The 144,179-nt window shown below is 35.9% G+C and overlaps 3 protein-coding genes and 1 long non-coding RNA gene across 10 annotated transcripts in view; 3 read left to right on the top strand and 1 right to left on the bottom strand.

Moving 5' to 3' along the window:
• TMEM242 (transmembrane protein 242) overlaps positions 1 to 9,623 on the bottom strand; it is a 22,583-nt gene extending 12,960 nt beyond the window's left edge. Inside the window, exons 1-2 of one of the 2 annotated variants that reach the window (XM_026675283.2) lie at positions 9,383 to 9,623; positions 2,821 to 2,921 (exon numbers count right to left, since the gene is read on the bottom strand). In XM_026675283.2, coding sequence (XP_026531068.1) covers positions 2,821 to 2,921; positions 9,383 to 9,566 — 285 coding nt within the window. In that variant the 5' untranslated portion in view covers positions 9,567 to 9,623. Of the gene's footprint in view, positions 1 to 2,820; positions 2,922 to 9,177; positions 9,349 to 9,382 lie in introns of those variants that run through there. The other variant, XM_087969651.1, reaches the window with a different exon arrangement.
• A 13,994-nt stretch (positions 9,624 to 23,617) lies between these two features.
• ZDHHC14 (zDHHC palmitoyltransferase 14) lies at positions 23,618 to 87,378 on the top strand. Of its 5 annotated transcripts, none has more exons than XM_087969622.1 (9): positions 23,618 to 25,784; positions 44,113 to 44,273; positions 61,235 to 61,393; positions 64,590 to 64,727; positions 66,081 to 66,129; positions 71,505 to 71,607; positions 74,905 to 75,014; positions 75,920 to 76,022; positions 83,938 to 87,378. In XM_087969622.1, the coding sequence occupies exons 1-9, from the start codon at positions 25,534 to 25,536 to the stop codon at positions 84,331 to 84,333; spliced, it is 1,470 nt and encodes a 489-aa protein (XP_087825748.1). In that variant the 5' UTR covers positions 23,618 to 25,533; the 3' UTR covers positions 84,334 to 87,378. The 5 variants fall into 5 exon arrangements, with proteins under 5 accessions (XP_087825748.1, XP_087825740.1, XP_087825731.1 ...); XM_087969614.1 differs by having other exon boundaries at positions 23,657 to 25,784; positions 83,983 to 87,378; XM_087969605.1 differs by having other exon boundaries at positions 23,657 to 25,784; positions 44,113 to 44,285; positions 83,983 to 87,378.
• Positions 87,379 to 98,540: 11,162 nt separating this feature from the next.
• Positions 98,541 to 105,168, top strand: LOC148132887 (uncharacterized). Its single transcript, XR_015750297.1, has 3 exons — positions 98,541 to 100,304; positions 102,259 to 102,410; positions 104,745 to 105,168. It is a non-coding gene; the product is annotated as an uncharacterized LOC148132887 (long non-coding RNA).
• A 1,453-nt stretch (positions 105,169 to 106,621) lies between these two features.
• SNX9 (sorting nexin 9) lies at positions 106,622 to 142,862 on the top strand. 2 transcript variants are annotated; one of them, XM_087969540.1, is made up of 18 exons: positions 106,622 to 107,374; positions 118,099 to 118,185; positions 119,050 to 119,124; positions 120,925 to 121,035; positions 128,926 to 129,079; positions 130,344 to 130,497; positions 131,725 to 131,809; positions 132,407 to 132,532; positions 132,688 to 132,805; positions 133,891 to 134,021; positions 134,743 to 134,846; positions 136,071 to 136,174; positions 136,694 to 136,771; positions 137,842 to 137,918; positions 138,660 to 138,749; positions 139,585 to 139,699; positions 139,908 to 139,999; positions 141,049 to 142,862. In XM_087969540.1, the coding sequence occupies exons 1-18, from the start codon at positions 107,363 to 107,365 to the stop codon at positions 141,094 to 141,096; spliced, it is 1,761 nt and encodes a 586-aa protein (XP_087825666.1). In that variant the 5' UTR covers positions 106,622 to 107,362; the 3' UTR covers positions 141,097 to 142,862. The 2 variants fall into 2 exon arrangements, with proteins under 2 accessions (XP_087825666.1, XP_087825671.1); XM_087969545.1 differs by having other exon boundaries at positions 107,070 to 107,374; positions 130,347 to 130,497.
• Positions 142,863 to 144,179: the final 1,317 nt, after the last annotated feature.

The raw sequence follows: 144,179 nt of genomic DNA, 5'->3' as shown, positions 1-144,179 counted from the left end.
TTACTCAGCATTTTTTTCAACAACTACATAACACACAATTGATTTTGTTTTGTGTAGGATAAGAATTTGGAGATAATACATCAAAGGAATTTTTCAATTTTTTATCATGAAAAGAGAGAAATATGAAATATGGTATGGGAATTTCTACAAAAATGAATGCCCCAGAAGAACGATAATGGAAAACTGCTGACTTGGGCTTATTACCTCAGGAATGTCTGCTCATGAGAGAACTCCTTGAGGGGATAAAATACTCAGATAACTGTGTCATTCATAGTAAAATGCTGTCATATGATGTATACAAAAGCTACTTAGAACCTCAAGACAAGTGTTGAAAAAAATGACTGGAACAAGACATTTTGGACTTTTCCCTAGTGGTATAGAAAAGATCTCATTGATAAAAGAAGGAAGGAGCCACTATTTTAAGAGAATTTTGATCACATGCTTGTTATTTTTTGCCTGTGGGGATTTAAAAAAAAATCAACTCAGGGAACTTCTGTTCTTCATATAAGAACATCACCATTAGTCCTAGCAGACTACTTGACCTTCCCCCGCTCCCAAATATGTATATTTAGTAACATTACTTTGAAAGCTTGTTTTGCTCAATGATGGCAAGTCATGGGCAGAAATATTATGGGAACAAAATCTAACTTTACTTTCTTATGTAGCTATTCTAGGCTACCAGTTTCATATCTCTAAGAGAACTATTTTGAAGATTAGAAAGTACATTTTATTACAGCTTAAGGTTCTGTAATTATGGTTCTTTATTCACCTAAATAATATAAAGTCCACTGTTGTTCACAGAGAAATTTAATCAATTAACAGAAATAAAAATTAGTTGAATAAGCAACATAGCACATCATGTTTTCATGCCTTATACCAGTTTTATTAAACAAATTATTGTTATGAATACCTACATAACAAAGACTTTATACTAACTAGTTCAGTACATTGGATCTACTTAAGTCTGGTCTGAGTATTAAGTTGAATTACTTTTGACACATTTGTGAAATATTTAAAACCACCCTAAAATTAGTAGTTGTTTCAAGATATAATTCTGTAGTGTTGTAGGTAATTTGCTTCCCCATTTTTAAGAATTCATGCCTCACCTACTTACACCTGCCTAACAGGTCTATGCAGCTTTTTATCCCCATCCTATAGCACAACATGGACTCCTTTGTCATACAATTAAGACAAAAGTCCACAAAATGAAATAGGAGTATGGAAGGCCATACTCTATGGAAGAGTATGGAAGTATGGTAAGCTGTTCGTTTTATTTCTCTTTTGCATGGAAATAGGGGAGAGGAGGAATCTTTCTTTCTCCAAGATTATAAAATTCGAGGAAGGATAATTATTCCTTGCTCATCTTTCTGTTCTGCAAGATGGATCAGCAGTATCAATAATATTCAGGCATTTTGAGGAATTGAGGAGTGGAAATAGCAGAAGTGCTCAACATCAAGAAGCAGCTAGGCAATTTGTTAATTAATGAAATGGACAAGCCATCTTTCAGTTAAAACTAGCTTAGATCATTTAATATAGGAGAACACTTTCAACAGGTCTACTGGGGAAAGGTATACCACCCTGGACAAAGGGTTGCCTGATCTTTTCTTCAAGACCTTCAGGGATGCAGCACTTGCAATGCTGATAGCAAGCTGTTTCACTGATTAACAACCATTCTTACTGTCAGGAAATTCATCCTTAGTTCCAGGTTGGATCTTCCTCTGACAAACTTCCACTCATTGCTTCTTTTCCTGCCCACAAGTGCTATGGAGAATAAATCAACACCCTCTTCCCAATGATAGCCCTTCAAGTATTGGATGAATGCTATCACATTTCTTCTGAGCCTTCTTTCTTAAGTTAAGCATATGTAGTTCCCTTAGTTATTCATCATATGATTTAGCCTCTAGTCTCCTTATCATCTTTGTTACTCTTCTCTGCACTCGTTCTAGCATCTTTTTTGAATCGCGGTGGCCAAAACTGGACACAGTTACAGTTAAGGAAAAATGTAACCATGTAAAAACAATTCTTTGCTTAAAGTTTTTATTTCTTTATTGATATTAATTAAAAAGCATCATTCCTACAGGACCATTGGTGGTAATAATCATGAAAGGCTTGTAGTAGGGTGGGAAGAAAAGGCAGAATTTCTGTTTTGGTTTGGAATTCAGAATTTAGTATAATTTCACTGTATCTTCGCCATCTGAATCTGAAATCATCTTTTTCAATGGCAAACCTGATTGGTTTTAAGCAGAGCTTGGTGAATTGGAAGTTATAGGGCATGTGGCACTGATATTCTTATAAAAAAATAGGTTCCTATGAACCAGTTCAGTGTCTGGGCAGGAAACTTTCTCAGAACTTTTTATACATGGTCTCATGGTGGAAAAAATAGGATATAAATTTAGTAAATTTTAAAAAATAATCTATGTTACAATGACATCAATGATATTAGGGTTGCATTTCTGGAATGATATTTGAATTCCAGCTGATAATAAAACAATCACTGTTTTATTTATCATGTTTAATCTCACAAAGACCTGTATTCCACTCATAAAACAGAGTTCAACAAAATGCCTCCTAGTTCAATGTTTAAGAGACTGTAACTTTAGACTTAACCGTGTTCCATTTATTTTAGTTTTCATTTTTACCCACGTTTTCTTTGTGAATTTTAAATTGTTCTCATAGCAGACACCTACCTACAGTAACTCAAATAGTATTGCATCTTATTATATAACATATTGCATAATATATGTATATTGCATCACTATTATTCCATTATGACACACTTTTGAAATACCAGAACTGCACAAGAAGTTTAAATAAACAAACCTTATTGAACCAATTGGGACTTTTCTTTTTTGTAACAGCAAGTGTCATACCAAAACCTGCTAGCATTCCTGCAGTAGCGATGGAAGCAAGAAAAACCCCACCTGCCAAAGATAGAAAGCAAGGAAAGATTAAATTATCAGTTCTATTTTATAGTATCATGAAAGAAGGATATCCATAAATCTCTATTTGAAACTCAAAACCCTTTGAGTGCTGACTAGAGGGGAAATGGGCTTTGGTAGAAGTTACCCTGAACGCTCTTTCTATCTATGCTGCGAGAGAGCCCAGGATAGGATGGGTTGACTCCTTCCTATGACGTCATAGCTGAGTCTGTACTAAGATATAAAAGCCAGCCCCCGGGAGAGACCCCAGCTTTGGCGAAGACACTTGACAGACTGAAAGGTGTCTCTGAAAGCCCAAAATAAATACAGAAATATGTCTTACCCTCTCCGGACGAATCAAGGGAGGGGCTGGTCTCTCTCGCAGCATAGATAGAAAGGGTGTTTACAGTAACTTCTACCAACGGCCATTCTCCTCCATGCTGCATCGAGAGCCCAGGATGGGACATACCAAAACTTGCATGTCCACGGGCGGGTCCTCGTCCGGCTCATCACACTGACTGTGGAACCACTCGTTGAACCACCCATCTGCCGAAGGCTGCAGTCGCCGAGGCAAAAGCATCCAGATGGTAGTGTCTGATGAAAGAAGGCGGGGATGTCCATGTGGCCACACGACAAATCTCCTTCAAGGATGCTTGGGATGCCCAGGCAGCAGAAGTGGCCGCGCTTCTGGTAGAGTGTGCTGCCAGAACCTTCGTGAAGACCCTTGAAGCCGATGAGAGGCCGAAGGGAAGTGCTCGATACTGGTAATGGGTATTCTGATAACAGAAACGGAGAAACTGGCGATGATGAGGCCAAATTGGGATGTGGAGGTAAGCCTCAGTGAGATCAATGGAAGAGAGGAGGTCGCCCTCCCGAATGCTCTCTAAAATATAATGCAGAGTCTGCATTTTAAATCGCCTGTATTTTACAAATTGGTTGAGAAATTTTAGATCAAGGATGGCTCGCCACCCCCCTGAGGCTTTGGAAACGATGAAAAGGCGAGAGTAAAGTCCACGTCCCCGTTGAGACGGCGGAACAGGTTGAATAGCCCTGATTTCAAGAAGGTGCTGAATGGCCTGATTCATGAGGGCTTGCCTGGAAATGTCCCGAGACACAGGACAGATCAAAAAAAATTTTTGGGGGTGGGGTTAGGAAGTCCAATTGTAACCCTGACCTAATAGTGTTGAGCACCCAGGCGTCCGTCGTTGACTTCTCCCATTTGGAGGCAAAGAAGGCTAGGCAACCTCCGATGGGTGGGGAGAACAAGGGATTACTTAAGAGCGACAGAAGGAACCCCCTCCCCCCGAAAGGGCCGTTTACCAGTAGAAGGTTGTTGCCTGCCAGATGTTTCCGCCCGTTGGTCTTGGCGTTGGGAGCATGGCCTGTGAGAGCGGGAGAAGAGAGATGAGGTCTCCGCTCGGAAGGCAGGAGGGCGATAAGGAGCAGGGTGATAGTCGGCTTTCTTCCCAGAGGAAGAGAGAATTTTACATTTATCTCTGGTTTTGATGAGATGAGGTTCCAGAGCATCGCCAAAAAGCTTATCGCCTGTGAAAGGAACTGAAGCCAGCTTCCATTTTCGGCATGACTCTGCCTGCCAATTTCGGAGCCATAAAAGTCTTCTTGCTGCTACAGAAGATGCCATGGCCTTGGATGCAAATTGGGTGGAATTGAGAGTGGCATCCGCAGTGAATTCCGCCGCTGTGATCATCTTATTAAGGTCTTGGTGAGACCGAAGGTCAGAAGCAGGCAATCTATTCTGGAGTTGGCGCAGCCACCGTATGGATGCCCTGGTGAAAAAGGATGCTGCTGTTGAAGCCCGAACAGCCCAAGCAGCGGCCTGGTGATTGCGCTTGAGGGTCTGTTCAGAACGTTTATCATCCGATTTCAGGATATCTTCTGGCTCCGTGGGAGTGCCAGAACATGAGAACGAGGCCAGAACCAGAATGTCAACAGAAGGCACTGCCAGGGCATTGTCCAGAGCTGCGCTGACATTGTAGAAACGCTTATCCAAAGAAGATGGGCGAGGACCTGCTGAAGGAGAAGCGCACTGTTCCTTGACCATGTCCAGGAACAAAATGGGAGAAGGCAAAACCTCTGCATGCACTACAGGCTTGGAGAAGAGCGAATCCCCTTGGCTAGAGGGATTTCCTTGTAGCTCGGGAGCCACTTCCTCTGGCGACAGCTTGGCAGTGACCAAGGCCTTGCTGAGTAATGGTCTGAAGAGAGTAGGTTTGAAGACCAATGCAGAGGATGTCTGCTCTGGGCGAGAATCCTCTTCCTCTGAAAAATTTTGGTCAAAAATCTCACCCTCTTCACACTCTGAATGAGAAGAGTAACTGTGTTCAGATGGTGAAGCCCTTCCTTCCTCCCTCATCAACCTCCTCCCATTCTGGTAGAAAAGAATGGATCCTGGGGTCCTGAGGCCTGTGTAAATCAGGATGATGAGGCAAAGAACTTATACATTGAGAAGGGAGAAGGGCCTGAACCCTTTCCAGAGGTTGAAGAATTTGCTTGAAGCCTTCAGCCAATCTCTGCCTAATGGCTAATGAGACAACATCTTGGATATCCCTTGGTCTATGTTCAAAGGTAGAGGCAGAAGGCCCACTGCTGTGGGAGTGAAGGTGGCTTCAGGCCTAGATTGAGGAGAGGTTCGAGGCCTGGAGGGAGGGGGAGGAGCATAGGGCACAGAAGCCTGTTGGAAATAAGGCCCAGATCTGCTTAAATCCTGAGGATCTGACTGTACAGCAAGAGCCTCAGGAGACCAGGATGGAGGATGGAAAGGCTCATAGATAACTTCTCCTCCCCTGGGAGGGCTTGGTTGGGGCCCACGAGTATCACCTGAAACATGCTGTAGTTGCACTCCCTTCTGTTGAATAGTTCTGTTGAACTGCCTCTCTAGAGCTGCATGTCTGCGCTTCTCTGCCCTCAATTCAGCCTGAGTTGCCTTCTTAGGGGCTAGAGCCTTAGCTTTGATTATAGCAGCCACCTCCCTCTGGACTGATTGGGTGCGTTGCCTACGTCTTTTTCTCCTATTGGGCTTAAGAGACTGTTCCACTGGGGGGGAAGCTCTGCCTGAGCCTTATCTTGCTCCATTTGTAAAATAAAGGCTCTTGCGTTGGAAAGAAGCTGTTTAGAAATTTTTCTATTAAGCCCCTTAGGGTATAAATGGCCCCCAGGCTTACAAAATGGCTGCTCACCTCGTAGTGGAAGGTTTGAATTCAAGATGGCCGCTGACTACAGGAAAACAGGCTCCAAGATTGAAGAATTGCTCCTTAGGCTATACAGAGCCCCGAGCGAAGTCAGCAAGGGAAAAATACAGCAACCAGCCACACAATCAGCTGGCTTGAGCTCTTATCAGTTTGCCGATCGTTTTTACGATCGCTCCAAACTTCAGGCGTGGGGGAGGTCTGCACACGCTGCCCAGCTTGCCTGCACAGAGCTCTGTAACGCTGCTCCCAACGTTGCAGAGGAGAGAGAGAGAGCCCTGCTCTCCTGGAAGAGCAGCTGCCCTGGGAGCTGCTTGAAGTGAGGAAAAAAGGTACTGAAGATCGCTGGTGATTGCTATCTAACAGAATGCTTTCAGAGACACAGCTACTGACTGAAAGGAGCTGAGTCAAAAGCTGGGGTCTCTCCCGGGGGCTGGCTTTTATATCTTAGTACAGACTCAGCTATGACATCATAGGAAGGAGTCAACCCATCCTATCCTGGGCTCTCGATGCAGCATGCAGGAGAACTATCAAACTGTCACAATTGCCAAATATGCACAATAGCTTATTTATTATCAATACACAGGATAAAACCAACAGAACTAAAGTATATAAAACAATTGGAATTGTTATTCCAAGTGTTAGGAATAGGCAACACTCCAGAAGGTAGGCTATAGATATAGAAGAATCTTGACAGACTTGAACATTGGGCCCTATCTAACACAATGTAATGAAACGATGAAAAAAGTAAGGGTCTACATTTGGGCAAGAAAAATCAAATGTATAGGTATAATATAGGTGGAACCTGGCTCAATAGTAATTGTGAGAGGGATCTTGGGAGTCCTAGTGGACAATTACTTAAATATGAGCCAGCAGTGTGCTGCAGATGCCAAAAAAGCAGACTTTTGCTGCATTAACAGAGGATAGATCAGAGGGATAGAATCAAGATCATGTGAAGTGGGTAATGGTAAGATCACACTTGGAATATTGCATCCAATGTTGGTTGCCACGATGTAAAAAAGATGTTGAGACTCTAGAGAGAGAGCAGAGATGAGCAACAAAGATAATTAGGGTCTGAAGGCTAAAACACATGAAGAATGATTGCTGGAATTGGGTATGGCTAATAGAAAGAAGGATTAGGGGTGACATGATAGCAGTGTTCCAATATCTAAGGCAGTGATCCCCAACCTTTTTTATGCCGCGGCCCGGTACCGGCATCAGCTGGGCGCCGCGGCCCGATACCGGCATCAACTGGGCGCCGCCATCTTTTTTTGATGAAAAAGTGCTTCCGGTGAGCTTTCTACCCGGAAAAGCTCACCGGAAGCACTTTTTAATCAAAAAAAGATGGCGGCGCCCAGCAACCAGCGGCCCGGTAAGACTTGTTCCGCGGACCGGTACCGGTCCGCGGACCGGTGGTTGGGGACCCCTGATCTAAGGGATAAAGAAGAGGGAGTCAAGCTATTCTCCAAAGCACTGGAAGGCAGGACAGAAAAAAATGGATGGAAACTAATCAAGGAGAGAAGTAACCTAGAATTAAGGAGAAATTTCCTGACAGTGGAACAATATGCCTCCAGAAGTTGTGGATGTGCCAACACTGGAAGTTTTCAAGAAGAGATTGGACTAGCACAACATGGCATTTTAAATCTCCAGATTGTTTGGGAGATTATGTAAAGTGACTGTCCCAAGTATGCTCCTGGTACAAATTCTAAGTGCAGAAGTGTGAATTTGGAATGAATTTGACTTTTTACATTTATAATAAATAACTTTTCTCTGGGAAGATTAGTAAGAAATAGTTAAATAATAACCTACTAAACTTTCTTACACATTACGACCACTAGTTTCTTTCTCTGAAGGAAATACCACCAGCTTATAAGACTGTGCCATTGAACAGCCGAGACTGCAATTTGGGTGTCTTTATATCAGAATAATTATTTTGGGATCTTTCTTATTTTATGAAAGCAGCCTGTCTTTAGAAAAGAAGTATACACTGATTTCACTAAGTTCACCCATGAAAATGTACTACTGCAGAATCAACAGTCTGCTTGTGATTAAAGAGTCATCCAAAGGAAAAATCTGCCCGACTTTTTACTGGGCCTACATCCAGACTAAAAGATCCTACCAGTATTTGCATATCCATAATATGGTTACACGCACAAAACAAAATTGCTACACAAAAAGCATCTATGTTTCAAAGAAAGTGTTCCATCATATCTTCCAAAATGAAGATTAGGTTTTTATTTTAATTTTACTTGTGTCTCTATTTTTCACACTGTGAACCTAATTATTGTTTGTTTATTTTGGTCAATTAAGCTAATACAGATTTATCTAGTTTTGAACTTCTCAAAGCATAAAGTTTGTCCTTCGTAATTCAATTAAGTGCCACATGTTCAAAATAATATTCATGCGTAGGAATAAATCAATACCCAATTAAATCAGATGCACTCTTTTTCATGGATAAAAATGGTCTCATTAATATTGCAAACATTATGACACAACCCTAATTTAATGATTTAATGATATTAAATAAGCTTCCAAACTATTCACGTATTTTCTTCTCCAGCTAGTTTTTAAGGTAAACTGAAGCTTGATAACTTTTCCTCAACTTTCAAAATCTCTGAAGTCAAAGAAGGAAGTTTCCAAAATCAAAATATAATACTTGGAGGGTTCTAGGTTCAGGGAGCTTCGTAAAATATCTGAACTATTAAATCCACCTATAATATCAATTATGAAAAGGTTTCAGTTCCAGCATCACATTTTAAATTTTCTTTTTCATCACATTAAGATGAACTTTACACTAATAAAACCAGCAGTCCTATGTGTACCAAAAGTGCTTTTCCAAGAGGCAACTGGACTTTCTGGTTAACCTCTTGAAAAAAAAACACCCTTGGGACAATCATGACCTGAATCTCCTAGATATTTAAACATCCTATGGTCTTCCGGGAACCGGAGCAGGACGTCTGAGCTATCTCAATATCTGGGTCTTACTGAAACTGATTTTAATGGCAAGAAATCAGGTTCCGTGTGAGATAAGGTTGAATCCTTCAAGCACGTGCAGCAATGAAGAAGCGGGACGCTTGCGGGGCAAAAACTGCTCCTTGACGATACTTCAACACGACTTCGCCTAATTCCCGCCCGCTCCAGAGGTTTAGAGGTGGCTTTCAAAAACTCAGGAAGACCCCCTTCCATTCAGCAACCTCGCGTCCCCAGAATTGTCCCCCTTTTCACGTGTTTGCAACTTAGCCGCTGGCAGCAAACGACCTTTGATTACGAAACGTAGCTGTCGCCGCTCGTCTTCTGTCGGGGTCGTGTCGAGATCAGGGCTCCCCGAAGCCTGAAGCGTTCGCGTTTCGGAGACCCCCAAAAGGGGATCCCGCGTATCTGCTTCTTGGGCAAGAGGCCCCATGCTCGGAGGAACTCCAGGGCCTGACTGGGAGGGAAGCATCCGAGCCTCCCCTCCACAGCTACCCGGATGGAGATGCGGCAGGAGGCGGACTCGCGTCTTTTGTGCTGCCGGGATCAGCGGCGGAAACAATCGGAGCGATTGCAGCACGTCGGCGATGTTGTGGCTGCTTTTTGCCGTGCAGATGGTGGAAGCATCCTCGAAGCTTTGGCTGTAATTTGTTAGGTTTTGCGTTGCTGGAAGGGTAGAGGATAAATTCCAGTGGCATTAGAGGGCCTTACTCCAAGTGTTTTAAGTGATATAGAATAAGACATTCCTGAAACCAGTAAGCTTTGGAAGGAGATCCTCCGAAATCCATGGGTGGGCTGGAAAAAAAGCGCTTTAAAAAAAATGTATTAAATATCTCGGGATAAGTAGTACCACTTTTTAAAGCACTGATCCTCCTGCAGTAATTATACCAACAGTAACAACAATATTTTTTTTAAAATAAGTGAATTACCTTGGATGAACCAAATGATCAATACAAAAGTGCTTGAGATCAATTTCTGAGTCTGAATGGGTATACAAGGTTTTTAAGACAGGCAAGGCCAGTCCACCATGCTCTATGTGTTAATTTCTAGGAAAGTATGCATTATGAATGCAGTACAAAAGGACAAGGGATAGTCAGTATAAGGAGCTTCCCCATCACCACCCCTTGGTTGAAGGGGAAGAAGATACTCAAGGCTCAGGCATTTTTACAAGTTCTTCTTTGTGAACGTAAGCCAGATTGTGATTGCACTTCCATAATCTATTAAGATGAACAGGTTATCCCTAAATCCTGAGGCACCTTGTAGTTGGAGGTAAAGGCACAAAGAAGTCACATACACATCCCTTTAGTGTCTAGGGGTGAAGGAGTTCTGATCTGAAAAAACACAGCTTACAAACACTTTCTGGTGAAACAGTTGAGGTTTTTTTTTTTCATTTTATTTGTAATATATCCAGGACAGAAAACTTAGTTTCTCTGATAGATTGTTTACTTCTGTCAGTCTTGCTAGGTTGGCCAGGAAGTCAACTCCACAGGAAAATTAAAACTACTTTTATTGAGATTTGCTATAATATACGATCTTAGAAGTCTGACTGTGCTACACTTTCTCTCCCTTCTTATTCTGTAATGAAACTAGTCAGGTGCCTGCTTGAGCTAAATGTTATCTTGTACAGTATTCTGGACTTAAAAAAATAACAGTCCCTTTTGCCTAGATAAGAATTATTGAATGATTACTATCATGAGCAAGATGAGTCTACAGACAATTTCACAAAAATCAAAGCAAGTCGTTTTCTTTTTAACTGCTGATGAGGCAAAGGAGACTCAAATTCACTAGCCATGTCAGATTGCATCATCTTAGCTATTAAATCAAGACTTCTAGTAATGTTATTGCTTCTGAATATAATCAGTAATTAATTAATCAAATCCTGCAATTAATGTGCAGACATGTGATATTCTAAATCAGATAGACTTTGATTTTGTCTAAATCTCTTTAGTAAAGTGCTTCTGAAACATAAAGTAAGATCAGATTATGTATCACAGTCAGATTGTGATGTGGCTCATGCTTGCTTCTTTGCTTCCTTTGATAAACTGCAAGGTCACAGGGATCATAAGAAAAATTTCTATTTAAAATTATAACTATAAAGATTATTGCAGAAGAAGAATACAGTGAAAAGACAACCTTAAAAAAGAGAATCTACTATGTCTCCCACACCCCAATTTCAAAGCTATTCCTGAAGTCAACAAAGGAAACAGTATGGTCCCAAAATTGACTTTTAAAGTTAACAATGTTTCTTCTTGTTTGTGATCACACAATCTCTGCATACAAACAACAATTTACAGATAACTTTCATGATTTAAATGAAGTCAACACATTCCATCCAAAGTGCTACTACTACCTTAATTTCAAGAAATCCTAAGTATTTGGAACACATTACATTTGTTATATGGATGTATTTGAAGTAGATTGATTTCCTGAAATTCTAATGTGAGCATGACTGATGAATTATCAGTTGATCTTGACTCTTAGTGACCATATAGATTTCTCCATGACAATTGGTCCATAACCTGAGAATTGAATGACTCAGTATTTTTGTACTGAGAGGTATTTTAGACTAAATTCTGGGATTAGTATTTTCAACTAGCTGCAACAGTACAATAATACTTTATCTGATGTCACTCATCTGATAACTTTCCAAATGTCCACACTAAATAATTTTTGTTTGGGGGTGAATAGAATAGCAAATGTAATGTCTATTTTCTTTTATAAGTGCTTTACGATTATCACATTACTGGATTAGAATTGAGCCCCTTTGCCTCTGTGTAGTTTCTCTCTAATTTTTTATGTTATTAAGCAGTTGTTGTGACTGCATATTTGCTACGCAGTCCTACACCTGAATCATTCTCAAGAGTGTTTACCTTATTGCTGTATTCCATGTGAGTCTAGCCCGGGGCATTCTGGGTTATTTTCTTCATTCGTTTCATCTTCATCCTTTGGCTCATTAATACAGGTAGTTCTTGGGATAAAATCCTGTGTTTTTCTCTGTCATATATGTGTTTGTATGTGGGTATATGCATAATCAAGAGTTTTGAGAGATGAATGCAATGAAATTTCACTTTAATGTATGCTGATTACTTTTAAATAAAAGATTCTGTTCTGTTCTATTCCATTCCATTCATTTTTAATAGTGTTTTCTCTCTGCCCTCAACATTATTTTTGCTGGGTATATGAGCTGTTTTAATCCCCCTTTTGGTTATTGATGCAGTCAGGGTTGTGATCTGCCCAGCTGCTATTTTCCCCTTTAGAATCATGGACATGTCCTTCCCCACAGTTACCAAGTGCTGTCCTCTGTGACCATTTTGTCTTGAACTCCAGGAGAGACAAGAAACATGATTTCTGTATAGGATTATGCCCACAAAATGCCTGAATGGCACTTGACCTATTTTTTTAGTTCAGTGCTCTTTTGAACAAGTGCTAGTCTGTACTGTTGCAAAAATTGAGATGACTTCAGGGAAGGAATGCTATTCAAGGATTTTCTCTGTGGCGTACGATGGAAGCAAAAATTGGATTGTGAAGAAACAGGCTAGAAAGAGTATTGATGCTTTTGAACTTTGGAGTTGGAGAAACCTGAGAGTAGTATGGACAGCCAAGAAAACGAACAAATGGATATTTGAATAAATCAACTCAGAATTCTCACATGAGGAATAAATTATCAGGCTCAAATTATCCAATTAGGTCACATTTTACACAAAGACCAATTGCTCAGTGGGTAAAAAAAACTCTGAACTTATCAACTAGAAAGCTGACAGCCCGGGTTCGAGACCCCAGCACCATACAATGGGGTGAGCTATTACCTGCAACAGCTCCTTCCCACTTAGCAGTTCAAAAGCATGTGAGTAGAAAAATAGGTACCATTTTGGTGGGAAGGTAGCAACGTTTCATGTGCCTAAGTGTATAGTCATGCTGGCCACGTAACATCTTCGGACAACACTGGCTCCCTTGGCTAAGAAACGGAGATGAGCACTGCCCCTTAGAGTTGGACACGAGTAGACAGGGCTAAGGTTATCTTTACCTTTACACAATTTTTGGAAAAGACTCTAATGCTAGAAAAGAATGAAAGAAAGAAAAGAATAGGATGACTAGCAACGGGGTGGATAGCCTCGGTTTCAATAATAATAAGTGCAATGTTGCAAAACCTAAAAGAACAGGTTGGAAACAGATTATTCTAGAGAAAATTTCTATGATTGCTAAGAATTGAACTGATCTGATGTGCATAATCAAATAATCATAACTCTACCCTGAAAGATTCCTACATGAGCCTGTACAGCTTTCAAAATCGCTCCAAGAGTCCTGGTCTCTCATTGCTGTTAAACTTCCAAAGGGTGATTTAAATAAGAATCGCATAAAGTTCATTATGCAATTTAGAGCTGAAAGGAGGAATGTAGTCTGATGAGTCTGATTTTAAATGGACATTTGCTGTACAGATCTCCAATTTATTGCTAATCAGCCTGAGATTTTTGCACATGCTAGAAATCATTGCCTAAAATGTATAAGTAAATAAATTATGCAGTAATTCTTTCCATCAGACTTATCTGTTCTTATGTAGAAACCATTATGTACATTTTCCTTCTTTAGCAAGCCTATCTTTAGTTTCCCAGAACCATTTCTGCTGCCCTGGCTGAAGGTTTCTAGTAAACATTTCATGCTGGCATTGATCAGTGGTTTTATAGCATCATAAATACACATAATGCTTTATCTAATTAAGAGATAAACTGCCTGCAGTAATGTACTTGCTTAGATGGAGTCATCCTATAGTGTTTACATATGTTAGGGTCTATTCTCACTTGGCATCTAAAGCAATACAGTTCAGAAAAAAAGATGTATAATTCAGTGACAATTTTGTATACAATACTGCCTAAGTTCATTTATGTTATATTTCAGGGGTTCTCAACCTTTTCTTCACCACTGACCCCCTTTAAATACCTTTTGTGGTCACCAACCATGGCCACGGACCCACATAACTTAATTCAAAATTTAAATCATAACATTTATTCAAATCTTTGCAGACCCTCTGTGATGACACCCTTACTAGGGTCCGTGGAACGTAGGTTGAGAATTAACTGTTATATTTGATATAACATATTTCTTCCAGACAGCTCAGAGCAGAGGTGATATTCAGCAGGTTCTGACCAGTTCTGGAGAACCGGTAGCAGAAATTTTGAGTAGTTCGGAGAACCAGCAAATACCACCTCTGACTGGATATTTTACAGTATCTTTCCCTTGCCTCGCCCACCAAGCCACGCCCACAGAACCGGTCGTAAAAAAATTGGAATCCCACCACTGGCTCAGAGCACCCTCGGACCTGGCTCCTTCCGTATTCATTTTGTCCACCCAACAACCTTATGAGATCGATTAGCTGAGTAAAGGTTATTTTTAGTTGATTTATACCCCACTTTTAAACTAAGAGCTAAAGTTTTAATCTCTCTGCCTCCTTTTCTCCCCCCACAGCAATAATCCAATGAGGGAGGTTGGACTGGCCAAGAGCGACTGACACAATGTTGCCCAGTCAGCTTTCATGCTTATGAACTTATCTGTGGGGCAGAATAGTAGGGATTGAGCTCAATTCTTTCTTTTATTCTGACATTGGAAGGAGCTGGTGATTCTGACATTTACGTTCCCCCTTTAATCATGAAATATAATTGCTAACTTTGGGGAGAGAATTTTGAGCCTCCCATATTTGTTGGGAAAGTGCCTTCTAGGTTTTCAGCCTCAAGTAAGATGTATTATCTAGGAATGAAATCCTTTTCTTTATTAAAGTATCCTTTTTTCCCCTTTTCCCTCAAGTCTTTCTGCTGAGCAGACATTCCGCAATGACTCTCTGCATACCACAGCAGAATTACAGGCAGTCCCTTGTGATCCCCAAAACATTACATACTTGGAACTGCATCTGAGCTTTAAGAGCATCTACTGAAAAGGAACTGGCTTGATATCAGAACAGAACAGAATAACAGAGTTGGAAGGGACCTTGGAGGTCTTCTAGTTAAACCTCCTGCCAAGCAGAAAACCCTATATCATTTCAGACAAGTGGTCTGAACAAATATCAAAACACACCAAAGGGAAATCAAAACATTGCAAAAGATGCAAAGGGCAAATTCATTTACATACAGTATGTTCAGAGATAATGGAAAATAGTAACAGTAACAGTACTTTATTGTCATTGTACCTCGTACAACAAAATTAAATACCATCTTCAGTGTACAGTTTACATAAGAAAACTATAAAAAAAACCCACATCCTTCACATTCTATGCAATTGAATCGAAAACCCCTGATATTGCATTAATATTGCACTATACAGTAGAATTCAATATAGTTATTGCTCTGGGATAGAAGCTGTTTTTCAGCCTACTTGTCCTTGTCTTTATTGTCCTGTACTGTCTGCCAGATGGTAATAGTTCAAATAGCAAAGCAGGGAGGGTTATGATTATCTGCACTTTCTGCATTCCATGTATCTCTTGTTTCTTTGTTGATATACCTCCAGGGCTGGCCAAGTTTGTATGTATAGCTGTAACTCAGCATTCCATCCGTCAGATGAAATATATCACAGCCTACCAAAGCTATTCCTTAATAAATGTGTTCTAGGTAGTACTCTGTTTATGATTGTTCATTTAACAATGGTTCAAAGTTATGGTCTTCAACTTACAACGATTTGTCTAGTGACTGTTCAAAATTACAACAGCACTGAAAAAAGTGAATTAAAACTGGTACTCGCACTTACACAATCTCCATGGTCACATGATCAAAATTTAGGCACCTGACAAGTGGAATGTATTTATAAAGGTTACAACATCCCAGAGCCATTGATCACTATTTGCGACTTGCCTAGTTGTCTTCCAGCAAGCAAAGTCAATGAAGAAAGCAAGATTCACTAACGTTGATAAGTGAATTCACTTAACAACTAATGTGAATCACTTAACAATTGGAGCAAAATAGGTTTAAAATTGGGCATGACTCACTTAACAACTGCCTTGCTTAACAACAGAAATTCTAGTGTCAATTGCCCTTGTAAGTCGAGGGACATTAGTAACAACCTCAGAAAAAGTGCTTTATTTGCACTTATCACCAGCATGCTACTCCCATTGTCACATGAGCTTTAGGTTCTTGGCAACTGGCTCATATTTACATCCAGTTGCGGTGTCTTGCAATCACATGATCACGATGGTTGTAAATTGAGGACTATCTTGATGTTAGGTTATTAATTGCCACATTTCTCAAGTAATGATGTTAGCTGCATGGAAATGTTAGGCTCAACTGTCATTCATTAATGCATGAAAAAGCATCCCCTTCTCTCAGGAAGACCAAGTTAACCAACTGAGATCAAATTCTTGTTTGCTATTATCTGCCAATTTAGACAATGGCTGGATTTGTGCATTGTGCTGAGGCACATGATGAGTTAACATGCTGTGTAAATCTAGCCATAAAATGCTTTTTGCCTAAAACCAGGGTCTTTATACAGGAAAAGGGAAAGAAAAGGAAAGTATCTGCTTAAGATTTCATCAGATTCATTGATGAATTATGATGTGCATTATTTTAGATATGACTGCCCTTTCTTCAGCTGGAAAGACTTCTGTAATGTTTTCCAAATCAATAAATAATTTATTCAAGTTTTATTTATCCATGGGGGAGAGATCAAAAAGTCAAGTCCACTATTTCTGTTTTAAAAAGACACAGCAAAGTAAAAAGGATACAGAGGGAAAAGGAATCAAGAATGCTCATGTTCTACAGTAATTTGTAATGTTATTTTAGGTGTTGTTTTTTTTAAATGAAGTTATTCAATTTGTTTAAATTAAATCTGCCATAGCTCACCCTTTTAATTCCAGTAAAAAATAAAGATAATAAAAGTACCACTTGTCCAATATCCTGATGATACTCCTTAATCTGTCCAGGGAGGAAATTCTTGGCCTTCCACTCAGGACATCTCCCTTCAATCCAGCACCATAGAAAAGTAGAAAGGAAGGTTCAAGTAGTCCTCAACTTTGAGCACAATTGAGCCAAAAAGTTCTGTTATTAAATGAGACATTTGTTGAGTTTTGTCCCATTTTACGACTTTTCTGGCCACAATTGTTAAGTGAATCACTGCAGTTGATAAGTTAGTAACCCAGTTGTTAAATGAATCTGATTTCCCCATTGACTTTGCTCGTCAGAAGGTCACAAAAGATTATCATATAACCTTGCGACACAGAAATGGTCATAAATATGCCAACCATCTGAATTTTGATCACATGATCATGGGGATGCTACAAAGGTCGTAAGTGTGAAAAACGGACATGTCACTTTTTTAGCGCTGTTGTAACTTTGAATGGTCACTAAATGAACTGTTGTAAGTCAAGGACTACCTGTATTTGAGATCTTCCCACCCAGACACAAGAAATGCAGACATTAACAAGTCTTGTACCATTCCTGAAACATAAGAAGTTGCAGGGCAGTTCTGCATATAGGGAAAACTTCAGTAGGAATTTCTCTTACTAAGCCAATTAGTAAATTTTAAATATAAAAAAATATATTGAAAAAAGGGCAATATGCTGGGAAAAAGGTAGAATTTTAATTTTTATATCTATATAACAGAACTGGTGTACAGTATTTGCTTCTAGTAACTGGACAAGGACATCATATTCTCAGATACATTAACATGATTCGCACATTGCACTATACAATAATGCTTGTCTCTGGACTTGAACAGCATATAAACTGATGCTATTAATTAATTAAGATTGTGATTCATTTGCTTTAGCATAATATGTTAATGAACCCATCCAATTGTGCCATATTCATGGATGCTCAGTTCATCAATTCAGAACAGAACTGTACTGGGATATGCTGAATTAGTTCTGATTTGGAGAATTTGTTTTTGAGCAGTCAAACCACTCCTGGAACACTATGGCTTGGGGAAAAATCTGGCATAGTCCAAAGTTTCCTGGAATGTTCTATTCCCAAATCCATGAGTTTTGCTCAATTAAACTAATTAATTCAATTAACTAATTGAAAGAAATCCAGAAAAATCTGAGATTCAAGAATTATATTTATATGGAGAACAAATCATTGCCTTGTGTATGTGGATGATACTGTGTCTGATTTAACTTATTTCCTGCACAAATGAATATTGAGTTATGAATAAAGTATTTAGGTCTTCCTAGGTATTTTGTTTTAGTAGTACTTTTCTTACTAGACTTTTAATTAATATGATACAGCTTATATCAACTTTTTATATTACATACATTCTTAATGAGTTTAGTAAGTTTCTTCTATCTTGAATATTAATACAGCCACTGTCCAGGAAAGTGTTAACAAACTCAAGACTGTTTTTTTCTTTTCCAAATCAATATAATAAATTTGTCTAAAAGGTGCACAAACACGTTGTTTGTGTGTGTTGGTGTTGACAAATTAACACACCTGCCAGTCTTGAAACAGATTATTGACAATAATTTTCTCCTGTACAAAACTCTAGCTCTAGCAGGTAAGATGGCATGAGACGTAGAAAGACAGAATTGTGGTATTTCTCATAATAAAAATCTTATCTAATTTCAGACGTTGTAAAGGTCAGAGTTAGCGGCTCTCTCTTCAGAATGTGTTTGTTCTTCTCTAGCACTACTCCTGATTGGCTCTGGCAAATCTTATAGATTGCTGTATTCTAAGAAATAATGGTATGTAAATATTGGAAAATAAGTTATGATAAATTCTCTCCTGTGTGATATTCACCTAAGCTTAAACTTTCTTACTCTCACGAGGCTGAATAATATGAAAATCTTTCTATTGCATCAAAGAGTTTTGTATCCTGGTTCCCTAAATGTGTCAGATCTAGACTTTAAACCTCCAAGAAACTGGTTTGGTTAGTTAATTTGCTTAGTTTTCACTTGGCATCTTGTATAAATTTCAACAAATCATACTTTGACACAGAGTACAGTTACTATAAGGACACTACCATATCAAACATGATCATTAATTGGCAGCAAAAGCTAGTGCTCTCTTAATGTCTTTGTATCTCTCTTTGATGCTTGCCTATATTTTTGCAGATATGTAGATCTAGCAAAGAGTATCCTAAAGAGTAGTTTATACATTCACATCCCCAGCCTAAATTAAAAGTTATGTTATATATATCATAAAAGTGCTAAAATAAGTACTTTGTTGCACCAATAATGGTATTGACAGAGAACTTGAAGATCTCTGTGTACCTGCTCTAGTGTACATAAATGTTATGTATTGTGGAATAGCAATATTATAAAAATATTTTTATAATATACTTCCTCTTTCTTTTAAGCATAATTTGCAGGTCAAACCACAGCTTGAAGGTTATACTAACAATAGGGTTGCAAAAATCTGCATGACAACTAGCTGACATTTTTAGACTTTTCTGTATCCCATTGTATCTCATAGATACTCTGATTTTTGTAGCCCAGATCCAGAAGTTGTATGTTTTAGTTTAATAGAACTCAATTCATTCCACTCGTCATAATTTTCAAGCTGGCACTATGTTTCACTCTTACTCTTATCAACCCTCAAAAATGTGAGTTACAATTGGAAGGATGATGGAATCAACCATAAGGGCAATCTAGGTTTTGCTATTCCTATTTGGATCCAGAATAGAACAGAATAGAGTTGGAAGGGACCTTGGAGGTCTTCTAGTCCAACCCCCTGCTCAGGCAGGAAAACCTATACCATTTCAGACAGATGGTTGTCCAATCTCTTCTTAAAAACTTCCAGTGTTGGAACATTTACAACTTCTGAAGGCAAGTTGTTGCACTGATTAATTGTTCTGTCAGGAAATTTCTTAGTTCTAAGTTGCTTCTCCCTTTGATTAGTTTCCATCCATTGCTTCTTATCCTGCCCTCAGGTGCTTTGGAGAATAGCTTGACTCCCTCTTCTTTGTGGCAGCCCCTGAGATATTGGAATACTGCTATCATGTCACCCCTAGTCCTTCTTTTCATCAGACTAGACATACCCATACCTTAAGTTTTTGGCTTAGCAAGATGTCTTAATACTGTTAAGTCTTCTTATACTCTCCTACTTTAACAAACAGGCAAATACTGAATTAGCTTATTAGTATCTGCTGAAGTAAAACTACATAGCTTTTTATGCTTGTAGGAAGTTACCTTAGTAGTACACGCAGTGACTAAGCTTTTTTCAGTATTGACCTAGGATCCTAAGATCCATTGCAGATTATTCAAACAAGAAAAAGGTCAGCTCAGCAAGTTTTGTTTGCAGGTTGAAAATACATAGACTTAGTTACATGCAAGTGAGGAAAAAATGTCTGGGCACGGCAGCTAGAATAAACTAGTGATTTTTTCAAACTTGACAAGTTTAAGATGTATGGATTTCAATTCCCAGAATTCTCCAGCCAGAATGCTGGCTGAGAATTCTAGCTGTTGAAGTCCATACATTTTAAGAGTTGTCAAGTTTGAAAAATTCTAAAATAAACAGCATGAAGTCTGCCATTTTTTTTTTCTAGGCAATTACTTTGTACAATTACCATCAGAAAGTGTAGGCTAGTAATAGTATTTATGCTATGGAGTTATTTACTAGATGGTTCTGTTGCTAGTAGGATGGCAGAAAGAAGAAAGGGTATGAAGGCCTTTGCCTTCCCTGAATTTGATGTCAGCTAAACCTTTGGGACTAGAGTTCATATTGTTATTAGCAAGCCTGCTCCAGCAGTAACACAACCACTAATTAGTTCAGCTGATATTAATTCTGAATTGGCACTTGTCTATGTCCTCACAAGTGCACTAACATTTCAACTGGACTGAATAAGAAACTGAAGACATTTAAAATTTCTTAATTCCCATGCCCCGTCAACTCATGTCCATGAAATATACTACAAACATCAGATTTAATATAGTGTTATATCTAGAACAGATTCATTCTAATCAATAGTACTTAAATTGCTTTGAAGCGGTTGTTTCTAGTGGGTCTACTGCACAAATTATTGTATCTTCAGATTCATGAACCTTTCACACACACACACACACACACACACACACACACACACACACACACAGTCATTCATTCACTCACTCACCCCACAGAGTTGTTGTTATGAAGCAGGAGTGTCAATCTCGGGGCGTCACGTGACATCACGTGATGTATTGTGATTTTTTCCCCCTATGCTAAAATGGGGGTGGGCGTGGCCAACATATGACACATCCAGCCTGCTGGATGCAGGTTTGACACCCTTGTTATGGAGAACATAAGAAGGTATGTTGGATATGTTTGTCCTCTTGAGTTCTTTGTAAAATTAATAAAGGCTGGATACCAATAAATAAATAAAATACAAAGACATCAGTTAGATAATTTTTATTTCAAATTGCTTGTTTATTTTGCGTTATATGGTAAAAATGGGAAACTTCTCCTAAATTGGTGAAGATTACTAGGCAACATTACTATGATCTATCAGGAGAAACTGAAATACTTTTTGCTGATATTATTGGAAAAAATTGCTGATGATGTTGAGCTTTTTAATTATTTTAGTAGTTCACCTCCCGGGGGCATTCTATTCCCACACCTAATCTCAAGTAGTTCAAAATACAAAAAAGGGAAGAGATCACACTTTACTTTCAGCCATGGGAAGGGCAGTGGTGCCTAACCTTTTTGGGCTCCTGTGCCAAAAATTGTGCGTGCTTGCGCACCAGCAGCCAAAGGGCAATGCGCGTGCATCCCCCCACTCCCTGCGCATGTGTGCACAATCCCCGCCACCCCCTAACCTGCACTGTGCCTTACAGCTGATTTTTGGCTGGCTTAAGGCCTTTTTTGGCCTCCCAGAGGCTTGAAAAAAGCCTCTGCAGGCTTTGCAGGATCAATAATAGGACAGTGACAAAACGGGCCTATTATTCTTCCATTCCCATTCAAGAAAACAGGAAGAAAATGCTGCTAAAATTTAGCAATTTTTACTTCTTAATTTTCAGTTGTACAATGTGGTGCCACATGCCAGGAATTGATATTAAATTCTTATTTCACAGGCCAAACCCGAGATCAGCAGGATTTGCCCATTTGCGTGCATTGAACTATAGTTCTAATGTTTTTTAATACTAAATGTTTCAGCAACTGAAACATTTTAAGAAGAAAAATATATTATAATTAATTTTATTATCCCCATGGCTGACATTGAGAAATACCAAAATACCTTCCAGTTTCAATTAATGTAGATTCTTGTACTTTGCTCTATGAAATAAACAGATCATTAAATTTTCTCTGTGTGGTGTGTGTTTAAACTTGACACTTTTAAGATGTGATATTTTAAATATTTCCATATTGGGAGAAACATATTTTATTACATCACTATTTCTTTGTAGGAAGCTAATATTCCATACAGCATGTTTCCAAATTATATTAAAAGGCAAATTAGAATGATTGCCTTGCATTTCTTTATATTTCCATTTCTATTTGAAGCTTTTTTTTACAATAAAATCAATACAATGAAAATCCATTATGTTAGGTTATTGAAATGATCTGTGACTAAAGAGATGAGCATGATCTCTAATTCGTGGAACAACCACTGAACTCTCAAAAGTCACAAAACAAGATTTTCTGAATCATTTGGGGAAATTGTAGGGTCTGAACTTTTGTGTTTAATACAAATCTGAACCTGCATAATGTAACTACTTCCCTCAAATATATTCAAAATATTTTTTTTTCTGGAAGACATTTTGGTAATCTGTGTGGGTGTTAGCATGGCTCAAAATGCAATGTAAAAATTAAAAAGTGTGGGCAAGTTTGTAATGTAAAAGAAAATGGCAAAATTAACATAGTTATAATAGGAAATACCATGGGAATAACAGAAGAACCGCAGCGGGGGAGAAAACTCGAAAGCAGACGACAATAAACTCAAAGTATACCGTATAAATAGCATTAAAAAAAACTTTGTGGGTTCTCAACAGACTTAACACAATTCAATTTATTCAATTAAGCCGGTGATCTGACCCAGGTTCCGGAACCCTCCAGGCACGACGAATAACAACTTCCACGTTCAGACAAGTTGGGTAAGTTTCCGTCTAACTGAAACTTACAAATAAATAAAAACTGTGTGTTTCACCGGGCAAACCGGCAATATTTAGAAATAGCTATCTATTAGTACTGTGCTAATACTAATTATCAATTATTAATTTCCCCAAACCCCAAAAACTTTAACCTTAGATTGTCTACTATTGACCTCACCCCTTTCCTAAGAGGTCTCCTAGGGGGCGTGCATAAGCGCACCAACCGTCCCTGTCCTATTGTTTCTTTTATTTTTTATTTTTCTTATATGTATCCATGTATTCATAACTATGTTTTTATTTATACCTATTATCTTGTCAGCAATTGACAAATAAGATAAATAAATAAATAATCTCCCTCCTCCCTTTCGTTTTCCCTTTAATCTCTCGCCTCTTTCCCGTCCCCTCCCTGCCTTTCCTAGCACAAATTACACTGCTAGGCGATTTAAGAGGGAGGAACGAGGCAAATGAATTTGGGATTCTGGGATATGTAGTCTCGACCTTTTTCCTCTCCCACCTCATTCCTATGCGTTTCTTACGTATCTCGCCGTCCCACGCGGAAGGGGGGGGGGGCAAAAAAAGGGTCCGGCATACATTTCCCAGAATGCTGCAAAAGAGAGGGAGAGGTTTTGTGTTAGGGTTAGAGAGACAGGGAGCCGGCCACAAACGGCGCGTGGCGCTTTGAGTTTTCGGGCGGGTAGTTGACGGGGGTGGAGAGGCGGGGTTTCTCCTTTGGCGTCCCGTGACCCGCAGGTGGGCGAGCGCGCGGGGGTTCCAGAAGTGGGAGGCGGTTCCTCCGGCGGCCGCGTGGAGCGCTGGGGAGTCGCTGTCGCCGGCTTCTGCGTGCGCGCCGGGCCGAGTGACACGGCCCTCTGCTGTTGCGGCGAAGGGAAGGAGAGAGACCGCGGAAGGCGACCGGTCGATGAAATAAACCGATCGGAGGCTGCCCCTGCCTCGTGGAAGTAGGCGGTGGGAGACGCACGCAAGCAGCTGCCCTGCCTTCCCCGGCCAAGACTGAGCCCGTGAGGCGGACGGTCACGGGCAGAACCGCCGCCACCGCCTTCCAAGCGGCTGACAATGAAAGTGAAAGGCAGGAGCCGCGGAAGGGGAGGTGGAGGCGGCGGCTGCCCCCGGGGTTGCGCCTGCCGCCTCCCCCACCGTGCTGAGTGATCCCGACCTTTCCCGGTGCGCTTCTCTCAGGGAGCGTTCCCGAAGAAAGAAAGCTGCCGCCTCTGTTTCTGCTTCCTCGGAACATTGGCCGTGTTTTCCTCGCGGGGACCCACGAAGAGGGTGCAACGTGTGAACGCTGGCTCGTCTCCTTTCGCTCGCCTGCAGCTGCTTTTCGAGTGGGGCCGCGTGGATCCTAGACGGCGACGGGAGAGGCGGCGGCGGCGGCTGGTGGTCCCGCGACAGCCGCCGCGATTCAGGTGGCTTCTCCGCACCCCTCCGCTCCGCTTGGCGTTGAGAGCGGGGAGAGAAGGTGGCTGCGCGGAATAAGCCCAGTTTAAAGTAGAAGCAGAAAGCCAACTCTCCTTGCCGTTTTCCTCGACGTTTCCTATTGCGGCTGGTGTTTTCCCCTGGAAGACGGATTGCGGTGGTGTAGCGGAGTTTCGGGGTCTCCCCTGGCTTGAAGGAGAAAAGTGGAGAGAGATCAGTCAGTACCTCTAAAACTGGAAGTTATTTTTGCCTGACAAGCCTGAATCAATAATAAAGTGGCCTGAGGACAGCTTTACTTTGCTTTTGTTTTTTTGCATTTTCTCCCCCACCCCCGTCCTTTGAAATTGGCATTATTTTATAATGGTATATATAAAAAAATGAACACTGGCTTGAAACTTGCCTTGTCTTACACCTTTTTCCAGGGAAGGCACTGAACACATTTTTATTTTGCGTTTGGAAAGGCCTTTTATAATGACAAAAAATAGGAACTAATCTCTTGCCATTGGAAGGAGAAAAAGACCATAGTGGGGGGAAAATTGGTTATTATAGTTTGTTTTTCAGTTGCTGCGCTTAGAGTTGGTTTTTGTTCAGAACAATTCGTACAGATTCTACTTTTAAGAATTTTTTAGAAATCTTTGTGAGGAGGATTTTGATTAGAGACTGCTTGCCTCAAAACCTGACCCAAGTACTTTAAAAGTGGAATGTGAAGTAAAACTGAGCAGTTTCTTAAACAGAAGGCAAAATGTTTTAAAATCATAAAGTTCTATGTTTAATTGACAACTGTTTTATATCTAAGCCTTTTTCATTCCTATTTTATTCTATGATTATGCACTTTGGTTTTTATTTAATTGTGAAGAAGGGAAAAATTACTGTACTTATATATTCATAAATTACAGCTTTGAAATCTTTACCAGAGAATTGGGAATTTTAAAATGCCATGATAAACTTGTTTTAATAAAACACCCAATAGTGTCTTCTTCAGAAGTTTTAGACAAGTGTTGCTGGAGGGGTTCCTCCTTATTCTCCATTAATGAGTCCTGGTGGTGGTGCTGGAGGACCCATGAAAGACTGTGAATACAGTCAGATCAGCACTCATAGCTCCTCTTCTCCCATGGAGTCCCCCCATATGAAGAAAAGCATTTCCAAGAGAAAATGGGAGGTTTTCCCTGGAAGAAACAAATTTTTTTGCAATGGAAGGATCATGATGGCTCGGCAGTCTGGAGTCTTCTACTTGACACTTGTTCTTATTTTGGTTACCAGTGGACTCTTTTTTGCATTTGAGTAAGTGCCGTTAAAGTTTTTTTTCACCCGTTTCTTACTAATAGAACTATGCAAGAATTCAGGTATCTCATTGATGCTAGGCTGTATCAGTAATTTATACTGCATTCATGATTTATATGTTTAATTTAATTCTTGAAAACTTTGAAGTTGAATAATTGTCAATTTGGTATGATCTAGACAGATGAGATTTCAACTCCAGTTTAAAAGTAATGCTGGTCTTTTGCAGTGGAAAGAAGTTTTTAAATGATACAGAATTTTAAAGTACTAATGTTCATTGAAAAGTTTACTGATTTGTCATTTCATAAAGTTCCATTAAGGCAACTAGCTATTTATGCTTGAGAATACTTCCACAATCAGTGCAGAAGCTGTATATTTCTCCCGCTCTAGTCAAAAATTTCTATATTAAGTTGTTATATATCAGGTTAATGGTTTATCAATAGGCATAATCCATGACGTTATATAGTAGGCTTGGATATTATTTGTATGATCTGCCTAATACGCAATCGTTTTGGGTTTTCCATCAAACTTGCTAACTCATTGAAGACATAAAACTATCCAGGCTAAAGATATTTCATAATATCCCCTTTTCTTGACTGTTATTCTATTTTCCCCCTCTCTGCTGTTAATTAGTACAGGTTCCCTTTTTAAAAGGGGAAATAATATTTTCTCTAAATGCACTTGCACATGTCAGTATGTTATATCCTTGATATCTCAAAGTTATATTCATGATAATAGAGCAAAGAAAAGTTAATATGTTGTAAATTTTCTTTGCAGATATTTGAGAATGCATTGCATATGATGCAATAAAAATAGATAGTTTTCTAATAGGGGTAGTCCTCAACCATTTGTTTAGTGGTTGAAATTACAACAGCACTGAAAAAAATGACTTATGACAGTTTTTTACACTTAAGACCATTGAAGCACCCCATGATCAAATGTTTGGCAACTGACTTATATTAATGACAATTGCAGTGTCCCAGGGTCATGTGATAATCTTTTGTGCCCTTTTGACAAGCAAAGTCAATGGGAAATCTAGATTTACTTAACAACCATGTTACTAACTTAACAATAGCGGTGATTTACCCACCAACTGTGGGTAAATGGTCATAAAATGAACAAAACTCACTTAACTGTCTTGCTTAGTAACAGAAATTTGGAGCTCGCTTGCGATCATAAGTCAAGGACTACCTATATATATAGACTATCCAGTGTATTTAATAAATACATTTCCTAAGCATGAATTCTAGATAAATAAAGAAATTATATTGATTGTAAATCTTGATAATTAAGTGAAAAAATGTTTGGATAATCCATTATCCAAATTAAAGACCCAAATTGTTGGGGGCAATATGCTGACTCTGTAAACGCTTAGAGAGGGCTGTAAAGCACTATAAAGCAGTATAGAAGTCTATTGCTATTTAACTAATCATTTATTATGAGCTATAGTTTAGAATTTATTTTCTGTTCATGGAAAATCAGCTATCAGCTTATTGATTTAATTATGATAAAGTGCCAAATTTCAATTCCTGATATGCATTTTGATTTTTCCTCACCTCATTAAAAACATACATTATTTACACTTGGCATAAAAGAGTAGCAGCTGAAGTTATGAATATAATCCTGACAAGCGTTCTAACTGGTACAAACTGGCACTATTATTGGATTGTTCTGAAAAAAAAAACTTGCCTGCAGATGAGGTTTTCTACAGGAGCAAGTTTTTTATAGAATGAAAACACAAATGAGTGGGCGTCTTACATAATCCTGTAATGTTAAATAAAAATAGAATGTCTTCAATTTTATATTAATTTATAAAATGATGTAATTAAAAAGAAGACAAAGCTATTGAGAGAACTTTTTGGTAAATCAACCTGCTTTTTGTTTCTAAGTAAGTTACAGCATGAATGGTAGGCAAATTTTCTGTCTGGTGCTTTATGCAGGGACTGAAAGAGTTCTTAGAAGTCATGATCTCCACCTGAATAGTGGTTGGTGAAAGTTACCCCAGATTATATTATGATCAGTATATGTTGATGTTATTCTTTTTGGCAGTAGCATGCATTTATATACAGTAGTAATGATTACAAATTTGTTCACCCAGGTATTTTTTTCCCCTGTCAGTATGTTAAAGCATGATGGTTTAAGCAATCTAATGACAAATCCTTATCCACAGAAAGCCATATTGATCCAACAGAAAGAAGCAAGACAAGCAGTATTCAGCTGCTGGAAGCTGTATTTGTTTCATTAATTTTGGTTTATTATTTTGAACATAGATTCATCATTTTAATTTATTTTCTTCAAAGAGAAATATTCAATATTTTTTAGAACGGTTACTTCTTTTTCAGATAATAACCTACTGTGCAGGAAAAAATATTTTTTCTTTAAAAGAAGCAATTATTTCTTCAGGATTGCACTATAGAATTTTATGAATTACTTTAGAATTCACTTGAAAAGTTATACAATAGAAGAGAAAAATAAAATGCAGGCAGTCCTTAACTTTCGACCACAACTGATCCAAAAATTTCTGTTGCTATGGTAAATGAAACAGTTATTCAGTGAATTTTGCTGAATTGTATGACCTTTCTTGCCACAGTTGTTAAATTAGTCACAGAGTTAAGTGAATGTGACTTCCCCATTAACTTCACTTGTAAAAAGGTCACAAAAGGGGGGGTCACATAACCCTGGGATGCTGCCACATCATTAATATGAGTCGGTTGTCATGTCTAAATTTTGATCACATGACCTTGGGGATGCTGCAACGGTCATGAGTGTGAATAAAGTTACAAATTGCTTTTTCAGTGCCATTGTAACTTTGAACGGTCACTAAATGAATTGTAAGTTGAGGACTACCTGTACTGTATTTTGTCCTACTCTGTTAGTAGCTGTAACTAAATACTGAGAGACTAATAATCCAATAAAAATGATAAACCTGCTTTTTATGTTTCAGCTAAAGGCCCAAGCATCTATATATAATGAAGGACATTATTTTATCTCTTACCTTTATTTGGGAAACTTTTTTTCTGGAAGTGTTATATTGTCCTGTCTTGCCTCATATTAGGCAATGAATACAGGTATACACTACTGTTTTTTTCATTGCAAGTGCTGACGTAAACTTTTACCAGTTGAAGTGCCCTAATATTAATCTGTAAATTATTTTCCTCTAATTCATTAAATTCTTAGTATAATGTCTAGACAACTATAATTATAGTTTCTATGAATATTGTGGAAATTCCATATAAAATTTATGGATATGTGAAAAAACAATATTGCACGAAGAACAGGGTGCAAAAATAGGTATGGAAATATAGAGAGCATTTTTTGATGTATTTTTGTTACATAACCATAGGGAAACCTTTCTAGTTTCCTTTGGGTTGATAAATACAGTACTTTGAAACTGTGTGCATAAGAAATGTGTTAACAGTTATTATCATCTACGTATCTTAAAGTCTAAGGCTATCTAACAAGATAGAAGTATTCTAGGTAGTGTATATTTTTACTTTTTAAAATGGGAAGTAAGAATTCAAATACTTTGAAGTGAGTTTTTTTCTTTACATACTTCAGAGCCATTCATATGCCCCGGAAGCATTAGTCCAAAGCCAGAATATTATAGTATCTCTTGTATGGTAAGAAAAGAGACCTGCCCAAATAAATAATTTTATATCTACATCACAATGTTTATTATTAAATATTGATATATCATTTAAAAGTTACCTTGCCGTATGTAAACATACAGGACTGGAATCACAAAGTATGACCCATTATTAAAAGGCTGCTATGCAACCTTTTAGAAGTCCCAGTTCCTTCTACGGTTTAAAAGTTATTAAAGAGTAGTATGTACAACACAACTTGCAATTATAAAAGATTACTTTATTAGTACATGGTAGTATATTTCATCACACTTTAAGAATTGAAAGCTACTATTCACATTTTCAAACTTTGTTTTTGGACATTTTGAAATAATCTCGTGTTATGTGATGAATCAATTTTAATTTTAAAAATACTGAACATTTGTTAGTATAAGACTTAAATAATTGAATGGAAGATGATTGAATGGAAGAATGAATGAATGTGTTTATGAGTAAAGGTGAAGGTTTCCCCTGTCCAGTTGTGTCAGACTCTAAGGGGCAGTGCTCATCTTTGTTTCTTAGCCAAGGGAGCACATGTTGTCTGAAAACATTTCTATGGTCATGTGGCCAGCATGACTACACACCAAGGTACACGGAACTGCTGTTGTCTTCCCATCAAAGTGGTACCTATTTATCTACTTATATTTGCATGTTTTTGAACTGCTAGATGAGCAGGAGCTGGGGCAAGTAACAGGAGCTCATCCCTTCACACTGCACTCAGGTCTCAAACCTCAGTGTCTTAACTGATGAGCCATCATTGTCCCATTTATGTATAGATATGCTCAGAAAGAACTGTAGATCATTGGGGAATGGGATTTTCTCTCATCCCTTGAATACTTCTGAGAGGGTGAAGACTCTTCTGAACAAAGTGAGATTAGATGAAATGGAGAATGAGATTGTTATAAAGAAAATGGAAAGCCTGCCCAATCTGCACTCGAGTGATATATACCCTATAGAATATGTTTCAGGGTATGCACAGTATGCTGCGGGAATGTGGAAATGGATAAGTTGTAATTATACATTGTTGGATGTAGTAAAATTTAAAACATCAGGAAATGAAGAGGGTAATCTAATATAATACAAAAACACAATTAGAAACATTAATTTGTTTGTATTGAATAAGATGCAGCCTATAATTAAATAGGCCAGAATTTTTTAAAACTGCTTTCCTTTCCCTAAATTTCTGCTTCCTGGCTAATACTAATTACAAAAGTACTTGGTAAAAAACAACTCTGGATCTTAACATGTTTTGTTGATTAAAAAAATAATTTTCTATATATATATAAAAACGTCTATCCATACACCATAACTCCAGCTGGTTTACAAACAACAATCAAGACAGTAAAAAAAACATGTAATTTGGAAATAGTTGGTAGATGTAAATACCTATTTTAACATCAACATTTTAAAAAGCACTCCTTTATATCCAAATAAGTCTATTTTTGTTATACAATTAATTTGCTCTTTGCCATAATTGAGTTGAGTATACAATGGGTTCTTTTTAGTTGTTCTAGCTAGTACAATGGCTGCAATCCAGGTCACTGTGCAAATATGGTAGTTTTGTGATATCCAGGACAACTCCATATTTCTACAATTGTTAGGAGATGTTTCTTAAAATAGAGAAAAGTTCCTGTTAAAAGTATTGATATAATTTCTGTATTACAGATCTCAAATTCTCATTGGGCATATACAAATGCAGAAGGTGTCAATATTGCTATTTGGATTGTTGCTTCCTCTTTTACATATCATATGCGTTTTATATGGTTGCTGAGCTCCACTGTAACAAAGTAAATAATTAAACTAGTTATTCAACTGCATAGTCAGATTGAATACCTACACAGTTTTTGCCTCAATTCCTCCCTTCCAGGTAAATCTCTACTTCTGATGACAAATTGCTATACTGTGTATAGTTTTCTCTTTTCAGAGGCTTCATAAAGTGCAGATTTTTACGCCATTAAGCTATTTATTGCCAGCAAACCTATTTAACCCTGTTAGGGGGAATATGGAGCCACCACCGTTGGGTATATTATTTTGGAATTAATAATTGTTTTGATTTGTGTACAAAGACCTTTTGAACTTCATAAAAGTTTTTTTGAGGTAATTTGAAGGAATCAGATTTAATTGGCAGTGAGACTGCTGTTCAGGTGGATGGTCTAATGTTCTTTGAAATCTATCAGACCTAAAATGATTACAAACTACATTGTTACCTAATTCTGTCTTTTTTAATGATTGTCCTCAGTATAAACCTAAAATATCAAATGACAGAAAGATTCAGCAAAGCATTTCATTTATTTTTAATAAAGGCTTTAAATGTATATCAAGCTTAATGCCATGAATTATGGTATAATTTTTTTCTTATTTTATGTGAGGGAGAGTAGACTTTACATTGAAATAAGTTGCATTGGAAACTATATTACAATTTTAACACAATCATATTTTAAATTGAATTTGTTAAGTCTTGTGATAAAAACTAAGTCAGCCTTGACTCCTTGTAGCTTTACAGTTTGTTTGGAGGTTTTTTTTAAAACAATATGAAGTGGTTTTCCGTGCCTTCTTCAGAGGTGTTTTTCAGCTTCACAGTCTAGCTGTCAGCACTGGGGTTTCCTGTTAGGTCCCTAATCTGCTTTGACTCTGCTAAACTTTATGACACCGATCATGTTTGACAGCACGTTACTAACTAACTGGGCTCTTATATGTTTGGTATATTTCATTTCTGATAAATTTTACATAATCATTGTAAAACCACAACCTCCCACTCTCAATCCCTTAAAGCCAGTCCATATATATACTCCAATCGTGGCATGAAAAACAGCTGAAAAATCTCACAAGATCTCAAAACATTTTGATGTTCTTATCTGAAATCTTAATTGGGAATGCCAACATATTGTGAGACTTGCTAATCTCTTGACCGTTTCATTCAATGGCCCCTTCGCAGGAATAGGATCATCTCAGATGGCTTCTTCCCTCTAGGTTTTTATAGTCTCTGGATACTTGATCAAACCGTGGAAGTCTCTGGATACTTGATCAAACCGTGGGAGTTGGACTGTTTTGACTAACACTCTGGATGACAAATTTAGCTTGTGTCTTTATTTATAGATTTGGAGAGCTGTGCTCTAATCAGAGTTGATTGATTGGAGGGAGTAATAAGCCCTGCAAATAAAATTTAAGCCAACGGAGGAAGTGAAATGGATAGGCAGATAGATAGTTTGATTGAATTGGAGGTCACATGTACCATGCTGGTTACTAATTTCTGGCTTATATTGGGGTCCTTAAAAGCCTTTTTTTCCTGCTAATATCATGATCAACTTAAAGAAAAAGGCTCTTCTAAAATTGATTTTGAAAGATTTAGTTTGTCTCAGAATGTCATGATTGTAACACAATATAGTGAGAACAGAAATGGGAGAAAAGGTTTTAAATATTTACTTAATCATGGGTTTGAGTTTGCTGAGGTAATGTGACATGATTTCATGCCTATTGCATTTTGTTAGTGACAATAAAGAGACACTGTACTGAAAGATAGAAGTAGAGGAAGCAGTGAACAGATACTGAATTTTCATATAGAAAACAGATGAGTTGCTATATTATAATTGGCTGATGAAATCAGCTTATCACAAATAAATAGGACTGATAAAAATGTTCACTTAAAGTAAAACTTTATAGTGGAAATTTGGGTGGGGGAAATTAGATGTGAGTGATGGTTAAAACGTTATACACCTTTCACTTATTTGTTTCAAGTATGCACATGACTAAATATTTACATTGAATGTTTATTTTAGGTGAGGTACATTTACTTAATTTTTCTTGTGTTCCTAACAGGTATAATTAAGAAATAATTCTTCCATAGCTAAATTTTCTGTATGATCAGAATGGGAATAAAGTCTCTATTAAAAAAAAAAGCTGGGGACATCATCTATTCTGAGATACAGAATGCTCAGCTCTATTATAGAGGTAGAATCTGGTCACACAATTCTAAAATTGCAAGGTTCTATTTTAATGCAATGGATAAATATAATAAATTTGGTATTTCAGGAAAAAAGAATCTACACCCCAAATAAACAATCATTTTACAACTGTTGATGTAACAACTGGATTCCAGTCAGTTTCTTTTGAAAAAAATGAAGTTTATTTGTTAACACTCCACCAAAATCAAACATTTCCTTCAGTTTGTCAGTAAAGGTTTTATCATTTATATCATTATATATTTTTTTAAAAAATATTTGTTAATTGTTTATGTGATTACATCATAGTGCAGCAATAGGTTGACTCTGTTTTGTGGGTCGAAGACATTCATTTATGGATAGATTCTGCCAGCAATGAAAACAGAAGGAAAGAATTAGATTTATCTTCGATTTAGCTTTTAAATCACTACCTTTTATACAATATTCTATATAGTTTCCCTCTCAACCAATGACCAAGCAACTTCCCTGATCATTTTAAATATACTTGTGTTTCTATTTTGTTGTCCATTTGAATATTTTCCCCCATTTTTATTGTTTGCATTTCTTTTATGAAAATAATAAATGCGCTCAACACAATGTTAATTGACTTCTGACATGGCATTGTATCAGAAGAATGTTGTTTAGTAACAACTTTCAGTAACAAATAAAACAATTTCCTTAAATATTATTAAAAACACTATGCAGTGGTGCTTAAAATGTTTGTGAACCCTATTACATTTTTAATATTTCTGCAAAAAATGTAACTTAAAACTTGATTAGTTCTCTACACAAATCCTAAAACTAGATAAAGCGAATCCAACTAGACAAGTGAGTGAAAACCATTATACATGTTCAATTATTCATTGAGGAAAATGATCCAAAGCTGCATATTTGTATGAGGCCTTTGGAATTGCTTCAGCATATTTTGAATTTTGAAATATTAGTATAATGCAATTTCAGCATGGCTGCTATAGGTATGACCAATGGCAAAATATTAATCAGATGTCCGATTGTTGGGGATTTTTCTGTTTATCATTTCTAGCATTACTTTTGTATCCCTTCCTTCTACATTTGTCTTTTTTCGCAGTGGAAAAAAAGGTTTTTTTTCCCACGTTAATTTTTAATATTATTTTGTCCATAATGGGTCCCATAAAGGATCTGGAAAATAAAAATGATGTCTTAGGTTGGTGCTTTGCATTTTCCTTTTTTTTTCTTAACTGAAAAAATGGTTGGGACTGAGAATCTGGAGGTCATCAAGAAAAGGAATCCTCAGGCATTATATTGTATGTCCCAGCAATCATATAAATTGATAGTCAAGTGGTAAAATTACATGCTACATTTCATGGTTCTCCAATTATGTGGTAGATGTAAACAAAAATTTACAGTCTGTTAGTGGCTCTGTAGTAGTTAATTATATTGCAATACTGAACTTACCCATTTGATTCTATAAACTAACTTGTCTTAAAACATTCTTACTCTGAAATATTGTTGTAGCCAATCCAAATCCTGACTGGGGATTAACGACTAATAATGCAAGCAGCATATATTCAAATTGTTATATTTTTTTAAAAAATTGTCTGAATGCCTTCAGTGTGAATTTACATTTCCTAATAAAATGTTTTACAGGTTTATTCAGATCTATAATACATTTTGTTCTCTGGTGGTTATGTTCAGGTTGATAGAAATGCCAGCATAATTGGCTGAGGACAATTTTTATAATCTGATTGTATTTATGAGAAAGAAAGAGTACTATCTTCTTAATAAAAAAAGAGTGTTCACAGTGATTATAATGTCAGTGGAGATCATGAGAATAAATTTGTGAAATTTTGTTTTAGAAATAACTGAACTGTTCAAAGAAAATGCAAATGCTTTTTTAGAAGCTAAACATTAATATAGTTTTAATGTTATACAACTATAATGTATAGTTCTATTTATCATCCGTCTGAGTATTCAGAATATGTTTTAGAATGTATTCTGAACATAAGATTACTGTGCTAAGATGCAGAATGGAGGCCAAACTGTATTTTCCTGTTTTTTCTCTTACCGTAGTGCATAGTGAGCTGGTGTACCAAACATGATGAAGAATTCATTCAACTGAATAATAACATTATTTATACTACAGATGCTGGCCTTTTGTTTATCCTTTTCTTGGGGAAAGAGATAAGGGTTTTTAGGAAGAAATGATGGGTATCCCTTTGCTCAGGGAAATTGACTCAATCTTTTGCTGTTGATTTTGATAATATGCAAGCAGGAAGGAGGACAATTATTTTTCTTGAATGAGATAATTTTAATAGCAAGTTACAGTTTATTAGATGAGGTTGCTTTAGGCAAATGATTACAAAACAGCACCTGAAATTATATGCTAAAGCCATTATATTTTTATATAAAAATGTTTTAGGGACACTATGCCTGTGTAGCCTCTAATATTCTATATTACTTTTTATACTTTTATTTCTTCTCTATAAGAAAGTCTTTTAAATACCCGTATGAAATATTATGTCAGTGGAATTTTTCAGAATCATTCCCAGATATAAATCACGTTACATGATCACATTGCTTAACAACAGCAATCCCTGTACTTGTTATTGTTAAGCAAGGAATATGGTTGTTAAGTGAGTATCTCCCAGCTTGCTGCTGCTTCCAAACTTAAGTCAATGGGGAAGCCTGCAGGAAATTGCAAGTCCCAGGTGCCCTGCTGTTGCCGAGCAAGAGTGAGTGAGAGCGAGTGAGAGCGAGGGGTGTGTGGGTAACCAGAGAGCATAGAAGGGCTTGGAGTGGCTGCTGCAGGGTAGAAATGGGGGATGAGTGATCAGGGAACCATGGCATGAACATAGCAAAGCTCAGGAAGTTTGTGTGGGTAGGGGAGACTTACCCAAGTAAGTTGTAATCTTCCCAATTGGCTTCCTCATTGACTTTGCTTATAAGAAACCACCAGGAAAGATTGAAAATCATAATCATGTGACTGTAATACGCAGCAATCGTCATAAGAGCAAGCCAGTTGCCTAGTACCCAGATTGTGATAACCAGAACTCCAAGTTGTAGAAGGTTGTAGATACCACTTTTCGTATACTGTTATAACTTCAAATGCTTGCCAAATGAATGATCATTAACCAAGGACTACCATCTATAAGGCATTGAACTGCTTCCACCAAATAAATCCTCTGTGGCATGTAGAAGTTGTACCATTTATACAGAATACTGCTCAGATAAGGAATTGATGCCACTAGAGACAAGCTTACAAAATGAACTAAAGAGATTTATGAAGGGAACCACTTAACATAAGGAAATAAATCATAGCTTTATTAAATATGCTTAGGTACTGTCCAATTAATCATTCTTTCTAAAAGAATGCCCGATTTCAAAATTTATTATTTGTGTGTATAAAATTTTGATTAAGATAAGAATTTTGATTGTAATAGTAAAACCGAACATAAATTAAACTTAAAGGAAAAAATAAAATAGCAGTAGAAAGTTCAAGAAAAAAAAAGTAAGAATATACCAGTAATAAAAAGATAACAAAGAAATGACTTCCAACCTTCATCACAAATATAAATTTAGTAACTCTTCACTCTCTCTAATATTATAAATATTTATCTCTTCCACCTGTATCCCATCTCTTATCTATAAATAAATCAATAAAATGTTTCAGTCCTGATGTCAGCAGAAAATCCAAAAAGGACAGCCAAAAGTAACCACGTATTTCATTTAACATTGCTCAAATAAGCGGCATTATATTCCTCCTTTTACATCTACTAGTCTTAATCTTTAATTTGTTCAAATATTCTCACAGGATTCAATTTTTCTTCATTTATTTTTGTTCTATCCTTCAAGGCTTTAGCATGACACCTTTATGTAAATCTATTAGGAAAGAATTGCCTTAGTTACTCTTTTGGTTTGTCATTTGTATTTCGTTTTTACATTTTAAGACCTTAGCCACTTTCTTTAGTAGATCAGTAAAGCATCTTTTCTAAATCATTCTTTTGGCTTGTCAGATGTAAATCTACTTTCAATACTATATCTGTCTTATCTGATAAAACTTGTTCTACATATGACATTTCTTCAATGACATCTTTTGTACAGAGTCTATACATAGAAGCAGACGTCATTACTGATGTTGATATTGTGATTACTATTTTCTGATTTCATTCTTCAAAGGTCTCCTTCAGTTTATTGTATTGTCATAACTATTTTGAAGGCCTGTATATCATTTCTCTACCTAAAAACTAAAATTCTCTCTAGTGTTCAGTTTTTTAAAAATGTGAAATAATTTACCTGTGTTGTGTCTTGTAAAAAGCAAAACAGGTTCTACTTCCCACAAGGTGTTTATATTTTATAATTAATTTCAAAATCTTACTGTAACAATTCCAATATTACAATTTTATCTGAACCTTTAGTCCATTTTAACTTTCTAACTTCAAAATGTTATTTAGCTTTTTGTTGTTCATTTCAAATTTTTAAGTTTTTAGGTAAAGTTTTGTTTCAATCAGGATTAAAGGCAGACTTATCTGACATTTTTAGACTTGTCATTCCAAAGGTCTCTAATAGCTTACAAGTAGTTAAGGTGCAGTTTCGGAAAGTAATTAGAAAGTGAGATTTGTGAAGTTAGTGCCCTTTAAAAGTCTTTGTTGTGGTTGTGAGTAGAATAGCTGATCCTATCTTCTCCTTGTACTCAAACCAGTGGAAAACCACTATTCCACAGTCTTCTCATGAACAGTTGTATGGAGCACTTGTGGGTAATCTCCATACTTTTCTTGTCCAGAGAGGTAACAAGGAACTAGTCTACTCACCAGTTCTTTGGTGTTTGCTGTGGTTGTTGGCTGTTTTTGCAGAGCAGTCTTCAGTTCATCATATCTTCTTCCCCGGAAGCATGCTTTCAAAGTTTGTTTCATAAAATTGGGGATTTACTTAGAATGTATTGAGGCCAAAAGACACAGAACAAAGTCTTGTGCAAGACCAGAAATGCTCTCACATAATGTGGATTTCACTGTTATTTGCAGTTGGTAAATGTTAAGAATACCTTGAAGAATATTCTCTCAGGTCATATTTTCCAAACTTTCTACCAGTCATTCACTCCGATTTAAGAACTGCAATTGTCCCCCTGTATCTCAAACTGTGTATAGTTATTGCCTTAGCAGCTAGTTATTAAGCAGTTAATCCTTTTTATTAGATCTCCCTTCCTGGATACTCTTACCTCTTTCAAGGTATCCTCACCACCAGATTTCATTAAAATATTTTGTTAGATAAATGGTGTTTTGCCCTCTACGTTTATGAAAAATGCAAAAATACTTATTTTTCTTTAAATAACATTATGCAAGGAAGATAGTATCATATATTGGAATGATAGTTTACAACTTTCCTTTAAGTATCACTGTTGCATCTTAAAATATTCTGTATCATTTCCTGTGTGGCTTGTAGAAAAGTTTAACCAACAAAACTATATCCGTTTGCTAATTATCTGAAAACTGAATCAGTTGGATATATTAATTGTGAACCTGGTTGAATCAACTGCTTGCTTTAAAATAATACATAAGTACAGATGGCATTTTCATGCTGATTTAAACTTGAAGCATGGTATTTTTAAATTCATTATCATTTATTAAAGTTATATGATTTGCCTAAATTTTATTTTTTTAAAAAGCAGCAATCAAAGCATTATCCAGCCTTCCTGGAAAATAGTCTTTTTTTGTTGATAAGAATATAGATTGCGAAAAGTTAGATTTGCCAGCATCTCAACATTCAGCTTCAACCATAACAACACAAGAGCACACAATAGATACAAACTCAATGTTAACCGCACCAAACTTGATTGCAGGAAATATGACTTCAGCAATAGAATGGTCAATGTCTGGAATACTCTACCCGACTCTGTAGTTTCTTCCCCAAACCCCAAAAACTTTAACCTTAGACTGCCTACTATTGACTTCACCCCTTTCCTAAGAGGCCTGTAGGGGGCGTGCATAAGCGCACCAACGTGCCTACCGTCCCTGTCCTATTGTTTCTCTTATTCTTCTTTTATTTTTTCTTATATGTACCCATTTCATGTATTCACAACTATGTATACACTTATACTTATCTTGTAAACAATTGGCAAATCAAATAAATAAATAAATAAATAAATTAATGTTGGCATTCAGATCTTAATATATATCCCAGAAATTATTTCAGAGATGGCAAAATTAATTAGGGAAATAAGAAAAAAATTGAAGGAAAAGACTTTTGAAACAATCTTAGTGCAAAATTGTAACAACTGTGTCAATACTAAAAGATTGGAGATACTTTAGCTTTCTAACCCAGCAGGTTTCATGACAGACCAGACAACCGATGCCTCCTTGAGTCATAATGTCAGAGATATCTCCTTACCTCAACAGAGAAATTGAATGATCAAGGGTGGGGGAAAAAGCAGAGGGAGCAGGAGTGATTTCCCAGTTGATTTTCCTTGAGAAAATCTGGCAAACAGAATCAGAAACCCATTCCCAGCAGGCAGGCTAATGCTGCTGATTGAGGGAGGGAGGGACTGCAAGACTGTTTGGGAAAAGATCACAGAACTTTGAAATTAAAGATCACGTGACTAGCAGCAGCCAGGACTTTCACAAATTTCATTCCTTTGAAAATTGTGGGTCCAGATTTTGGAGACATTCTGTAAGTTAGCCTATTTGAGATGGCTTGGTTCAAAACTCCACCTAGAATTAATGTGTGGCAAGATGACCACCTAATACATTTTACAAATAACTAAAATAAACATTAGTGCCTATGATTGATGCCCAGGTTATGACAACAAGACTTTTTATGGTATATAGTTAATAGCTGTAAACAAGATGTACTCAATAGTCTTGCATAATAAAAGTTTATAAGCCATGGTGGGCACTGGTTTGAATGCAGTATTGCAGGCTAATTCTGCTGAATGCTGAGGTTTGATCCTCACCTGAGTCAAGATTGACTCAGCCTTCCATCCTTCCGAGGTGGGTAAAATGAGGATCCAGATTGTTGGGGGCAATATGCTGACTCTGTAAACCGCTTAGAGAGGGTTGTAAAACACTGTGAAGTGGTACATAAGTCTAAGTGCTGTTGGTATTTACTCAATTAATGGAATACTTGGGTGAGTTAGGGAGTATCAGCATATCTGAAGGTCTTAACATCTGTTTGTTTCCAAATAAGAGAATGTATGAGAAGGAATTGCAGCAAAGGACAAAATGGAGTAAGGAAAAATGATTCAATATTAAACGCGTTTGCAGCACATTATGTATGTTTGTTCAAAATACTTGCTGTATAATATTACTTTAACACAGAGAGAGAGAGAGAGAGAGAGAGAAAGAGACACAGAGAGGAGTATACAAGAAAGATAAATAAGGAAAGAAAATGAAGGAAGGAATTCCCCTTTGATACTTCTTATTTCACCTCCTTTCCCTATCATGGATTCAACAGATGCAGTTTGTTTGCCTTTTCCTGAATTAGGCATAACTAACATGTGGATACTGTAGCCAAAATGAATGTTTAGAAACATCTGGCATGTATTGCTGTTGTGATTAATTCATTAATTTTGGACTCAACCTTGTTTATCTAAACAGAAATATTTATAAATCTTCTGCACATGTTATCCATTTCCTGTTACACAAAATCACTGACTTGTACACTAAGCAATGTGCTGAGAGTTCAAATGCTTAATATCCAGGAAAAAAATTGCATTTTGCCCTAAACCCTTTAGAGGATGACCAGATTTAGCAAAAAGAATTTGACAAGAATAATCTCCTGATCTGGTTTCCAGGTATTAGACAATTGTCTAATTATTGTTAGACAAAATGTCTGATACAGGCAATATCAGAATTTTGATTTTTTTAAATTGAAAGGGATGATTGGCTGCAAGATAAAAAAGCATTTGTAAAAATATTTTTAAAATCAAATTTAAAATGTCAGTATAAACATAGCAAACGGTTTTTCTTACTGTACTTCTATAGTTTTCAGTGCCAATGAATTTTATATCAGCCATGGAAATGGATAACTACTTAAATACCTCAATTTAATACATTAAAGACATTCACTTCATATTTTGGATTTTATTGTAAATATTAGTCACAACTATACTGGTAACTTATGAACAAAATTAAAGTTCTTATTGAATGAAAACTACAAATGACAGTTTTCAAATACTTGGTTCAAATCTCTCTTGAGTTTTAAAGTTAAATCTGATAATATTTGGTAAATTGATTACTGTATTATTAAGACTATTTGGCATTGTCATCCACCTATCGAGTCCTTCCCAAGAACATGGTATAGGCATATGTTTGATGGTGTTTAATTATTTATCTGTTCACAATAACGTGAAATTATAACTGCCAGTTCTTTAGCTGGTGTTGGCCTTCATACATATTGAGTTCTTCCCAAGAACCTAGGATGTTGTAATGTATCAGAATAGTATATGTGAAGATTCAAGTAGTATGGCAATTTGTAATTGACAGGTAGAAATTTTGTAAATGTATAACAGAATAACAGAGTTGAAAGCGACCTTGGTGGTCTTCTAGTTCAATTCCCTGCTCAAGCAGAAATCCCTATATTATTTCAGACAAATGATTGTCCAAGCTCTTCTTAAAAACCTCCAGTATTTGAGCACCCACAACTTCTGAGGCAAGTCGTTCCAATGATTAATTGTTCTGTCAGGAAATCTCTCTTTAGTTCTATGTTGGCTGTCTCCTTAATCACTTTCCATCTGTTTCTTCCTGACCTGCCTTCCGGTGCTTTGGAGAATAGGTTGATCTCCTCTTCTTTGGGACAGCCCCTTAAATATTGGAATACTGCTATCATGTGACCTCTAGTCCTTCATTAAATTAGACATACCCAGTTCTTGCAACTGTTCTTCATATGTTTTTCATATGCTTTAGTATGTTCCTAGCCATAATCCTAAGTGGGTTTATCATCCAATGGGATTTTCCGATGTATTTAATATGGAAAGGTAGAAAGTCTGGGCTGAAAATCTCAGCCCCTTCCTAAGCATACTGATGCGCTGTGAATTCATTGGTGACATCCATTTTGCTCTCCAACTTCATGGGAACCTAACTCTAACCTTTAGTGAGTTTATCATCCAATCAGATTTCCCCATGTATTTAATATGGACAGTTAGAAAAGCTTGGCTGAAAATCTCAGCCCGCTCCTAAGCATACCAATGCGCTAGTTAAATATAAAAATCCCATTGAGCAATAAATCCACTTAGGGTTAGTATTAGCACCCCATGAAGTCAGAGAGCAAAATGGATGTAGTCAAGAAATTCAAACTGCATTGGTATGCTTAGGGGGGAACTGAGCTTTTCAGCCCACCTGTCTACCTGTCCAAGGTTATATATACAAGAAAATCCCTTTGGTGGGAGAACCCACTTAGAGTTAGGGTTAAGTCCCAATGAACTTGGAGAATAAAATGGATGTTGCCAATGAAATCGAGGCACATTAGTATGCTTAGGAGGGGTCTGAGATTTTCAGCCCAGCCTTTTTGTGTGTACAAGTTAAATACATGGGAAAATCCCATTGGAGGGAAAACCCACTTTGGGTTAGGTCCCCATGAACTTGGAGAGCAAAATGAATTCATAGTGCATCAGATGCTTAGGAGGAGGCTCAATTTTTCAGCCCACCTTTGTTTGCCTGTCCAAATTAAATACATCAGAATATAACATTGCACTATAAACATACTTAGGGTTAGGTCCCTATGAAGTCAGAGAGCAAGCTGAGCTGAAAATCTCAGCCCTATCCTAAGCATACTGATGTGCTACGAATTCATTGGTGATGTATGAATTGCTCTCCAACTTCATGGGACCTAACCCTAATAAATGGGTTTAGTCTCAATTGGATTTTCTCATGAATTTAACTTGGACAGGCAGAAAAGCTGGGCTGAAAATTTCAACCCCCTACTAAGCATACCAATTCGCTGAGAATTCATTGGCAACATAAGTGTGTTTAATCTTCCAATGGGATTTTCATGCCTACGATGGGAATAGAACTCATTATATCCTGGGTTCTAGCCTGATGCCTTAACCATAGCTGAACCAAAGTGGTGCTCTGTCTAATAATGTAGAAATAGGTAGTGTAAATATAATAATTAATTGCACACTTTACTGCAGTTCTTTTCATGCTGTGTAAAATACTGGCTATGTTGTTAATTTTAAAATATTTTTAAAAATATAAATTAAAATATGAATCAAATTATTTGGAATATTCTAATATTTTCAGAACTTGTAATAGATTAATTTTTAAATGAAAGAATGTTACTTATGCTCTGAACACCTTTTGTGCCCGATGTAATCTTTAAAGCCAAAGGACTGGAGGGAGAGATTGAAAATAAGCATGTTATATTTTAGTTATACTTTCATAAACTACTTACAGTATTAAAAGTTATTAATTTTGGCCAATAAAAATCACGTAAGTGCAGAGTGGTACAACCTGTATTCCTTATTCTTTGGTAATCGTCAACTGATCTTTACTGCAGTTCTCTTATTGTTTTATTAATGCAAATAGCTGAATCAGAACATTGCATATTAACTTGAATACAGTTCTTAGTCCCAGATATGAGCTTGGTATAAGAATCTAAAATATTCTGGTTCTTTTTTTTAGGTACAGTACAAGTGAAGGCAAAGTGAGATCAGAACAGATTTTCTGAGTTTTTGCTGAAATGAATATTAATATAGATGGTTTTGAAGTAGTTCTTCACCCCATCCCCTGCAAAATCAGTTGTGGGTACTTACTATTTTTAAGATGGCCTTATTCCTAATGTTTTATTTTTCTTATTTTACAGTTGCCCGTATTTATCTGAGAAGATCACACCTGCAATTCCTGCTGTTGGAGCAGTTCTGTTCTTTTTTGTTATGGGGACCTTGCTACGTACTAGTTTCAGTGATCCTGGAGTCTTGCCTCGTGCAACACCAGAAGAAGCAGCAGATCTAGAAAGGCAAATAGGTAACACAGAAGGTCTGTTGCAGTCTCTCTGTTTCTCATTTTATTTTTCTCTCTTAAATGCCAGTTAAGCCCACATTTTAGTAGATTTTCTAATCATTCTGATCAATTTAACCTACTGTTTTTACTTTCAGATATTCATGACTATGTTACTATAAATATGTCTAAATTTTCTGCTACAGATAGTCCTTGACTTATGATCACAATTGAACCTTAAATTTCTGTTGCTAAGTGAGATACTTGTTAAGTGAATTTTGCCCCATTTTACTACCTTTCATATCTTCGCTGTTAAGTAAATCACTGCGGTGTTAAGTTAGTGACCCAGTTAAGTGAATCTGGCTTCCTCGTTGATTTTTCTGGGCAGAAGGTTGCAAAAGTGATCACATGACCATAGGACATTGCAACTGTCATAAATATGAGTCAGTTGCTAAGCATCTGAATTTTGATCTTGTGACTGGGGATGCTACTGAAGTCGTAAATGTGAAAAATGATCATAAGTGGCTTTTTTTAGTGCAGTTGTAACTTTGAATGGATATTAAATGAACTGTTGTAAGTCAAGGAGCTTCCTGTACTTTATGCAGAATGTTCATCTAACTGAATGATCAAGTAAGTTAATTTTAAAATTTGTGAATTTTTATAGCGCTAAAACCTTTTATACTATTGCTTTATTATATAGTAGACACTTCACAGATAATACGTTTGATTTAAATGACAAGATAAATTGGTAAAAAAATGAATTCAGTGGTTCTTTTACAGCAATTAAAAAGCTTAATTTATAGCTCAGTTTAAAAAATGTAGTAAAGACAATTCTGAAAAAGAAGCTTTATATATGAATGAATATATATATTCAGTCCTGCCTTGCCAGAAAGCTAATTGAATGACCTTGGGGGAATGTGTGGATGACCTTGGGGGACACAGGGAAAAGATGCTGCCTAAGAAACAATCAGACAAGTAGGGAGGAGCCCCCAGTGGATTAACAGTCAGAGAAAGAAACTTAGAAAGGATTCACCTTAATTGTTCAGATGGTTTGGAGCTATATACTAAGGTCAATATCAAAAGTGATGTAGGATAATAGAAAAGCATTCATGAGAAAAATTACAATACTTATCAAATGGTCCAACAATGAACAGGGAGTAAAATAAGGTTGTATGATGTTTCTTGCTGTTTATGTACTTATGGATGAATGTGTAAAGTATGAATTTGCAATATTAGAAGTGTGTTGGTTGGGCATGTATATGCTTTCATATATAGATGATGCCATATTGTTGAATGACAACATAAATGATTTGTAGCAAGTGTTAGATCATACAATGCAACAAGTAGTAAGAATCTGAAAATTAAAGATCAAGGTAATGAAAGTTAAACAAATTAATTTGAAATTAATATTGCATTTTATTGGAAAGTTTACAAAATGGGGAAATGGATGGAGAAATTTTAAGATGTATAAATGTTAGGAGAAACATAGTGGATAACATGCAATCTATTTAAAGAATGAATATTGGTTGAAAGAACTAAAGATGGCTGTATGTAAGAAAGTCCTTCTATCAACTTTACTGTATAGAAATAAAAATTGAGTAGGTAAGCAGAAACAGAGAGTGCAAGTGTATGTAGAAGAACAACAATAGATAGATCAAATTGAATGAAATATGATGGAAGAGTAAAGGGGTTGAAATAAGGGGAAGTCTGAGCAAGGTATAGTTAATAAGAAGCAAAAGATTCTCTAAAAAATTGAAGTTTTTTTTAAGGAACAAAATGGTAATATATTAATTTTTTTTGATCTACTGAAAGCAAAGATAAAACCAAAAAGGCATGAAAAGTATGGTGACTGAGGTTGTAAACCAGTGGTTCCCAAAGTGGGCAGTACCGCCCCCTGAGGGGCAGTGGGATGTCTTAGGAGGGCGCTAAGAAGCAAGGGGGGGCAGAGGAGTGCTGGAGGTGGGTCCCTCGCAGGGTGCAATTCAGATTCCCCCCCATCCCACTTACCTGGCTTGTTGGTGGCCGAGAGGAAGGCAAGCCAGGTCGTTGCCGCTTGGGTCCCATCTGGATTCTCCACAGCTGCTGGGCCATGGCTGCTAGGGGCAGGATTGGGGGGGAGACCAGGGAGCATGATGCTATACCTCCCGCATCATCCCTTGCCTGCCCCTTTCCTCTGCCGCCTGCCAGCCTGCTGTGAGAATGCTGCGAGTCAAGCCTTGCGAGAACAGATCTTCCACCCATGGAGCTTGCAAAGTGGTGGCTTGCACTTAGCTAAAATGCTCGGAGGGGCAGCTGGCAAAGGGGCGATGCAGGCAGCGTAAGCCTCATGCTTCCTGGTTGCCTCCCACACTCCCCCTCAGCAGCCGTGACCGAGCCCCAACAGCTGACAACATGCTGGCTGGCGGGGAGCCAAGGAGTGGCAGGTCTGCCCCGACTGGCTCACCTTTCCCAACTTTACCTTCCTCCTGCGGCTGGTGGCAGACAGAAAGGTGAGCCAGTGAGGGTGGGCTGGTTCACCTTTCCTGTAGTTCACTTCTCCCACAGCTCCTGCGGTGGGTGAGGCTGCAGCCTCGCTTGAGGTTCATAGCCCTTTCCCAAAAAGAGGGAGGGGTGGAAGTTTGCCTACTGGCTTTTCCAGGCAACGTGGGACCGAGTGTGAACAGACAATCGCGCCCCGTCCCTGGGACTGGGAGACTCGTCACGAGCGATGCTGCCGGGTGACTACCTTGTTAGAGAGAGAGAGAGAGAGAGAGAGAGTGTTTCAGGTAGGTTTCCTAGCTTACGAGGAGAGAGTGAAGGGGGAAGGGAAGGGATAGAGAGGGGGGGAAGAGAGAGAGAAAGAGAGAGGGAGAGAGAGAAAGAGAGAGAGAAGGAAGAGAAAAGAAAGAAAAGAAAGAGAAAAGGGAAAAAAAGGAGAGAAAGGAAGAAAAGGGATAGATAAAGAAGGGGGAAGGAAGGGATAGAAAGAAAGAAAGAAAGAAGAAAGAAAGAGAAAGAAAGAAAGAAAGAAAGAAAGAAAGAAAGAAAGAAAGAAAGAAAGAAAGAAAGAAAGAAAGAAAGAAAGAAAGAAAGAAAGAAAGAAAGGGAGGAGAAAGTGAATGAGATATCTAGTCCAACCACCTGCTCCAGCAGGGTTAGAAAGGAGTGTATGTGTGTGTGTGCATGGCCGTCAAAACTCCAAAACAGGTCAAGTAGTTCTGGGGAGGTCAGTCATAAATTAGAACACTTGCTAAACAACTGGCCATTAAGCGAGGACCACTTGTATTTGGTTTGCCAGTCTCATGGCTACCTGGCCACGCTCACCGGTCACATGACCATCAAACCATGCTCACAAATTAGGCCACACCCACAGAACTGGTTGTTAAGAAATTTGAATTCCACCCCTGGGTGGGGGGCACTGAGGAGGAGTTTGTAGCACCAAGGGGGCGATGGACTGAAAAAGGTTGGGAACCTCTGGTGTAAACTTAGTTTAATTAGATTTTTTTTCCCTTTTACTTCCTGCCTTTAACCTCTTTTCTAGTACATTTTAATCGTGCTTTACATTTGGCATAACACTGTTTACCCTGAAATAAAATAGCAAGATGGGTATGTATCATCCTGCTACTTATTAGATCACAGTGGAGTATATACTTAGCAAAATCCTTTTAAGCTTCACTGCCATTTCATTCTTTATACAATTTCATGCCCTAAATAGTGTCTCATGCAATTATCTGAAATCTGGGAAGAATAACAGTTTGGTCAGCAAGGCAATGATACTAGCTAAAACTCTCAAACAGCTATTTATGTGGAAAGTAAGCGAGCATTGAGAAAATAACGCACTGCTAGGTACAGGTTTATATCCGAGTCATAGTTCCAACAACTGTGGAAAAAGTTTGTTTATTTTATCATACGCTTATTTGTTATATTGGAGAACTTTGCTGGATTTGTTTTCCTAGTTTAAGATGTAAAGAAATAGTTATAGATAAAGTCAACTAAATGATGTTAAAAGCTATAATATTCCTGAGCTATGATTCTGAGTTTCCTTTCCATGAAGTGCATGACATCTGGAGGTTTTAGCTGCTGAAAGAGGGAAAGGGAATTTTATTTAATTTTTAAGTATCTCAGTCTCCTCTCATTCTATTTCAGAAGTTCCCTTATTACATTTTTATTCCTTCATGGTATATTCATTGCAGATTGCAGATTGCAGTGAATAGGGTTGTAAAGATTGAAAAAATGTTTTGCAATAATGCAATAAAAATAATTTTATATACAGCAAAGGAATATACCATTTCATTTCTACAAGCATATGAAAATAAATAGCAAAGATTCAGAATTAATTAAAAATTATATAAAATCCAAGAGTTTGAAGATGTCAACAATCTCCATCTTATACTCTTGTTTATTTCTTAAACTGCTGGTCTCTAAACAGCTTTCTGGAGAGCACAAGTAGATAAGAGAGTTGATGAGCCTTGGTGGTACAGTGGTTAAAATACAGTATTACAGGCTAACTCTACCACTACCAAGAGTTCGATCCTGATAGATTCAAGGTTGACTCAGCCTTCCATTCTGTAAACTGCTTAGAGAGTAACGTGAAGCATTATGAAGCAGTATATTAATCTAAGTCCTGTTGCTATTGCTATAAAAATCACCTTTTCCTGTTTTTTCTCCTCTGAAGTATATGGGAAGTGGATACTTTAATTCAGCAAATATATACATTTGATTTAAAGCAAACTACTTCAGATAATCAAATATATACATTTGATTTAAAGCAAAATACTTCAATCAAAATGATTGAATAGCTTTCATTTCTTTTTATGTTTCCTGAATGACAAACATTTCATTCTACATTTGAACTAGTATCTACCATTTTTTACAGAAGCAGAATAAGCAAACATCACTCCATAATTTTTGGGAATATCAAAATAACATTACATTTCTGCTTTAATTTGCTTCTTCAGTCTTGATCAGGGGTGTCAAACTTTATTTCATCAGGGTTGTGTTTGACATCAGGGGGGCTGAGGGGGCATGGCTTGTGGTGGCTGTGGTAAGATCGACATCCTGCAGCCCCACGCATGACCCTCCTGGGCTCCGTTTTCGACTGCAACGGCCTCCTGTAGCCCTCTGCCAATGAAGATGGAGCCCGGGAGAGCCACAAGCTCCATTTTCACTGAAGAGGGCTGCAGGAGGCCATTACAGCTGAAAAGAGAGCTTGGGAGGGCTGCTGCAGCCCTCCCAAGTTCCATTTTCTCTGGCAGAGGCACTGTGGGCCAGTCCTTTGCTGTTTCCAGGGCAGCCCTGTGGGCCAGATCTAAGTATCCCATGGGCTGGATCTGGCCCTTGGGCCTTGAATTTGACACCTCTGGTCTTGATTCTCAGAACTCTATAGATATGTTTAATTAAAACTAATACAGCAAATATCATGACCTTGATACAGCAAGTATCATTTTTGCCTTCCCACACTTACTGGAAACAATTTCGTGTTCCTTAGGTGATCAAACAAAGTGAGTGCTGTGCTTTATTTGAATGATCTGAACATGTACATAATATAGTACATGTAACTCCATCAAATGTTCTCAGTGTAACAAATACGCTCATCATGACTGCTTGGGATTACCCGAGCAAATGATTCAATACCTAGAATCATCCAATGAGTTTCCATATCTCTGCAAATCATGCAGACCCAAACTGGATCTGTTGGAAAGAGTTGATATCATTGAAACACAAATAACATCCCTTGACACCATAGTAGCATCCCTGGATGCCTTAAAAGAAAGATTGTCCAACCTTGAAAAAAAAGACACAACGCAAAAACCTGAACATCCAATAGCTACAAACCACATCTCTACCCAACAACCACAACCCAATCCACAAAAAAACATAAGCCAGACAAATAATGATATCCCAATCCTCATCAGAGAAGCTATTGAGCGTGAACGGAAACGTCCAAACACCATCTTATTTGGTCTAGAGGACATCAATGATAATGATGACATCGCAACTGTCCGAAATATCATCAGTGATTATCAAGCATCAACCATCTCCCCTGATGAAATACTTGACATTTCCTGCATTGGCTGAGAGCTCAAAAACAGAGATGGCTCTGTGGCCCCACGCTTCTGCAGGGTCATTTGCAAAAATGAATCAAGCAAATGTAAATTCATTTACACTATAAATTCACTCGCCAAAACCAACACCAACCATAAGAACCTCCGTTGTCGCCCTGACCTAACCATACAGCAACGTGCCCGCTCCCGTGTACTCCGCACTGAACTCAAAAAACGTCTAGACAATGGAGAGAAGGACCTGTACATTGACTACCATGCTGACTGTATCAAAAGTAAGCCACACAACCCGCAACTCAGCTTTAACCTTCAACCACAACCCTACCTCAACCAATCCACCATCACCCAAGACTAGGCACGCATGCCCCTAATTACCTCAATTCCAACTACTGCTGGCCTTAAATGCAAGCTACTCAATGCAAGAAGCCTTGCAAATAAAATACCTGAATTTCTCCTCTTACTAAATATAGCTAAATTCGACATCATATTTGTCTGTGAAACATGGCTGAACGCATCTCTCCCTGACTCCATTACCACAGTAAGAGACTATCATGTTTACCGATCAGATCGTGAAATTCGTAGAGGAGGTAGTGTTGCTATCTTCTATAAAAAGTCCTTACATCTAAAAAACATCCAAGTTACCCAGGAGCTTGCTCTTCCTGAGACCATCATCTGTGAACTATCCTTAAATATCACATTTCGATTCTTACTATGTTACAGAGCACCTGATTATGACATCGAACATGTAAACAAGCTAAATACACTACTAACATGGGCAGCATCCTGCCCACACGCTTTTATCTTTCTTGGTGACTTCAATCTACCTCATATTGACTGGACCCTAAATGAATGTAAAACTGAACCCATACACGCAACCTTCTACAATGCTGTTACAAATCTGGGACTGGAACAATTAGTAACCAACAACACTAGACTAAACAACTGCCTCGATCTCATCTTCTGCAATAGTTTGAATTTAATTTACGGAATACAAACTAAAGAACCCTTTTCCAGCAGTGACCACAATATGATTGACTTTTGTCTCAACATACGCCCACACAAAAATCATCACAATGATGTAATCCCCAATTATAACTTCAAAAAAGGCAACTATGATCTTATAGACAATGATCTCTCATCCCTTGATTGGCAATCTCTATTCACTGGATGCAATACTGTTGAAGACCATTACAACATATTTTTACTTGAAGTCAAAAGAGTCATCAAACTATATGTGCCAACAACAACTCCCAAAACAAAAAAAACAGATTACGCATTACAATAAGGAAACTTCAATCCAAAAAGAGATCACTCTGGCGGAAAAACAAATCTGGTCACGTTGCCAATTTCAAAAGCCAATACAAAAATTTATGCCACCAGATAAAGACTGAATGCACCAATTATCACATTAAACAAGAGGAAAACCTTCTATGCACCAATTCCACCCGCGCTTTTTACAATTTTGTAAACAACAAACTAAAAGACTCAAGGTCCATCCCACCCCTGATAGGTCCTAACTACATAGCCAAAAAGGCATTAAGAGTTGTTAACCTAATCCTACGTAGCTTTTTCTCTGGTAATATCATACTACTAACTAGAGCATACAAAACATTTGCTAGACCAATACTCGAATACAGCTCATCAGTCTGGAACCCACATTACGTATCTGATATTAGTACAGTTGAGAAAGTCCAGAAATATTTCACAAGAAGAGTTCTCCACTCTACTCGTTGTAGAATACCTTATGCCACCAGACTTGAAATTCTAGACCTAGAAAACCTTGAATTACGCCGTCTTCGGTCTGATCTAAGTATGGTATATAAAATCATACATTGCAATGTCCTACCTGTCAATGAATACTTCAGCTTCAACCATAACAACACAAGAGCAAACAATAGATACAAACTCAAGGTTAACTGCACCAAACTTGATTGCAGGAAATACGACTTCAGCAACAGAGTGGTCAATGTCTGGAATACTCTACCTCAGGGATCCCCAACCTTTTCGACGCCGCGGCCCGGTTCCGGCGTCAGCTGGGCGCCGCGGCCCGGTTCCGGCGTCAGCTGGGCGCCGCCATCTTTTTTGACGAAAAATCACTTCCGGTGGCGTCACGGAAGTGATTTTTCGTCAAATGGCGGCGCCAGCGCTTCCGGTGAGCTTTTTCGGGTAGAAATGGCTTTCTACCGGAAAAGCTCACGAAGCGCTGGCGCCGCCATCTTTTTTGACGAAAAATTGCTTTTTTTACCAAAAAAAGATGGCGGCGCCCAGCAACCAGCGGCCCGGTAAGGCTTGTTCCGCGGCCCGGTACCGGTCCGCGGACCGGCGGTTGGGGACCCCTGCTCTACCTGACTCTGTGGTTTCTTCCCCAAACCCCAAAAACTTTAACCTTAGACTGTCTACTATTGACCTCACCCCTTTCCTAAGAGATCTGTAGGGGACATGCATAAGCGCACCAATGTGCCTACCGTCCCTGTCCTATTGTTTCTTTTATTTTTCTTATATGTACCCATTTCATGTATTCATAACTATGTATATACTTATACCTATTATCTTGTAAGCAATTGACAAATCAAATCAAATACATAAATAAATAGTATGCATTCCCTCATTCAGGCTGTAAATAATAAAAGTACAGATTGAAACTTGAAAATTGAGGTTATTAGAAAGAAATGCTTTATGGTCAAAGTGTCTATCTTGCATCTATTCTTTTAAATTTTAAAGTGAATTGGCATTAGACTGCATTAGAGGAAAATGGAAAAAAATATATTGTTTTCTTGGCTAACAGCAGCGGTTAAAGCTAAAGTGTATTTAGTTTTTGTCCATTATAAAATCTTGAGGGTAGGAAGAGGCACAGAGAGGTCTAAACAGTACTTCCAGATACATACTAGTAGGATTTATCAAAGGGCAGTATTAAGAGTGAAGTTTGGAGAATTTAGTCAATACCTTGCTATAAATGTGTGATATAATTGAGCTCATATTGGTTCCTGATAAGCTTTTGGATGCAATTTAATGTGTTTGTTTTTATGCATAAAGCCATTTGTGGCTTGGTGCTAATTGACACCAGGACTGCATATATCATCTGAAATTGACCTTACTGATAAAGTGATCTCAGGAAAAACAAGTACTTGTTCCCCACTACTGTGAAGTTAATTGGGGGGGGGGGGAGAGGAGGTAGAGCTAGAAGGCAGTTGTAGTTTTCACAGGTTTTCACAGTGCCTGTTCTTCAGAATAGTCTTCTGGCAGAAATCAGAAATTTTTGACCATATAGGAAATGTTATTGATTGTTGTGCTAGGTTGAGGGATCTTTTTATTTGTTTATATTTTAAGTATATGTATTGGGAATATTTGCACTAAAATATAAATCAATTTCATTGATTATCAAATGCTTAATATCATTAAGGATATTCAGGAATATGTAGGAATATGTCAAGCTTATTCTAATGGTAAATAGCTGAAGCTGCATCTTGTTCACTAGTTGCTTGTTGACTTATCTACTGATTGTATTGGGTTTTTTTCTTTTTTTAAAAAAATATCTCATTATATACAGAATCAAAATAAGGTAGCTGTTTTACTGTGCAAATAATAATCTGATATTTTACCAATTATTCGTAATGAAATGAGAGAATGATTTTGGAAGATGGTGGCAGAGCCCACAACTGACTAATGGTCAGAGAAAGAAACTTAAAAAGGATCTGCCTTAACTAATCTATTTTATTAATCTGTAAAAAGAAACAGCAGGAAATTAATACTTTCACATTTGCAAGATTATGTTAATGTAGCCTTGTAATAAAGTAGAATTAGCTCTTTGTATAGTGTTTCCCCATCTGGACTACCTGGGAGACCAACATCATCTGAATAAATTCATGCTAATCTCCTTTGATGTTATGTGTTGCAATTTGGATTTGACCATTTCAGTGTATTTAAGGATTTCAAGTTTAATCAACTGATAGGTTTTGACACATAATGATTTAATCATTGATCAAACCTTCATTATGGTCAAAATTCTGTGACTTAATAAATAATTTTAAAAATTAGACAAGTTTATTTTATAAATAAAATCAAGACGACAACAAATTATAGCTGCCTCACTGAGGCAGTTGTGTGTGCCTAGTTTTATAGACTTTATAATATAATTTAGCCATATTGAAGGAAACAGATTTTCACTGGTCTGATAAAAAAGTAACTAAGCATAAATCAGAATTGAATTATTCACCAGATAAGGTGTTAGACAATTGACCCCTTACATTCTAATATAAAGTACAATATACAATATAATGGTAATAAGAATAAGATTGTTTTGATTCTTCTCCACAAGAATGTTTTTTTTTATCTCTGAAATAATTTTTATTTTTGTATCTGCTTTCAAGAATAACTGCTGAGAAGAAGCTGAAATGTCATAATGTTAGTGTTTTTCAGACTACTCAAGATCTGTTCCTGGGTAGTACTTCAAAATCTGTAGCATGTTGCTTGAATGCCGAAGTGTTTGATCATAGCCTTTATTAGATGGATGAGAATCCATTATTGCAATTTTTATAGGTATGTTTTCCCCATATTTATTTAGAATTGTCTGCAATGAACACCCTGGATGTTCTAAAAAAACCCACCCATAATTAATCAGTGGATAAAAAAACAATAACTAGCAAGGAATAATAAAAATGTCAACTCATAAAATATTTCTATGGTCTTTTTAGAGTTGCCAACAGAAAGGGAGGGGGGAGCGGTGCGGCAGCTTGCAAACCGAAAGTGCATTCCATAAATTTTTTCAAAGATAACTAGGTGACTGAAGTTTCTGCCACGCAAAATTCTAACTGGAAAGCCTGATTGATGACTCTTTGTTATGGATGTGTCCATTAGAGAATATGAATTACGATACACCCAGGGGGTGGGGGGAAACCAGGGTCAAGGGTGACAATGAATTATGTGTGTCAGAGTCGGCTACACCCAGGCAGTGCCGGACATTTTAACTCCCAATAAATCCTTTTTGAGTTTTGGAAGTTTGGCTCGAGACTCATGATTTAAATGGGGGTAACTGCAAGAATCCTGTTTTTATTATAATTAAAGTTCCCCTTCCTCCTAAAGACTTAATACCACGTTCCATATAGGAAAAAAAAGCTATATGGTCCCATCTAACTACCAAACAAAAGTTGCATGTGTTCTCAGTGAATTAAAGTTTTAATGCTGTGGGGACATGTTATGCATCTTTGATGAAATAGAAAGATTATACAGATATCATTGCTTTTTTGCATTTTGGATTACATAGTTTTGCTATGCATTGCATTTGGTACAGCTATGAAAAACCAATTCCAAATATTTAAATATTTTGGCTTGCTTTGGCGATTTAGCCTTGTTTGCTTTGCAAAAATTAAGCTGCTTATTTTTAGGATAGTTAATTTCAAGCGCAGATCACTAGGGCACTTAGAGCACATTTTTACCCAAATGACGTCTGCAAATATAAGCACTACATCATAAAATACAATTGCCTACAATAAGATTGCAATATATTTGTTGGCTAGTTTTGGAGGATGATGCTTTAAATTATTTTGGCTACAACAGGGTTGATGTTTAAATTGAAAGGAAAGCAGCCAAAATACATCCTTGTCTACAGTGTTAAATTTTAATAACACAGTCTTTGCATTATGCATTATGATTTACAACAAACATTAGTTGAAATCTGTAAACTTAGATCCTCCACCCCACCCTCCAGTTTGTTCTGTCCTGTTCCAGTGAAAAAGACTAGTCTCTATCTAAGAGCAACTCACCTGTTTTCCTGGAATAAAAGTCTCTCAGCCCTGGTAATGTATTTCATAAAAGCAGTCGTTTTTGGCCTGATATTCTTTCCTGAGATATTCCACAAGAGGACTGCCATAGTTTTAGGAAAAACAAAGCCAAAAATTATTCAGAATTTCCAGTGGATAGCATTGACAGAGGAAATACTTCCTGGATGACCAGTAGCATGAGAATATTCATTCCTTGTCATCTGTGGGACGGACAATAAGTCAAGATGGGGCCCTTTGGAGAAGGGCATTGAATTCCATGGGTAGGGTTCTGCTTATGTATCTTTGCTAAATGATGAAATAATTATTCCACCCCTATATTATCTTGGTCTTTAGTCTTCATTTAATTCTTGCGTTGGTTTATGGATGGGATGGAGTAACTTAATTGTGCAAGGTAGTGATGTGACTGTCTTATAGTTGATTTTAAGTGAATTATTACACAATTGATGAAGATTGCCTTCTCATTGCAGTGTAGCATAAGTATTTTAAAAAGTCTGACGCAGAATGCAACTTTTGTTTTAAAAATCCTTATTAGAAAGGTTACTATTTTTTTCTTTAATAATTGTTTGGCATTACAAAATAAACCATATTAGCAAAGCACATTACTTATGTGGATTGACATATTTATATTATCACATAATGAATCTAATAGGAATTGCATCTTTTCTATATGGACATTTCATTTTAACATTATAAAAAAAAAGTACTTCAAATCTTGTAGGAATACAATATGCTTGTTAAGTAGCTGCTCTTTGTTTGCCAGCCTGAAAGAAGGTATACAGGTAGTACTTGACTTGCAACTATTTGTTTAGTGACTGTTTAAAGTTACAGTGGTACTGAAAAGGTGTCATTTTACATTTACAACCATTACAGCATCCCTATGGGTCATGTGATCAGAATTTGGATACTTGCCAGCTGGCCTGTAGTAATCATGGTTGCAATGTCCCAGGGTCATGTGATCACCTTTTGCGAACTTCTGACATGCAAAGTCAATCTGGATGTCAGATGCACTTAACAACCAACCGTGTTACTAACTTGACTGAAGTGATTCATTGAACCTCTGTGGCAAGAAAGGTCGTAAAATGGGGCAAAATTCATTTATCAACTATTTTGCTTAGCAATGGAAATTTTGGGCTCAATTTGTAGTTGTAAGTTGAGGACTACCTGTTAACCTTGTAAGAAGTCACAGCAACTAGTGAATAAACTTCTTAAAGCAGGTGCAACTTTGTTGAAGTTAGTGCACAATTCACTCTGCTACAGCCATCTTGATAGGTTCTTGCTTTTTAAGAGACCCTTGCCTTTATCCATTTAGAGAATATCAAATAAGATATAACTCTTGCTTAATCTCCTGAACGTCATAGTTAAATAGCAGTTCATTGACATCTTATACCAGAGTTCCTAAAAATCAAGCAATGTTTCTTCATTGCCTGTGGTGGTGCAGTGGTTAGAAAGCAATATTGTAGGCTAACTCACTGCTCACTCCAGGGGTTCGATTCTCATTGGCTCAAGGTTAACTCAGCCTTCCATCCTTCTGAGGTCAGTAAAATGAGGACCCAGATTGTTGGGGACAATATGCTGACTCTGTAAAATGCTTAGAGAGTGCTGTGAAGCGGTATATAAGTCTAAGTGCTTTTGTTATTGCTATCTGCTAGTAAACTTACAAATCTGGAAACAACACTGAAAACTGGAATAATTTTAAGTTTTTAGAAAAATAGTGGAAAAACTCAGTTGCTTGAAATAATAGCTTATGCAAATACTTGAAATATTTAAAAAACAGAGTAAAGTTTGGTAATTTGAAACAGACTGTTGATCTGCTTGCAAATCCTCAGATTACATGAAATTGAATGTTGCAAGCAATTCTCTCCAATCCATGTTAAAACAAATTCATGATTTTAATTCACAGATCTGGGGCCATTTAATTGAACATTTAGTCCCATTTTAGTGATTGTAGTCAGCAGAAATTTTTTTTGTTACAAAATATTTAAGGATTATAGCCTTACAGCTTCATTACATTTAAGTAGTTGAATGGAAACGTATACACCCTGAAGTGAAGAAGTTACATGGAGTAAAATTGATGAAGAACCTATTGCATTCCTGAAAAAAAGGATTGCTGCCTTGGAAGCTTTATTGGATAAAGAACAGAATTATTTAAAAATAATACTTCTTAACTACATAAATAAACAACTTTTGCATAATAGGCAAGGATATTAATAAATCATGTTAATATTAGAAACATGAATATCTCTACACTAGAGATAGTAGTTAATAGAAGACAGTTTATATGAGGTAGACAGTCTTGTGTGAGATAATCACCTTTTCAGAATGGTAGATATCTTAGGAAATTAGACAACATATTGTTGGTTACTCTCAGTATTTCTCAATATCATGCACTTTCATCTAACTTATTTCTCGAGAAACTGGGAGAAGGATTATTAGTTCATACCTATCCATTGCATTTGTCACATTACTGTATAACTATTTTTGTAAATTAGACCCTAAGGGTTCTGCCTGGATTTGAACTCTAGCTCCTTTTCTTCTTCAGGGGTGAGAATTTGCAACCTATATATTAATACATTGGGACAGTGAGCAAAGAGATGAGACCTTAGAATAAAAGATAAGAAATTATACTTCAAGTATATTTAAACAAGGAAAAGGAAGACAAGTCAATGATAGTAGCAAAGTTTGAATACCTAGAGAAGCAGTTGGATAGAAGCAAAATGTAGGTACAAAAATAGAGCTGGATATTATCAGTATATGGTTAATACCAAAATCCATGGGGAGTGATGGAATTTCCTACAGATAATATACATACATACATACATACATACATACATACATATATGGTATTCAGCTTTGTTCTGGTATTTTCCCACGTCATTGTAGTTGTACAGTGACGTGGGAAAATACCCAAACAAAGCTGAATACCATACATGTAAGTACCCGCGAAAACTTAAGAAAACAAATATATATATATATATGGTATTCAGTTTTGTTCAGGTATTTTCCCACATCATTATAGTTGTGCTTTTAAAGTTGTAGCAACGTTTCGGCAGAATCTCATCTGCCATCATCAGGCTTCTGTATTGTGTTCGATGAAGGGCCGAGCTGCAGCTGTCCCTCTCTCGCCAGCGCCGTCTCCAATAACAGTGGCAGCAGCAGCGGGAACCGTGGAAGCGTTTTAGCCGCTTCTCGGGTGGGGGAGCTGCCTCCGTAACTTCCACGGTTCCCACCGCTGCTGCCGCTGTTATTAGAGACGGTGCTGGTGAGAGAGGGACAGCTGCAGCTCGGCCTGGGCGCTTGGAATGCAAGAACGAGCTGCACACTGGGACTTTTGCAAACTTGCAGAGCCCAAGGCTGGAGCACCAAGGGTAGCAGCAGCAGAGACGCTCGCTTGGCTCTTCTCACACCCACCCAGTCGCTCGGGATTAAACCAAAACGCAGTGCACGGTGCTCCCAGGTACCTCAAAATCTTTTTTTCCCTGTTGTTACGGGGACGGGGGAAAAGCAGGAGCGACTCAGACGCTGTTGTTGGAGACGGCGCTGGTGCATGGGGGGGGGGAATTAATTCACCCCCGAAAAGACGTCCTAGCCGGTTTTTGGGGGCTCAAAAAAAAATAAGGCCTGGTAACACGGTATATAGATATATATAGAAAGAGAGATTGAAAAAAGACCTGAAAGCATGAATAGAAGAGATGATTGCACCAGACTGTGAATTATTTGGAAGCTTGCACTCACAAACAAAAAAATCTCCACACCACAAGCCAGGCAAACACCTGGGCACAAACAGATCCCCCCTGATACCTCCAGCTCAAACACAACCCAACCAGGCACCCAGATGAAACCTAGCTTAAATGATAAATGATAGCCGTCCGTTTACTCGGAGCCAAGCCGCACTAAAAGCCTCCAATACAGGAAACACAATGTTGCCAGCCAATCAAGACAAAAAAGCTACAAAACAGACAGAAGATATTAGAAACACCAATCAAGCAGAACACAGCAAACTCCAAGACCAATAAACACAGACCAAGACTCCCAACCAATTAGGATGAAGAAAAAACCATTCTGGCACAGCAGTAGGCTAGCCCCAAATTTAAAACTGAAACGGCTGTGAAAGTCTGACTCACAGACGAACACAATACAGAAGCCTGATGATGGCAGATGAGATTCTGCCGAAACGTTGCTACAACTTTAAAAGCACAACTATAATGACGTGGGAAAATACCCGAACAAAGCTGAATACCATATATATATATACACACACACACAGAGAGAGAGAGAGAGAGAGAGAAATGATTGAATATAGGAGAGCAAAGAGGCATAGTGATTTTTAAAAACTTGGAAAAGAGTTAAGCCAGATTCATATGCAAAATCAAAGAAATAAAGTAGGAAAAATATTAGCCATAAAAGGGAGTAGAATAATGAATTAATCATAAAGCTACTTTGTTCATCTGTGGAAACATCAAGCAAGCAAAATAAAAAGGGTGGGAAATAGGCAAAAATGGGAACTGGCAGAATTTGGAAAGAAGTCAGACACCACTATTAACAGACTGTTGAATGGGAGAATAAGGGACACTAAAGAGAGTGGTGCAGTTAGAGGGACGAAGCTATTAATCAGTGAAGGCAAACAACAAAGAAAAACCAACAAATCTGAAAGGAAGTAGTATGCATGGAACAAAATAGATATAGTTAAAATTCAATCGCATTTGCAGATTCTCCAGAATCATTGACAATTAATAGACATTTTCATATGGAAAAAGCCATATGGAAAATCACATCCAAGCAGTGTTGTTATACCAAAGTACATTATTAAGAGTAGTTATATAAATTAATGCTTGGACTAAAAGCCTTGTGGGTTAGTTTTTCACTTTCTCTTCTTATTTTTTTTAAACCATTTTATATTTGTCATCTGCCTTGTTACTATGCAGATGGAAGAGATATTTGTAGCTTTGAATATATGGGGATATAATTGGGAGAGAAAGTTGCATATTCAATGTGATGTGTTTTATTAAGAGTTAAATCTAGTAGCATTTGGTTTGTTACATATTGATTTCTTAATAATGAATGATTTACAACACACAACTAATTTTAATTTAGGTGTTTCTAATTTATATTACAATAATATTTACACAAAATAAAAAGCACTCAGGGTTTTTATGTTTATTTCCTTATTTAGATATTGCAAATGGCTCTAGTACAGGAGGATACCGACCCCCTCCCAGAACAAAAGAAGTAATCATTAATGGTCAGGCAATTAAATTAAAATACTGTTTCACCTGCAAGATTTTCCGTCCACCCCGTGCCTCACATTGCAGCCTTTGTGATAACTGTGTAGGTGAGTAAAACACAAAAAGCATAGTAATCTAGATAGCTATGGCAGAGAATTGATATATTATTGATATATATTATATTCATTTGGTATTTCTCATTATTAAAGTATAGCTTTGCTATTTTGTCAAACTGGTACAACTGAAGGTAAACTGTCAGTGTTTACACTTCTCTGTTTATATATCCCAGATTCGAATACGTAATTTCAGGTTTGCTATTAGATCACCTCAAGCTTCCTTTCAGCTTGAAATGCAACTGCTGCTCTTTGGGTTGATTTTAGATGTCCAAAACGTTTAAGAAATGTGTTAATAAGCCGAGACATACATTTTGCTAAAGATAATACACATTCCAATAAAACAACATTTGCTTCATATACAAGGTAACAGAAAAGGCATAATACTTAATTTTATAATCCAAAATATGTGATTTTTTTGTTTACATTATAATAGTTTTGGGCTTCTATGATTAAAAAGGGTATACACACTTTTGGCTAAAAAACAATGCAAAAAAAGATCCCTTGGCTGAATCCAGATTATTTCATGAATATACCCATGTCATTTTCCTTGGTAACTATACTGAAATAGTTTATCAGTGCCTTCTTCTGGGACTGTTTGTTTAAGCTCCCCATTCTATTTGACAACCCTGAGTACTTGTCCATTCAGGTGTTAAGCAGACCTGATTCTGTTTAGCTTCCAGACCTGAGCAGATTTGGCCAGGTGATGCTTCCTCCTGTTGGTATGGCTTCATACCACTGAGTGAACTTTTAATTTGTATGTAGAAGTTTTATTTGGGTGACAAAAATCTAAATCCAGAGTAATCAAGGTGAGAATTAATTGCTATTGTGTTTAATGCAAGGCAGGCATCCACATGCTTTCCCTTAGTGCTAGCCAGAAAGGCTAGTGATGAGGGATTATTGCAACTTGGAAGACACCAAATTGTCTGTTTCTGATCAAGTTACTGAAGTGGGAGTTTAATTTATACTTCTAGATTTTCTGTGTTTTAGTAATAAAGTAAAAAAAATTGTAAACACAACTGATATTATACTAATTAGCTATGTAGAGAAACATGCAAATGTAGAATGACCAATGGATGCAGTCATACATTAAATCATAGGGCTTCAGAGAAAAACCACAAGAAGGCATACTGCCAATGGGCACAAATGTGAATGATCCTCGTTGAATTAGCCAGGTTTTTGGTATTCCACAGAAAAGTCCTTGGGTTTTCTGTGGCAGAATATATTCTAACAATGGTTTAAAATATTTGCTAGACCAATACTCAAATACAGCTCATCAGTCTGGAACCCACATAACATATCTGATATTAGCCCAGTTGAGAAAGTCCAGAAATATTTCACAAAAAGAGTTCTCTACTCCTCTACTCGTTGTAGAATACCTGATGCCACCAGACTTGAAATTCTAGACCTAGAAAACCTTGAATTACGCCGTCTTCGGTCTGATCTAAGTACGGTATATAAAATCATACATTGCAATGACTTACCTGTCAATGAATACTTCAGGTTCAACCATAACAACACAAGAGCACACAATAGATACAAACTCAAGGTTAACTGCACCAAACTTGATTGCAGGAAATACGACTTCAGCAATAGAGTGGTCAATGTCTGGAATACTCTACCTGACTCTGTGGTTTCTTCCCCAAACCCCAGAAACTTTAACCTTAGACTATCTACTATTGACCTCACTCCTTTCCTAAGAAGTCTGTGGGGGGGGGCGTGCATAAGCGCACCAACGTGCCTACCGTCCCTGTCCTATTGTTTCTTTTATTTTTCTTATATGTACCCATTTCATGTATTCATAACTATGTATATACTATACTTATACCTATTATCTTATAAGCGATTGACAAATCAAAATAAATAAATAAATAAATTTTTTTTAAAAATGCTTTTAGAATATTTGTAAACAAAAGCCAGTTCTGTTCATCTAATCAGTCAGAGAAAAGGGCTGTTTATTTATTTATTAAATTTATATAGCCACCCATGAGATTCCCAGCCCTAATAAAGGGCCTTTCCATCTTGGGTTGGGGGCCAATCTCACTTTGGGAGGGTGGGATAGTAATGATGTTCCAAAGGGCAAATACAAAAACTGTGCTTCTGGACCTGCCAAAAGAACACCTTCACCCTTTCTAATCTTTAACTACCTGTCTTAAGAGTATGATAGCTGCAGAATCAGCTCAAGATGTTTCATTATTAAAAATATCTGCAAGAGTTAATAAACATATTCCCAAGTTCCTTAGCAATACTATAGGACAGGGATGTCAAATCTGGCCCACAGAGTGCTTAGATCTGGCCTGCAGACCTGCCCTGGAAACAGTGAAGGACCGGCCCACGGTGCCTCTGCCAAAGAAAAGGGAGATCAGGAGAATTGTACGTGGTCCTTCCGGATTCTGTTTTGGGCCGCGAAGACTTCCTGCAACTCTCTGCCAGTGAAACAGACCCCAGGGAGGCAGTTTTCGCTGGCAGAGGGTTGCAGGAGGCCATCGCGGCCCAAAACGGAGACTCGATGAATGACATCGAGCTGGCCACACACCCCTGCCCCTCCAGAGGTTAAACACAACCCTGATGCGGTCCTCAATGAAATTGAGTTTGACACCTTTGCTATAGGATATTTGGAGTAAAGCTGTTGAATTTAAGTAGTTAAGTGGTAACATCTTAATAAAAAATTATCATTTTAATAAAGTTTAATTTACTTGCTTTAAAATATTTATAGAAAATTACCCCAAATATTCAGTGTATGCTTTTGGAAGAAAATAATAAAACAAATAACAAAAATAGTTATTGAAACAGATGATTTACTCAACCAAACAAATGCTTGCTGAAATCTGAAAGTGAAGTAAAAATTCTGCTGCCCATCAAAGTTAGTCAGAAACTAGTTTCAGAACTTATATAGTAAACACATTTATTTCAGCTAAGCAAAGGGGAATTTGTAAATTCAAAAAATGAACATTGTTGGTATATACACCCAGGAACTAAGAAAGAGAAAGACCTGCTTAATATTACATAAAACAAAAAGTGAAGTATATAGGTTAATTTGAGAAGGCTTGCACAGAAGTGAAGTATTGTTTAAGACTACTTTATATATAACTGGCATAAACATAATATGTAACAAATCATATGTTAATGAGAACTTAAGCCATTTTTTTCCCTAACTGAATTCTTTTTTTGCTTCTATGTTCTCTTTCAGAACGGTTTGATCATCATTGTCCCTGGGTAGGCAACTGTGTGGGGAAAAGAAACTACAGATTTTTTTATATGTTTATTTTATCTCTGTCATTTCTGACAGTTTTTATATTTGCATTCGTTATTACCCACATCATCCATCGTAAGTATGCTAGTAAAATCAGATTCTGTATGTTGTCATTTCCTTGCAGTTAAATTTTAACTTTAATCTTGATCATTTAGGATAGCTGTATCTTTATAGAACCTCCCCCTTTACCTCCAATAGTATTCCTTGTTGGGCCTTCAACCTTATTTCCAACTGTAAAAGTTTCTTGTTAATTCAGATCCTTGCCAGCTATTTTTTTTCTTCGTTATTTCTTATTTGTGTAGCTTTTAAAGTTAGGTTATATAAAAGAATAATTGGCTATTATTGTCTTTATTCTCTTTTCATTGAGTAGTAGGCTGTCAGTAGAAATTAAGGTCCCTGATTGCTTCAGTGAAGCAATCTTAACACATTCTAGTTCAGGTACATAGTTAATCAAATAAGCAGTCAGTATGGTGTAGTGCTTTGAGGGGACCATCTTCAGGTTACCACTTGATGATGGAAAGCTATTGGGTGATCTAAATATTATCATTCAGCCCAATTTATGTCACAAACCTGTTGTGAAGACAAAATGGGAGCTGTAAAGTTAAATAATACACACATACTAAACTGTATAAAATCATATGATATACTTGTCTTAGTTAAAGGTGGAATCAGCTAGCTGCTAGAGTTTTGTTTCATGTTAGCCTAATGGCAGATGTGGTTTGTTTGTTTAGTAGCATAAACTAATTTGATACTTTATTTTGGGAGATGCTACCATCGATGGAAAAAGAGATAAAAGGCTGAATCCAGCCTCTCATTTCCCAAAATGCTGTTGTGGCCAGTTCTTCAAAGGGCTCTTCACTCAAGAATTCCATAAAATGGCCAAGAGTCTTTTTTTAATTTCAGCTAAATATGAATCTAATAAATAAGTAATGCACTTGGGGCTTTGAATTCATTAAACTGAAATTTACTGCTGGCTGCTCATATCTCCTAGTAGTATCTCCAAAGGAATTTGTAAAAAGCTTGGAATTTGGGTCAAACTGTAGTTAAAGATCTCCTGATCCAGCCAAAACATTTTTTGTGTGCGTGAGAGTAAAAATAAATCAGTAAGCACATTTTTTATGGAGAAAACTGAGCTTGAAATATTTTGTTTCCATATTAGGATAGTACAAAGAAGGAAACCATGAATCTTATTTATATGTAACCAATGCCTACAGACATTAACCTGGTGTTACCGAGAAAGTATCCTGCAAATGCAATTCTGATTTTACTTTCTCTCTTTTTTTATTGAATAGTTTCATCAACATTTTAAGGCTGGTTTAAACAAATTATGTGTTGTGATTATTTGAAAATACAATTTTATGTTGGGTTTTTGGATACTTTCACTTATGCTTATAGTTTCACTGTATTTGACATGTATTATCTTTACAGGAACTCAGAAAACAGGATTTTTAACTGCACTTAAGGACAGTCCTGCAAGATATCCTTTCACTGAAATACATCTATCTTTGTTGGAATAATTTTTAAAGAATTAATATTTAGATATACTTCTATTTGCTTTCTGCTGGCAGCTAATGGGTTTTTTAAATTAATGGATATGAAATAATTAAATTAAAACTAAGAAGTTCATTTATGTGAGTTTATATAAAAATATATGACAGTTTTACATGTAATATATGATTTTCCCATCAAGTTGCTCTTCAAAGCAATGGCATCTCAATTCCCACATCCCCAACCAGCATGACTAATCTCTACTGGTTCAGAATTATGGGAGCAGAAGTCCAAGCACATCAGGAAGACCCCAAGTTGGAAAAAGCTGGCCTATGAATTTTAACGGCCAGAATATTTTTGTAGTACAGTTTTAATCATTTTTGATGAGATAGTGAAATGAGTTTGCAGTTTCAGACTTATCCCTTAGCTTATGTAGGAATATGATAGATCACACAAAAAATGGTTCTTTGTAAAATAAAAATTCCTCACATAATGTGCATTAGGTGCTAAAGTATCCAAAAGAAAACCTGTTATAATGATGTATCTTTTCTTTTATGTATACTGAGAGCATTTGCACCAAGACAAATTCCTTGTGTGTCCAATCACACTTGGCCAATAAAGAATTCTATTCTATTCAATATTTAATAGGCATTCTCAGAGAATGAGCAGAAAACCAGGAACGTGCTCATGCAATACTTTTTTATAGGTTTACATGACACTTGCTATTTTCCCTCTACCTCAGTAGGTTCTCATGGTATTGATTCTGCTATTGTGTTGGAGTGATGAATAAAAGAAGTATATCATTCATGGGTTTTCATTTTGACCCCTTAAACCCTGTAAATTCAGAAGAAAACCCACAAGTATACACACTGCTTTCTTATAATATATGTATTTTAAGCAATGCATACATCTAGAAACATTAGGATAACGTCTCCACACAATAGCGAGCATCGAGTGCTACAAATTTTAATGGAAATTAGAAGGTAGCAAATAAAAGGTTTTCAGCCATAAAACAGCTAAACATTACTTAATTAAGCACAAATACTGAAGTATAAACACCTAATAGCTTCTGTTCAAACACTGTTTGTAAATAATGTAGTAGCCTCCAATTAAAAGAATCACAGTTCTTTCTTATTATGCTTTTCCATTCCCTGAAAATGAAAGAGCTTTTTATAAGTTCTGAACAAAAGGATTATTGATGCCAAATGTGTTGATTACTTTACAGGGACAATTAGTAATTCATTCATTCATCATTTGCATTTAGGGGCTAGCAACCTAAGGGGGGGGGGGGGAGAGAAAGGAAGAGGGAAGAAGGAGAGAAAGAAAGAAAAGAAAGAAACTGGTAAAAGAAATCCTTCCAATGTGTTGCATTACAATTTAGTAATTTCCTTATCACCATTTATTCTCTCTACTCTCTTTTTCTCTGTTTTTAATTATATATAATTCCATCACTAATAACAGAGATTTTTTTTTACCATACAGTCCATCCATTCCATGTGTAAACAAAAGATATACATATAATAGAAGTAATCCTTTATTTCTATCATTTGTTCTCATTTTTTCGTAGTAATTTTGGAGGAACTTTGATCCTAAAAGATAATGGGGCAGGGATTTTATTTTACACAAAGTTTGTAGGATTGAGCCATATATTTTCAAATGATTAATGTTCCGGATATAAACTAAAATACATTTATGAAGTTTAATAAACTTACACACAATTCACACACAATTTTGAAAGGTTATTTGCATATTTTATCAAGTTGATTGAAACAGAATAATAATTGAGGAAAGAACAGCACTCCATGCTCAATAAAAACAGAAGTATTAGAAATGTTGAAGATACAATGGATTTGAGGTCTTCAAAGAGAGCTAAAGTAAGAATAATAGTATAATCTAGTCTTTAAGAGCATATATGGGTTTATTGTTTTATGGTTCTACTTCTTTTAGCCTCCTGAGAATATTTATAGATTTTTTGCTTCTCTTGTTTTATGACGGCATTCTCCTTATTTATTGCTTGTGTCACCAAAACTGCTTTGCATTATAATCTAATTCCATTCAGTTCTTCTTCATGCTTATTTGCAAAATATAAATGGTTGGAGAGTAGAGGTGTTTTGTTTCATGAATTTGTATAAGCTTTTCATATTCAGGATCTTGGATAGTTGCACTGTTACATAGTTTCAAGTTTACTAACATGTTATCATGTAACATAATAACATTTGTCAATAATATTTGAATATCATAGCTTAATGACCAAGATTGTTTATTTTACCCTGGCTGCACCAATCTAACATGTAGCACAATGGTTGATAGGTTCTGATCAATTGCAAGAATATGATTGGATTTCTGGTACTTATGGTGTGGTTGAATGGAGAGAAAAATGTTTTCAGATGGAGATAGGCAGCTTTTGGTTAAGAAATTTAAATATCACTTCCATTTTATGCATTATTGTAAGTGCATAAAATTGAGTTATGAAGAACAGTGCAACATACTATCAACAGCTTCACCTCTTGTTCTTGGTAATTGTTAACTAACAAGAATACTGAGTAGATAATAGCAGTGCATGTAAGTGTTGTTGCCAATACCTGGTGTACTATATTAATGATATGGATACTTTAGCTTTCTTCCTAGTGTTTTTCCACAAGTGCAGGATCTACTTTTTTCAGATCAAACAAGTATTGATCCATTGGGTGCATTGGGAATTGACTGCCCAGCAAACTGCCCAAGCCTGATATTATGGCTGAGAGAGAGTGACTGGCTGAAAGTCACCCAGACAGCTTTCACGGCTAAGGCAGGACTAACATTCACAGTCTCCTGGTTTCTAGACTGGTGCCTTATCACAAGACCAGTGCTTAGATCTGGCCCATGGGGCTGTTCTGGAAACAGTGAAGAAGCGGCGCACAGTGCCTCTTGACAGCGAAAACAATAGCCTTCTGCAGCCCTCTGCCACCAAAAACAGAGCATGGGGAGGCTGTGCACAGCTCTCCCAGGCTGCAACAACTTCTTGCAGTCCTCTGCCAATGAAAATGGAGGCCAGGAAGGCTGTGTGTGATCTGTCTGGGCTCTGTTTTCAGTCACAATGGCCTCCTGCAGCCCTCTGCCAGCGAAAAAGGAGCCCCGAGTGTAGGCCTTCGAGCTACATTTTTGCTGGGAGAGGCCTGCAGGAGGCCGTCATGGCTGAAAACGGAGCCTCAACAAATAACGTCGATCTGGCCATGCCCACCCCAGCAACACACACACACACACATGGTCAAACACAGCTCTGATGCGGCCCTCAATGAAATCAACTTTGACACCCCTGCACTACACCAAACTGAGTATGTGGATATTTAAATCTGAAGTATATTTTATTTGTTTATTGGATTTATTGACCTTAAAACTGATAAAATAATGAATAACAATAAACTAATAGTAATAATAATAAATACAGTTAAAATATGGGGAGGAGAACATGAAGTATACAGGGATAGGTATGTTATTCCGCATATTATTTAGCTGTCCTCAGAAATTTGGTTTTTGTAAGCAAATACTAAAATATTCAAAGGTTTTGAAATATGTGGTGTACAGACTTTCTATAGTAACCAGGCTGGCAACAGGTATCTGCTTGACAGCCATACAGAAATGTATTAAACATATCTAAAAAACAACCCAGTAATAAAATATTTGGGCCTTATGTTCTAGTCCTGTTTGCTGTTTGTTTCCTTATCTGTAAAAAATGTTTATTTGTGCATTCCTCCAGCAAAATTTCTTTAAAATTCTGGGCAAAGAGGATTTTAAAAATTACATCTAAAATAAGGTAGAAATAACACCAAATTACATCTTGTCTGCTGTAGAAAGTAATTTTGAAGTTGTAGCTCCAGTACAAAGAAGAGTTACTATTTTTCTATGAATGGATTGCCTTTGGTGATTTGCAAGAAAAAGACTTGGCCGTTGTTTTACCATCCGCTGTGCCTTTTTGAATCCACATTTCAGAGATCAGATTTGTAGTTGTACTATTATTATTTAGAAAATGCCATGAAGTAAAATACTAGAAAAAAAAATTCAGTAAGAAAGAAGCATATCAAAAGCTGAGCCAAGGGGAAACACATTGAAGTTAAAGCCATTATGATATTCTGCTTTTTATTCGTTCACTTTGATTGGTATATCTCATGTTCGTTTCATGTGGCCAAGAAGATATATTGGAAGTCAATATATTAGAATAAGTCATATTAGAATAAGCTATACTTATTTTCTCCCACATACCATCTGTTTAACTTTCATAGAAGAACAAAACTGACTAAATGGTAAAGTACTGCATTAATCCAATAAGAAGACTATTTCCCTCTCCCGCCCCCACAGACAATTATTTATGAACTGGAGGATCTTCCTGATTTGACTGTCAAGAAGAATAGCAAATATCACTGAATGGGTTCAGATGTAAATGGCTGTAAACATCACTGGTCAAAAGTATAAATATCTTTGAGGATTTTCTGAAATTACCCTTTGCCTGATGAATTTAACCCTTTGGTAGGGTCTAAACAGGATTTCTGTCCTCAATCCTTGTTCAGTTATCTCTTCCCATTGCTTGATCTATGCTTTCACTCCCTTTTCCTTTACTATGGCAGCTACACCTTTATATACCATTTCCTTTCTCCCTTCTTTCCCTGTTTTGTTGTTCCTATTAGAAGTCAAGAGATAGAGGTATCCTCGGGATCCAATGCTTTCAGCAGGACAAATGCAGTGTTGTGTCATTGTGTGACAGTTTACCCTCTTTAATTCATGCCTGTAATATCATGATACACCAATCAAAGGGACAGCTGGCATCATGATGCCCTGACACTGTTTTTTCATACGCTGTGGATCTCTGTATTTGAAACTGTATGCATGTATGTATCTATATATGAGTGTATGTATATGCATGCGTGTACTTGCATGTTTCTGTGTAAATGAGTGGCTTGTGGGAGATTGGTTGGAGTATGCAGGTGTAGAATTCAATTTAATTAAATGGGTTATTTTACAACAAATTAATTTTAAACAATACTATGTTTTCTTCTAATCCTGCCCTTTTGGGCAAGTTCTGTCTCCAGAACTGGTTTCAAGTGAAATCCACAAGTCTTAAGTTTACAGGGTGGTAAGCTGGACATTTTATAGGATTTTTTTATGTGTATGTACATGCATAGTTACTAATTTAATCAAATACTTCAGGAAAATGTGGAACTTTTCAAACACAGTGTGCTAGTAAGCATGGCATGTCTGTTGTTTCCAAGTACAATAGTGATCCTGAGTGATAATCTTGATTTTTAAGAAAAAATGTTCATTTAGTTGTTGTTGCCAATAGCCTTTATCTTCACTGACTTTTGAATTAATACTACCTTGACATTCAATCACCGTCCTAGAAGCTGTGGTGTGTTTCTTCTCCGTTTGGTCCATTGTTGGGCTCTCAGGTTTTCATACTTATTTGATCAGCTCCAATCAAACAACCAATGAGGATGTAAGTTTCCCCTCTCTTGCTCTAATTTGTCTCCATCTAATGATTTCATGTATTCCATTTTCACTGTCTGCTTTTATCTATTTTTTAAAAGGTTGCAAAGTTCACTCAAGTGTGCTGTCCTATTTTTGTCTATTTAATGCATATAACTACTTTTTGATAGCTTCTTGGCAAGAAACAAAGCATAGTTAAGACGCAGTTCTACAGTAAAATCACTGAACGTGACTTTGTCTTAATTAAATGGAGTTTAGGCTAGGAAATCACAATGACAGCATTAATATTTAGAGCAACCTCCCGCAATCTTTTTTTTCCCTAGAGGTATCCTTGAAATAATTTTCAGATCTCATGGAATTCCTGCAGTAAAAGATATAAAAACTGTGAAAACTTCACAATACATTTAACTTCTAACCTACACAATCCACATTGTAGAACATTTACAACAACAACAAAACAACATGGTAGGCTGGTAGCTGAATTGTATGTAGCATAAAAAATTTCACTGAGAGCTGTAATCTCACAGAATTCTAATTGAAAAAAGCAGTTTTAAAGAATGTGAGTAAGATGCTGGCCTAGCTAGAGAATGTTCACCTTCCCCAAGCTTAAGAAGATGATCAGAAGTAACTTGGCAGTATACTGAATAACTAAAAAACAATGTAGTTGTCAGAAAATTCTCTAATATTTAAAATATAGATTAGGATCTGTCTGCCTGGTAAATGATAACTACGTTCCCCATAATTATGTAAGAAACTTTACAAAAGATTTGAGAATTTAATAAAACACGCATTTTCCATAGTTTGGATTGGGTTAGGATTGCTTCCACCAGATTATTTTGGGTCAGTTGCTGTCTCAACTATAGAGAAAGGAGTTAGGCAGGGATGTCCATTATCTCTCCTGCTCTTCGTATTATCTTTGGAAACACTGCTCACATGAATTAGACAGAACCCAGGAATAAAGGGTTTAAAAATAAAGAAAGAAGAATATAAACTGCAGTCATTTGCAGATGACATGGTCTTTTTCATAGAGGACCCAATTGAAACAGGTCAAGAACTGTTAAAAGAGCTAGATCAATTTGGGAAAGTTGTAGGACTTAAAATTAACAGGGAAAAATGAAATTAATAACTAAAATCCTAACAGAAAAACAGAAATTAGAATTGGAAAAGGCAATGGGACTACAAATGGTTAAAAAAATTAAATACCTAGGAATCTGGCTGACGGCTCAGTGTAAAACTTTAATGGAAAATAATTATAGCAAATTACTACAACAGGTTTAAAAAGACTTAGAGTTATGGGTTAAACTGCAAATCTCCCTATTAGGGAGGATTGCTACCATTAAAATGACCATTCTCCCTAAATTTATTTATTTGTTCCAGACAATACCAATAAAAAACTATTTTGTGGAACTTAATAGGATAATCGCAAAATTTATTTGGCAAAGGAAAAAATCGAGGATAAATTTAAAAGCAATGCAAGACATGAAGAGCAGAGAGGGTATGGCACTCCCAAATTGGGAATTATATCATAGCACAGCTTCTTTACTATGGCTGAAAGAGTGGGTAAATTTGTCAAATAAAAGAATATTATTCCTAGAAGGCCATGATTTACAGAGGGGGTAGCATGCATTCTTATGAGACATGGGAAAAATCAAACAGAATTACTTCCACAGACATATAATTAGAAACTCTTTATTGGCTAACTGGAATAAAATAAAGAAAAAGCATTATCTAAAAATCCCAATTTGGATCTCAACGATGGAAGCGATGATACATCCAAATAATTTGGATCTTAAGAAGATGATAAAATACAAAGACCTTCTGGATGCACAAGGAGCTTTAAAACCATGGCAAGATCACCAAGAACAAGGGCTACAAGTAAACCGGTGGGTTTACTTGCAAATTCAAAATAGATACAGGATAAAAGAAGTTTCAGAATTTACAGTAAGTTACAGCAATTAGATAAAACCTTACTAGGTCCAGATAAAAAAATATAATTTTATAACTATTAGGTAGAATTAGAGGAGGAAGTAGTCAAAGGCAATATGATAGCTTGGAGTAGAAATATTGGACGTAGCATTACATTATTAGAATGGGAAAGGGTCTGGATCAGGAATAATAAAATCACAAAATCAGCAACATATAAAGAAAATGCCTATAAAATGTTTTATAAATGTTTTATCTTTATCCTTCGAGAATAGCGAAGATGTCTCCTAACATGAATCCGAATTGCTGGAAATGTAAAAAGAAACACGGAACATTCTTTCATATGTGGTGGTCCTGCACTGAAGCCCAAAGATTTTGGCGCAGAATCAAAAAATGGTTGGAGGAAATAACGGCGGAGCAAATTGAATTAAAACCAGAATTCTTCCTATTAGGGATATTTGATAGACAAATTCCCTAAAAAGCCAAATATATAATATTGCACATACTGCAGCTAGACTAGCCTTTGCACAGTGTTGGAAACAAGCTGATATTCCAACAGAGGAAATGATTATTCAGAAAATAGCAACCTGTGCAGAGATGGATAAATTGACCTTAGCACTGAAGGATAAAGAATCATCAGAATATTACAAAAGCTGGGAATGTTGGTATGACTGGATAGAACAAAGATAGGAAATATATTAGTAAATAATGTTAACTGTAAAGGAGGTAGTAATTACATACTCGCATTAAGATTTACTTGTAAATATGACACCAATAATTATAACAAATAAGGAACCACAAACTGTTGATAATGGAATTGCTTGCTTTTATTTGTTTATTTTTTGTGGGTTTTTTCCATTTTTTCCTATGTCGTGTATGTGTTCGTTATTTTAGTTGTATATTCAGTGAAGTTTGTTTTTTTAAAACTATATTTAATTGTGAGGAAAATGGGGAAAGAGGAGATCCCATCCATAGGATTCCACTCATACCCTGAACTGCACTGGATATATGAAATATAGCACATTTGTAAGGAAGACAAATTGAATGAACCCATTACATCTATTCTATTGTAGATGAGCACTGGATGTTTCTGGAATGTCCCTTTGGAGAAGAGATGACACATTGATTTATTTTTTCCTTTGAAGTGTTTGATTGACAGCATGAAACAGAAAACATGTACTTAGATTTTATGTATCAAACGATGTATTGAAATGGGAAAAATAAATTAAGGTTCAAGTCACAGAACTCATGGAGCTTCATAATTTAATACATTATTTTTGCTCATAATTTGATACATTATTTTTTCTTAGAATAAAAAACACTTATAAACCAAAGAGTGCTATTAAAAATGAAGATTAACACACTAGTATTCATTTCTTTATAGATCAAGGGATCTTGGTCAAATAAAAGAGGCAAGGAAAACTTCAATCCTTATAGCTATGGCAACATTTGTGCTAATTGTTGCTCAGCACTTTGTGGGCCCATTTCTCCTAGGTAAGAGATTTAATATAATCATTCAGTATTCTTTTTCTTTTATTGTACCTTTGTGTGTTAGTCAAGTCAGGTATATGTAACTCACAATGTAACTTATACATTGCTATGGGTGTGATATAACCTTTGAATCCTCTGGTGGTATTAACTTTATGGTTTGCAACTAATAAGACATTGGGAAAATTATAGTATACCAATCTAGGCACAACTGATTTAATTTGCTGCAGCAAAAACTGAATAAAGCTTGATGGAAAAATCAGCTAGCTTTTTTTTTTTTTGGTTTTCAACAATAATTTTTGGTTCACTGTCCAGCTGTGAATGATTACAATTTAACAATGCCTAACCATAGTTTTGAAATCACAATATTCCAAGCAGAAATTGTTAATTTGATTTGGACATCTATTTTCAAATTTATCTGCAGTACATACTGTACCACTAGTTAGTCATACAGCAAACTAGATAAGAACAGAAGCCTATTTAAACTACAGAGAAAGTTGGAATTAGTATTAATAACTTCACAGGGACACGCAGTAGATGAATATAATGTGTTTCTATTCTGTTGAGTTAGAACGATCACTTTATGTAAATTGTGAGGGCAAACATTTTCAAAATTAAAATAGTTTTTTATTCACACTGTTTTTACCTAACTCATAAAGTGCTATAAGGCATCAGTAAGGCAATAATAATAACGAAGAGCAAATCTGCAAAAAGATGATGTACTTAATTTTGTACCATGTATAGGTTTTGCCAACTTAAAAATTCATTGAAATATACAATTTCTGCCAGAAGTACCTAAACTTGTGCGTGCTACTGCATTCTAAGAAGCTATGAAACTATTTGTCTTAAAGGTAGCTTCATTATTATCTGATAAGAATTATTTGTAATAGAACTTTGTATTTTTTCTATAGTTTAATTGACCGAAGAGGATTTATCCAACCAGATACCCCTCAGCCAGCAGCTTCCTCAAATGGCATTACAATGTATGGGGCCACACAGTCTCAGAGTAATATGGTAGGAACCATCCCATAATGTTGAACAAGAACTCTGAATGTTTCTCTTTTCTGCTTTTTCGAGAATAAGTCTAAACTGAATCCTTCCAGTACTTTACAATAAAAGCCTTCCATGAATATACTGTAATAGAGTTTCTATGATGACAAAATTGTAATAAGCATTAATGCAAAATTTTAAAAAATACTATAAGAACACTAAAAATTTTAGTAATCTAAATTGAGATTGACATAATGAATAGAGAAATTCTCATATTGGAAACTTTGCCTATCTTAATGCTTGGATTTGATGCTTGGATGTTCAATAAGGCATTTATTGTTTTTTTTATTTGTCTACATTAAATGCCACTGGCTGTTCTGCATAAATTCTTGCTACCTTGGATTTCCTATACAGCTCAGCATGTCACTATGAATATTTCAACAGAATAGTTTGAATTTCTTGTGAACATTCTGAAAGCCACTATATTTAACTACTGCAAATTTTTAACTCATGTTTTTATTAAAAAAAAAAAGAATCCTAATTAGAATTGCATTCTAATAAGTACCTAATTTAATATACTAATTGTGTTTAGTATGTTAAAATTGTGTCAATACTTGTATATTTTTACTCCTATTTCTAGACTTCAAACAAAGAAAAAAATCTGAATCCCAAACCTTTAAATTTTTTTCATTTTAGTGAAGTACAGTAATAGTACATCTTTTTATAGTTATGTGAATTTTTTTATATTTTATATAACATTAATATAAGGATTTTCTCTTGAACAATGATTTCTCAGGTGGGTTCATTGATCATTTTTATATCTGCCAGGAATATCAAATTTGTTATATTTTAACTATCAAACATTTTATTGACTCTAGTACCAGTAATTTCTTTTATAGTATTACTAAATGCATAACATAGTTTTATATATCCTTATTTAACACAGAGACTCACTGAATTTATAAGTAAGTGTATAAAAGGAAAATAAAATATTTCTAGAAATGAATGGATTTACTTTAAAATACTTTATGCTTATTTTTTCTCTATTTTGGTTTTTCTGTCATAGTAATAATTGCATATTTCCATTTTTAGGCAGAAGTGTGTAGGTCAAACGAAACTAAGAAAATGTTAATAAATTTGTTATTTAAAATTGACTTTAGGTGTCATCTTATTTTAATATCCGTTATGCCAGGGTTTTTTGCTATAATTTCACTTTTTTGCCTTTATTGCATGTTGTAAAGAAATCTCACACTTACAACTATGGTTTCCACATGTAAACTGAAGAAAGAATTTGAAGAAGTCAACTTCTTGGTTTAGTCTTTGATGTGGTCATTTGGGGCTCATAATTGTACTATTATTTTTTCTGATCTACATTTTCTATACTCTAACGTGATTTAAATTTACTGATCAATAAACTATTCTTCTTTGCTGTTCTTCCTTTGTATGCTTCTCCTTGCAGTACCAGCTACTGAAATCTCCTTTCAGTACCAGCTCAAGAGTAGAGCATCTGATCAATTTAATATGGCTGTATTATTACAGAATAATTTCCTTAGCTTACAACTTAATCAGTGTTTTCTTAACTAGAGTTTTCTAAAGGAAATAGATAATCCGTAATGTAAATCATTTTTTATTTTTTTCCCCACTCCCCAAAGTAGAGATGAAATCAGCATTAAGACTTTTTTTTGAATGAAGTCTCATAATATTGATCAACTACTGGTTTTAGCCAGTAAAATATTATATGTATTGCTGGGATAAATAATAGAATTATATATTTTTGTAATGATAGTTGTAAACTCAGGTAAAGGCTTGCAATGAAATCAGCATATGTTCTGATAACACTGCATATGATGAAACTAAGAGGTATAGCCATTTGATTTCATTTGAACAATAGTTTCTGAGCTTTTAGATATTTCTCAAAAAGGCAATATTAACAAAATATTTTAAAGACTTCCAAAGATTTGTTTTTTAATTCAAACCTATATTAACCAAAAATTCTAGCCAAAAGTTTGCTTCTATGAAATTTAGGAGAAAAAGCAAAGTCAAAGATTTATGGTTAAAGTAAAATGATAGAAATATTTTAAACACAACATAACCTATTAACTTTTTGACATTGGAGACCATATGGCATATGATGTGGATTTTTAAAAATCAGATATTCTTATTTGAAATGCTATTTTTAAATCTCCATCTGAAAATAAGTTCTGAATTAAATACAAACTTATTAAAACTTATCTTTAAATGGTCGCACATGGACATTTATATAAGTTTGAATAAGTTGTGGCTTATATGATACAAAAATGATGGTTTGTTATTGTAGACTTCCCAATGATAATATTCAAGGGATGCTTTACTGTATGATCACAGCAGAAGATTTCTGGTATCATCAGATTACAAGACATTTTTCCTTTGGTAGATATAAAAAATAAATTTTGATAGGAAAATAATATTCATAGCTCTATTAAAATATAGAATATACTAGGGAATTATACAATAAAAGCTCAGCCTGGAAAAATTCTTTGTAAGTAATTGCCTCTTTTCTTTTATGCCTTACAGCAAAGTTCTTCTTAGTTTCCCCATTTTATTAAGCCGTGAATTATAACCTAATTGGCTCTCTGGGGACAATTTCTAAGGACCAGTAAAGAACAGGCAATATTGAAAACAAGTCTGTTTTCAGACTTTTAATTGTAAGCCAGTGTGTTTTATTTGTTACCATAGATTTAAATTGGTATGTATGTTTGTTCAGTTAAATAGTCAAAATAGGGAAATTGATTTAAAATAACAGTGATTTCATATGTGTCTTTAGCATCGTGATGTTTGTCATTATGTATTGTAACATGGTACTGTTAATTTATAATCTTAATATTTGTAAATCTGGGAACAAAATTCCAGAAAAATTCAATAGTCTAACATGTTCCAGTGAAGTGTGATGGTTTGGTGATGATGATCATTTCAAACTGTATATATGTTTTAGTTATGACTTCAGAGTTTTGATCCTTTCAAACTAGTCTACTCTCCAAATAATTTCAGTTCCTCTAAATTAATTATTCATGCCACTTCACTCTCATTGTTCTCAGTATCTAAATCTGTTGAAACATTGCAAATTTGATAAGCCCTTATTGCTTTATTTTTCTAATTGATGAATGATGAAAGTAAATTATCTCCATAACAGCACTTTTAAATATCCCCTTCCATCTGAAAAACTAACTTTATCGTAAAAAACAGGCAACTAACTGATCTAGCATAGTTTTTAAATCAATATGAAGGTTAGACCTTGCTTACTGACTGCCTCATTGAACAACCATTTGAAATTACAATGGCTGAAAAAAATCCCATTTTATAATCAATCCTTTCATTTATGACTGTCACAGCATCCCATGATCACATGATTGCCATTTGTATGTTTCACAACTGGCTTCCAACAGGCAGCATAGAGGACATAGAAGTGAAATCATAAGTCACAGTTGTGTATAATGTCTCACTCAATGATTGCAGAGATTTACTTAAAATGGAAGTGAAGTTGGGAGTCCATTGCCATCATGTGGTTTTCCACTTAGCACCTGCATCACTTGGCAACAAATTTGGCAGTCCCAATCATGGTCAGTAAGCAAAGACTACCTGTAATTCTTTTTATGCCACAGATATATTTGTAAAGTAGAAATATGAAATATTTTAATTATATTTTGATCCATCTATATAATTTTCATGTAAAATCTTTATAGTATAATTGGAAAAATTAGAACATCAAACCTGCATTAATATTACTTTAAATACCCATTGCTTCACTGCCTAAATGTTTAAAAATATTTGGGTTTTTATGGTTTTTTTCTCTCTCAATATTTCCATTATTTTAATAGGGGACTGAAGTTAGATTAACCAGGTGGTAATTGACAGGATCACCTTTTCCTTTTTGAAGGTTGGTAGTATATTTTGCTTTTATCCCCATCCTAGTACACTGCTAGTACTCCATCATTTCTTTAACTAGTTCTTTTATGCCATAAAATACACCATGAGACTCCACTCACTCACCAAAAGTCATGTTTCCTAAACATTTTTTCATTAGTATTTGAGACTGCAATCCACACTCACTCAGTTGTTCCACAGAATTACAAAGGCTATTCTTGATTCAGCGTTGTGGATTGTGCCATCCCTTCATAACTAATTCACCTCTTTTTTATTATGTTCAAGAAAACATTTTAGATATTTTAGAAATATGTGTTACTGCTGCGTTTATATGTATTTTCTTTACAAATTCCTGGAACTGGGATTATTTTAATACTACGGTATGTAGTCCTGGAAATGTCAGTACCTCATTTATCTGTCCTGTGATGTCTATATTCTTCTTAAGCACTTTAATCTTACAGAGCTCTTTCATCATTTTCTGTTTTAAATTTGGGATAGTTCTTCAATTAAAGCTGAATACAGATTCAGCCCAGATCCTTATAATATGGATTTGTTGTTAATTGTAATTTCGATGTCATTATTCTGTAGATACTCCAAAAAAAGAAAATATTTAAAAACATTATAAATAAGGTAAAATACTTGAAGACTAAAAAAAATAAAATGCTAGTGAGGGGAAAAAGAAAAAAAACTGCCACTGCAGGAAGCTTCCCTTTCAGCTGATAAAACATTACACATATACATACATACCCAAATGCTATGACCCACCAGAAAGCATGTTACTGTCTCTGTTACTGTACCAAAACTGTGGATAAACTGAACAGGCAGTATTTACAGTTTTAAAGCAATAGCTATCAAATCAGGTTTATTGAGTTTGACAGACTCCTAATCTTTTAAACCTGATTAATAGAAAAGCTATTATAATTTGCATCAACAAGAATGGTCCACGATGCCATCTTAACAGCCACTATCTCAGTGAAGCTATTTATCACAAAGAATGCATATGTTTTTATGAGTCCCCTTTGCCTCAATATTTTATAACCCTTTGCATATTTTTCTGTTTTTCTGTATTACAAAAAGGGCTTCTGTAACAGCATGAAACGGAGGTAGCTTTCATGCAGCATGATAGGAACCCATTAAATATTCGCTACAATATGCTGTTCTTTTTTTTTTACTTGTTCTATTTTACTTATTTCCCTTTTTTAAAATAGTCTTTTTCATAAGTTCAATACTTTTTATATTTCTTCCAAGTCCCTTTCAATCTCTTTCACTCATTGATGTAGAATTCCAGTGGTTCCAATCATTGACCAAGACACACAACATGGAAAAATAAATGTATTGATTTTGTAATGCTTAATTGCAATTTATTTTTGAAAACTTTTAGATATGGTAGAATAAAATTATCTTTTTATCTCAGTCCTAGCCAGAAAGTAAAATGGACTCATCTTTGATGCTGCAGATATGTTCCTTGGATTATAATCCAATTAGTAGATATGTTTTTGTGTTCTAAATTAAGAGTTCAAAAAATCTGTTTAGTGCTGTTATTTTAAAAAGAAATAAAAACAACCTTTAAAATATTGCTGTTTCTATTTTGTATCAGCTTTATAAAAAAGCAATGGAACTGAAGTAGCTAACATATATTTAATATTCAACTTTAATAGTTAAAATACTTAATTACAAATAAGATAGCTAATAAATTATCCATGTTTTAAATAAAAAACTATTTTCAATAGGATACATTTGTCTGAAAGTGGTTGGTACTTTATTTGCATTGTATGGATTATTTGTCTATTAATAGTTAATCAGCATTAGTTCTAATATTTAACAATTTAGAAAGATTTTGACAGAATTTAAATCTAATTTAAAAAGTCTATATGACTATTATTATATCATATTGTGATGAATTTGTCCTGTATTGACTTGTGCGTGGCACCAATAATCTCATATATTTGAATAATATAATACAGCATTCATAGATTTATGTTCTGATTAACCAAACCAAGCATATGCTGAATATCAATGTAATCTCTATCTACAGTAGAAAGGGGCATTCAGTATTGCTATTGTAAATTTGTAAATTCAAATAGAAGAATGGTTTCATTTCACAAGAATGTTCTGCGCCTAAATAGAATGTGCTGTATATTTCAGGAAATTGCAGTTCTTCAAAGGAGCAGAAGAAAGTGGTGTTTTTGTTTTTTTTACCATTTCTGACCTTGTATAAATGTGAGATACAGCCAGTGCCCTGGCTCATGAAATATGTTAAGATTACTTAAACCATGCCTTATTCAATAAGCATAATAGTCTGGATTCTCACATTGTGCTACACAGAAATCAGATATATTACGTTATGGCTGTTGTTCACACTATGTTTATTTAAAATGTATGCCTCTTCGGCTGAAATTAACCTTACATTCAACAGAGACAAGTTCAGTTTTCTTCAGTTACAAAACAAAAATCAAATACACTTATAGCAGTAGCACTTAGACTTATATACCACTTCATGGTGCTTTACAGCCTTCTCTAAGTGGTTTACAGAATCAGCATATTGCCCCCAACAATCTGGTGTTAGAATGAGGGATACGTAGACATTGTAGAAGGGGAGGCATGCTAATCTTCCATAGCCAAAAACCAGAAGGAATAGCTTTTTAAAACATATTTTATTAAAAGAAAAAAAGCTTTTGCAAGCTACATTTGATGAAATTATGTGCAACTCATGAAAGTTTATGCCTTTTAATAAAATTATTAGTTCTGAAAAGGTGCTGGAAGATTAATTCTAATTCATGTTTATTAACAGCACTTGTGAAAATGATCTTTGGAACAGTAGTTGATTAGAAGAGCCGTGAAGACCTGGCTCTTTGTCGTATTCACCATCTTTAATATTAAGTCTTTATGTTTATTGATTTTATAGTAATTTCTTTGTTTGATTGTTGAGTCACTCAAGAGTCATTAAGTTGGGTGGCATATAATTTTAATAAATTTTATCTAAATAGTGTCTGGAATAATGATGCAACTGTAAACAGACAAATGAAGGGTTTAAATTGTATCAACAAAGTCTGATTAACAAATTATGGAAAATAATTGTTCCATTTTATTTTATTTTGGTCAATTCCTATCTTAAGTACTATGATACTGGAAAATACACTTTAAGGAGAATTCAATATTCAAAGTTTGAAGGAAGACAATGATCAGGAGATTAAAAACAGCCTTATGAAAAAGATTGAAAGAACCTAGATATGTTTAGCTGGAAAAAAAAGATGACTGGGGCGTATGATATCATTTTTAAGATGATGTTACACAGAAGACGATCAAGATCTGTTCTTTCTTCTTTCATAGGACAGGACATGAAAAACTGGATTAAGTGACAGGAAGGCAGATACCAAGTGAAAATATTAGAAAAAAAAACATAAGAGCAGTTCAGCAGAAGAACCAGTTATCCAGAAAGATGGTAGTCTCCCCTTCAATGAATATGTTAAGCAAATTCTAGACAGGCATTATGTGGGATTTATTAATTTGAATTCATGTCCTGTGCAGGAGATTGTACTTTGTGGTTTAAATGATTCTTTTCCTTTAAATATTCTATAATGTGCTTTTTACCCAAATAAAGCTGCTGAGTTATGAAGTTGCTGAGCTCTTCTCATTGCTAGAAAATTGATGGAAGCATAAATTTTGAATGTGTACAGATTATCATATATACAGAGAATTGCAGACTTTGTGTGTTGAAAGCTCTTTCCGTAGCCTTAAATAAGGATGCAGAGCCAAACTACAAGATGTACACAGAAATACATAAACATCAATGTACTGTGGGAAGAAAGTTAGCATGTTTATAAATTATTTTATCTGGCACATACTTTTCATACTATATACTTTCACTTCTCTGGAATTCATCAATATATTGTGCATGATGTCTTGGTCAGTTTAACAAGGAAGTGTAATTAATAACTCTTTTCTTTCTCTTTATGTCCCATTTCTCTTTTGTCCATACCCTTCCACCTCTGTATCTTTCATGCTTTGTATATTATTTTGGTACCCTTCCATTCTTCAGTGTGATCAAGATCAGTGCATTCAAAGCACTAAATTCGTTTTGCAGGCCGCTGCTACCCCACTCCTCCAGAGCGAGCCCAGCCTAAGTAGTGAAGAGCTGCCTTTACCAGGGAAAAATACTCTTGGTGCTCCCTGTGCTATGGTGACACTAGGACAACCAACACCACCTTCTTCCATCCCAAATCTCACATCAGAAACAAGCTTGTCAGAAATGATACCATTAAAAGAGGACCCTGAAAATCATCCGTTTCTTACTCCTGAAGAAGCTCCACCCGGGATGTTGCCCCTTGGATATGCCCTGACACACAGCCGCACCGTGCACAGCCTCAGCCTGGTTAGCCAGGATTCACTGCATGAAGACTCAGTGCGTGGCCTTGTTAAACTCAGCTCAGTCTAAACGATATAGAACACGACCGCAATTAAACAGACTTTATTTAACTCCAAGAGCAATTAGCCTTTGGAATCAGACATACATATGTCACTGAAAATTATTATGTAAAGAAGTCTATTGAAAGGACGAATTATTTTTGTGCTGTGAAGTTAATGATTACATTTGTTTTATAGCCAATTTATTGGTGGCTTGGGTTTGATGGTTATATTGTTAGATAACCAATTTAGTTGAAATTTGTTCAGTGATTTATAATGTCCAGCAATTTGGAATCCTGGTACTACAGAGGTGGTTATTATAGTGCTTAAAATATGAATGAATATAAGCGTCATATTCCATGTTTTATGAAGTTCCTTGTTGTAATACTACCCTTTGTAGCCAGACATTACTGTGCTACTCATAATTGAAACAAGATTGCCATTGGATGAATGCAAAATCAATAAGGGTTGCAATTGTGGATTTGCATGCCACATTACATTGAGTGTTACAGTAGTGTTGGTTTTTGAAAGACAGTGCTGCTTTACTATTTGTGAGTACCAAAGTGCTGTTCATTGTAACAGACAGTACAACAAACAATTACTTTTTTCAATCAATCAATTATAAATAAATGAACTGGCGGTGCTCAATTATGGAGGATTACCTGTTTTTGCATATCATTTACTTTTTAGTGTGAAATAACATAGATTTCTCTCCACCCATCCCCACAATATCTAGATATTCAGTAAAATGGCATTCTCTGTATCTTTGGATATGTATACATTCTCTCCATACAAAGCTGATGCAAAACAGCATATTACAATACAATAAAGTACTTTTTTCCCTGAGATCATTAAGCAGCCAAAGGAACTTCCAAGACCCAATTATAGATTAATTTGAATATTTATACAGTTTTATACATGACCTATTTAATGATGTTATATGCCAATAATTGATCTGCTTGTTAAAAATTACTTGATGTTAGTGGGTTGGATTGAGAAAACTTCCATTTTCAAAAGGATTTTGATTCAGCAGAGACTTCCATACAAAGATTGCCTCCTACATTATTAAAAAAAATGATCACAAAAGAACAGTCTATAATAACATGGGGGTGACATGAAGGTACTGGGCAAGAAAAAGAACTAGTGAAAAGGTGGGGGGGGGGGGCTTTTCCCTTTTAATGAGTTCGGGAGCCATCACTGCTTCCTGAGGGATTTCATTTATTTGTTTGAGGCTCACAGTTAAGATTATGGGAGGAATCTAGCTTGAAAGGACACTCATATTCTTAACTTTGTTGATAGAACAAGGGTCACTGGGAAGTACCTCAACAGTTTGTAATCAATAACTATCAGCCATCATTATTAACAAAAATGTTTCAATTTAAATTTGTGGTTGATGCTTGATTCTAAGAAATTTCTTATGGCTTAAAGAAAAGACATTCCCTCAGGGATAACAAACATAATAAGAACTTAAAAGTTGCAAGCCATTGCATTTTGTCTTGGTTTAAGATGCTAGGACCCGCAATACCCTTTTCTCAGGACAAAGTTTAGTGCAAAGTTATTTTTGTGGCTGTGTGTGTGTTTGTATATACACATACACGCTAAGCATAGCTGCAGGGAAGTACACTTACAGATTGTGAAGAAACAAATACATTGCATCTCAAAGACACTGACAATATACCTTTAGAAGGAAAAAAGCACAATGTTTTAATTGGAATAAGGCCATCTTTATTATTACAGAAATGCCAGATGACTTAACGGGGAAGGGAAAAAAACCTTACACTGTGTACAATTTTGTAATTTTTTTCTGAGTAGTGATAAGAGATTTTCCTTTTGTTTGCATGTATAGAAAATAATTTTAATAACCAGAAACGTCTTTTTCCCATTTTACAGAAAACTATTCATGGTGCACAGTTATTTGACTGTGACCAAAATGTTTACAGCTTTCATGTAAAGAGATACTGTCTGTTTTTCTGCCTGACCTCACAGGATTTATTTAAAATCCACCATGTGTTACGCTAGCGCATGCCCATTCCAAAGAAGAAGAAAAACTAGGTGAGTTGTATTCTCTTCATGTAGTAAAGGTGATTACTACATGGACCAGCAACAAATAGCTGTTAATTCCATATAATAACAGGGAGTGGCTAATTTGGAGGAGATTTAGTGAGTTGACACAAAGGAAGCCAACTTCCTCAGAAAGCCCATGTAATTGTTTGCCATTTCTATACAACAAACACCTCGAAGTTCACAATCCTCAAACTGGCTTGGTGAGTTCATGATAGGAAATATGGGATGATACATCATGAGAATTTCTAAACACAGCCTAGGTTATTGTTATTTTTATCCCAAGCATTGTGAATTGGCTATATTTTTAGAAAGGAGAATCAAGATAGAAGAAATGACTTTTGCCTCATTACACTAAAGTAGGATTTTAGCCATTCTTTAAAATCCATTCTTTAAAATAAAATTACATTATTGCTGAGGTAATAACTTGATATAATTTATTTTTAAGAAACATAGATATTGGTTAGAGCAGTGTATCCATTTAACAAGCTTAGCATTTTACTAATTCAATTGACATCAGAAAATAGATCATCCATTTCCTGTAGTGTAAAAATTCAACAATGTTAAATATTTTATCCTGCCATTACTGCTTCGCAGCTGTGAAGCTCACACCATGGAATAGAAGTATTTAAAAAATGTATTGGCTCACATTTCCAGAGAAATGATCATTTTATTTAACTAGCATTTTTTGAATATCCTTGCCATTAGGAAATTGCAGTGTCACATGTGGTACCAGACCCATTTGGGTTTCTTTGGTTTCTTTCAGTCTGGCAAGGATAGAAGGTTATCCTGTCATTTTTAAGCATACATCTCATTTAAAGCTTTCAAGTGCTGCACTGCAATATGGGATATCTTCCTTGGCTTACCTGATGTTTGAGAGAAGCTTATGTACAGAAAAGTACTGTGAATACCTATTTTAGAACAAATTATTTTTGTTTGCATTGATGTTTAGTATTTTTTGCTGTTTATACTGTTTCTGACTTTATGTTGAAGAATAAAAATACAGCCTTTTTAAGCATTGCCTTCTGTCTTATGATTTGTTTTGACGTGCCTAAAAAAACCTACAGTACTTGTTTTATTTTACCATGACATTTTTAATCACATTCTGCTGTCTCATGATGACATCTGCTGGAGAATGCTGGAAGAAGTCTGTCTTTTAATTAAAGCTGTTTCATTGATGTATGTGATCATTCTATAAGATTTAATACTAATACTAAAATTTTCCAATATTATAGGAGACCAATAGTCAACTTTTCTACAAGCAAGACTCTTTTTCTTTCATTGTAAATAGTTGTAAATAGAATACATTTAATCTTCCAATAATTTAGCTAATTCCATCTGTTAATTCTATCTTTGAAAGATAATTAATCACAGAGCTTTTCACCAGCTCTTTAAAGTGTTGAAGCTAAAAACCTGGCTTAATAGGTCTAAACTACATGGAGGGAAGTAAGCAGTGGGGTGCCACAGGGTTCTGTCTTAGGCCCAGAACTCTTCAATATCTTCATTAACGACTTAGATGAGGGAATAGAAGGGGAACTTACCAAATTTGCAGATGATACTAAGCTGGCAGGAATAGCTAACACTCAAGAAGATAGGCTCAAGATCCAGTTGGATCTTGATAGACTAGAACACTGGGCCGTATCTAACAAAATGAAATTCAGTGTAGAGAAAAGTAAAGTCCTACACTTAGGCAAGAAAAACCAAAAGTACACATATAGACTGGGTGAAACCAGTCTCAATAGCAGTAACTGTGAGAGGGATCTTGGTGTCTTAGTGGACAACCAGCTAAATATGAGCCAGCAGTGTGCAGCAGCAGCCAAAAGAGCTAATGCCTAAGTTGTATTAACAGAGGGATACAATCAAGATCAAGTGAGGTACTAATACCACTCTATAAAGCCTTAGTAAGACCACTCCTAGAGTACTGCATCCAGTTTTGTTCACCACATTACAAAAAAGATGTTGAGACTCTAGAAAAAGTACAGAGAAGAGCAACCAGGATGATTAGGAGACTGGAGACTAAAACATATGAAGAACAGTTACAGGAACTGGGCTTGGCTAGTCTAGTAAAGAGAAGGACCAGGGGAGACATGGACTAGATGACCTACAAGGCCCCTTCCAACTCTGATTATCTGATTATCTGGTGATAGTTACAGTAGCTCTGTGCCATTGGAAAAGTCTAGATTTTAGACAAAATTTGAATTTATCTTCATGGTAATGTTTTACAATTACTGTTCACTAATTATCTTACAAAACAAATGATTCTTGTAAAAATTCTCATCAGCAACTTCTTCATTATTTGTTAGATTTTTACCCCATCTTTCCTACAGGAACTCAAGGATTCACCCCTCAAAAAGCAACACCACCTGAAGTTCATTCTTTGAAGGAGATGGTTTAGAAAAGTGAAATATAAATAAACCTGATTAAATAGATTGGGCTAAAATGGTGGGGCTTCATTTTTTTTAAATTTTATTTGTCAATTGCTTACAAGATAATAGGTATAAGTAAAAACATAGTTATGAATAAATGGATACATATAAGAAAAATATATATAAAAGAAACAATAGGACAGGGACGGTAGGCACGTTGGTGCACTTATGCACAGACCTCTTAGGAAAGGGTCAATAGTAAACAGTCTAAGGTTAAAGTTTTTGGGGTTTGGGGGAAAAAACAGAGTCAGGTAGAGCAGTGATCCCCAACCTTTTTGACGCTGCGGCCCGGTACCGGCATCAGCTGGGCGCCGCGGCCCGGTACCGGCATCAGCTGGGCGCCGCCATCTTTTTTTGATGAAAAAGTGCTTCCGGTGACCTCACCGAAGCACGCGTTTTCATCAAAAAGATGGCGCATAGCCTTCGTGAGCTTTTCCGGGTAGAAATGGCTTTCTACCCGGAAAAGCTCACGAAGCGCTGCGCCGCCATCTTTTTGATGAAACGTGCTTCCGGTGAGCTCTACCCGGAAAAGCTCACCGGAAGCACTTTTTCATGACAAAAGATGGCGGCGCCAGCAAGCCGCTGCCCGGTAGGAGTTGTTCCGCGGACCGGTACTGGTCCGCGGACCGGTGGTTGGGGACCCCTGAGGTAGAGTATTCCAGACATTGACCACTTTGTTGCTGAAGTCATATTTCCTGCAGTCAAGTTTGGTGCGATTAACCTTGAGTTTGTATCCATTGTTTGCTCTTGTGTTATGGTTGAAGCTGAAGTATTCATTGACTGGTAGGACATGTATGATTTTATATACTAGACGGCGTAATTCAAGGTTTTCTAGGTCTAGAATTTCAAGTCTGGTGGCATCAGGTATCCTGCAATGAGTAGAGGAGTGGAGAACTCTTCTTGTGAAATATTTTTCGACTTTCTCAACTGTGTTAATATCAGGTATGTAATGTGGGTTCCAGACTGATGAGCTGTATTCGAGTATTGGTCTAGCAAATGTTTTGTATGCTCTAGTTAGTAGTGTAATATTACCAGAGAAAAAGCTACATAAGATTAGGTTAACAACTCTTAATGCCTTTTTGGCTATGTAGTTACAGTGGGCTCTAGTATTTCTCCTTCTGTTCTGCAATAGACTTAACAACATGCTTTTTGTGATAATTTAAAGGAATGAAATGGATGCATTAAGCTCTGGAAAGCTTTTTGTGTCTTAATTCCCACCAAAACAGAGTAAAACATTCAAATCTGAGGATTGAAATGGGGTGCTGAAGCACCTCACTTAGTATACAGTAGATTGCCCAACCTGGGAGTGGTCCAAAGTCATCTAGTGTTCAATTTACTGAATGTTATTATGTTTGGGGATCTGTCTGTATTTTGTGCTTTCTCTTTTTGGATGCTGGGGTTTTTTCTTTTTAAAATGATTAATAAAATGAAATAAAGTATTTATTGTATTTTTAAAAGTGTCTAATCATGTTCATAGGCTTGAATTATGGGATGTTTTGCACAATAACAAAGATTGCAGAATGCCGTAAGAGTATGGTGGAAGTTCAGCATGCATGAGAATTGAATGCTTGGCTGGAAGTTCAGCTGAGCAAATAGAAAACAAGCATGTTTTCCCCTTGGTTGTTTGAATATATTTATGGATAAATGAATAATTAATTATGTTGGTGCTGTTAGTGATGTGATGGTCGAAACATAAATGCAGGGATAGTTTAGGTGCTAAATTACTCATGCACGAATACAAAACTGAGTAACAAAAATGAGTAAAAAAACTTGAGTATCCAGTCTTCATATGAATCAGTTGAGAGGAAGATGGAGAAAAATGAAGTTGGATGGCACTAAATAAGATCCTTAAAAAAGAGGTGTAAGAAAGCACTGATTAGTACAGTACACTGGAAATAAGAATAGTTTGCAAGAAACAAAAGGTAATGAGAGGTACAGGAAGTTACAGTGCTATAAACTAGTTTTAGATTTATTTTGTGTCTAGTTTCTTTTGGTTATCACATCTTAATCTATGTATGTGTCTTGCGTAATATTGTTTATCCTGAAAGGGAATTGTATAATGGGTGTATGGTTATGTACTGTTTTCTTAGCATCCATAAAATCAAATAACGCTTGATAAAAATTGCTGATCCTTGTTACAATTTCCCCTTGAATGGGAATTCTTTTAGCTTACTTACCTCAATTAGTTGTAAATTGTCTTTCCCACCTTTTTCAGCTCTACTGTTTTCTTCCAAAGTACTCTTACCTCCAGATTGAATCAAGGTAATTTTAAATTGTGACCAGGTATACAAAGGGGTAAAGTTTTACTTAAAGCATCTGCAGTCTTTGTCAGCCTTATTTTGACAAAGGCTTTGTTCAGTTCAAATGAGGTTTCCCCTAGATCTGGATGGCTCCCATTCTGCTATTATTAGAAAACCTGTGAAGACTTGGCTTTTCACCCAGACCTTAAGTGAGAGAGAATGAGATGGCTTGCTTCATTCCATCTGGTCTATTGCACTTGATGCCTTTAATCTTTATTTTTAATGTTTTACTGCTGTTACTGAAATTTGTCTGTTGTGTGTGCCTCCCAAAGTCATTAAATTTAATAAATAATAATTATTACTACTGCTGGTAATCTGCCAAAGAGAGTTAGAGTGAAAGCAATAGGAACAAGCATCTGTGCAAGCAGCAGGAAATTGGCAAGGCTTCTGTTTTCTTCCACAGAATAGAGACAATGTCTGATAAAAAAATATCTGTTGGAACTGTAGAGTGGCATGCTGGTTGAAGAATGACATTCATTCATACTTGCCTGAATGAAGAGATGTAATAAGATCCCTTCTGAAATAATTCTAATGGCTCTTGTTCAGATATTTTGAAGCAATTGGGGCTTGATTCTGATTCTTGTGTAGTTTCTATCTATTCTAGATTATATTGGCCTGCCTGATGTTATCTGAAATAAATCTTGCCATTTTATTTGACTTTATCTAAACCATTTATCAGTAATCTATAACAGCTTAAACATAACTACTACTTGTTTCTGTAAAGAAAACAGAAAATAATAGTCACAGTTTCAGATCCCAAGAATATTGCACAAAATAATTTATAATTATCTCGCATTTTTTCGTCATTTCTGTTGTTTTACTATGTTTCTGGGTTGTTAACGCTTCATCAGCCATATACATTCAGATAGACAAAGGATTTCAAACTTAATTTATTGCTGGGGCTTTTATAAAGTAAAATTTCAAAACACTACACAAAGGATAACACCAATGAAGGCAGAGCTTGCTAACCTTCACTGTGTCAATTATTGTGGTAATTTTCATAGCCCTTGTTTTGCTAGTGGTTGCATTGAAAAGATTACCCGTGCTACACATGTCTGCACAATTACAAACACTAAAGCCTTCAAAAGGCTATTATATGTCTAATGTACTTATATACTGGTATGACATTGCAGCTGAGTGCTACTTTCAGAGACAGGATTATTTGCCCAGTATCCTATATACATTTCTCCTGACTAAAGAAAGCATTGAACTAGTAACCTCTAATGAAATATGAGGAATCTTAAAATTTCCAAGGATCTCTAAAAAAAATGAAATTTAATGTTTCTGTTTTAAATAAGATGGTGCCATCCAGCAAATAAAAGTCAGGGGGACATTTGAGCATAACTTTTGTTTGCTAGGCACAAAAATAAAGCCCAAGAGTACATTGAAACCAATATTGAAACCAAAGAACTGGGCCTGTATAATGACACAAATGCCATGATAAAATAGAGAGACATCATTATCTTGGCAGCTGCAAAATCAAGGGAATCAGGTAAGTAAAAGGAAGTTTGAAAAATATTACTTCTAAACCAGTACTGTAGGGTACAAGATATAAAAAGCTGCAGCTGGGTGATTAGAGTTGCAAAAGCTTGTTTTATAATTGTGAGCCTAATTGCAGAAGTGTGGGTTGACATGAAATAAAATAGCATATGAAAATGCTTGCTATGAAATGGAACAGAAAGTGAGTTGCTTCCTCATATTTTCGCAGTGCAGAGTATTGACAAGCCTTCTCCGAGTTGTATGAAGGCTGTCCAGCCTTCAAGGCAGGTTCTAATTATGTTTAAATTTGTAATAGTCTCAGATCTAAACCATCTGCTCTCAATTTATCTGCATTAGTCAATGGACAATATAAGAAACATCAAATATATGAAGTGAGGCTCAGGTTTGGATCCAATCAGAAAACAAGTTGAAACAATCTGCTTTCTGAAATCTGCTTTTTTTAAAACTCTACTTAAATTTATCTTCAAGAGCTATATAATTCTGCCATCTCCCAGTAATTAAATTTGGCAGCCATCTTAAAAATAAATGGAAATAAAAAGTTTTACTCTAACATCTGTGATTGTTTGCATTGCCAAGAGCAATAGTACATAGTTTTCCCTTCTCCATTTTTTCCTCACAGGTACTACAGGAAGCTGGTTCAATATAGATGGTTACTGGCCCAAAGTCACCCAGTCCATGCCCATGACTGAGGGAGAAACTGAACCTCTCTGTTGAGCCAGTCCAACATCTTAACTCTTACACCATACTGGAAAAATTCTTATAGGTATTGCAGAAAATAGTTTGTGCAATCAATGACATTAATATTGGACCAAATATAACATTCGTATTACAGTTTTGATTTTTTAACACTCATCCCCGATTATAACCTAGAAAGAACAAATGTATTTAAACACTATAATACTGTCATTCAAAATAAGTGAATAGCAGTTGAACGCAGTGCTATGACATATGAGTTTCTGCACAGCTGAGAACAATGCCTTCAGGACACTCTATTCATTTTCAGTTTCCCCCCAATTTTTTTTAAATATACTCAGCTAAATATATTTTAACCTGAAATGTGAAGCATCTCTCAGTTATTTCATCCCACCCCAAATAAAATATACAATTTGAGGAAGTTATTCAAGTTTTAAAATGTCAGGAAAGGTCCTTCAGAGTGATAGAAAAGTAGTTCTATAAAAAATCTGCATAATTGAGTTGCTTAACTTAAAAGGACTTACTTTTGAAATAAATTGAGCAGCATGGTATAATTAAGTGCTGCCTGGGCAATAAGCAGATAAATGGTGGCTATAGCTGAAAAACCTATGTTCATTTTTTAAAAAACTTTTTTTACATCATGACCATTACAATTATAAATTACATTTGCAGATGTTCAGCAATCTTCATCTGCTCATCTGAATGCTCACGAGGGTAGTTGAAGTATAAACCAAAGAAAGGCCCATATTTTATAGCATAATTGTGCATTTGTATATTTATCAGACCTGTCTAGATGTAATGGGGACAACCAAAGATTACTATCATGATCAAGGATGATTTGTATCTTCTTTACATTGAATATAAAACTCATATGTTCCTCTGAACAAATGTTTATAACCTTCAGCAGGGAATTCTGCACCAAACCACACCAAAATAAGGGAGTAGATAATTATGTTGCAATTTGAAGAAATGAATATAAAAAAATGTTTTAAGACCGTGTCCACCTCTTCCTAAAAAGTTCTTCAAATCTCTTATTCTGTTGAAATTTGGCTGATACATGTTCTGCATAAGGAGGATAAATATTTCTATGAAATTATTTGGGGGTATGGGAAAGAAAAAAATTCATTCCTACCTCATTTCCATCTGGGATTTATTGATTAAATTTATATGCCATCAATTTCATTTCAACTCATGATGGCACATAACTCATATCAGGCAAATGATCTTATTCCATTTTCGGTGAATAGAAAGAAACCTGATCTGAATAGTGACTAAAATATATATATAATTATTGCTAAAAAAACGCACCATTCATAACGTTCTTTATTTTATAAATCATCATTTATAGGTACTTTAATATTTTGACTATAATGTATTGATTTAAAACGGGGTATTGGATGGATCATTTCAACTGATCAACTGAGAAGATTGATTTTGCATCAGAGTTAAGGAAAGCAGAGGTTTGGCATTCTACCTGATATTCCTGTAACTGATATACAAGAATAGACTGAAATGTGTGGACCTTTCTAAAGAAGCAGGTAGACTTTCATGATAAAGTGCCATGCTTCTAAAATTTTTAGAAATTGGCTGTTATTAAAAAAAAAACTATTGATAATGAATTATCAGAGAATGTGAACAAAATTCAGGTACTGGCACAAGTCACTATCTGCAGTTGTGACTTCAACTTAAGTTTGGCAAGATTTGCGTTAAATCCATTAAACTTAACAGGGATGGAATCAGAGTTGGAAGAAGTCATCTACGACTTTGAATCTAATCCATAAATTAGGAATCCAGATTAAAGCATCTTGGACCAATGGTTGCCTAGCCTTGTTCCACTGTTGAACTGTTCTTACAATTAGGATCTGGGTTTGTTTTTGTTATTTTGACATTCAGCCAGAATCTGTCCTCCTACAGAGGCATTGTTTTGTGTCCTGAAACAAGAATCAACCTTATTTAATCTTCTCAATGGAATATTCTACTTATTTGTAAAGCATTATATCCCTCCCCTCAGTTGGTCTTTTCTCCAGGGTAAACAAATACAGTATTGCTACTTCAATCCCTCTGAAAAGGACTTATTTTCTAGCCCAATTATTTCATTTCAACCTGTTTCATTTTTTATCCAAATCCATCTTAAAGAATGTTGCCCAAAACTGATGCAGCCTGAGGCTCCGTGTTGAATCATTGCAGTAAACTATTCTGGTATTTACCGTATTTACTGGACTATAGAGCACATCAGAATATAAGCCACATCCACTAAATTTAAAAAAAAAATTTTTTTACACATATTAGCTGTACCAGACTATAAACTGCAGATATATACGTTGTGAAATGAGATATTTACACAGAAAGAGAAGAATGCTCTTCTCATGCGGCCAGACGTCTCCAACGTCTCACCATTGATTCATTAACGCCAAGCTTACGTGCAGCAGCTCTATTTCCTTCCTGGATAGACAGGTTGACTGCTTTCAACTTAAAAGCTGCATCACATGCTTTTCTTCGTGTACTTTCCATGATGAGGGTGTGAAAAATATTTTGCATTCGTGCATGTCGTGCTGCTTGTGTTGAGTGCGCCAAATACTACCGGTAGCGTCGTCGTCTTTGCATTGACCTCTTGCGTCTGTCACGCTTTTGCGGCCCCTGATGGCGGTTAGTGAAGAAAAATCTATAGATAAGCTGCACTGTTGTACAAGCCACAGGGTTCAAAGCATGGGAAAAAAGTAGCGGCTTATAGTCTGGTAAATACGGTACATTGATCTTGTTTAGCAGCCACATCACATTGTTGGCTCATACCTTTTTCACAAGTATTACCAGATACCAGATATCTCCTGTCCTTTATCTTTACATTTGATAGTTGTTTCCTAGGTGAAAACCCTTGTACTTATCTCTGTTAGATTTAATTATGTTACTTTCAGTTTGTTTTTCCAACATATCAGGATCACTTTGAATTTTATGTTTGTTTTCTAGATATTAGCTGTCCCATCCCATTTTTAGCCAGTCCCATCCCATTTTTAGCCAGTACAAATATATTAAATATTTAAATATATATTCTACCTCTTCATCTAAATCAGGCATGAAAATATTTTTTCAGGATTTTACATGTGCCCATGCACACTGGCACATGTGCACACATGCACACACAGAGTTTTGAGAGAGAAATATTTTAATGAAAATACTGAAGGACCTTGAAGAGTAGGACCAGGATTGATCCTTCGGGCATCTCTTTCCAGTTTGATGAACAACCACTGAACATATACCATAAAAGTGATTTTCAGACCAGCAGTATCAAATTGTCAAGTCATCATGACCATATTTAATAGAATCTCTGAACAGCAAGTCATGAAGTATTTTGTTAAATGCTTTATTGAAGTCATGGACTGTTTTTATAGAATTCCCATAATCTATTAAGAAAAATACTACATAAAAAGGTAAGTTAATTCAATATGATTTTCTGTTGATAAATTCATCCCAACCTTGTAATTAACTCTGTATTCTCACACTGCTTATAGAGCAATATCAATATGATCTGATTAGAATCTTTCTATCTTTTTGAAGATGGAGACATTTGCTCCAGTTTGAGAGAGCAAAAATTGGCATTTTACCAATTTTTGTACGTTTCTTTAAAACAAATTTACATTAAAGGTTCAGCCAGACTCTCAGTTCCTTCATTATCTGGTCCTGAAGATTTAAACACATTTAAAATAAAAAGATACAAGTACTCCTCAAATTATGACCATTTGTTTAGCATTTAATTACAATGGTGCTAAATAAGTGGTACTTAAAATTGGTCCTCAATGGTCTGGCCATTGCAGCAATCCTCACAATCATGTGATCAACTAGCACATACTTACACTAGTTGCAGCATACTGTGATCATGTGTTTATCATCTGCAACCTTCCCTGCTGGCTTCCCATAGGTAAAGTCAATGTTAAAGCCAGCAGGGAAGGTTGCAAGTCACACCCACCCAAAGCAGTTCCCCACTCACATATGCCCGGACTCTTTGCATGGGATTCACATCCCTTCTTGTTTAATAACCTGCATAGTCCTGGAGTTATGACAGTAAACAGCACTGCCATGATTTTCATCACTAAGCAATGCAGTTATGTGTTGCTGCACTTGTTATAACCCAAAGACTACCTATATCCACTGACTGTTCATTTTGATCTCAAGCTTCCATCCTGCCCTTCATCCTGTTCTTCACAATTTCTTGGTGGAACATTGAGTTTCTTGTTAGAAAAAAATGAAGCAAAGTACTAGATGGGTGGTTGTTTTTTTGCAAGATCGAATTTGGGTCAGTCACCTGGACCAGAGGTTTATTGTTCCTAGCTTTCAGACTTGTGCTAGAATCCATCTTCAGGGAATTCCTCTCTACTAGAATATGTGTTTTAGGCTGTTCTGTGAGTTGCATTTATGTAGTGCCTTCTGATTGGTTAACTGGTGTGTTGATGGCTGGTGATTGGCTGTTGTTTCTTGGTGCTGCCAAGCCCTCGGTTCCATAGAACCGGATAAACTGGTGGTAAATCAGCACTCCTGTTGACTGAGTTTCCCAGGCTTCAATCATTTCCCTGGCTATTTTTGTACCTGCACTGCTATTTTTGTACTTGCACGGCCAATAACATTTTTCCCCTTCAGTAATGGCATTTTGCTATATTTTGCTCACCCAAAGAATAAGGGGTATGGAGCCTCAGACTGAAGTTAAAAGTTTGCGCAGACATGGTAGAAATTGAATAAATAAGGGCTCTTTGGATCCAGCAAGATATCTATAAAATCTATTTTTTTCCCCAAAGCTGAAAATAGTATTTTTCAAAGCCAAACATAACATTTAATCATTCACATTACTGCAAGGCAGATACTCCAAAGCCCCATTAACTGAACATCCTTGCCTATTAATGACAACAGATCAAAACCATTTCACATGTATTACTACATTTTAAACTCTATTGGGATATCAGGTCCTTTTATGTTTTGCCCATAATATGTATATTTCCAAGAAGATCAAACAATTTCTATGTGAATCATGTAGAAGATATCAAGCCATTTACCACTTGCACAGTAATTTCTATGTTGCCACAATGAAAATAATTGGTTACACAAATGACTACTTTTTTGGTATTTATTGCTTTAGATTTATCACATATTAGCTATCTTGTTTTTAAATGACATATATTTTACTTCCTAATCTGAAATATTTTAGATTTACACTTACACAGATACTACAGTAATATATATTACATATCTATGTTTTATTTTGTCTTTGTTATGCTAGTGTTTTATTTCTATTTGAATTTAATTTAGTATTGTGTTTTTTTTTAATTTGCTGGTCTTTTTACCATATAAATTATTATATAACAGATGTTGGAGCAATTAAAATCTCCCCTTGTTATGACATCATGCACTTTTTGAAAAGTTTGGGAAATCGCCATCCACACCTTTTCCTTGGTTGAGAGGTAATCTACATGATCTTTTAACAATAGATTAATCAATTATACAGATAGTGATATCATGTATGTTAAAACTTCTCTGCTATTCTATTTCCCAGGTTAATTTATACTCGTGAGACTTCCTGCTCATCCCAATCAAGTATCAGTCCTGACTCCACTTAACTTTTCTGAGAACAGCTAAGGTGGGCTCGGTACTGCCACCAGCTATGGCAGACCAAAGTTTAGAACACTAAGAAAACTTTCTGCTAAATACATTAGTTTTTGTAATTTGCTATTTCCATGTAATTTTTACAAGATTATGTGTTTTCCATGGTTAATTTCAATCTAAATAGAAATATGATTTTGATCATGAAGTTATATTGAAAAATATTTAATTTATATAAAGTGTTTTAGAATGTCAAAACAACTTAGGTTTTGAAATCTGTAACTACATATCTGATATAGGACTTTATTGTTTAACACTTCTAAATCTTTTAATTTTCTGTTTTCATTATCAATCAACACAGAATAGATAATTCCATGCCACAAGTCACCATAATTTATAATCACTTCTTTATCTTCCAAAGGAAGAGTTAATTTACTTTTGAAATAGAAATTTATGTTATTCTCATTAGTGTGGTTTACCAGAACTACTGCATTCATAAACTATTTAAAAGATATGTTGCAAAAAATAGAATTGTTTTATAAAGAAAAATATTTTTTGTTTGTAGTTTCATCATATAATTAAATTATATACATTGCACTGATATAAAATGGACAAATGCTTGCCTTTGTGAATTTATAACTTAAAGAAATTTATAAACCTCTCTAAGTTTATAATCTTATAATAACTGAAAGGAACAAGTAGTTGCTTTTTAAAAAATCCATGACTAAAATTTACCCTGAATGGATGGGAAAAAAAAAACATTTCTTCACTAGGATAAAACCACTACTGCCATTTTTAAAAAGGTGAAATTGAACAATGGTGTGTATTTGAAATTGAATGTTAGTTAAAACTCATGTGGCTAAAATATAGGAATTGACATAAGGTTTTATTGACATAAAAATACATATTTAATGAATAAAAATCTTAATGCAAATTTGTTAGTTTTATCACCAAAGTGATTGCATTAACTACACTGGTAATATTCATTGAAAATACTGCCGAAGTAGTAATTCTATAAGTACACCAGAAGGAGAAATTGATTCTTTGTAAAGTTGCCAGCTCCAGAGAAATACATGGTTTTTAATATAATTATCACCCCTAAATTTTGCAATAAAATGCCACAAGATTCTTTGTTTTTTTTTTCCAGATTTGTAAACCAGTTTTGGTTTCCTATAATTTTATTAAGTTCTTGCTGGCAAACAATATTCTTAATTGCAAAATAAATAAATCAACAACTCGTACTTAAATCATGACTAGGCCCAGCTTATGTTTTTTTCTTTTTTGTTTAACTAAAGTCACTATTGTCTATAATTAGCTATTTTCCTCTTTTCCTTTGTTCTATAGAATGACCCAGAATATCTTTTGGGCTTCCTTTCACATGAGGTTAAGTAGGAAATACAAGTTGGAGAAAAAGCATTTTTATCAGATAAAACCCAGAGGTAAATGCTTTTGCTGTAGAACCTTACTAAATGTATTTGTAAATATAATTGTAAAATGTTTTCTGAGTTGGAAAAATGTAGTTCATAAGAACTTCTACTTGTTTTCTTTGGCCCCAAAAGGGGGATGTAGCATGACTCTATATTGCCTGAGCACAATGAAACTTTGCATCCTTAATTCTTTCATGCCGCCAGGAAAATCCCAAAGTGTATTGAATAGAAAGACACAATTCATTACCCCAATTCCAAAAAAGTTTGGGTATTAAAGATCATGAACAATTGCCTTTGCTAACTCTTGACAAATGCTTCAGTGAACTAGGAGCCAAACCTCTTCCACCCCTTTTTAGTACTGAATGGGACCTGCCTGGAATGGAAAATAGTCATCACTCTAAAATGCTTTATGTCCTTATGTGAAATGTCATTCTTACAACACTTCCTTAAACCTATGGAGGAATGCAGAGATGACCTTGGAGAAAATATGCACCAATCATTAATAAAGCATGACCAAGCCCAGGAAAACAGGAAAGCACGAGAAAGAAACTCAACCTTGCCCTGTCTTGACTCTTTAGTCTAAGACTAAGAAAGGGAAATACTGTCAGGCTTCCTAAAGTGTTGTTATAGCCTTATGTCAATAAAGTTTATTTCTAACATTTTGGTGTTATCTGTTTCCTGACCTGGCTTGCCTCATAGGGCTGACAAAATCAGATTATTATTACCATTTCTGAGATAGCTGAGAACAAAAAAGTACATATCAGAATAAAGTTACACAGGTTTTCATATCGTTTGATAGGTTTAATATTTTAAGTCTTAACATCTACTTAATTGTTGGAGAAATAATATTGTCTTACACTCACTAGTCCCCCAATTTCACTATCCATGAAGCAATAGTATAATGCTTTCCTTCCCCAGTACTATTTCAGATATTTAGTTTACACTAGAATATTTGGGATAATTCAAAAGTTTTAGTTTGAAACATTGCTCAAAGAGATTGGTACCACCAAAACTTAGTGAAAAACAAGAAAAGCAAAGACAACTTTTGCTAGACACTATTGTAAAGTCCTTACTGAAATCTAATGAGCACTGCGCTCTAGAACAATTTGGAAAATATTTAGTATGTTCACACATTTCTACAGTGAAACAAACAAAATTTTCAATGCAGTTCTAAAGCAATAAATTCTGGTTTTTATATCATAAAAATCTTATTGTTATGATATAAGCAATAAATCTTATTGTTTTAAATCTAGAAGAAAAATATGCACCCATGAAACTCCTAAAAATAAAAAAGCAAATGACTGATTAGTATAATTTTACTTGAAAATTTCCAAATGTTTTTATAATTAAAAGCTGAACGCTACTGCTTTTTAAAATAAAGCACAAGCTGAATTTGCTAATTCATTGCATTGATATAAGTAATATTTCACATCTGCTGAAACAATGTAGAAATACATTTGATCAAAATTAGGGCATGTGTTTAGTGTCAGCTTTGGAAGCCATATTAGAACCAGAAGTTTTTAATTGGAGTTGGGTTTTTCTGGAATTCTGACATTTAGTATTTGGGGGGGGGGGATATATCAAACTGATGAAATATCCCAATATGAAAGAGGATGTTGTTTTGTACTCTACCCTACTTGAAAATTGAATATAATAAAAGGAAACATTATGGCATTAATTTTCTTTGGAAAAAGTTAAAGGAAATGTACAAAAAACAAACCCACCCTGAAACAAAAATACAGGTACTTAGTAACAATATTGATTACTTTTGTTTTCATAAATAAATAAGTCAATAAATTTGAAATTTATTTTCCAAATTAACAAAATCCTTTTTTGATAAACTATATTTACCTTTTAGAGAGCTTTTTTTAGCAAGACAAAATTGTTAAACCTAATTCATGTTCATTACTAACAGATCAGATTCTTCTTTTGCTACTGCCTCTTTTACATGTCTAAATTTCTACAGGTGAGGAGGGAAGAAAGAGAAAAACAATGGGATTTCAACTGATTGGCATAGATAATCTGCTCAGATTATTCAGGATGAAGCCATGTAGTTCAGTGCAACTGTGAAAATATTATCCATACTGATCTGATTAATGTTCTATTATCTTTTATTAGGTAAGTCTTATCATGCACAATGTTTTATCTTATTTTCAGAAAGTACCATGTTAAGGGTGATTAAATGTTTAAGATAGTTATTTTACTTTAATCATTTTATCTGAATTAAAAATATTTAATTGATCTCAGTATATGCTGCATTACTGGGTGTTTATGGATACAGCAACGAGCTGAGTAATTATGAATAAGTGGTAGTATAAGAATTGGAAGCCCCAATTATCACAGTCCTCTCAACTGGGTCAAATGACTGTGGAATAAATAAACTAGCAAAACTCTGAAATTTCAGTAAATCACATTTTGTTGCCTTTTTCTCAAGAAATTAAAATTCTATGCAATTGCAATACATTTCTGAAATACACATTATGTGTGGTTAATTAGATTTTAAAAATTACCAAAGAACTTTGGGAGATATAAGGGAACAATTTAAAGAAAAATAACCATGTTTATAGAAATGAAATGACTGTAAAAGGAAGAGAAGGTCTCTGGAAATATATACATTTAAACTAGATGTTTTAACTGCCATCATTCATCAATTCTACAAAACCAGTTGGTCTATTGCTTAAGGCACCAGGCTATAAACCAGGAGCTTGTGAGTTCTAGTCCTGCCTTAGGTATAAGCTGACTAGGTGACTTTGGGCCAGTCATTCTCTCTTAGCCCATGCTGTCAGCAACAAGCCAGTCAGTCAATTCTTGTTGCAACCAATGGATTGCGGTTGATAAAAAAAAAAAATACCTGGTTGGGAAAAAAAAGCACATGCAGGAAAAATGCAAGGAAGAAAAAGAAAATCCACCAATTCTATGAAGTGAAAAGAGTAAGATGTTTAAGTACCAAGACTATTAGGAAAAACATTAGAGCAATCCAAGCACTTTCTTAACTGCGATAAAGCAAAGACTGAAACAGAAGACTATTTAACAAAAAGTGGAAGCATTTTTGAATACTCAGTTTATGTGGATCATTTCTGATAAGAGAATAAGACGTAAGATAAGAGGATAAAAGAGAAGACCCCACCTCCCTGCTGTCTGTTTTCTTGGTTTTTACTCTCTCTTATTACTTTTAACTGTTTTTATATTTATCTTTTTAATCAGTTTCTAAGTCGACAAGAGTTGTTTCAATAGTGAGATGAGTGGCATATACATTTTAAAAAGAATTGAAATGTCTACATTATTTAGTGAAACTCACCCTATGCCAAGTGCATGGAAGGAATGGCTAGGCCAAGCAGCCATCCCTTTCCAAAGAAGTAAAAAGGAACAGGAAACATCAGCTATTCCATTTCTGTCACACAGAGATGAGCATATCGAGTAGCCATGGGCGAATAGGCAGCAATAATAAATAAATAATATTTGGCCATAAGGATGATGCCCCATCATGTTTTGTGATGCTGAACATATCTGGCAAGTTTTGTTTTTCAGGAGTTTTAATGGTGAGACGGGCTTGGTTGGTTCATATTTGCAAATACTAAAGATGTTTATTTTGGTATTTTGGGGGAGAAATGTACAACTGGCATTGACCAAACTGCCAGTTGCTACCTGCACTGCAGCAAAATAGGAAAGGTTGGAAGCCATCTTAATAACTCTACCTTCTTCACACAGTTGCTTCTAGGATAATGAGCAGGAAAGCATCTAAGCCATGGAAAGCAGCAGATGCTTCTACTTCTTCCTTTTGCTTGCCCACCTTCCACTAGCATCACAACAATGCCTAGAGAGAAAGTGGAAACAGCTATTTCTGTTTGTTTACTCATCCTCACCCCCCCCCCCCCTCCTTTGGATACTACAGTCACAGAGGGAACAGCAATTGCCTTTGGGGGTTTTACTCTTGTTAATGAAAGGTCCTTTCTGATAGAGAAGTGGGATAGGAATATCTGAATAGTATATTTTCTTGAATAATTATGTTCATTACAGATAAAACTAATCTGTAAGTCCTCTTTTGCCCTACAGATCTATATAGTCTGAGATGATGGCTGTTTTAATATCTGAATACTCTCACGGTGCCAACTTTGTTATTTTAGTCCATCTCTTGAGGATAGACAACGTTCTTTCTCTGAACGCTTCCTTCAGTTATTCTACATTCTGTAAATAATGATATTGTCCTCTGATTTTGGAAAGACGCAGAGGAAAGCACTAGATGGTGCAGACAGCAAATATTGTCAGCATTTCCTTGAATATCGGCAGTGAGGAAAAATATTGTTTTATTTCACTCGCTCTTGTAAGGATTTCAAGGACAAGTATATGATGATATTTAAACAGAATAAAGAATTGTATATGATTTTCAAGATTAAGTTTATTTATTATGGTATAGATTTTGGACAAAGCTAATATTATAATTTCTTCTTTTAGCCTCAACTCAAGTTCAAAATAAAATTCAATTGTCTTCATCATGGAAGGGCAATGTGGATCCTCACTTTTTGTTTTAATGAATTCACCAGAAACACCCTTTGACAGTGCTAATTTTAGCTGTATTATTGCCAAAAATCAGTAATGGGATTTCCTGCTCTTTTAAGACAAGAACCGGATTGTGTGATCTATAATGTAAGCTGAACACTATAAAAGCAAAGTATACACATAATATAAACCCTTCTTTCTGGAAACTGTTGTTTGCCTGCTTTGAATTTGAATACTGCATACCTCTGGGACAGCAGTTACTGAAGTACTCTGAATATTAAGAAGCTGTATAAAATTGCATGCAGATTGCCCCAATTATTCACAGTTGCATTACCTGCAATTTAACATCCACAGACCAATATTTTGTCTTTTGAAAATATCTCTTTTAATGCACATTTCTGTTTGGAGAACTTTTGAAGGGTGTGTGTGTGTGTGTGTGTGTGTGTGTGTGTGTGTGTGTGTGTGTGTGTGTATTTCAGTTAGTTTTGCCTCACAGCAATTTTTTAAAATTTTAATTTAATTTAATTTTTAATTGATTAAATTTGTAAGGCTGCCGAGGAAAAAAATATTCTAAGTGACAGAAACTACAGAAACTATTGACAAAAACAATGATTCAAAGAAATCATTACATGCTTGGCATATCCCCAAATGAAAAGAATACTGTTGACCTCTTCTGGGCCTTGGTTAATCCAAGGTCCAGAAGAAAAACTGGGTTTAAAAGGCCATTTTAAAATAAGATTAAGGTACCCCATCAGATGATATTTTTTAATCTATGAGATCTGGAGAACACAGCCGTCCTTCCAGTACCTAGCACTTCTGCCATGAAAGTTACTCTAGACAACAACCAGACCTGGAATTGCACCCAAAGGCTACTAGTAACTAATGCAGCTCTTGAACTAGAGACATGAGCATATCAAGATGTGCCTGTAACTGCCCAAGCTGCCACCTTCTGCAACTTCTGAGCAATCTTCCAAGAGCAGCCTCACACAGGACTGCACTACAATAATCCACATCTGAGATGAAAGGAATAATGTTCTGGAGCAGTGGTTGCCAACCAGTGGGCCGGGGACCACTGATGGTCGGCAAGAAAATTTGGGTGGTCCAGAGAAATGTCACCCTCAAAGCACTTAATCCAGGCTGTGCAGGAACACAAGGCTGTGCCGCCCACATGGCCCACGGGAACACAAGACTTGCATCGCTTGCATTGGGAACAACATGAGGTAGTGAGGGGAGCGGGGGAAAGGGCAGAGGGGGCTTGCCCCACTTGTCCCATGCACCTTGCCTGGCCACCAGGCTGCTTCTTTCCGCTTCTTCTGCTTTTGGCTGCAATCAAGGAAAGCAGCAAGTCTTTCTTTCTCTCCCCCAAACTCCACCAGAAATGAGTCTTTGGGACCTTGCAAGGCATCCTGCTCCAAGAGGCTGTGCTGGCTCGACAAGTCTCACAAAGACTCATTTCTGAAGGAGTTTGGGGGAGAGAAATAAAGACTTCTGCTACTTCTGCTGCTTTTCTTGCATGAAGCCAAAAGTCTCTCCCCCACTTCAGAACGGAGCTGGAGACGGTATCCTGCAATCCCAAGTAAAGAATGATAGACCTGTAGGAAAAACGGGATGGGGAATTCTATTTTCCTGCAGACATTTTTGGGGATTTTCCCAGGATCTCTGGTCCGCGGGATTTAAAATTTAAGAGTTTGGTGGTCCCTGGGATCCAAAAGGACCCCTGTTCTGGAATATCTCCCATTCAAAAAAGAGTAAAATGGGCATAGCAAGGTGGAGCTCTTCTTGGCCACAGCTACTACCTCTCTTCAGTGCCTTATTTTCCGCAGTTTAACTGGCTGGAATGGAACGAGAGGCCACCTACCTGATTCCTACCGCTGTTAGTCATCGTGTTAATAGCACCGGTATGAAACCATTAGAGTGTTAATTTAAAATGGACAGGGCTACTTCCTTCCGGCACCCAAAAGGGCTTGGGACAACCACTTCCCTCGCCCCCGTGGGCTGGGATACAGATCAGCCGGCGCCCTTTGCACTGGCCTAATGTTTTCCACCCTGACAGAATACTATTATTTGTAAAAAGGCAAGGCGGTGACTAGCGGATGAACTGCGGAGCCGGCGCTCCCGGGATGCCGAGGAGTCCGATGAATTGGGAGGCAGCTTCACCTCGGCTCCCCACCGCCGAACCGGGGACAATGCGTGTCCAAGCTGGAAGAGACTCGGAGTTCCTTTTCTCCCCTTTCCTGCTTGGGTTTCGGGACGCCTTCGTGGAAACCCCGCCCCTGACTATGGGCTTCGACCAGGAAGAGGCTGGAGGCAAGAGGAAGCGCAGGCGGTGCTCGGCAGCCCGGATTCTGCTTCGCCGCCAGTTCAGGAGCTCCTCGCCTTCTCCTGGCTTGGAAGTCCAGCAGGAAGGGAAGGGGAGGCGGCGGCTGGCCTGAAAACGGAGCCAGAGCCGCGCCGCCGCCGCCGCCTTCCTCCTCCCCCCCAGCGCCGCCGCGGCCCAGTAGGAGGTAGCCTAAAAGCAGAGTTGCCGGTCAGGCTCCCTCCCGAGGCGGTGAGATACGCCGCCAAAGCCCACCATGGCCACTAAGGTGAGGAGACCACCCCGGCTGGCCCCTGCTCGCCTTTCCCTCGCCCGCCCCAGGTTTGGGGAACCGCCGGCTTGGCCGCCCTCGCGTGTTTTGTTTGCGCTTTGAAACAAGTCGGGCGTTATACGGGCAAGAGGAGAGAGGCTGGTGGGGATGGGCGTCTCTCGCGTTGGGAGAGCGGCGGTTTGGCGGGGTCGCATCTCCCGCTCTTGGGGGGTGGGCGCCGTCGAGGACGCTGCCATGAGGGATACTTGTCAGAAAGGCGTGTTTGAGGAACAGACCCTCAGCTGAACTGGATGTGTGTGTGTGTGTGGAGGGAGGGTGCGTAGCCCAAGCTGTGCCTTTTATCTTGGCGCCTTTCGTGTACTCTGCCCCTTTGGCATATTGCACGCGCAGACAGACCGCCCCCCCCCCTCCGCGTGGGCCTTGGACCCGTTTTCCGGTTGGGGCCAGCCAACCGAAGGCAGAAAGCAAACTTTGAAATAGCGCTAGAAAGTGGGGTGGGAAAGAGTTCTCTCTCTAACTAAATAAGTTCATTTCAGCTGGTAAATAGTGAAGTGAGTACTTTTGGACTGGGGAGGTAAATTTTGTTTCCCAGTTCAAAGACTTCTGTGCCCCGTTCTTATAAACGTAGTTATTTTCCTACCTAAGGCATTTTTTCCCCTCCAAGTTCAGTATTTTTTTTTTTAAATGCAGACCTATGACACTATCAAAAGAGCTTAGGCTGGCTCTTGCCCTTTTGTAGGCGTGTTCGCATTCTGCACACACCCCTCCATAGGGTACTTCTTTCCAGATGTAAAAATAAAAGTGTGTCTGCTCCATGCTGCAGTTGTGTCCATGATGCAAGTGCAAATATTACAAGGTTGGGTTTTTATTTTTAATCTAAAATTCTATAATTTTAGATTAAAAATAAAAACCCAACCTTGTAATATTTGCACTTGTATCATGGACACAACTGCAGCATGGAGCAGACACACTTTTATTTTTACATCTGGAAAGAAGTACTCCTTGTTCAGGAGCAAGAAGTGAGTTTCGAGCATAGGTGTAGGTGTTTATGTGAGGCTATCATTGGGTCTTGCTTGGCTAGTGCTTTTAGAGCTGCAAATTACAATTACAATTGCAAATTGATTACAGGAAAACATTTTGACAATACAGTATTGCTGGAGGTAAAGCATTAACAAATCTCAACAATTCTGATATGTTATTGTGGGAACTAGGAAATAAAAGCAAGATACGTTTAAATTTGGCAGTTAAAACCATTTTTGCTATATTTAATTCTTGAATACTGCTGTAAAACTTGTGGCTATTAGTGGAAGAGACCCTTGTTCTCTTGGTCTATAGGCCTAAAATTAATAGAATTACCAGTACATGTTTACAATAATTAAGATTTCCAAACCATGTGTGAAATAAAATATGTTCTTTAATTACATGGATCTATTGTTTAGAATTGTAGTTAGTGATGCTTTTACAGCCTCTATACTACTACGTTGCTTACTATTCTCCACTGAGATTGAGAAAATGGTTGAAGTGAATAAACTTCAGTTAATATACTGATATTAGCAAAACTGAAGTATTACAACAAATATACATATACACATATACATACATCAGCCTCAGTTTGGTGTAGTGAAAGCATACTGGATATTGAAAGTATTTATTGTCACTTGACTGCAGTTAATATTGACTATTTATTGCACATGAACAAACGGAAAGTTATGTAAAATGGAAACAAATGTTTCTAATTTCTCTCAGCTATGCTGAAGGAAAGACAAGAGCATAAGATTTGCTTGCATGTTTTTCTATTGTTGATTGTGGACAAAATTCCTATTCCTATTTCATTTCAAAACAGTTCACGCACGCCAGATTGTATTCTCTGAGTTCATGTGATCGTTTTCCAATAATTGGTTATTTTAATCAGTTTCTTCAGAACTGGATCAAGTTCTTTGAAGTATGTCATTTATTTTTCAGTGCTCAGCATTCTAGCAGGAAAGGAAAAAATGACTTAAGTCTACATTTTTTTTTTAAATTAATCACAAGGCATTGATGTTGACTAATGCTGTTACTTCATCTGTTGCTGTACAGCTCTCCCCTTCTGAAGTAGTTATATATATAAATAAGAAAATTTGAAATTCTTTCAGTGAGAATTTTCAGAGCAGTAGTGAGATTGAATTTCCTTTTGTTTTTTTTCCTTTCATTTTTGAGACTTGTTATTATTTACAGAAGAAACAGTTTGGAATACTCAGTTATTCTATCTTGTAACTGTTGACTTCTGTTTTGCAGCTAAAAATTTTTACCCTGTTGATTGGACTCTTGCTTTTTTTCTACCTTCAGTCAAATGTCCAAACATCCAAATGTGTAATATTTTAAAAAGAGAAAAGAAACCAATAAAATTTAAAGTATTTATTGTTCAGTAGTTGTGTGTGGCTTAATATGAAATATCCTTATGTATACATATGGAAGGGGGAAATGCCTTTAAGGAGGAAATTATTTTTCATTTTTACCAGCATTTATTGAAAATTCATAGTAACACTATGTTTTGCATCTATCATGTCTATTAAATAAAACTTTTTCTATTTTTTTTCTAAAAAATGCCTGTGAGGAAGGAATTTGTAGTTATTATTATATGCAGCAGTTCATTAGATAAACAGTTCAAACTGGGCATGAGAGTGAAGGTGGAAGAAACTAGTGCTGAAATCTTTAGTGTTGAGCTCTGTATACATATATACATACAGAGAGATGTATATATGCACCAAAGATATATATCTACATCTATATATCTATGTCTAATCTATACCTATCTATCTACCTATCTATATTTCTGTGCACTCATTTATCAATTTGTGGGAATGCAATTAGAATTGACTTGGAACAGAAGCCAAAGTTTGAGATGCATTTTATGCCCGTGTGCATTCTTGTTTCAGTCCTATTGAGCTGAAAACTATTTTGTTATAAACAATGAGTTGCTTAAATTTTTAAACAAAGCTTTTAAAAATACTCATTCTTTTTTAAAAAAATATTAAACATAACAAATTATCTTAATCATAAAAATGTAATACTTAAATTGTGCAATACTTAAAGAAATATTTTTTATTTCCAAAGACATGACTTTTTAATTAAAAAAAAAAGATTTGAAGTGTATTGCTATTTTTGATGCTTTACAAGATTCAGCTCTGGTATCACTTTGAACTATATTTCTACTGTGGTGCAATGTGAATTTCCTTTGCCAGCTGTTGAAAGCTAAAGCTATTGAAGATTTTCCATTGAAACAATAGTCCAATTAGTGCTGATTTCCGTATCTGGAATAGGCAACTACACAGTATTCAAAGGAAGTGAAGGGTCATTGTCTCTGTGCCAATGCAATGCAATTTCATTCTGTAAACAGAGGCTTGTAGCATCTTTTATAATTAGTTTTCTGGAGGGAAATGATAGGCTGATTTATTCTTTATTCATATAACATTTAACTGTAAATGATTGACTAAAAATATTCTGAAATTCTGAGGCAAAAGTTTTTAAAAACGAGTTTTGTTTTTATTTTTTCAATTACTAGGTTTGCATCCTAATTGATCCATGGAATGAGAAAATGATGGCCCAGAAGTTCATAAATTTATTCCTAAAAATCCACTGCTAGGTTTCAGAATTTGGTTTTCTAAGCTGTTTAGGTAATGTAGTAGATGAATGATGTAAAAAGGGTGAGAATGAAGAATGCGTTTTTGAATATGAAGAAATGTTGCTACTGAGTTGCCATTTTATGGTTTTATATGAAAATATGTATTTATATATTCATATTCATCTGAGGATATGCTGCAGCTCTGGGTACACAGGTGTTGTAATATCTATTTTATTGCTAATCCTTCCAAAATGGAAGATGTGACAAAAGTAAACATGACAAAAGACAGTTCTGCTGTTGCTTTGGCAGTGCTTGTAGGATTGATTTCGGATTGACTTTGCCCTACTCTTCAAAAGCAAAAGCTATGATGGTGAATGCGTTGTGCAAGTAAAGACATAGAAGAGAGAGCCAGTTTGGTATAGTGGTTGAAGACCCAGCTAGAAACAGGAGGCCGTGAATTCTAGACCTGTCTTAGACAAAAATTCTGCTGGTGACTTTGGGCCAGTTACACTCTGAGCCCTAAGAAGGAGACAATGACAAACCATTTCTGAAAACCTTTCGAGTAAAATGGCAGGGACTCGTCCAGGCAATCACCAGGAGTCAACACTGATTCAACAATAGAAAATAGAATAGAATAGAATAGAATAGAATAGAATAGAATACCTTTATTGTCATTGCATTCTACAAATACAATGAAATTTGAAAGCTACTCCAGCAGTGCCCCAAACACCACATCACAATCACACTACAGAGTATTTAATAATAATAATAAATAATAATAATAATAATAAACCTAGTCTAAAACCTATCTAAAACATATAGTAAGTTAGATAGTTTAAAAATGCCACTATATACATAGGGCTAAATCACATATGCATTGTTTGATTCAAGACAATTATTGCCTTGGAAAAGAAACTGTTTCTCAGTCTATTAGTCCTCATTTTAAGACACCTATAGTGTCTCCCTGATGGTAACAGTTCGAAATATGAGGATGAGAACTGTCTGTGGAGATTTTTAGTGCTCTAGAGAGGAGTCTGGTCTTCCCAATCTCGAAAAGAAGAAAGAGAGCAACCAATGATTTTTTTGTGCTGTGTTTATAACTCTGGAGCATCTTATTATCCACTACAGAGCATTCAGCATACCACACCATTACACTATGGCAATAGTATCCTCTGTGGATCTGTTATTCCGATAGGCAAACTGGTATGGGTCAAGGTTTGATGGGAGGCAATCCTGTATATATTTTAAGACCAGTCTTTCAAAACACTTCATAATTATGGATGTGAGAGCTACTGGTCTATAGTCATTTAAAGTATCAGGACAGGGCTTTTTGGGAACTGGAATAATAATGGAAGTTTTGAGACAAGATGGAACAATGGCTTGTGTAAGAGAAAGGTTAAAAATATTTGTAAACACACCTGCGAGCTGGTCAGCACATGCTTTGAGTACCTTCCCAGGTACCCCATCAGGGCCAGCGGCCTTTTTCACATTCACTGCTCTAAGCACCTGCTTCACATCATACTCTTGTACTGTGAACAGTTGAGTACCGGTGGTTTGTAGAGGCAGTGTGTTTGAAGACCTATTCAGTTCGAATCAGGCAAAGAAGTAGTTCAATTCTTCTGCCAGCAATGCGTCCTTATTGAGCGATATGGGGTTGCTGCCCCTGTAATTAGTGATGTGTTTAATTCCCTGCCAAGCCCATTGTGGATCATTATTTGTGAAGTAGTCCTCAATCTTCCTTTTATAGTCCTTTTTTGCCTCCTTGATGCCCCGCCTCAGTTCTGCTCTTGCCTTGTTATACCAAACCCTGTCCTCAGACCTGAATGCCATATCATGTGTCTTGAGAAGTAATTGCATGTCCTTGTTCATCCAGGGCTTCTGGTTTGGAAAAATCCGGATGTGCTTATTCACAGTAACTGTGTCCACACAGGTCAAGATGTAAAACAGTTCAGTTTTTGTATATTCCTCCAAATCTTCTTGTTTAAATAAGTTCCAATTAGTATTTGAGAAACAATCCTGCAGCTGATCAAGTGCTGATCACTCCCCTCCCCCGCCAAAAAAGGTGAATAATAAAACAGATTACACTAAGTGCGGGGATTTTGTCCAAGCTCAGATCCTCAGTGTCTCATTTCTGAACTTATGGTACAGTGTGAAATATGCGGGGATGAATCCAGTTCTCCCAAGTTTGATTTTCATTTGGCAATTAATTTTTTAATTCAGTGCTTCAGATAAAATATCTCCATTTAGTACTTAAAATAATAATTTCCACTTTATGAGAAAGAAAAAAGGGAAGAAGACAATGAAAGTTTGGGCAACTACTTTTTGTTCTATTAGGTGCACTTCGGTATGCGTTTGCCTATGTTTTAAGTGCCATGAGTGGCTGAAGAAATGGATTTCAGTAAGTCCATGCAATGGAATTTTGAAAATAAAAATCCTATCAAACGTAGGTAGGAAAACAATTCTCATTGTCACTGTATATTCAAGTCTATTTTTTATAGTAACAAGCTATTTCTCCCAAATGATTTATTACTACATTAACACTTTCAGCAACAGTTCCTGCATAGTTTGTAGCATGAAAAACATGGTTCCCACAGATATCTCCCTTGGTATCAGCTAGTCTTCTTGTCAGCTGGGAACTCCTTCCCCATACCCATATGTATAGAGAGATACATCAATGTTAATTAAATAGGAAGCTGACATGTTCGATAGTAAAGCACAGCCTCTAATATTTTTATTTGCAAGAATGCCTCTGGAATCTTATAGTTTCAAATATTTTTAAATAATAAAAATAAGGGTCCCACTGTTTTGTTTAGAAAAAAAAATAAAGCAAAAATGACAAAGTTTACCAGTTTGCCTTCTGGTAAATGCATACTTTGTGACTAGCCATACCCACTATGACTAGCTATTTTGTCAATGCTCAAACTTAAGTTATGAAAAAGTGTAAGAGTTTGTGACATTTTTTTCAAATAAAAAAAGTGGCCACATACCTAAAATTTGTTTATCCTTTATAAATGCTTAGTTTACAAATGTAAATATTATGCAGTAGTACCTGGAGACAATAGAAGAGAAAGAACTTGAGAAAAGCGCAAAATACAAAGACCTGTAAATAGAAGTAGAACAACTGTGATAAGAGAAAGTAAACATAGTAACAACAGTAATAGGCACCTTAGGTGAAGTCCTCAAAAATCTGGGACAGTACTTGAACACTATCAGCATTTACAAAAATCACCATTGATCAGTTGTAAAAGGCAGTTTACATCCTGTAATGATACCTTTAACAAAATAAAACAACTGCCTATCTCAGGTTTATAAAATAATAAAATAATAATGTTGATAGTGCTATAATTGCTTAGCAAACTAAGGAGAAGATGTAGCTGATGCCCCTCCCCAAAGCAAATTTTCAAAGAAATAGAGTCATAAGCCAGTTTAATGGTTAAGGAACCAGACTATAAAATGGGAGACTGATTTGAAGTCCCACTTTAGTCATGAAAGCTGGCTTGGTGATTTTGGGCCAGTCACTCTCTCAGCCCAACCCACCTCAAGGGTTGTTGTGGGAAAAATAGCAGGACCAAGGTGTGTTGGATATGTTTGTAGTTATTTGTAAAAATAATAAAGGTGGGATATAAATAAATAAAAATGACGGAAAGCTATAATAGTCCTAATATCTTTTGAGAGGCAAATTAACAAATATTTTCTGATCTTTTCAGAAAATTCCTAATGTATCTGGTTGGCAACTTTGTTTTCCAGAAAATCAAGACACATAAGAAAATGAGTTCCTGTCTTATTGCTAACCACTACTAGCAAAGACTTAATTGAAGTCTTTTAATTAAGAGTTTTTGAACATGTTTTTATTGATATTTGACTTAGAAGATCTCTTGTATGGAATTGAAACATTAACAGACAAAATAATTTGGTGCACCAGCAGATTTTAAGAGTAAGAAGCAGAAGATGATGTTAGCAAAAGTATAAAAATGGAAAATCAAGAGAACTTATGAAGTAAATTGGTTTTAAGATTGAGAAAAAACTGATATATTTGTATTTCAAAATAACTATTAAAACATGGAATGAAGTTAAAATACATATTAAGATAAGAAAAACTACATCTGTCATTGCTGATGAGGATTTCTGTGATAAAAATGAATGATCTTACCTAGAATGATGTTTTTGTATTGGACAATACCTATTTTGACACTGATGGATCATTTAAACAATGACAGAAGGAAATACCTAAAGCTCCTCTAAAAGAATAAACTAAATGCATATTAAGACAAAAAAAGTCAAGTGAATGGAAAAGCAACAGAAAGCAACAGAAGGATCCAAGGTGTTTATTTCTTATTTTTGTTTCTATCCTTTTAAAATGATTTTTATTTGTGAACTACTTAGAATGATTGAGCTTTGTGTAATACACATTTAACAGTAAATACAAGTAATCCTCGATTTAGGACCACAATTGAGCCCAAAATGTTTGTTGCTAAGTGAAATGTTTGTGATGTAAATTTTGTCCCATTTTACGACCTTTTGTGCCACAGTTGTTAAGTTAATCATTGCAGTTGTTAAGTTAGCAACATAGCTGTTAAGTGGATTTCTAATTGACTTTGCTTGTCAGAAGGTTGTAAAAGGTGATCATATGACTCTAGGCCACTGTAACCATTATAAATATGAGTCAGTTGCCAAGCATCTGAATTTTGATCATGTGACTATGGATATTGCAAAGATTGTGAAAAATGGTCATAAGTCACTTTTTTCAGTGCCGTTGTAACTTTAAACAGTCACAAAATGAACAACTGTCAGTTGAGGACTATCTGTATAAATAAATCGAAGACATGTAAACAAAAGAAAAATCTCACAAGATGGAAAGAGGTCTGGGTCACTAAAGAAATGTACATGAAGTTAGAACAATAAAGTGTTGAAAAAGCTAACAGAATGAGATAGGATTGGTGACAAAAAGGTGGAGGTATTTAAATTTACCCAAATTAGAAGGAGGGAGAAATAATGTGTCTTCTAAAGAACCTGTTTTCAGGTTTCTGTTTTAACTTTTTGTGTCTAGATTAATTGTGTTAAAAGTATTAAAGGAATAAGGTGATGGTCTTGCTGCAATATTACAAGAAATTGTAGGGAAGAGAAGGGCCATATGACCTGAAGAGGAAGAAGAATGTGTCTATATTTGAAAAGGGGGGAAGGACTTAGGGAGCTAACACACCAATTAGTCTAGTATTAATAGCTGGGAAAATTCTATAGCTGATCATAAAGATATTCATTTGGGAGTGCCATGAAATTCTTCTAATTAGTCAAGCGCAAATCTTAACAGATCAAGCATTGTCTCATTTTTTGATTGAAGAGATTGTGAACATTCTATATACAGTACATTATATTTTGATTTCAGGAAAGTATTTCACAGTACCCATAATACTGATTAGCAAATCAGTTCATTGAAAATAGATGGCATGACTTTTTGCTGGCCAGAACCGAGTTGGGAGTGGCAGCTGGAGGCTTCTCCTGTTGGCAAAGAGGTGGTGTTTGCAGGATTGTTGGGCCGCTTTTTGCCAGCGTGAAGGGCCTGCAGCAGCTGGCAAAGATGCGGCTGTTGCAGGCATCTCACAACAAGGGCGAGATGCAGGCTGGCAGAGAGCCCAGCGACGATAGGTCAGCCCTAGCTTGCATTCCCCTCTGCCACCAAGCATGGGAGGAAGGTAAGGTTGTGAAACAAAGAGACGGTCATGGGGGAGGAAGCGGGGAGATTGAGAAAGGGCCAGGGTCTCTGAAGGAGGGGAAATAGGGTGACGCATGGTGAAGGACAAGCAGGCGGCATGTGGGAGGAGGCCCCAGGAAGTCCAGAGCTGGGGACTAGTGTGTCCCCCGACCCGAGGTGAAGGGAAAGTGGGCGGCATGCAGGAGGAGGTCCCGGGAAGGCCAAAGCCAGGGACTGGCATGTCCTCCGGCCACGGCTAAGGCAAAAGGTGATTGGGTGGAGGCTCTGGGGCAAGGCCAGAACACGGGAATGGTGCTCCCCCAACCCGGCCTAGCCTAGGCGAAGGGCAAGCAGGCTGCGGCATGCTTACCTTTGGTGAGTGGAGCAGGCGAGGCGCGGAGATTAGCTGGTGGTGCAAAGACAAGATATATAGGGCAGGGTGGGGTGAGCAGGGCCAGCGCTCTCTTAGAACCAATCATGGTGCAGTTAGTCTTGTGAGAGTGTGCTTCGCATAGCGCAGCTACCAAAGACTGCCCTCAGTGTCAGCTATGGTGAGGTGAGCTCTCTCTTAGCTCAGCTGAGTCCGGCAATCCACTCTGCTGCACAAATCAGCTGAGCTAATAAACAACAGAATATAGGAGAGGTGAGAGGTAAGGCCGGGTGGACAGGGCCAGTCAAAAATTTCCCTACTACAAACCACTCAAAATTTTCCCTAGTTCATCCGAACCTGTCTGAACCCCCTGAATACCATCCTTGACTGTAACTCTTTTAAGTTTTAAGGTGGAAGGTCACTTGGTCAGATACTCTGGTTAAAGATTTCTAAATGTATGTATAGAGCAGCAGAAAAGCTTCATTCAGAAAATGTATGTGTATTAGGGGACTATTAAAGTCCTAAAGCAAGACTGGTGGATGAGTCATTGTCTGGGTCAGAAGAAAAAGGACAGAGCTGGATTTCCTGCTACTGAATCAAGTGATTTAATGAAATATCCATATATAAAAGTAGGATGTTTCTGACCACCAGGTCCACGTGAAAAAGAATGACTTCATGCCCTGCTTGTGCATCTTGGAAAGTAATAGCTGCATTATGTCATGCAGCATTTATTCTTCAAACCTAGAGGCTTGATAGACTTCTGTGTTTGTTTCTACAAATTTAGTTTGTGCCGTGTTTTAATTATGCAAAGGAAAATGTAAAGTTTAATTTGATTTTATTAGATGCAACTAAAAAGTTGGAGATATTGAGATTTGGTTTTTCAGGCTTGCCTGACTTGACTCCATTTGGAATATTTATGGACTTTCAATTTTATTTGGATTTTAAGAATTCAGGTTTTCAAAATGCTAATCAATGAATAATTTTATTTCCTATTAATGTTTTTTTTTCCATGAGCTTGAGTTAAATATGTCATTCATGTAGAATTTTTTGCATACTTACAGGCTCGGGTGATGTATGATTTTGCTGCTGAACCAGGAAATAATGAGCTAACTGTTAATGAAGGGGAAATTATTACAATTACTAATCCGGTAAGGCACTTTTAGTAGGTAAAAATATGTACTATGATATGTCCTAAATAATATGTACTAATCATTTAGAAATTTTAATGATGACAATGTTCATTAATTTTACTGAAAAAAACCTGACAATGTAAAGAAACAGTATTTGCACATTTTAATTTTTCTCATGCAGATTAATAACAATATGGGCTTTACTTGATACAGGTTTACATATGCCACAAACAGGAGCCATAAACTGCACTGAGTTTGCTAGGACAATTTGTTCAACTGTTTCTCAAAGCTACAAATATTTATTGATAAATAGAATTAAGAAATAAAGAGAATTATAACTGAATACCTCTACTTAAGAGTGACTCATAGACATTGATGGGAATTATTATAAACAAATATTAAGATTATAATAAAATTCTGAAGTATTCCATATTTTTCTCTGTTATTTGATTATTAGTGTTACAAAAAATAGAGGAAATGGTAGGAAAATGAGGAGTTTGAAAGATGATATTTTGTGAATTTCCTATAAAATTCTGCATGCAATTATATAATAAATAAACTGCAAGAACCATTAGAGGTGCTATTGACTATACTTTTTTCTTGTAATACGAATATTTTGGTCAGAATTAACTATGAGAATATTGTTTGCCATGAGTGTCTTTGAAATTAGCCTATGAAAATAATCTGATTTTATTTTTCTGATGATTCTAAAAAAAAATAAGAAAAATACCATTATGCTTTTCAGGAAGGAAGCAACTAAAATTGGCCATTGAAGTTATAATATGTAAAACACAGAGTATAATTTTATTTCTGAAAACTGAATATATCATTTCTTTTTTTTATAATTTAACTACTCACACCATATTTTAAAAACTATTTTAGGACGTAGGTGGAGGCTGGCTGGAAGGCAAAAACAGTCAAGGAGAAAGAGGACTGGTTCCTACAGATTATGTTGAGGTAAGATATTATAATAAAACAATATTTGTCTATATATACAAGAGCTGTATATAGGAGCTGTAATATACCCTGTTTCTCCAACAATACGGCCTCCCAATAGGAAGTCCCAGCATGTTTTATAGGCATGAAATGAAATTAAGCCCCTCCCCCCCAATTAAGGCCTATATTAAAACATGCGAAATGGTGGGGAATGGTGGGGAGGCTTGCCGTTAGGAAGTACTTTTGTTGCACACCCGGATATGGTGCTGCCTGCATTGACCCCGATACGAAGTGCCCCACCAACGCCGAGGTCAACATCCAAGCCGTTGCCGCCTGCCCGAAGATGCAAGGGGGGGAATTAAGTCACCCCCGAAAAGACAGCCTAGCCATTTTTTCGGGGCTCAAAAAAAAATAAGACCCAGCCTTATTATATGAGAAACACGGTAATATATGTAGACTTATTGGCAGTGTTGTATACAGTATTTTATATGGTACAGAATTCAGTTATTTACACAAAATCAAATCACAAAGTGTTGATCCTTAAATGTCAGATCACAAACTGCTTCCTGAAGCAGAGGTTAGGAAGTAATAAACCTTCTATAATTTATGGAACACACATAAACTGGGTGAGTCCTATGTGTTTACTAGAAATTTTTTTTGCATATAAGTCTCAAGCTAGACTTTTGCTTAAAGAATCTGTTTTAGATTTATGCTAAATTGGTTATGTGCGAGTTTCATATAGATATCTTGTCTTTTATTCTTTCCAGCTAAATGGAATGATGAAAAGAAGCCATGTAAAGACAAGTGCAACTGTCCATCCATCAGCATATTTAACCTCAAAAAACTAATCAGAAAAGAAAAACCAAATTTGGTATAGGTAGTAGAAACATTTGAAGTTAGGCTGGATCAAGTTAGAGAGAGAGAAAAAAATCATAAAATTTCCGCCCTGCATCCATGTGTAAGAAGCAATTGGGAATTTTGCCAACTCTTCCATGCAACAGAAAACCCCTCTATCCTGGTCACATGACCCAGACAGCAGCTATTAAAGATATAGAAAAATCCAGAACTATGTTCTGCATGCTTTTCCTGCTTTGCTATTTTTTTTCTCAAGCCAACAGTATGTTGGAAAGAGATTAGGTAAAAGGGACCCAAAATCTTTTTATGAGCATATAACTCTCTAAAAATGGAATATAACAGACCAAATTTGGCATAGGGAAAAATTGGCAAAAGAAAGGTGGAGTGTCAAAAATGAGCCAGATCAGACCAGAGGTTGTAGGGAAAAAAGTTATAGGAAAAAAAATCTTAGCATATTATGAGAGAGGTAGTTGTGCAGTGATTCAGATGACTTTTCCATTCTAAGTCACAAGGCCCACAGTGCAATGTATATAATTCGTACTTGGGCTTTTCCAGTGAACATACACAGATGCAACAGAAAAGGAAAGGAGAAACAGATTCTCATATAGACAGATGCAGCACATTGCTTGGTTACACAGAAGCAAACACAGATGTCTTCTATGGGTTCTGCTGGATTAAAAACCAAACCAAACCAAACCAGAAGCCATGCATATTTTCAAGCTTTGTACTGGTCTGTTCCTTCTTGCTGAATGCCTGTATGTATTCAGATTGCACTCAGAACACATAAAATAAAGCGGTAATCATTTTTTTAAAAGTTTGATTAAGTTATTATATTAGGCACTTGCTCTAAATGGAGAAGATATAGTCCTGAATTTTTGTGTTCAATGAAGTTCAAAATTAGATTCTCAATAGAAATTGTTGTCTTTGATTTTAGAAATGTTTTTTCAGCAATCTTTTGTTTTTCAGATTATACAAGAAAGCACCAGAGATGGAATTTTGGTAGCTGATCAAGCTTTTTTTGATAGCTTCTCAAATGCTTCACAGACGAATTCGCAAGCCGTGAAAAACAATAGCCAAGTATGATTTTAATAGTATTCTTGAGTGCTAGAAGTGCTATGTATGTATTTGATCTGTACTACTAATTCACCTTTTGTGAACAGCATCAAATCATGAAAAGAATGGATATTTTTGTCTTTCCTTTTTAACTTTATTTTACTTTTTTGTATGCAAATAGGGACATAACAATTGGGAAGCACACTAATTTATTTTATTATTTTTGGTTCCAGTGCATGTGATTGTAACTGGATGAACCTATAACTTTAGAACTATGTGTTTCTTTGAACACATTTTTGCAGTCTCCCTAGCATTCAATTAGCGTGCTGAAATAGAATAAAAGTTTTGTCATAATTTAGTAGGAAATAATTGAAGTCCTAAAATAGTCTTAAAACAGTTTTTGCAATGAATTAAAAATGCAACCTCACAAGATCATTATAAAATTGAATTTTAATCTCATAGAACAGAAAAAAATATAACATGCATGATAAAAAATTATGTGTGCCTTCCCATAATATGAAGCATCGGCCTGTGTCTGATTTGCACAAATAACATAATTTTTCATGCCTCTAAACATTAAATCAAAGTTTTTTACTAGTTCAGTTGCTAATACAAAGCTAATGTATTTTATTATTGTGCTGGCTGAAGTTTCTGTGTCTTCTTTAAAATCCAATCTCAGAATGATTCAATCAGTAACAATTGTTTGGTTGTTTATTAGTGTATTTAATTAAAATTTCCTCAGTAGAAGCTTAAAAGTGGCTTGTTAGGTTTTTAAAAGGGTCTTATCACTAAAAAGAAATACTGACTTATCTAATTGTGATATAGGTATGCTATATCTAAATTATTTTTATTTTTGTCAGTTTTAATAGCCTTTCAAAAGTTTCCAGATTTCTGTTCTTGCCTAGAAATTTTTCATTTTAGGGACCAACAGAAACTCAGACATTTCTGAAGGTTCACCCAGTAGCAGTCAGAAAATATTTAGGGCATTTGACCTGTCATTATAAAGCCAATGTTATCAGCTTTCCCATTTCCCTTTACTGCATATTGCAATGTAGTTTTGGATCTGTACTGGCTTTATTTCACAATATTTAAATCTCTGTAGTCCATAGGTCAGGAGCTGAATGATTATTTTTCTTTTCAAGGATTGATGTTCAAAGGTCTTAACATTGAAAAGAAATACTGAGTTATGTACATATGGTGGATTTCATTAATAATTGAAAAGTGTTTTTGAAACTTCCAAATTTCAGTGCAATGAAAATAACTCATTTCCTTTTTTGTTTTTGTTTTGCATTTGTAAATACAAATCTATTTGCTCTTGCAAATAGCAAAAGTAGTGATTAAATACAGCAGTATAATAATACAGAATAATGAAATCATTTGATAGCTCAAATTGCTTTGGGTTTTTGATTTTATAGCAAGCAAAAACTTAATCAGCAACCATTTATTAATAAGTACAGGTGGGGGAAAAGATTTGTTCAAATCACTGTACAGCCATGAAATTTTCTTAGCAATTTCCCATTATATAGTAAATAGGCTAGGCTTATTTGAAGATTAGTGAAAAAGGGATGAAAAATTATACCTTGTATTCTTAAAAAAATCTTATAAATGTAGTGAAGAGAAGTTTCCTCTTATATTTAAAGTTAAAGCTACTTAAAGCTACTTGAGATGGAAGGTATGGTTTTTTATGTTATAATGCGAATCATTTTTGATAGTGTAATAGGACAAGTTATGAAAAGCAACAAGTTAATGAAAAATCTCATTGGGTTTGTAGAAGTAATTCATAATGATTTTCATTGTTGGGTGAATTTTTTAAAATCATATTACTAACGTTACTAATCCCAGGAAAGTCTGATTGCAACTCAGTAGTAAAATTTACTATTATAGATGTATGATCCTCTTTAATATGTATGGTAATTATAGTATTAGTCAGGCAATCCTTGAATATTTTGTCTTCCAGGTTGTCTAACACATTTTCATTCCACAATACATTCTGATTCTTTGTCAGTTCAACCAAGGAAGCTAATGCCTGAGATGCAAACCTAGCTGGATAATCTTTGGCCAGTCCCTCTCTCTCAATCCTAGGAAGGAAATAATAGCAAACCATGTCTGAAAATCTTTCCAGGAAAACTGCAGGGAATAGTCCAGACACTCAGCAGAAGTCAATAATGACTCAAAGGCACACCCCCCCCCCCAAAAAAAAAGCATGTTCGTCAGGAAAATTGAAGGCAGATGGAAAAGTCATACTTAATATACATTGGAATGCTTAATTACTCGATGCTCCTGGATTTATTATGACTTATTTGTGAGTTTAAAATACTTCATAAATTGATTGTTTTTACTATTCTTTTGATACTAACCTTTACTTAAAATTAAGCTGATTACAAATAAAACTGAAAGAGAGCATTCTTGCTAGGTGCTTGCTTTACATATAGAAAGCCTGATTTACAGTTCTGATTCTAGGTAGGTTTTTGATAGCGGTCTAATGTTACATTATATATAGTTCTACTTTTTTTTGATTAATTCTTTTATAGTCCCTTACACATCATTGTTTGTTTCAAGTTTCTCAAGCTGAAACAGGCTACAGTCTAGCAAATAATATATAAATGGTGAAGTTCTTGTTTTGGTTGGGAATACAGAATTTGCCTCCTTGCTGGTTCAATAAATGGTTTTTAAAATGTTTTAAATTGGCATTCATTTTGTGTGCTAAAAACCTTTGAAGTCCATGACATTTGTAGGTAATTCCCACAAGCATAGAAATTTAATAAGGGTCAGCCAAATTCCAATTTCTCACCTTCACTCTCTTATTGCTCATAATTTGCAAGATGCTGAAAGAGAGAAGAATTAGATCAAGAGAGATACTTACAGAGCATCTATTTCTTCTTTGCATCCTATCAATTGTTTCTACAGACATAGGGGGATTACAAAATATTGAGGCCTATTGCATTAAGTATTAAATAGATAATGTTAAGTACCGTAGATTTTCCCAAAATCCACTCTTGACATTATCAAAAAAACAGTTTGTTCCCCATTCAGAAATTCTCATCATCTTTGTATCTCACTAATTATCTCATAAAGACATTTTAAAAATCTATATTTATTTCTTGACCATGAGTGTGTGTATACTCTCTCTCTCTCTTCTCCCCCCTCTTATACTTAAACTACCGTATGTATTTAAAGCAGATCTTTTTCTGAGCAGATAGTTTTCATTCTCATTAATTGCTGGGTTTCCAATTGGCTCAATCATTTTCTATACTCTCGTTTCTTAATACCTCGCTATTTTTGTTACCTGCAAATATCTGAGTCTTCCCTTTTACCATTCACTGGAGTTTCCAAATGCTGAACAGGTTAACTAAGCTATTTTCAAAACTATGATCTGAATAGGATAGGTTTTACAGATTATTACACTAATCTAAAATAGTAGTGAAAACTTAGCTTATTCTCATAATACAAAGCCGTGGTTCAAAATTATTTCCATTTGAGATCTTTGTATAAATATTATATTGCTAATTATTTCATTATATTCCATCTACAGTTAAGCTTTTCCTTGTAAACTCCTACTGCTATGGTATAGAACTTGGACCACACTTCATGAACTTTGCCAGTCAACTTTCTCTTCAGTTGGCCTACTATGTCCTCCATGTAGTCCTTCAATAAAGAAGTGCATTTTTAAAATATCAGGGCCAGGACTGGATTAATAATTTCAGTTTATGACTGAGAATCCAGTGGTGTAGTCAGAATGATGAAAGCAATGTTGTGTTATCACAGTACACATTCTGCCATGTTTGAATGTGATTTGTCATTTGACATCCCATCTCCAGTCCCTTTATGAATGTTTCTGCTCTTATATTTGTTGACAATTTTATATCTATTTGGAAATCTGAGATCAAAGAGAAAATGTATGTACAGCTTCTCCCAATCAAAGGAATCTAACTATGTGCAAATTAAGTTTGTAGTAAAGCTGCCACTGGTAGATGCTAACAACCAGAGTTTGGTACCCACCAATATTGAAGCAGGCATCAATGTTTCTTGGCAGATTGGGAAGCATTGTGACTTTGTTATAATGGAAGATTGTGCTTGGCTTTTGAAAGCTGTGTCTTTGCCTGCATGGATTTATTTCAGTTAAGTTTATACAAGTTTTGATTTTATACTTTTTAACTTCAAGGATCTGAACATTGTAGTATAGTAAAATTTGTGCTAAGGGCAAAAGCTTTTGCTTGTGTTGCTTCTGATTATGTGAGTCATATGATATGTATACATTTAGCCATCCATCTTGCTTGCCAGAATTTGCCTATACCAGTTTTCCTATTGCTTCTTATTTTCTTGTCCTCCTTTCCTGAAAACTTATTTTTCAGAGTGGATTTTCTAGCATCTCTCACTAATTCAATCATTTTGGAATCTCTCATACAATCTTCACTTTCAACTTTTCTGACTATTAGTTTACTTTATTGTCATTGCACCTCATACAACGAAATCAAACACCATCTTCAGTGCACATCATGACCATGAAAATAAACACAAACACACATCCTTCACCCTTCACACATTGAACCGGAAACCCCTGACACCACACCAACACTGCACTATACAGCAGAATTCAAGAGCTACTGCCCTAGGATAGAAGCTGTTTTTCAGCCTATTTGTCCTTGTTTTTATTATTCTATACCATCTGCCAGATGGTAATAGTTCAAAAAAAGGGTTCCCAGGATGAGATGGATCTTTGAGAATGTTTTGAACTTTCTTAAGGCAGCGGGAGCTATAAAGCTCTTCCAAAGAGGGGAGAGGGCAACCAATGATCTTCTGGGCAATGACATTAACCCTCTGGAGTGCTTTCCTATCTGCCATTGTGCAATTGGCAAACCATACAGAGGTGCAGTATGTTAAAATGCTCTCTATGGTGCAGCGGTAGAAGGTCACCAGCAGTGTCTCATTCAGTTTTTGTTTTCTGAGAAGCCTCAGGTAATATAATCTCTGCTGGGCCTTTTTGATCAGGGCTGAAGTGTGGGCACCCCAGGTCAGGTCCTTTTTTAGGGTAACACCCAGAAACTTAAAACTGGCCACATGCTCCATTCGGTCTCCATTGATAAGCAAGGGCTGGATGTCTGATCTGTTCCTTCTATAATCCACTATAAGCTCCTTGGTCTTATTGGTGTTAAGGACCAAGTTGTTGTCTCCACATCACAAAAGCAACTGGTTCACTTCATCTCAGTAGGCAGATTCATCCCCCCCGGAGATAAGTCCCATCACTGTTGTATCATCTGCAAATTTAGCAATAGTATTATTAACATGAGTGGGAATGTAGTCATGCACATAAAGAGTATAGAGTAAGGGACTCAACATGCAACCCTGTGGTGTACCAGTGTTAAGAAGAGGTATGATTACCTAATCTGACCCTCTGTGAGCGGCCAGACAGGAAATCCATAATCCAAAGGCAGATTGAATTAGAAAGCCCAAGATCCAGAAATTTAGACACTACTCTATGTGGAAGAATTGTGTTAAATGCAGAACTAAAATCCACAAAAAGCATCCTCACATAGCCCTCCCGCTGTTCTAGATAAGTCAGAGGAGTGTGAAGAGTGATGGCTATAGTGTCCTCTGTAGATCTATTTTTTTCTGTATGCAAACTGGTGTTTATCAAATGTATGTGGAAGACCAGAAATGATGTGCCGGCAGACTAATTTCTCAAAGCACTTCATGATGATAGGAGTGAGTGCCACTGGTCTATAATCGTTGAGGTTTTTTCCCCCATGTAGCAGTGGTTCATTCTATTTTTATTCTACTGCACTTGTTTTAATGGTAAGAGGTACTGTTACATATCTATAAGCAAGAATATATTTAACAAAATCTCTGTAATTTTTGGATTGCTTGTACTATTTCAGTTTAAGTTTTTACCAAACTGGAGAAACTCCAAAAAGCAATAAAGCTCCAGTACAACCATGTAATTTTTATTTTACATACACATACTACCCACTTAACAATCTTATTTGGGACCGAAATTTCTGTTGTTAAGTGAAGCAGTTATTAGGCGAAATATCACATGACTGCACTGCTTACAAATGGCAGTTCCAGTAGTACTAGTTGCAGATGGTCAGCTTTGTAATTGGTAGGCAAGGTCCTCACACTTGTCCTACCCTGCCTTACTTGCCTCCTGTTCAACTATCCCCCCCTCATCTCTGCCTTTTTGGTTGCCCTGCACTCCACCATCAGTTCCTGACCCTGCCGCCCCTCCACTCAGCTGACATTTGCTATATGACTCTTGTTTTGGACTGGATTATGGGGAATGAGCCTCTCTTCTTGCTGAATCTCTCAATTTCCTTTAATACCATGGACTAAGGTACCTTTTTGGGTAAACCAAGGATTAGGCAGCTCCAGAGAATATGCTGCCCCTAAGTCACATTGACACCATCTCTCAATGTTAAGAATGTTAAACATTTTTAGAATTATTTGGAAGAAGGGATAGCATTCACATTCTCTAATTTTTGGTACCTTATGCCAGTGCCTACTCAGTCTTAGCCTAAAACCAGCCCTAGGAGTAATGATTGTCCTCCTTTCTTAGAGACCAGTTTCAGTTGACAATTTGGGGAAGAGTTTACATTCTTGGGACCTTTATTATAGAGTATCATAGGGCTTGACCATTCTCTCCTCTCCCTCACATTTATTACCTAGATTAAGCCACTGGGAGAAGTTATCTGTTAGTGATATATTATCGATCAGGAGGGATACTTAATTATTTCTACCACACATTGGGCAGAAAGTCTCAGTTTCTGGAGGCTCTTGGATTCTGGATGACGGAAAAATAGACAATGCATCCGAGTACAACCTAAAAGGAATTTTGGGGCAGATCAAAACAATCCAACAAAGAAATTAGAATAAAATCAATAAAAGATGGCAACTGGAACAAACCAGGTGGAATGAAGCAAGGCTTTAACTCTTCTAAACAAAAAAAAAAGGGGGGGGGGGAGGGGATCTGTATCTTATCTTGCAATTGTAGCAACTGTTTGTAATTGCAAATCTGAATTTATTAAGCCAAATATGTGCCACTAACTTTCCAGTGCATTGCAACATTCTTGCCTTTCTCTACTATAATTGAATCCAGAAACATCTAATCATCAGTTTCTTCTGAAGTTCTCATTTTCAAGTTTGGAATAAAACAGGATCTTGCACCATGTTTTGAAGTTTGTTTAGGAAACTCTTTAACTAAGCACTTTTTGATTTAACTACAGTATATCTGTGTTGCAGAGGAGAATAAAGATATTCTGTATACCAGGGGTGACAAACTCGCGTCATCACGTGACGTATCGGGACTTTTTCCCCCTTTGCTAAACCGGGTGGGGGCGTGGCCAGCATGTGCTGCATCTGGTCTGTGTGCCATGGGTTTGACAGCCCTGCTGTATACAGTCAAAATGCTTGTGTATGTTTCAACTTAGTAAACTAATTTTCCAAACCTGCTATCTTTCTCCTTTTTAATAATCAGGAAAATTCTAATTTCTATTGTTAAATTTATGATGTTTTAAAAAATATTGAACACCAATATTGTTGGAGTTTGGTTGTATCTTGAGAGAAATATTATAAACATAATATGGGCAATCATTTTCAGAGTTTTTTAAAATTAATTTTATACTAGCAAGTAAAATTGGCATGATATAATCAATTACATACATATCTGTTATTACTAGAAGTTTGCTTTTTTCCAAACAAATATACTTGATTGAAATGCTAAGAGGAAGCAAAATTTCCAAATCTGATATTCATTGTTATGTTTGTTTCCTTCTAGAATATAATTTTGACTGCTCTTTCAGGAAAAAATGAACTTTAAAAAATTATGTAGTTTAAAAAATGGGTTCCAAATACTTTCACTTTATCTTTTATTAATGCTACTTCTTAGGATTAATGGCTCCTTTAACTCCTTCTTCATAGGTTACCAGTAATGCAAATGATCCCTGGTCAAGTTGGGACAATACAACAGCTAGTGATGCCTGGTCAACAAAACCTGAAGCTAGGGCGAAAAATAATGCATCAAACAATTGGGAGGCAGCAGCATTTGGCCATCCTCAAGCTTATCAAGGTCCAGGTCAGTAGAGACCGACTGTCATTGATAAGAATTTTTCGGAATGGTGATTGGACTCTAACTTTGACTTTTGATGAAATACATAATTTGAAGTTTTCTAAGACTGTTAGGGCAGAATGTATTTATGGTAATATTTCACATTATATGCTATTACTTAAAGCCAGTGATCCAATAAATGGGCATGTGAGGGAAAATTGAACTTTCTGGGAAAACAAAAATAATCTGAAGTTTATGTTTTAATGTATTTATTTTACTTTAAAGGATTGTTCCATCTGATTAAACACAGAATCAAATACGAGATAGGCTACCATGTGTTCCCCTCATCTTCAAAACTATTTATTATAAATGGTAGAGCCTGAAGACCTGGCTCTGCCGATTGGCCTGGGGACCAAAAAGTGGAGTACATCACTGGAGGTGGTTTGCTAGACTAACTTGCTGACCCACCTCCCCCTCCCTTCATCTTTTTAATTTTATATTATTGTACTTCCACTGTTTATTATTTCATTCCTTTACTATTGTTATTTTAAAATTTTCTATCTTTTTACCATATTGTATTGTTGTAAGGCTTACAACAATAAAATATGATAAAAAGATAGAAAATTTAAAAATTGACAGATTTGACAGATTAGCCCCACAGAGAGATGGGCAGCAAATAAATTTAACAAATACATAAAAAATAATCTTTGTTATACATCTAAATTCTTTTAAAACTACAGATTCTTAATCCCCATTTCATTAAATTACTGATACAATAGTAGCTTATTTGTTTATTTGACAGTTGAGCAGTCCTTTCAGTTTTCCACTGTGCTCTACATCAGGGGTCCCCAACCGCCGGTCCGCGGACCGGTACCGGGCCGCGGAACAAGCCTTACCCGGGCCGCTGGTTGCTGGGCGCCGCCATCTTTTTGGTAAAAAAGCAATTTTTCGTCAAAAAGATGGCGGCGCCAGCGCTTCGGTGAGCTTTTCGGGTAGAAAGCCATTTCTACCTGAAAAAGCTCACCAGAAGCGCTAGCGCGCTCATTTTTGACGAAAAAATCACTCGGTGACGTCACCGGAAGTGATTTTTCGTCAAAAAGATGGCGGCGCCCAGCTGACGCCGGAACCGGGCCGCGGCGCCCAGCTGACGCCGGAACCGGGCCGCGGCGTCGAAAAGGTTGGGGATCCCTGCTCTACATGACTGTTAGACTGTTGGAAGTTAAGCTGGAAAACCTTAGTTATGTACACTCTTTTTGATAATTAGCTCCTCATACTGTTCTTTGCTCTTTAGCAGCAGCTGATGATGATGAATGGGATGAAGAGTGGGATGAGCCAAAATCAGCAGCTACCCCCTATCCTGGTTATAAAGAGGCAGAGCCCTCTGATCCAGCCGGGCTTCAACGTGGAAACAGCCGTGGAACTGCTATGAAATTGCCACTGAACAAGTAGGACTCGTAGCATGGCACTGTAATCAGAATAGAAATTAAAGAGATATGTATAAATTCCTCTCTTACTATTTTGAATACTGTAATCACAATCAATAACTGATGCATCCTACAGTTCTTAAAAAGAAAAAACAACATACACTTGTATTATATTCAATTGAAAGCCTAGCTAAGTGGTATAACAGCATCTAGCTGATTACAAAAATCCAAGCAGTAGAAGACTTAATTGGTATTTGGATAGGAAATCATCATGAAATTCCTGGACTCTAAGCTAGAGTAGAAAGTTTTTTTAAAAATACAGAAGGCACTGGCAGTCTAGTCTGTTAATTAACAAACTGGTCCAATAAGGTAACAGGAATAAAATTCAACTTTAAAGGAGATTTTATCTATCTTAGCTGAAGGGTTTAGAATTCTGCAATAAAAATGTAGAGAGATCTCGTTTTATATTAAAAACTTATTGTGCCTGAACAATTATTCAGATGGAATTCTGGCTTGCTGATTGTATCATTTATTCTTCTAATTTTCTGTTGATAATGCAATTAGCTGTTTTAACAGGATAAGCCTAATCTCCATTTAATGAATTATATCACTAGTTGAGTCTAGCTGCTCTAAGGTTTTAATATTTATCAATTTACATTCTGCTTGAAATGTTGAAATAACCCTAGGAGGCTTTATATCCGGACTGTCAATAGCTTTCTCTATCTAGTTACCAAACACTGTGCTAAGAACTGCTTTTTCATCACTAGAAATCAATATTCAATGGATTCATGTGTGGCCAAATGTATATGTGGTCTAATTAGAAAGTAAGATAAAAATCCTGCTATACACAAATCTTTTTTCATGTGTTGGGAGTAGAGATGGGAATTGGATTGGAACAGAGTTTGATCTATATGAAAATATAGCTGGTTTCCCAAGTGACAAAAGAGAATTTAAGAGCCCAATGAATGGTATTTTGGTGGCAGTTGGTACTAACTGCTGCTATCCACTGTTTGTTCTAATTGGAAGAATTCAGCCAATCACAGCTGGCTTCATAGTATATGTAGAGATAGACACTTCAGATACAGTTGTTAATTACATTGAGACTAGATCATTTTTGGCTCAAGTATTTTATTAGGAAGGCCATTTATCACATTCAGAAGCCAAGTGCCTATAAATCATGGCTGGCATTTCTGAATACAGCAAAAACCCTATGAAAGAAGACTTGAGTCATTTTATTTCTCTGATTAGATTTCCTGGATTTGCAAAACCTGGAGTGGAACAGTATCTGCTGGCAAAGCAGCTAGTGAAACCCAAAGAGAAAATTCCTATAATTGTAAGTTAATACCAATCTATCTAAAAAATTTAACCATTGCATGAATCATTAAATACTTTAAAATATGAACCACAATTAAACCAAAGTAGTAAATAGTTAGGGCAACATATAGGACACTGAAACCTCAATTCTTTATTTCTGAAAACATGGACACCTATAATTCATTAATTCAATATTGAATATTACGGACTAAAGTTCTTCATTAATGTCTTATAGCATAATTGAAGCCTCTTAATTTTAAGTTTAAATTTTAGGGGATTTTTTTTTCTTGAAATCAACTCTCATGCTGTCCAGTTGAAAGCATATTGCATACAGTACTTTGATTACTTTGAGTTCTAAGTAATGATTAAGAAATCTTTGGGAAATATTTATTCATGTTGCATTGTCTACCTGCTCCAAATCAGTATTGATTGTTATACATAATAGTATACCCTACTAAGTTACAGAAAAGTTATTGGACTTTTATATTTACAATAGCTAATTGCTTTTAGATAAAATTTGTAAATCTTAATAGATGTGGGTGGCTATATATAAAAGGTATGATACCATATACATATAGCATTCTTAGAATTGATATATAACTTTGTTATCCTATAGATTGGAGATTATGGTCCAATGTGGGTTTATCCTACTTCTACATTTGACTGTATCGTGGCTGATCCAAAAAAAGGCTCTAAAATGTATGGTCTGAAGAGCTACATCGAATATCAGCTTACATGTACAGTAAGTGCGTACCAGGAGTCTTATCATAGGATATCTCAATGTTCCAGTTTATAATAATGTTCAACCCTAAACTTTAATAATATTGATGATGTAATCTTTGTAATTATTACAGCTTTGCAGAATTCATACATAGAAGGTTTTTGTCTGTTTTACAGAACACCAATCGATCGGTCAACCACAGATATAAACATTTTGACTGGTTATATGAGCGCCTCTTAATTAAGTTTGGATCAGCCATTCCAATTCCATCTCTTCCAGATAAACAGGTTACAGGTAATTTTATCAAAATCACATGTTTGGCTAATGGTTTGTAATTTATTTTTCAAAAATAAGAGAAACAGTGACAATTTATTGAGAGAGCTTTCAAATTATATCACATTAAAATCCAGAAAAAGAGAAAAAATGCATAAAATGGTGTGTATAAGCTAGTAAAACTATTATAAGTATTTTGCCCAGTTTTATATTTTCTGTAAAAAATGTAGTTATTTTGTTTTTTGCAGCATTCGGACAATGTCTTTTCATGGAATTTTTAATATGCTAGATTGGACTATTAATGCTATAGTCAAATAATTTTATAACTTGATCTGCTATTATAAAAATACAAGGAAAACAAATTAAGTCAATAATTATAAAACCATTTCAATCATTTATTGGAATTATAACCTTTCTAGGATGGTTTCAGGAGGGCTAGAACTTTTGCTCTAATTAACTGGCATTTTTCTCCAATTGTCTTTCCTTGCTTTATCGTGATAATCTTTTAAACAGATATAGCCAATAACAGAGCCAATGCGGTAGAGCTCCCTGTACTGTTCAAATTGTGAAAAGAAAACTAAGCGTGGACACATATTTCCATAATGCTAAGGAAACTGAAAACACAAAAAATGTATTTGTCTAAAGGTATCTTTGGCTACCTGTTCTGCCATTTAAAAGGGATATAGTTATATTCCTAAAGGAGATTTATTTTCAAAAAACTGCTGATTAGAGAATATTAAAGAAAGGCAACATTTTTTAAAGGAAATCAAAAGGGAGCTGAGATGGTGAGACAGCTTAGAAGTTGGATGGGCTGATTCTATGACCCATATTTGCCTATAGTTCACATAAATCTTTTACTTTTTACCACTTCAACATTCTTAAGGAAAAACTAAATATTCTATGTCAGCTGAAAATACCTGCCATAAAAAATTAAAACATTATACAAAATATATAAATTGAGTATTTTCAACTTGAGGAAAAAAAGAGTTATTAGGTGAATTCATGAAATGTATGTATTTTCTCAAGCTAGTCAACATATTTAGTGATTGATTTCAAAAAATAGCATCAAAACAAGGATGATAGTAAGAGTCCTGTTTTGTCTGTAGGACGTTTTGAAGAAGAATTCATCAAAATGCGGATGGAGAGATTACAAGGTTGGTTGACCAGGATGTGTCGTCACCCAGTTGTTTCAGAAAGTGACGTTTTTCAGCAATTCCTTAGTTTCCGTGATGAAAAGGTAACATGTTTTCTTAAAGTTTTTGAGAATAGATTGGTGGATAAATCTTAATAGAAAAAATGTAATAGGGAATATTTCTTGTACTAAATGTTTGCCATGAACTCTAATGACTTCTAAGCTGTGCTTTATTTTAGATTATAGTTTAGGAAAGTAGTAAATTAGTGAAACTTAATAGCAAGTCATAATCCACAAACTCTTTCAAATGTATCTGCAGAGATTTCAGAGCTATTGTTTTCAAATAGCTGCCTCCTAAGCAGTGGTGGGATTTTACCAGTTTTGGTGATAATGCACTTTGCGTGTGCGTGCATGCACACATCTAACGCGCACATGCACCTTTCCAAACACCAGCTGAGGCTCTGCCGCGCCAATCAGCTGAGAGGATAAAGAACAGAAAAGCGCAGGGATGGGTGGGAGGGCCGATCCTGCGCTTTTCTTTCTCCTCTCAGCTGATTGTTGGAGCTTTTTTTACTCCCTGTTCTGCCTAGTCCTAACGGGTAGCCAAACTGGACCAAACCGGTAGCATTTCACCACCGCTCCTAAGCTTCATTGAACCATTTTCTGTAGCTCTTTTGTATACAGTAGATTGTATGGCTCTTGTGATAATGGAGTTAGGTATGCTTGATCCGCATATCAGCTGTAAAACTTTCCAATTTCCTTCCCTCATAAAGACCATGGGGAATACTAGAATATTCATTCCTCATACAAACATTCTTATATTTAGGAATGGAAAACAGGTAAAAGGAAGGCAGAAAAAGATGAGATTGTTGGTGTCATGGTATTTTCTACTATGGAACCGGAAGCTCCTGATTTGGATATGATAGAAATGTAAGTTACTGGATTTCCCATCTCTATTACAATAGAACAAAAGTGATTAAAAAAGTACCTGAATAAAACAAGTGTACCTTTAATCTTACTAGAATAAGTATTTTCACTGTAGCCAAAACCTTTTGCTATTCCTTGTGAGGCTCATTTAAACAGGTTGTACACTAGCAAGTAATGCTTTCCAGGCTTAACCAAGTGTCATATTATTGATCTTTGTTATTTTCCATACTGACAGCAAGTTTTGGACTATTGCCAAAGGCATAAGTAGACCTCTATGGCCACAAGGCACTTCCATCAGTTGGGGTCCCCAGGGATGAAAGACCTCAGGCCCAGTTGGCAGCAATGAGGCACAGATGTGAGAAAAGGAAAAGGAGAGTTTCAGTTGCTTTTTCTCTACAGCAATTGCAGGCCTGAGAACTGAATGCATGTTTTCCCACTTCCTCAGTCACTCAAACTATCAACTTCCCTCTTATTTGACCCACTCCTTATCTTTGGCAGCCTGAAAGCCTTTTTTTCTTAGATTTAACATAATTAGTTTGTGGGAAAAATATTTGGCCTTAAACATAAATAAATATTATAATAACCAGTCGTCATAAATGTTTTTGGTTAACATGCTCGTTATTCCTAGTCTCCTTTATGGTGAACTCACTCTCTGCCTTTATCCATAATTAAATATTTTCTAGCGTTAATTTTAAAAATGGATAATGGTAACTAGATTATGTAGAATTTTCAGCTTGCACCAGTAAGCCTGGCATGAAGATATTGTGCACAACTATAAAGCAAGCAAAGAGAATTTGTCATGGTAAAAAAATGGAATAGTGAAGAGAGCATGCATTTTTCTTACCCATTTGTTATCCATACTGAATAATAGCAGCATTGTGACTGCACTGGGCCAAAGATGCTAAAGAATGTTCTTTCTGAGCATGTTTTTTTCCCTCCAAGAATAAATTTTTTAATGATTTTAATTATTTGAAATGGATTCTTAATGCCAGTAAACTAATTTATTTATATAGAATAGCTTCATTATATATAATTAAAATTCACCCAGAATCTAAAACTATTTTCAGTAGACAATAACTTGGGAAAAGAAGGGAGTGGGTGTAGATATATAGCCTGTTAGGCAACAGAGAAATTGAAAGTTCTCCCCTGACTGATTTCAGTTGTTGTTGTTGTTGTTGTTATTATTATTATTAGTTTAATATTATTACTATTATTATTATTACATAGTGAACAGAAGTGTGATGCAGTTGGCAGGTTCACTAAATCCATGGATGATGGAGTTAAGGAGTTGCTAACAGTAGGCCATGAACACTGGAAACGTTGTATAGGACGTAAGTATTTAATATATATTTTCTTTAATGATTTAATTTTCATTAAATGAAAATGTATGCTTCACATGTAAACCTTAGAACTATCAGTGAATGATCATACATCAAATATAATGGCTTTGCAAAATGTATTCACATAAATATTTGCCATATTAACACTTAAAACTCTAATTTTAGTAAACTTTTGGGGAAAAGCTGATACTTTTGCTTGTTTATTGAAACTACCATATATTATCTGGAATTCAAAAGATACAGAATATATTTTGATGCACATTATACTTTTCAGTCTTGGGTAATACTGCTAACCAAAATTAAGCATTACAAACTTGGTACCAAGAAATACAGAGGAAGTAAAACAAGATATGGGAAATGAAATAATAAGGTAGAAGGGAGTGAATGCAGCAAGATTTGAGATCATTTACCTTTGCCCTAATAGGATGTCCAGACAGTGTCTTTTGTCTAGTTATTTACTGAAGACGTTTGCCGTTATTCAAATACATTGTAGATATGTTTTTCTTCCAGCATTACCCAAGGAATATCAGAAAATAGGAAAAGCTTTACAGGGTTTGGCACTGGTTTTCAGTACTAGCGGTTATCAAGGTACTTTTCGGTTATATTTTTATGTTTTGTTTTTTTTTCAAAACAGCATTGACCTGTTTCCATTTAAGACGTCACAAAAATTAGTTTGTGTCATCTTTTTGCAATTAAATTTACATGATTCTATTTGTAGGAATCAGATATCAGGTTGAGAATTCTTTTAAGCTAATTATTGCTACCAATATATTCTAGTTCAATAATTTAGATATTTCAGGTTATGTTAGTGATTTCTACTTATCACAATAAAAGCTATAATAATCAATAAATAAAAATGAATCAGATCACAGCAAAAAAAATAATTCAGTAATTTCCACAGCAAAAAAAATAATAATTCAGTAATTTGGTGCTAATACATTTGTCCAATAATAAAGGATTATAGTACTTGCAATCTTTAAGAGGCTATTTGTTGCTTATTCCTGAATTACATGTGCTATAAGACAGTGATCCCCAACCTTTTTTATGCCGCGGCCCGGTACCGGCATCAGCTGGGCACCGCGGCCCGGTACCGGCATCAGCTGGGCGCCGCCATCTTTTTTTGATGAAAAAGTGCTTCCGGTGAGCTTTCTACCCAGAAAAGCTCACCGGAAGCACTTTTTCATCAAAAAAAGATGGTGGCAACCAGCGGCCCGGTAGGACTTGTTCCGCGGACCGGTACCGGTCTGCGGACCGGTGGTTGGGGACCCCTGCTATAAGAGATGTGGCTGTTTTATCTCTATATTTAATGGGTCCAATGAGAAAAAAAATGAAAACTATATTCTGGTGTCACCTTATTTCTGATTAATTTTGCTAAGCTTACAATTACAAAAATTATTGAAAGCAAATATTTTCCCACTGCCCGCATGTTCTATATCTTGACATTTCAACCAACTTATAAGTAGAAGTTTCTATTAAATATTGATATGTTAATGAATATTCATTCACATAACTTATTGAGCATGGTAATAGAAAATTATCCATGAGCAAATATATCTTAAACTCTGTTTTTAAAATTAAATACTGTTATTCAGGATAACAGTTGTAGACTATATTTTTTTTAAAAAAAAATTGCTAAAATATGTCATTACTGTTTTTAGGGGAGTCTGACCTCAATGAAGCAATAACTGAAGCAGGAAAAACGTATGAAGAAATAGCCAGTCTTGTGGCAGAGCAGGTATATTCTGTATTATGATGGGAAAACTTTCTCTGTATGTGTGCATGCGCATGTCTTCAATTCCTCCCCCCCTTTTCTTTTTTACTCTTGTCAATTGCCTATTACAATTGTCAATTATCCCTGCAGTTTTCCGTTTGCTATTGCTCCTTCCCAGGCTGAAAAAGAGTGTTACCCAGCTGGCTTTGTGCCTAAGGCAGGACTAGAACTCATGGTCTCCCACTTTCTAGTCTGATGCCATAACCCCGTACACCAAACTAGCTCCTGCCTAGATTAGCATTTTGTAAATAGTTTATCGCTGTCTTTTCTGTTCATATTTTCATTACTCTGTTGATTACCTTACTTTTTTCAAGTGACATAATAGGCAACGATTATCACATTAGCAAAACAGATTTAAAATATAACATAGGAATATTTTAACTTTAAAAGAAAAACAAGCTTCATGTTATTGTTTTTATAAATAGTTATTTATGTGGTATTTCCAGATAAAGTAGATTTAAATTCCTAGAGTTAAGAGGGGTTGATTTAAATATGTAGAGAAAATACATTTGAGAAAGATTGAAAATTATTTTTAAAGGAATATCATATGGAATTCTTCAATACTTTACACAATTATTTATGTTTACTTGCACCTGGTTTCTCCTTAAAAGTATTTTTCTCTATGTTCTGTCATTTTATTTTAACTATGGACTTATTGTGGATGGTATTATAGAATTACTTACTAACTATGCCTTTCTTTGTTAGCCAAAGAAGGATCTTCATTTTCTGATGGAGACCAATCATGAATACAAAGGATTTCTTGGTTGCTTTCCAGATATAATAGGTGCTCATAAGGTGAGAGACTATGTAATATGGATTTTCTAAAGAGTGAATGTGAGTTATTTTAGTATCAGTAGAAGTTTTAAAGACACTCAGTTTAAAACTATTCAGTTCAAAATCAGTTTATCTAAGTATTTTATTAGAATTTGTCATCACTACTGAAAATGGTATATTCTTTTCTTTTACAAGAAATGGAAACTGGTTATATTAAACCTGTTCAAAAAATCTTGATCAAATGTCAGTATAGAGGGCGCTCAAATTATAGTATAGGCTGCTTTAGTTAATTTTTATGATACGTAATCCATTTTTAACTGCACTGTAATCGCCTAGGATGACTGTCGTTTTTTCTTTCTGAAATGTATGGATCCATACATTTCAGAATGATAAAAAGTAACAAAATCATATTATGGCTTTTCATTAGGCATAAGCTGATAATGAAATAAATACCTAATTGGTCATTTACCAATACCTGAAAAGTCTGTTTAGGCTTTTTTTTTTTCTTTTTTAGAAAGAAACATTAGGTCTGTTGACCAAATTGATACCGTTTTTATTCTTTGCTAAGAAAGAACCAAAGCAGTTGATATAAAACCTAGCTGGAAACGCTGAGATAGGTTGGATTGATAATAGATGTGACATGTGTCACACATGCATAGATATGTGTAGTTAGTATGTTTGATTTTATTTATGGTTGCCTGCCCCATGACATTTGACAATATTCAGTGTCATTAGTGGTCATGCTTAATAAACCAGGTTTTGCTGGTTTTTGAAACTACTCAGGAACTGAATGATATTATTGTAGCATTTGAAATATTTTTTTCAATGATGGCTTATGGTATATTTTTCTTAACAGGGAGCAATAGAAAAAGTGAAGGAAAGTGATAAACTGATTGCTACCAGCAAAATTACCCCCCAAGATAAACAAAACATGTTGACACGTGCAAGCACCATGTCTTATGCATTACAAGGTAAAGTTTCAGCCCAGCTAGCAGCATCACAGCAAAACCTGTGACTCTTGGAGTCAACAATTAAAAATAAAGCACAGTAAAGGTCATGCCCCCCCCCCCCAAAAGGGGAATACTCGGCCATGTAAAGTATCTTATGATTAAATGCCTAAATAAGGAACAAAAATTTAAAAATCAGGATATAAAAATGTAACCTGGCTTTCATTTACAGCGGAGATGAATCACTTCCACAGTAATCGAATTTATGATTACAATACTGTGATGCGTCTATATCTGGAACAGCAAGCACAATTCTATGAAACGGTAAGCTGCACTGCATACAATGCTTTTTTTATGTCTGTCAGCTATACAATTATTTGTTCTTCTAAACAGAGCTGAACTCTTTGTGCTCAAATTTTATTTTGCATGCTTGAAATATTTAAATAGAAAGTTAAGTGAATATTTATGGTTTTATCTATTGTTTCGTAAATCAGTTGTGAAAAATCTTCACTTTAAAAATGTAGATTTGTAATGATTTCCCTTAGAAAATACTACTTGGCACTGATAATCCTTCCTGCATTGCACATTTTGCATGAGACTTTTGCAGCTGGCACTTCTTTTTGGCTGGGATACACATTGAATTAAACTTGGCAACTCATTAGCAATTCTTTCATTCATTTCAGAGAAAGGGGAATGATTAAGAAACATGGAGTTATTCTACTTAATTCTCAGTAATTTCACCACCATTTCTACCAGTTACCTTGGAAAATGAAGATACTATTTTTACATTAATCTAACATTCCCACATTTCCTCCTGAACCTCATACCAAGGAGACAGAAATGTACTTTAAATTGCATTTAACTCCTGTTCAGAAGCTACTGCCCATTTTAGATTAATATATTAATATATAATATATATATATAAATAGACCTGAATAATATTGGTAGCTGGAGATTAATATTTCCACGTATACATTGTTATCAGTTTTTTAATCACCTGTTTACAATGAATTACCATTTTAGCCAGCTCTATGATGTCCTTTTTCATCTTTGAAATAAATTAGACAAATTTTGTTTACAAGCTGGTTTTGAAGAACATAGTGAAATTTACCCATGTTTTAATTTTTGTTGTTGTAAAACAAAGCACATGTCATGGATTTTTACTATCATGGTCATTAAATGTGCTAAAGTATGCTTCTGAATAATTACATTATTTGAATTATTGTTTGGACTTATTTGTTTCTCACGTCTATTTCAGGCCACAGGAAAAAATAGTTTAACATTCTTCCTTCCATGATCTTTGAAAGCAGGTTGATATTGGGGGAATTCTGAGAGCATTCCAGGATCTAAGTTTTATACTCTATGTGTTTCAGATTGCGCAGAAACTGAGGCAGGCTCTCAGTCGCTTTCCTATGATGTAGCCGAAGACAGATGAAGAACAACAACTCCAAAGTGCTTTTTTGATTATTGATGGGGGAAGTGCAAATAAAGAAGTGGAAGACTTTGCCATCCAAAAAGCTTTTTTTTTAAAAGTTTACTTAATTTTTAGAAATGAATCTTCTTTAAAAAAAAAGAAGAAAAAATCTTTACATGTTTACTTTGTTAGCCTTAATGCCCTGGATATTTATGAATATTTTTTACCCTACATGCTTTTCTTTCCTAGCTGTTATTGAAATGAAGCTGGAAAGTACTGTATTCAATTAGACTAAATTGCCAAATGGTTTGTTTGCCAGATACCAAAAAAAAAAAGACATATCCAGGAGTGGATAAACATGGATATCTGATAGGTTGTTGTTGTTTTTTAGTTTATCTACCCTGCCCATGTTAGGTAAGAGTTTTGCATCCTAAACTTAAAAGGATAAGAAAGTCAGTATAGGATCTCTAGATACATAATTGTTAAACTGCTTCCTAGCTTTCAGATAAGTTCTATGGAAAGGAAATTTTCGTCCCATTTCTACTATAGCCATAACATCAATTTCCTGTAACATATATAAATATATATTTATATGGATTACTTCTTCTTAAGGGCTGTTCTTGTACCTCAGATGCCTTCTAAGGCTGCATTATTTTCCTTTCTGAGTTTATATACAGTAGATACAGACATTCTGAACATACAGAAAAACTGTTCCATCCAGTGGTCCAAGCCATACACACTTCTTAACAAATTATCACATTATGTATTAGGGTTTCCCCTTTTTATATCCCTATATTTAGTGGCACATACCCAATCACAACTAACGTGATAAAAATTTTCTAAGCTCATTGCTGTATGTTGGGTCTTTCTGTCATAAGATGATGATATACTGTTTCATTGGAAAAATTAAATCAGATTTAATATGTAAGTTAGGATTAACAAACAACAGCTACTTAAGAATGGACTCTGTTTGCAATGTTAGGTTCAATTCATACGTATCAATTTATATATAGGTCACAGGTCACACAGTCTTGAACTGTAGAAAACTGATTGAAAAGATATATTCATAAACAGCCACTGAGCTAAATGCAGTTTTCTATTTAATTTTGATTGGGAAGTTAAGAACTTTGCTTTCTTATTATCAAGCAAGTGCTACATGCATTCTGAAAGTTTAATTGACTTAATATGGCATTGTCATTCTATTTCAGTAATTATGAGATCAATAAAGTCTTTGAGCCTGCCAAGGTAATAGGCCTATCAAACCAAACCACATCAAATTAGAATGTAATCTTGACTCAAATGCTGTTTTTTGTTATGTTTTCAGTGACATTTTTCCACAACTTGTTTTATTTTTAATTTAGTTGCCTTTTGAAATTCTATAAAATGTTATATATTAGCCACTGAAATAAATGTACAAATTGTAAAGAATGTGTATAAATGTTTTACACCAAATGTAATAAGATCTCATCTTGCATATAGAAGCAATTTATAAGTTAACTGCAAAGCATATAGTAAATTTAAGGCACTTTTTTCACTGCACCATTTTTTCAGTATTTGTATCAATCTTTGTAATTGGTTCTCTGGTGATTATTTTTTATGAATCTGGGTTAATCCTGATGACAGAGGTTGCAGATTTAACATTTTTAACAGGCAAACTGGGCACAAAAGAGCACAAACAATTCTTTCATTGTAAAAACTATTTGGAATTGGCAGGTCTGTAAACTTTCTAGCAAATGAAGTCTTGAAATTCATAATAAATATTTATACAGATTAGATGCTTTGCTTTTTTCCCCTGTAATTTACCTTACCACTCAGTATAACATCTATTATCTGCAAAAAGTTTTGTCTATATTCAGAATTTATTCATTGTTCATATTAACGAATGTTCCTTCCGGAAAAATACAGAATATGTATGATATGCTATATTTTTTGCAAGTAACTAGCAGAGGATTTAGTATTTTCACCTCAAAATAAAAAGCTAAATATAACTTACATGTCATTTATAGCAAGTATAATAAATGTCTTCTATTAAATATGAAATTCCTTTATAGAAGTTATATAGACTCCAGGAGGAAGGAGACACAAAATTGAGAAATTTCCCAAGATAACTCAGGTAATGGCATATAGTATCAACCACAGTAGATATATTTCTCTTTTATTTTCTTTTTCAAATTTGACTTAGAACAATAATTATTCATTTCTGAATTTCTCTAATTATTCCACCAGAACACCTAGATTCCCCTAAAATACCAAATATACCTTTCCCCCAGAAAAAAATTAGGTGTATTGGATTCTCTTGTGATTCATTAAAATTATAATAATGCCATTGACAATTTTCACTGCTATTATATCTACTTGCACTCCACAAGGCTGGCAGGAAAGGCATGCTGTGGGTCCTGCCTGTAAAATATTTCCTTCTGACAGGACCTAAGAGATGGACCTTTTCTGCCATGGCACCCACCCTCTGGAACATCATCCTTTCTGAAGTGAGGTTAGCCCCAACCCTTATGGAAAAAAGCTGTCCAAAATATGTTTTTTTCAATAAGCCTAGGGATCCTTGGTTATAAAGAGCCTATCCATTGATTACATTGTATATAAACATATTTTTTGTTTTATCCTTGTTTTTGGTTTTAATGGGTTTGCAAAATATTTAATTCTTGGTTTTATTGTATGTCATGCAGACTCACTTTAGGTGAGATATAAATTTGACAAATAAATAGAAATTTAAAAAATCATCCAAAAATGCATGGCAATAATATTTATTACTGAGTAGCCTGTAGTTACATTTTACTGACTGGCACCCCCATGAAAAAAAAATATTTATGCACTTCTAACCACTACTAAAATGCTGTGGATTTACGTCCTGCCAGCCACTTACATGTCCTTAGCACTATCCAATACTCATGTGATGACCCAGGGCGTGGCACAAAGGCAACACAGTCAGATAAGCAATAAGAGTCCCTTTATTATCTCCAACTTTGCCCCAATGTCCAGGTTACCTTCTGGCTGGAGAAAAACTCTTCCAGGAACAGCCTTTGACTGCAGAAAATTAAGTCCAAAACATGAGCAACACAAACTGTAACTTAAAGT

Source organism: Notechis scutatus, chromosome 1 (genome assembly GCF_049901735.1).
Source record: "Notechis scutatus isolate UNSWTSFEM ecotype Mainland chromosome 1, rNotScu1.2, whole genome shotgun sequence".
Lineage (NCBI taxonomy): Eukaryota > Metazoa > Chordata > Lepidosauria > Squamata > Elapidae > Notechis > Notechis scutatus.
The sequence above is the reverse complement of the archived record's forward strand: the minus strand, read 5'-3'. Positions and strand labels throughout refer to the sequence as shown.

Bases quoted from the DNA above. Each gene is read 5' to 3' on its own strand.
- ZDHHC14 (XM_087969598.1), top strand. From the start codon at position 25,534: ATGAGTCCTGGTGGTGGTGCTGGAGGACCCATGAAAGACTGTGAATAC. The intron at 61,394-64,589 runs GTGAGTAAAACA...GTTCTCTTTCAG, and splicing joins CCTTTGTGATAACTGTGTAG to AACGGTTTGATCATCATTGT. The intron at 75,015-75,919 runs GTAAGAGATTTA...TTTTTTCTATAG, and splicing joins TGTGGGCCCATTTCTCCTAG to TTTAATTGACCGAAGAGGAT.
- SNX9 (XM_087969540.1), top strand. The intron at 131,810-132,406 runs GTAAGTTAATAC...GTTATCCTATAG, and splicing joins AAGAGAAAATTCCTATAATT to ATTGGAGATTATGGTCCAAT. The intron at 136,175-136,693 runs GTAAGTATTTAA...TTTTTCTTCCAG, and splicing joins CTGGAAACGTTGTATAGGAC to CATTACCCAAGGAATATCAG.